This window comes from Dermochelys coriacea, chromosome 6, assembly GCF_009764565.3.
Source record: "Dermochelys coriacea isolate rDerCor1 chromosome 6, rDerCor1.pri.v4, whole genome shotgun sequence".
Lineage (NCBI taxonomy): Eukaryota > Metazoa > Chordata > Testudines > Dermochelyidae > Dermochelys > Dermochelys coriacea.
The window spans coordinates 11,416,938-11,561,116 of record NC_050073.1 but is presented as its reverse complement, the minus strand read 5'-3'; the positions used below and the strand labels follow the sequence as shown (position 1 = coordinate 11,561,116).

The 144,179-nt window shown below is 44.9% G+C and overlaps 1 protein-coding gene, 1 long non-coding RNA gene and 1 pseudogene across 2 annotated transcripts; 2 read left to right on the top strand and 1 right to left on the bottom strand.

Moving 5' to 3' along the window:
- The first annotated feature begins 60,240 nt into the window (after window positions 1-60,240).
- LOC119857443 (acyl-CoA (8-3)-desaturase-like) lies at window positions 60,241-91,130 on the top strand. The gene is made up of 12 exons (XM_038406389.1): window positions 60,241-60,681; window positions 70,446-70,556; window positions 71,096-71,293; window positions 72,763-72,864; window positions 73,094-73,222; window positions 78,101-78,161; window positions 79,338-79,411; window positions 79,976-80,073; window positions 80,851-80,947; window positions 81,600-81,679; window positions 81,915-82,040; window positions 85,433-91,130. Exons 1-12 carry the CDS (start codon window positions 60,442-60,444, stop codon window positions 85,482-85,484), a joined length of 1,368 nt encoding a protein of 455 aa, XP_038262317.1. The 5' UTR covers window positions 60,241-60,441; the 3' UTR covers window positions 85,485-91,130.
- On the bottom strand, window positions 78,856-81,592 carry LOC122460832. Its single transcript, XR_006282377.1, has 2 exons — window positions 80,447-81,592; window positions 78,856-80,222 (listed from the first exon to the last, which is right to left on the bottom strand). It is a non-coding gene; the product is annotated as an uncharacterized LOC122460832 (long non-coding RNA).
- A 3,229-nt stretch (window positions 91,131-94,359) lies between the features above and the next one.
- Window positions 94,360-123,981, top strand: LOC119856948 (annotated as a pseudogene).
- Window positions 123,982-144,179: the final 20,198 nt, after the last annotated feature.

Sequence of the window (144,179 nt, the reverse complement as noted above, 5' to 3'; positions counted from 1 at the left end):
AACAGATTGACAGAGCCAGAAGGGTACCCAGAAGTCACCTACTCCAGGACAGGCCCAACAAAGAAAATAACAGAACGCCACTAGCCATCACCTTCAGCCCCCAACTAAAACCTCTCCAATGCATCATCAAGGATCTACAACCTATCCTGAAGGATGACCCATCACTCTCACAGATCTTGGGAGACAGGCCAGTCCTTGCTTACAGACAGCCCCCCAATCTGAAGCAAATACTCACCAGCAATCACACACCACACAACAGAACCACTAACCCAGGAACCTATCCTTGCAACAAAGCCCGTTGCCAACTCTGTCCATATATCTATTCAGGGGACACCATCATAGGGCCTAATCACATCAGCCACACTATCAGAGGCTTGTTCACCTGCACATCTACCAATGTGATATATGCCATCATGTTCCAGCAATGCCCCTCTGCCATGTACATTGGTCAAACTGGACAGTCTCTACGTAAAAGAATAAATGGACACAAATCAGACGTCAAGAATTATAACATTCAAAAACCAGTTAGAGAACACTTCACTCTCTCTGGTCACTCGATTACAGACCTAAGAGTGGCTATCCTTCAACAAAAAAGCTTCAAAAACAAAAAGGAGAGAGTGCTGAATTGGAATTAATTTGCAAACTGGATACAATTAACTTAGGCTTGAATAGAGACTGGGAATGGATGAGTCATTACACAAAGTAAAACTATTTCCCCATGTTATTTCTCTCCCCCACCCCACCCCCCACTGTTCCTCAGATATTCTTGTTAACTGCTGGAAATAGCCTACATTGCTTGTCACCATGAAAGGTTTTCCCCCTTTCCCCTCCCCCCCGCTGCTGGTGATGGCTTATCTTAAGTGATCACTCTCCTTACAGTGTGTATGATAAAACCCATTGTTTCATGTTCTCTGTGTGTGTATATCAATCTCCCCTCTGTATTTTCCACCAAATGCATCCAATGAAGTGAGCTGTAGCTCATGAAAGCTTATGCTCTAATAAATTTGTTAGTCTCTAAGGTGCCACAAGTACTCCTTTTCTTTTTGCGAATACAGACTAACACAGCTGCTACTCTGAAACCAGTCAAAATTGGATAAGACTGTAGGGAATTACAGAAGGATCTAACCAAAGTTAGGTCTTCCTGCCAGCAAGTTAAAGAAGTATGGAATGGATGAATGGACTATAAGATGGATAGAAAGATGGCTAGATTGTCGGGCTCAACGGGTAGTGAACAACGGCTCGGTGTCTAGTTGGCAGCTGTTATCAAGCAGAGTGCCCCAGAAGTTGGTCCTGGGGCCAGTTTATTCAACATCTTCATTAATGATCTGGATGATCGGATGGATTGCACCCTCAGCAAGTTTTCGGATGACACTAAGCTGGGGGAGAGGTAGATATGCTGGAGGGTAGGGATAGGGTTCAGAGTGACCTAGACAAATTGGAGGATTGGGCCAAAAGAAATCTGATGAGGTTCAAAAAGGACAAGTGCAGAGTCCTGTACTTAGGATGGAAGAATCCCATTCCCTGCTACAGGCTGGGGACCGACTGGTTAAGCAGCAGTTCTGCAGAAAAGGACCTGGGGATTACAGTGGATGAGAAGCTGGATATGAGTCAGCAGTGTGCCCTTGTTGCCAAGAAGGCTAACAGCATATTGGGCTGCATTAGTAGGACCACTGCCAGCAGATCGAGGGAAGTGATTATTCCCCTGTATTTGGCATTGGTGAGGCCACATCTGGAGTATTGCATCCAGTTTTGGGCCCCCCACTACAGAAAGGATGAGGACAAATTAGAGTGAGTCCAACAGAGAGCAATGAAAATGATCAGGGGGCTGGGGCACATGACTTATTAGGAGAGGCTGAGGGAACTGGGCTTGTTTAATCTGCAGAAGAGAAGAGTGAGGGAGGATTTGATAGCAGCCTTTAATCAGTGGTGGCAGATGACAGAACAAAGAGCAATTGTCTCAAGTTGCAGTGGGGGAGGTTTAGGTTGGATATTAGGAAAAACTATTTCACTAGGAGGGTGGTGAAGCACTAGAGTGGGTTACCTAAGGAGGTGGTGGAATCTCCATCCATAGAGGTTTTTAAGTTCCAGCTTGACAAAGCCCTGCCTGGGATGATTTAGTTAGTGTTGGTCCTGCTTCAAGCAGGGGGTTGGACTAGATGACCTCCTGAGGTCTCTTCCAACCCTAATGTTCTATGATTCTATGAAAGCAAATGGGGATCTTTCCCATCCCCCAACCATCATAGGTTGACTTATGCTCTGATGCTTGAGGGTTCATGTTCCTAATGTATTTGGTTATTATACTGCCTAATGTAACTGTGACCTTTTAGTTAACCATATAAATGTCGACTCATCTTTTAAAGTCTACTAAGCTCTTAGCCTCAATGGTGTGTAGTGGCTATGAGTTCCACACATTTATTATGTTGGGTGTGGGGGCGGAAAGATTTCCTTTTATCAACTTTAAATTCCTCACCTTTCAATTTAATTAAATATTAGCTTGGTCTCTTCTCATAAGAGAAAAGATATACCCAAATTACTCTCTGCATACCATTGTGACACGCTGTACCTTAGGGGAACACCATACACCCCCATGTTCATCCTTATAATATGATCATGTGGTATCCAATGCAAAGTTTGTCATGTCGGGTGTCTTCGGAAGGTTCATGACGCACTGAACATTGTTGCTATAGTAATGTTATAGGTTGTAATTTCATGTATATAGTTATGAGGCTGAAAATGTGTCCTCATGGCTTAAAATATGCCCAGGCAAAACTCTCCAAGAGCAGAGGAGCAGTTCACACCTCATCAAGGCATGTATGGGAGAAACCCAGACCAACCTCACAGGAACAAAGGACACTGGCCTAGGCAACAACAAAGGATCTGTTGGACTCTCGAGTGAGTCACCCGCCTTCCCTTGGTCAGTTTGGGACTATGATGAGGTAATATTCACATGACTATGAAGTGGGAGCGGGGTGGGGGCAAAGCCAAGACGGAAGAAACAACATGATAAAAGGGAGAGACGTTTGCCATGGTCTCTCTCTTCCACCTCCATCTACAGACACCACCACCAAGCGACTGAAGCGCTGATCAAAGGGGAGAGCCTGGTTGAAGAGCAACCAGCCAGTCTGTGGTGAGAAACATCTAAGTTTGTAAGAGCACTGAAAGTGTAAAGAACAATTTAGAATGTGTTTTGCTTTTATTTCATTTGACCAAATCTGACTTGTGCTTTGATTTATAATCACTTAAAATCTATCTTTTGTAGTTAATAAATTTGTTTGTTCATTCTACCTGAAGCAGTGTGTTCAGTCTGAAGTGTGTCAGAGACTCCCCTTGGGATACCAAGCCAAGTACATACCAATTTCTTCGTTAAATTGATGAACTCATATAAGCTTGCAACGTCCAGTGGGCATAACTGGACATTGCAAGACGGAGGTTACTAGGGTTGTGCCTGGGACCAGAGATATTGGCTAGAGTCATTCGGTTTCACAATCCAAGGAGCAGCTTACATGCCAGAGGCTTTGCATGAACAGCCCAGGAGTGGAGGTTCTCACAGCAGAGCAGGGTAAAGCTGGCTCCCAAAGTCAAGAATTGGAGCAACCTAGCAGATCACTGGTCTGGATAATACCAGAGGGGGACATCACATTGGGTTCTTTTGGAAATTTCACAGGGTGCCTATCTCCATCTTTAGGCACCTAAATATCTTTCAAAATCTGGAATGCAGGCTCCTAAGTTACTTAAGGTGAATCTGCTATTGCTTCTTTCAGTGGCATGTATTGCACATACCCGTGTAACCCTCCTAGCACGGGTATAAATAGCAGTGTAGAATCATAGAATATTAGGGTTGGAAGAGACCTCAGGAGGTCATCTAGTCCAATCCTCTGCTCAAAGCAGGACCAACACACACTAAATCATCCCAGCCAAGGTTTTGTCAAGCCGAGCCTTAAAAATCTCTAAGGATGGAGATTCAACCATCTCCCTAGGTAACCCATTCCAGTGCTTCACCATCCTCCTAGTGAAATGTGTAGATGGCGAGGCTTGACTTAACAGAATAAAGACATGACTGAAGGGTGTGTGTATGTACTTACCATATGCAGCTCTCTGCTTGCCAGTTGCTGATACCTTGCCGGTGCCTGACCTCTGCCAGAGCCTTTCATTGACGTGTAGCTACACACCACAGTGTAGGCACGACGTGCTTTTTCACTGCAGCATGTAGGGACACTACACCTACACAACACACTGCCAAAACTGGTGTGTAGTAAAGATGTAGCCTCAGATGCTTTTGAAAATTTTACCCCTGGACTTCATGTTAAGTCATCGTTGTCATTTGTGTTCTCCATATTCTGTCATCACTGATCTTCATAACTCGTTGTCATCCGTCTTTTTTTGATAGGTCATCATCATGGCCCATGTAAACGAGATAGCCAAAGTGGACTGGGAGTAATGAATGCTCCAGGAGAATTGGCGTGATTGAGGAATGAAGGGCTGATAGTGGCCCAGGTTTTGCTTTTTTTTCTTAGTGTTCATTTGTCTTGTTTTGTTTTTTGCATTTTTGATTTAGATAGGTTAGTGAGATAGTGCCCTATTTTACAAAAGCAATTTTAAAAAAAACTCTCTATTTAAAAAATCATAACATTTCATTTTTGAAAGTTACCTATTTCTAAAATAAACAAATGTTTTGATAAAAATTCTGCAAAATATTTTTTAAAAATTGACCTGTTTCTAAAATGAATGGAATGAAAATGGTTTAAATTTTCACACACTTTTCTTTTTTATTTTTGACCAGCTGTAGCAATTATTTGACGGTAGAAAGTTTAATATGTTGATTATCCTAAAATCCATTAATTGCAGACAGGAAATATAGAATACGGTTTCCAGGAAACTGTATGTTCTCAGGCTGAGAAACCAGATAGATCTTGGCAACCTATGTCCAGTTCACAACAGTTTGCTCACAGATATCAACAACCTAACCACACAGGTGAGTTATTTTTCATTTAATTAAATTCAATTTTTAATCTACCTTTTATGCAGGAACAATAGTCTTTCCATAGTTAAGGCTGTAATGAACTGTCCATTATAATCCTGATTTAGATACCTCCTCTAAATTCCTCAAATCAAATCCAATCTGCATGACATTTTCTATTTTAATTTCTTGACATAGATTACTGTAACAACAATTACTATGACATCACTACAACAACAATGCTCAGTGCATCATGAGCCTTCCGAAGGTTTGCATTGGATACCACACCATCATTTTACAAGGATGAACATGAGGGTGCTGGGTGTTCCCCCAAGGTACAGAGCATCACACCTATGTGGCACCAAGACACTTCATACAAGAGGCCCAGCTGACCAATCAGAATATGGCTTTGCACAAAGCACCCACAGCCAGACTCCCAGGGTGGATTCAACTTGTTTTTTTTGCTATGTGATGGTACCATTACCAAGAAAGCCTGCAGTACCATGTATGACAATTCACACATCACCCTGGAAGGTTACATTCAACTGGTTATCTACTGTGACCCCCAAAGTCCTTTTCAGAGTCACAGCTTTCCATGATACAGTCCTCTGTCTTACAAGTGTGACCTATATCATGAATTTGCACCATGGCAAGCTGGCAGCCCAGCTGCAATGACATCATATCGTGTCAAGATGTGCTAATAACTTAAACATCATGATGGGATGCTGCAGTTTGCCCGAACAGAAACTCTTAAATGTGTCAGCCAAATATGAGGGCTGACCACAGGGGCTGATCAGCAAAGTGAGGAAGGGGAGTAAAGAAATAGTCACAAAATCCTGAAGTGTCAGTACTGGGACATGTACCAGGATTGGGAATTATTGCTTAACATGGTTTCCTCAATGCATGAGCTTATGCTGTAAACGGAGTTACTCAAATGGAACCGCAAGCAGTGTGGGGGTGTGAGAATGGAATAGAAATGTTCAGGAGATTCCCTAATCCACTCTGACAGATTAATAGGCTTCTTCTTTGGCCTGCTCACACAAGCTACAAAAGAAAAAAAAGTTCAGAGAAATACATTACAAGTAAGAAAGCAATGTATTGTGGATGACTATGGAAAGCAGCGGTTTTCAAAATGTGGGGTTCACCCCCTGGGAGGGGGGCACAACCAAGTTATCAGGGGGTCAGTGAGCAGCACAGAGCAGAAGTGCTTCCAAGTCAGCCACATCTTGCAAGCTGCTGCAGGCCCTACCTGATGGTGCCATTAGGAGACTGGTGCCATACCTAACTGGAAATTTGGCCTGAGCTCAGGGAGGGGGCTTCACTCCAGTCCAGGTCAGGTAGGCAGCCCTGAGGCGCCTGCACATGTGCACTGCCAAGGCGCTGGATTTGGCAGGACCTGGAGGGGTCACCATAGCCTCATGCTGTGGGAAAGAAGCAGCACAGAGCAGACGGAGCCTCCTAGGCAGCTGGAAAGGGGCTCACTGGGCTCGTCAGCAAATAACAAGCTGGGCTCCTGGTAACCTGCTCCTGACAGGGGTGTGTGGAGGGAAGGTGGTGAGAATGAATGGGAGGCACCCCTGCCTCCCCACCTGCCTCAGGCTCCAACCACCTCTTCACCCTTCCAGGCACTTGCCTCCTGCTCTCCTCAGCACTGCCAGTTTATCTGGCTGGCCTATCCCTCCCCTATCTCCCATGGTGGTGGGGGCACATGAATCTCCAAGGGGGGCACAGCAAATAAAGCATGGGAACCTCTGATGTAAAGGATATAATGTAGCTGTGTTCCTGCTTCTTTTCCTTCCCCTGTCTGTAAACAGAAGAATCTACTCCTGGCTTACAGGGCCCAGGTTCTTGTCTGAGACTCAGGGTCTATCACCTGTGGAGCAGTAATGTCAGTCCCATCTCCCACCACTGTGATGCAGTGAAATAGAAAAGCAAGAGAGAAAGATATTCTTCAAAAACAAACTACAGGTTTATTAGGGAACAAAGTATGGGATAACAGGGGAAAAACATAAACATGCAGATGTGATTGTTTCCCTGATTGAGCCTGAAGCTCAGGACCACAAACAACCCCTCCCTTGGTAACAGTCTAACGTAAAACATAAACTCCCCAAATACTGTACTGCAGTCTTATGACTTCTGGACAGGTTGATGATGGTGAGTGCCTTGCTTGAAGCTTGAGATCATTGGACCCAGGACATTCAATTGTCCCAGGCCCGGCTCAGTCCAAGGAAGGAGTTCCTGGATCTACGGTTCTGGAATCTGGACCCACAGATGGAGGGTGGATCAGGAACCAGGATACCACAGGTAAGGTGCAGGTAAGATGATGTTGTTGCCCTCTGGATCCGATGAATCTTGGTCCGTTGCCCACGCAAACAATATGGCACTTGACTGTCTCCTGAATGGACAGCAAGACAGTCCGTTTTGCGCAGTCTATTTATAACCTTGGTGGCATGACAATTCTGTGGTAGAGCCAGTTAGAAGTGGTCACCCCACAGTCAGTTACTTTTCATGCAAAACTGTCCATGAAGATGGGGTATCAATATGGAGTCACTGCTGTCCTTCAGGGCAAATGCCAATTTGAATATTCAGACTCCATCTTTGATTTGAATCCCCATAACCTTATATCAACTACAAATATAGAAAAACATTCAATAAATCATATGAAACCTTACAGAACCTTACAGTAAGCATAACCAAACATGAATTGAGGTAATATTCCCCAACATGTCCCTAGAGGGTAAGAATCTATGGGAACCAAGAATAAATGAGGCTGGAACCACAGAGAAATACTTGGTTTCTATGAAGGGTAGGTGTAGCTCAATATATATATGAAATAAATGCCAACGCCTTTCCATTAGTAGTACTTAAATTAACCTGAGATTTTTTTTTCTTAGGAAAATATATGGCAAAGGACTAACATTTACTCTCATGGGAAATTTCCTGAGACTTAAATTGGGTTGAGATTCAATTAACTTTGGATTATATAGGTGGATTTTAGTGGAAATCACACTTTTCCAGTTTTCCCAATTTTCATCAAAATCAATAATAAATTGGCTCAATGTCAATATAATGGCAGTTTGAGATCTTCTGGGCATGTGTGTAATGTTGAGATATTGACACATTTCAGGCGGTTTTCACATTCATCCTTTAGCGTCATTCCTAAATAACCTACCCAAAGCTCAGCAATATCCCAGCACAACACTCTGCCTGTTGCATGTTATTACTTAATGGGAAAACACTAGACACCTATACTTATGAACCCATATACAGTAGTTGTGTAATCAGAGGATAGGACAGCTGTATATAAAAGGTTTAGGGCTTTAAGACAGAGTGTGGCTTCTTATACCAGTTGTTTCAGTTACAGCAAAGTGTGGAGTAATGACACCCAGAGGGGAGCCTATGAATAAATGCACTTTGAACTTAATGATTCTGGGCTCTGATAGCTTCTTCCCTTCTGGATCCTGATCTCTTCCCTCCACCTGGACTATTGTGTGTTTGTCCTGTCTCCTAGCAAATTCTTGAGGCAGTTCTGACTTGTTCTGAGGCTCTAGGGCTTGGCCATATTCCTTCTGCCAACATGCCTGATTATCATTTTGCATGTGCAAACAAAGCAGCAGTTCTGTACTCTCATTTTATGTATTTCCATCCTTGCTTTCCAAGCTAATTTTAAGGTAGCAGTGAACAAAAATCATGTTTCCCTCTTTCATTGTACAAGTTTTAATGGGGCTGGTGCCCTAGAGATTTTTCTCTTTGTTTCCCTCTCCCCAGCATAGCAGACTATATAGAGTATACCAGTGGCCAGAAGATGCTCCAACTGTGAGGAGGCCATCTCAGAATCCACAGAAGGGAACCTTTGCTATTAGTTACTCCAAACCATGGCCCCTGATGCTATCAGGGTTCAGAGTCTGGATGACATATAGGGGATCTGCATCCCCCTACACCAGCCAAGACACCTCTGAAAACACCTCTGTAAATCCTCTCTAATACCAGGGCTCAACAAGCCAGAGTGTTATATTCATCCAGATATTCTCTGGATTAAGTCCAAAGTTTTCCTTTAACTCCGGGAGGGCCAATTCATTTCTCTGAGGAAAAGCTAGAGGTCCTGTCTCATGTGCTTAAATCACCTTCAGTCTGACTCCCCTTCTTCCCAAGAGAAGGAACTGAGCCTGTACAGGGATATACCTCTACCCCTTCAATTACATATGCAGATGAGGAACAAAGTCCCTGGGATTAAGAAATGGAACCAAACCCTTGACATGAAGGAGAGTCTCTCTCCTAAACAACCAAGGGAAATTAAGAAAGTCAGAAAGGCCTGGAACCACACAAGAACCTAAAAAAGTATCCTACCACCTCTTCTTTCTTCATCAGATCCAGCTCTTCCCCGAGGAAGAACACTCTTCTCAAACCACAAAGATTCCCACATCCACCCCACAGTAACTTGGGCAGTAGTCTTTTGCCTCAGTTTCCCCACCTGACAGTGGACAAATGTCCTTTTAGCACATTGTGGAAGGGGCCACTCGCTCCTGTCTCTACTCAAGTCCACAAACAGCTCAAAGACCTTTATACTGTGTGACGGGGCAAGGCCAGATGGCTATAGAAAAGTAGTCTTATTGGGATCCGGGAAGTGGGTGGGCGAAGCCCGTCCACCGCTAAAGGATCCCCCCCAGCCTAAAAGGGGGATCCACAGGACCTAGATACCCAAAAAAATTCCGGGGGACAACTAATAAAATAACAGGGACAGGAGTGTGGTCAAAGGGTCAAACGAAGGGAACCAGACGAGGACACCGAGCAGAGAACCCCGGACAGCGCCTACTGCTCCTCAAAGGCGTCAAGGGAGTCAGAGGACGCCGCCCAGAGGAATTCTGCCCGGATATGTGAACGGACCGAGGATCGGAAATAGGCCTCACAGTCACAGGAGACTCCATCGGCCAACCTCCTCACTCTGGTTTTGTAGATGGCCATTTTAGCTAGGGCCAGGAGGAGATTGACCAGGAGATCCCGTGACTTTGTGGGGCCATGGATAGGGAGTGCATAAATGAGAAGGTGAGGGGAGAAGTGCAATAGGGAATAGGGGCTGCAGCCTGGCACACTCCAGGTATACATGTGCCAGGGTATCCCTCACGCCGCAAAAGGGGCAGGTGTCTGGGATTGAAGTGAACCGTGCCAAGTACACGCCCGTGCTCATGGCTCCGTGAAGGAGCTGCCAACTGACATCCCCGGCAGGCCTTGGAACTAGGGTGGAATATAGGCTGGCCCACCGGGGCTCCTCACCCTCCAAAGGTGGCAGGAGGTCCCGCCATTTTGTATCGGGGCGGGACACGAGGGTGCGGGCGTGAACGGTGTGGAGCACGAGCGTGTAGAGATGTTTTCTTGGCGCGGTTTGAAAGCAGACCGGCTGCATCTCGTGCAGCTGGCTTCTAGTGAAGGGGTCGGTTGGGTCCACGGGGCAGGGGTCCAATTAAAAGGTCCGGCGGGCCTGGGGTAGTGGGTGGGCGGGGCGTGCCCTCGTGCAGGACCCGGTCGAGATGAACCCAAGCAGCAGGCGGCAAAGCGGCCTTCACCTCCTGAAGTATGCGCCGGGGAGTACAAAGTCTGGAAAGCCCCATGCGCTGAGCGAGCGTCAGGGGATCCAGCCAGTCTCCCCGGTCATAGTCCAGGAGGTCTCTGACTCTTGTGACCTCTGCCAGAATCAACCTCTGGCGCACCGAGCGGGACTCCGTCACCTGCACACGGAGCTGGGGGTTGTGTAGCAGGGGCTCCATGAGGAGATCTGCCCCCTCGGTGGCCACCACGGACCTGGTCGTTGTAAAGAGTTTCCAGGTCTGGAGGAGGTCTTGGTAGAAGACCGGCAGCCCGGAGAGGTCTCGCGGAAGACCTCTCGGATGGAGATAAAGGAGTTGCCGGTCATATCGGAGCCCTCGGAAGCGGTGCAGGAAGGCGTGCGCCAGCATGCTCCACGCCGGACTACCTGCACCATAAAGGAGCCTCTGCAGGGTCTGGAGACGGAAGACATGGACCTGAGTGAGCAGACATTTTAGGCCCTGCCCTCCCTCCTCCAGAGGTAGATGAAGAACCCCTGCAGGGACCAAGTGCAGTCCTGACCAAAAGAACTTCAGAATCGATGTCCGGAGGTTGGCCAGGAAAGCCGGGGCCGGGACCAGGGTGTTGAGCTGGTACCAGAGCATGGACAGGACTAGTTGATTAAACACCAGCGCTCTCCCTCGAAGGGAGAGGCACCGGAGTAGTCCTGTCCATTTCCGGAGCCGCTCTATCACCCCGCCCTCTAAATTCTGCCAGTTTTCTGGCGGAGAGGGATGCGTGGCAGAAAGGTAAATGCCCAGATAGAGCAGCGGACCCGTGCTCCACCGGATGGCCTGAAGCGCGGGTGGGAGGGAGCTCGCCTGCCGCCAGTCCCCTAACACCAAGCCAGAGCTCTTGACCCAGTTGACCCGCGCGGAGGAGACTGCCGAATAGATGGCCTGGCAAGCCTCCACCGGCGCCAAGTCGCCCGGGTCCTGGACCACGAGCAGCACGTCATCAGCGTACTCCGACACGACCAGCCGCAGCTCCGGCTCCCGCAGCACCAACCCTGTCAACCTCCTTCGGAGGAGACAGAGGAAGGGCTCGATCGCCAGAGCATACAGCTGGCCCGAGAAGGGGAACCCCTGCCGTACTCCTCGCCCGAAGCTGACCGGTTCGGTCAGGGTCCAGTTGAGCCTGACCAAACACTCTGCGGAGGCGTACAGCACCCAGAGAAAACTCACAAACCTGGGTCCGAAGCCAAACGCTTGCAGAGTGCTCAGGAGATACCCGTGATCCACCCTGTCGAACGCCTTCTCCTGATCTAAGGACAGGAGGGCGAATGACAGACCATCCCTACACCCAAGTTCCAATAGGTCCCGGACCAGATATAGGTTGTCGAAGATGCTGCGGCCCGGGACGGTGTAGGTCTGGTCTGGGTGGACCACGTCCGCCAGCACGAACCCTAGCCGCAGCGAGATGGCCTTTGCCACGACTTTGTAGTCTGTGCTGAGGAGCGAGACGGGACGTCAATTTTGTAAATCGCGGAGGTCCCCCTTCTTCGGCAATAAGGCCAGCACGGCTCACCTGCACGAAAGAGAGAGGATCCCGCTTTGCAAAGACTCGGCCCAGACGGTGACTAGGTCTGGGCCCAGAACGTCCCAGAACACGCGGTAGAACTCCACGGTCAGCCCGTCCATGCCCGGAGATTTATTGGTGGGCATGCGACGGAGGGCTTCCGAGAACTCAGACAGAGTGAGAGGGAGCTCTAGCTGATCTCGGTCGCCTGTGCTGACCGTCGGGATTTCCTCCCAAAGCACTCTGCAAGCGTTAGGATCGGTTGGATCCGGGAAGAAAAGGCTTGTGTAGAAGGCTCTCGCCCTCCCGCACATCTCCACCGGATCCGTGAGGGGGGTGCCATGTTTCTTAGCTCCCCTCTTTTTCTCCAGGGCGTAGAAGAAGTGGGAGCCATGATCCATCTCCCGAAGGAGACGGATGCGGGATCGAACAAAGGCACCCCGGGTCCGATGGTCCTCGAGGGTCCGGCTATAGAAAAGTAGTGGGAGATAGATATATTATCTCCAGGCTAAACAAATCCCTGGTACCAGGTTAAGTGAAATGGAAGCTGCTCCAGGTCAATTAAGACACCTGGGGCCAATTAAGAACTTTCCAGAAGGCAGGGAGAATGCTATGTTGATTGGCACACCTGAAGCCAATCAGGGGCTGGCTGAAACTAGTTAAAAGCCTCCCAGTCAGTCAGGTGTGTGTATGCATGTCAGGAGCTGTGGGAAGAAGTTGTGCTGTTGGAGAGGCTGTGTAGAACACACCATATCAGGCACAAGGAAGGAGGTCCTGAGGTTAGGGTGAAGTGGAGCTTGAGGAAGTGAGGGCTGCTGAGGGGGAAGTAGCCCAGGGAATTGTACATGTCATGTTTCTAAAAGGTCAGCTACCATAGCTGATACTATTAGGGTCCCAGGGCTGGAGCCCAGAGTAGAGGGTGGGCCCGGGCTCCCCCACACCTTTGCCCCCTGTTTAATCACTGACACTGGAAGACAACGGAGACTGTGCAAGGAAGGATAACTTCTCCTCACCTCCCTGGCTGGCTTATGATGAAAATGGCTCAGTAGACTGTGACCCTTGTCTCTAGAGAAAGAAGGGTTACGTGGATGGTCACAGTGAGCCCCTGAGGCTAGCGAAATCCGCCAGGAAATGCGGGACCCACGGAGGCAAGGACAGAGTTTTGTCACAACTGGTAAAACATCTGGTGCAGTTTATTTACAATGTAGGTTCCCACACCAACCTTGTACAGCATACAGCTTTAGGGAGCCCTCAGCACCTGAGGCAAGCAGGAAAATACAATCAATCAATCTCTCACTCACTCTTCCCCCCACTACTTCCTTCCTGTGCATTTTTGAATCCTCTCCCTGGTGGCTGAACTAGCCTTCTAGCTCTCCTGCACCCACCAATTAGGCACAAGTGTCAGAAGGGTAACTGTGTTGGTCTGGATCTGTAAAAGCGGCAAAGAGTCCTGGGGCACCTTATAGACTAACAGACGTATTGGAGCATAAGGTTTCGTGGGTAAATACCCACTTGGTCGGATGCATGTGACAAAGGCACAATTAGGCACAGTTCTTCTCAAAACAAGCTCTGTTCTGCAACGCTAGGATTGCTGGGCAAGGGGCACCTTGCTGCTGCAGCATCTCTCATCACCGGGCTGCCTTCAGCTCCGAGGTCAACGAGGTGTTTTGAAAAAAGAAAAGGAGTACTTGTGGCACCTTAGAGACTAACAAATTTATTTGAGTATAAGCTTTCATGAGCTACAGCTCACTTCATCGGATGCATTTGTTGGAAAATACAGTGGGGAGATTTATATACACACACAGAGAACATGAAACAATGGGTTTTATCATACACACTGTAAGGAGAGGAGTACTTGTGGCACCTTAGAGACTAACAAATTTATTTGTTAATGCTCAAATAAATTTGTTAGTCTCTAAGGTGCCACAAGTACTCCTTTTCTTTTTGAGAATACAGACTAACACGGCTGCTACTCTGAAAACTGTAAGGAGAGTGATCACTTAAGATGAGCCATCACCAGCAGCAGGGGGGTGGGAAAGGAGGAAAACCTTTCATGGTGACAAGCAAGGTAGGCCATTTCCAGCAGTTAACAAGAACATCTGAGGAACAGTGGGGAGAGAGGTGGGGGGGAGAAATAACATGGGGAAATAGCTTTACTTTGTGTAATGACTCATCCATTTCCAGTCTCTATTCAAGCCTAAGTTAATTGTACCCAGTTTGCAAATTAATTCCAATTCAGCACTCTCTCGTTGGAGTCTGCTTTTGAAGTTTTTTTGTTGAAGCATAGCGACCCTCAGGTCTGTAATCGAGTGACCGGAGAGATTGAAGTGTTCTCCGACTGGTTTTTGAATGTTATAATTCTTGATGTCTGATTTGTGTCCATTTATTCTTTTACGTAGAGACTGTCCAGTTTGACCAATGTACATGGCAGAGGGGCATTGCTGGCACATGATGGCATATATCACATTGGTAGATGCGCAGGTGAACGAGCCTCTGATAGTGTGGCTGATGTGATTAGGCCCCATGATGGTGTCCCCTGAATAAATATGTGGACAGAATTAGCAACGGGCTTTGTTGCAAGGATCAGGTTCCTGGGTTAGTGGTTCTGTTGTGTGGTGTGTGGTTGCTGGTGAGTATTTGCTTCAGGTTGGGGGGCTGTCTGTAAGCAAGGATTGGCCTGTCTCCCAAGATCTGTGAGAGTGATGGGTTGTCCTTCAGGATAGGTTGTAGATCCTTGATGATGCGTTGGAGAGGTTTTAGTTGGGGGCTGAAGGTGATGGCTAGTGGCGTTCTGTTATTTTCTTTGTTGGGCCTGTCCTGGAGTAGGTGACTTTTGGGTACTCTTCTGGCTCTGTCAATCTGTTTCTTCACTTCAGCAGGTGGGTATTGTAGTTGTAGGAATGCATGATAGAGATCTTGTAGGTGTTTGTCTCTGTCTGAGGGGTTGAAGCAAATGCGGTTATATCGTAGAGTTTGGCTGTAGACAATGGATCGTGTGGTATGATCTGGATGAAAGCTAGAGGCATGTAGGTAGGAATAGCGGTCAGTAGGTTTCTGATATAGGGTGGTGTTTATGTGACCATCGCGTATTAGCACCGTAGTGTCCAGGAAGTGGATCTCTTGTGTGGACTGGTCCAGACTGAGGTTGATGGTGGGATGGAAATTGTTGAAATCATGGTGGAATTCCTCAAGGGCTTCTTTTCCATGGGTCCAGATGATGAAGATGTCATCAAAGTAGCGCAAGTAGAGTAGGGGCATTAGGGGACAAGAGCTGAGGAAACGTTGTTCTAAGTCAGCCATAAAAATGTTGGCATACTGTGGGGCCATGCAGGTATCCATCGCAGTGCCGCTGATTTGAAGGTATACATTGTCCCCAAATGTGAAATAGTTATGGATGAGGACAAAGTCACAAAGTTCAGCCACCAGGTTAGCCGGCACATTATCGAGGATACTGTTCCTGACGGCTTGTAGTCCATCTTTGTGTGGAATGTTGGTGTAGAGGGCTTCCACATCCATAGTGGCTAGGATGGTGTTTTTAGGAAGATCACCGATGGATTGTAGTTTCCTCAGGAAGTCAGTGGTGTCTCGAAGATAGCTGGGAGTGCTGGTAATGTAGGGCCTGAGGAGGGAGTCTACATATCCAGACAATCCTGCTGTCAGGGTGCCAATGCCTGAGATGAGGTGTTTTGAGGCTCCACCACCGCACCCAGTTCTTAGTGATAATAGCTCTAGCGATTTCACTGGGCTGGGGAGGGGATCTAAGCAGCTCTTGCCTCCTGGTCAGTCTGCATGTGATGGTAATGCCCAGGGTGACACGTCCCCTCCCTTTGCCCATTCAAACAGGTGGGTGGAATGTTGGGTCCAGTAGGTTCCATGGCAGTTGGGATTGGCAGTTGGAGGGGTAAGTGCAGTGAGAGCAGCAGAAGCCAGGCAGGGGAGCAGTAAGGGGTGAGGGTCAGGGGGAGAGTGAGAGACTCACCCGCCCTCGGGGAAGGGAGAACGGGGAGAAAGAAACAGACTGAGGACCACCCCCCGGGGAAGAGGTGGCTCCTGGCTGTGCCTCAGGGGCGGAAAGGGACGGTGCACGAGCGGCTGCCTGGCCCAGCTCGTGTTCACTGAGCTTCCCCCCGCCGCGCGACCAGCTCGGCATTGACGAGGCGAGCAGCAGGGTGTGCTGAACCTTTGAGGACTGGCCTCAGGTCCAGCCCTGCCTGTTCTGGTGTCAGCCCGGAACCCAGGTGCATCCTGGGCGTTGTTGTTCCCACAGGGACCAGGGGGATCCTGGGAAAGAGGCAGGGATATAAATACCTTCCTTGGCCTCCTGCAGAGAGGGAGACTGACCAGCACTAATCCCCCAGCCAGCTCCCTGAAGAACCAACCTGTCACTGGGGGAAACTGAGGCAGTAACTGCATTAGCTCAGCTACAAAGTAAGAGCCCCTCACCAGAGCCCAGTCCCATGTATCTGGGTGGTCTCTGGGCCAGTGGGGTCCAGGCTGCTCTGGCTGAATTCCACGAGAGCCCTGTGTGACTTGTCTAGGAGCAACTGTTAGTGTCTCTGACCACTGGGTTTTGCTGACCCTGCTGAAAATCTGGCAGGGCTGTTGTTGGTCAGTACCTCAAATCCCTCTGTTCTGACATGTCTCAGAGGCAAGTGTGGAGCTGATCACAGTCTTTGTTCCAGAGTGGGTTGATTTAAATCAAACAATTTAAATCACCCTGTAGAAATCCTTGATTCAAATCACTGATTTTAATCAACTTTTTCACTTGTACTTTCATTATTTTCTAAAGAATGGTTCTCATTGGTTGGTATAACCATTAAAACATGTTGAATTACAACTAAGTAGAGCCTTTACATTAGATTTGGTACATCTTTTTGCTACCTAGGAGGGTATGCTATAACTATGTACATTTATTTAAGCAATTATATAATTTATATTTTCAGATTAACTGTATATTTTAGTATGTTAGACAATGGTGACTGATATATTGCTTATTTAAAGGATAATTAACTTTTTGCTCATGACTTGTTAAACTGCAGTAGATTGGTAACTGGACACAAAGCAGCATATAAGACTTAATTTTATTAAACAAAACAACCTTAAATGTTTTGGGTACATAAACTTCTCATAAAAAATGTTTACAACTAAGTGATTTATTAAACAGGGATTACATATTAGGTACAGAGAAGGGCAACAAAAATGTCTAGGGATATGGAACAGCTTCATTATGAAGAGAAAAGAGATGACTAAGGAGGGAAATGATAGAGGCCTATAAAAACATGAATGAAGTGAAGAAAGTGAATAAGGAAGCGTTATTTACCCCTTCACATAACCCAAAAACTAGGCGTCACCTGATGAAATTAATAGGCAGCAGGCTTAAAACAAACTTAAGGAAGTACTTCTTCACATAATGTACAGTCAACCTGTAGCACTTATTGCCAGGGGATGTTGTGAAGGCCAAAAGTATGAATGGGTGGGTTCAAAAAAGAACTGGATAACTCCGTCAGTGACTACTAGCCAAGATGGTCAGGGATGTAACTCCACGCACTGGGTGTCCCTAAACTTCTGACTGCCAGAAGCTGGGCTGGATGACAGGGGATGGATCACTTGATAATTGCATTGTTCTCTAAAGCATCTGGCACTGGCCACTGTTGGAAGACAGAAAGGATTCTAGGCTAGATGGACCATTGGTCTGACTGAGTATGGCCATTCTTATATGTAACCATAGTGAATGAATTAAACTGATTATTTCAGGCCAACTTGAGAAAATCTTCAAAAATGCCTAAGTGAAAGTGAGTGGAGCATAAGTTCCTACTCGCCTAAGTCTTTTGACAATGAGATAGTCTCCTAAATTACTTAGACTGTCCTTCAAACTTTTAAAACTTAGATCTCATCTCCTCCTTCCTTGTGTTTATTCATAGACTGTAAGAGAGACAAGTTTCACTGCTTTTAATGACTTTGACAGTCTCTTGCACCAAGTAGCACAGCCTCTGGTTCCCACACAGGATCAAGCCCTTAATACAGTACATGCTATTTTTATAAAGCTTGACCTCAAAAATTAATCCCCTCCCCCCATCTCTGATTCTTTCTTTATGTAGTAAAACAGGCTTTAACTCAAAGTTTTTGATAGAGGCTTATTGATTCAGCATATTTATTTTTTACTGAAGTGTTTTATGAGATTATAATTTAGGCATTAACATATTTTGTATTCAATTCAGATTTCATTTTAAACAGGTTTATTTTTAGAAAGAAAACCATAACTTAAATAACAAAATCAAAATTAAATACAAATTTTATTTTTCTCTTTTTAAATAAAATCCAACTTTATCCACCCTGCTTTGTTCCCTGCTTCTCTGACCATATTTCCAGGTCACAAAGGAAGCAGCCAGGAAACATAATTTTCACCTTCAGCTTTGATTTCTCTGAATGTCTCAGGTTTTTTCTGTTTCACAAGGCAGTCGCAGAGAGTGAGGTTGGACAATGAAAGTGCATTTTCCTCTCTAGAATTCCCTTGCCAGTTAACAGAACCTGAGTTATTTGTATTTATCTATATTGTGGCAGGAAGATTCTGCCATGGTTATACAGTAGCCCTATATTTTTGTCTGGACTTTTTCTGTACATATTTGTGTCTTAGTTACTTACCATTCCTCATTAGACTGCTATTGGATATCCTACTGTAATGGAACTGCAGCCTTTCTCCTGTGCAGAAGATTAGGAAAAAAGTTATCTTGCCCTCCAGAATGTCCTTTCTGCTTTTTGGGGAAAGTATACAAATCCAACCCTCCTCATGTAAAGAATGTACATTTGAGGGAGATGGCTATGCTGATCCTCCTCCATCATTCACTTCTGCTGGTGATTCAAAATGTTATGGTTTGTCACTAATTGAAGCAAAAGTTACAGTTGCTGTGCTGCAGTAGCGGGTGTTCATGTAGCTATTACCTCTGCTTAAATTTTAACCTATTAGTAGTTTTCCTGTTAGTAGAAATAGTTCTGTGAGGCCTCTTTGGAAATCTCAAACTGACAAGGTCTTGAAGTGTACGGCCCACTAGGTTTCAGAAATGTCTGTGTATGTCTAGGTCTTTTTTTTATTATTACTGCCAGTCATTTCTAGCTTTTTTTTTTTTTTTAATTCCAGCTCTATTTTTGACGTTTTCCAGTTTCTAGCTTGGTTTTTTCTCTACAGGTTTTTGCCTATGTATACAGACACTTGTAGATTTAATTTTCACCTTCAGCTTTGATTTCTCTGAATGTCTCAGGTTTTTCCTGTTTCACAAGGCAGTCGCAGAGAGTGAGGTTGGACAATGAAAGTGTACCGTTACACTAAGTAAAAATAATTTTGATGTAGCTGCATAATCTGAAACTAGGACCTTCATGAAATTAATGTGCCCTTCCTCCATTGCAGCTGTAATCTCTGCCCTAATTTGTACTACCAGATACAAGTTACTTTTCTCTTTGTGACATTCCTGACACATCTCTGTGACCTGCTTCTCAGAACCTGTCTGCTTTTCCCCAGCTCCTGCTTGAACTAGTCTCCTTTTCTCCACACTATGCCAACTGAATGGTTCTGGTTAAGGTGGAACCTCTACCTCTTCTGTTTTGGATCTCCCTTCCCAACAACGTTCCCTAGTCGCTAATAAATGTAAACCCATCTTTTCTGCTCCATCTTGTCATGCCTATAGCTCATGTTGTCTGACTAGCCCTGTATGTGAAAATGGAGAATGGAAGGTTTTAAAAATAAAGATATGCTAGAGAAATTTTAAACTTCCTTTTTTGTAATCTAAAACTAGCTTCTGAGACTCACACTTATCCATGTATTTGATACCAATACGTACCATGATGAATTTTCTCCATTTCAAAGGGATGCAGCAGAAATAGGAAAATCCAGAGAAGGGCAACAAAATCATAAGATAAGAAAAGAGGTATCAACCTTCATGCATCACAACAAAAGTCAACCATTCAGAGAATGGGCCAGGGAAGAAATTTATCCCATGGGGAGAAAAGTCATTGCATAAATGTTTATTTGTCATGACTTTACACCTCCCTTTGAAGCCCATGGTACTGGGCCTGTAAGAAGCAGGATACCAGAGTAGATGCATTGCTGTTCTGATGCAGCATGGCAATTCCTTTGGTCCTGTGGAATCATCTCTGAGTTTTCTGACTTTGGAGTTTTTATAGTCTCTGTTAGTGCAGTGTCTACAGAGTTGAGATCAAATGTGAGCAGTAGGGGAGTTTCCTCTGTTAAGTATGAGCAGGAAGTAGTAGAGATGTCCCTCTTCATAAGTGTTTATCATTTAAACTCCTAATCAAAGCTCCTCAAACTAAACATATTGTTCCCCTGTTGTTCACCTCTGAGTGTTACGGACAGGGACTAGCTGCACTTCTCTGTTCATCCTCCTCACCAAAAGAAGGAGAAATGGTTTCTCACAGACCATGCTGCTTCTGCAGTATTAGGCATTTACACATTCTGGACTATTGATGTAAAATATTACACTCAACTGCTTTCCTGCTTCTGATGTGAGGAAATGAGGGCCCTGTAAATTCAGGCAGCTTCCAAGTTTTAGTGCTTGAGCTTTGGTGCCATCATGTGGCCATGTGTCATTTTCATAAAACACTCACATTTGTTTCTGACCCAGTAGCCCACTAGGCACAGGGTCACTGCAGCCCAGCTCCAACACATCCCTTCTATTTGATACTTCAGATTTTATTGGCCTCACTCCAATAATATAATTTGCTGCTCACTGAATCTTGGATCTTTACCATTCCACTGCAGAGCAGCCTCACAGATAGTCCCAGATTAGGTTCTTTTCTCTGAGGCTGCAGGGCTCCTGGGGAAAACTAATCCTTGCTCTGAATTTAGTTGTTAATTTTTGCTTTTAAAATATATTGTGGGCCTGATTCAGTGTAATGCCAAAGGAGAGTGGGCTATGTTGAGTTTAAATGTAGAGGAGAGGTGATCTTGCTTGCATTGCCCAAGTAAGTCAGAGTTTCCTGATACTGTGGAGCCAACACACAGTTATTAGAAATATCAGTGAGTATATATCAGATGCAGATTCTATTGTAACTAAGCTGCCAACTTTAGATGAGTCAAAGTACAGCAATAGTGGAGTAGAAGCAACCACTCCATTTGTTGCTGCATTCTAAAGGCTATGTACACAGTGGAGCCCAGCATGGTGGGGAGAAAGCAGCAGATTGCTGGAGAGTCAGGGATGGAACTGGGATTCTGACTCTCCCTTCCCCAACTGACCCACTCCTGGGGCAATTAAGCTACATGCTGTGCATTACTACTAGGACAATCTGTGAACTCACAAGTTTTCTGCAATCTCAGTCTAGGTTGAATGACTGTTATTTAGGAAATTATATGTGATCTAGTAATTAAAGGCTTAAAATGATGCATATACACAAGGAGGCATGTAACCGTAAATTTTCTTTACTTTTGAGTGCCTAGTAGTTCAACTTTTAATATTCTCTTACTGTAGTCTTTTTAATGGAATATAATTTAGTTCATTACCATTATGGGAGTGATTATATCAAAAACTAGCACCAAAACACTTAATTTGAGGAATGGGAATTATTAAAATGAAGATGATATTTAAAATCTAAAGACAAAAGGTGAGAATTTATTCCTCAGAATCAGCACAGAGCTCATTTAAGCAAACTGTTACGATAATAAAAAAATCTGTATACTACTAAATGAAAGAAAGCAGAAAAGCAAATAAAAACAAACTATAGCTCAATGATGAGTATATTTAGGCCAAAATCATATAATTCAAAAAGTGTAAATCCAGCCCAAGTGATATCAACAGAAAGGAATATAAACTACAATGTGAGGTAAAAAGGGAAGTAGAAGGCTTAAAGGGAAATGTGAAGAGCAAGTAGCCAAGGCTAATAACAGGTAGAATGCAGGCATGGTGGATGGGTACATATTCCCCTGGGGTTCAGTGAGCTCGTTGAGAGGCATCAGAGGAACAGTCTGGTAAGCCCTGAAGAATGGTAGGCAAATGAGAACTAGCACAAAATGCTCCCTTTGTTCCTTGTAGGTGATGGATATATAGGACATGTGTTATGCTACCTGAAAGGGGCCCAGAGCGATTCCTATGAGTGCTGCAGTAATGGTTGCCCATCAGTTCCCACCCACTCCCTCAATGGAACAATTATCAGAAGCTTTCATGCTAAACACAAACAGGTGTGAATCTAGAGCCTTCCTAATGGTGCACTGAGGTATGGATTCAGATACAGTCCTTCTTTCCTACAGGATCCCCGGTCATGGCTCTGGATGCAGCCTCACTGCAAAACATCCAGCTGTGAGTCTGGATGCCACCTACTGCAACACCAAACCATGATTCATCTGATCCTGGAGTTTGGCTCCTGCCCATTCTGTCACTGGTAAATGATGCTACAGGTCTGGATCCTGCCTCCTTCTCCCACTCTGTTGGAGGCAGTTGTGGCTCCAGATCCTGCCACTGTGGCTTAATAATATCATGCTCCTGCTGGGGCCATATTCTCCCATTTTAGGATGTGAGTTTCTCCTAATCTGTATAGGGACATGGTGCTCCTACCTTGCATTTCAGATCCAAGATGTGGTCCTGCCTCCTCTCTCACACACACCTGCCCACTATCACATCGCTGTTTGCTATGGGATCTCCCTCCCTTCTGTGCTCCCTCCTATGATATTCTTTGCACACACTATGGGAACTCTCCTCTGCACCTTCTCTCACTGGGCAAAGTGCTACACTACAAAGTAGAACTAAGACGATTGACCTTTGAGACCCAGATTAAATTGCACACAGGGGAGGAGTGTGGAAAATTCTTGCACCTAATTGAGAAATCTTTAATTCTTGAGCCACAAGCAGATGAAAACTTGCCAGCTCCTTGTTTTGACTTCTAATGGAATCTGTTACACAAACTGAGGGTATGTCTACACTTGGAGCTAGGGGTGTATAAAGGTACTCATGCTAGCTCTCATCCAGCTAGCATGTTAAAAATAGTAATGTTTCTGCAGTGGCACAGGCTAGCCACCCTGAGTACAAATCTGCCTGTACTATGCTTCAAATGCAAATGACGCCTAAATCCTGGAAAAGTCTCTCTGTATCGTTCCCTCTCTCATATCTAGAATTGAATGATGAAACAATAAAATTTATTTTGCAGTAGTGACCCCTGCAGCATGTCCTCAGGCATTTCTGCCTGTGAAAACCTGCATGTTGGGGGTGGGATCCCTTGAAGGGTGCTTTATGGGATTATTTTTGGTAGTGGGAACATGCACAATCAGTGGTTAGTCATGTCTTTTTCCTAGTGTGGTCCTTCTTGTTATCCCTCTCTTCCAAGTCCTCTTAACTCTGTTTTTGTGATCCAGCAAAGAGTTACTGGATTCAAATAGCTGAGGTATGCTCAATGCTTCCAGGAGAGGAGGCAAAGAATACTGAAAGACTGGGAATGGAAGATAAAATTTTCAAAAACACAAATGCCATTGAAAGTCAATAGCACTTTTGAAAATCCCACCTGGACTCTGCTGTTATAGCCACTTCCTGGTCAATTGCTACCAAACATTTATTGTCCACAGGATATGAATTAAGGGACAAAAGACAAATTGAAGCCACCAGTAATGATTGTTTCGAACCCTTTCACAATGGTGATTGTTTGAGAGCTGGTTGCTAGGTTTAGGTGAGTCTGTATTGTCACAAATGGAGATCTCAGATCTAAAACATGAAATGCAGATGCTCAGCATCTGCTCTTATGCAAATACAGAAAGAAGCACACATGTAGATATTGTACCCATTGACATTCAAATCCTGCCCCCTTCCCCAGCGGCTTGGCCTCTCTGATCTTATGCTTATGGCTATTTTGGATTCTCTGACCAAATGCCTGTGCCAGCTAGTTGGTTGGATATTTAAGTTTCAGGCATGTAGTTGCTTGATGATCTAGCCTTTTAAAGTCCCTTCCCTTACACAGGACCTGTTTCTCCATATTTCCTTTTTCTCTTTCTTCTCTCCCTATTATAATTATGTATTCTGGTAGCACTCACAACATGCAAGGTCCTGCCCACAGACAAAGGAAGGTATAGTCCTTGCCCCAACTAGCTTAAATTGTAAGCTCTTTGGTGCTAAAACTGTCTTTTTTTCATTATGTTTCTTTGTTATGCCTAGGACAATGGGTTTGATCCAGGCTTTGATTCTTGACTTTACAAATATATTTTTAGATGCATCAGTTGACAGGGAATTGTTGTCAAGAGGGTGTGTTTGCAGTGGGATCCTGCAGGGATTGGTTCTTGGCCCTACACTATTTAACATTTTTAGCAATGACCTGGAAGAAAACATAAAATAATCTGAAAGTTTGCAGATAGGTAAATGAAGGGAACAGCTCACTTATTCAGAGTGCTCTGGATCACTAGGTAATTTGGGCGCAAGCAAACACTATGCATATTAATATGGCTGAATGAAAATATATACCTCTAGGAACAAAGAATGTAGGCCATACTTACACAATGGGGGATTCTGAAGATGTGACTCTGAAAAAGATTTGGGGGTCATGATGGATAATCTGCTGAACAGGAGCTCCCAGTATGATGCTGTAGCCAAGAGAGCTAATGCAATCTTGGGGTGCATAAACAGGGCGATCTTGAGTAGGAGCAGAGACGTTATTTTACCTATGTAATTTGGCACTGGTGCAACCGCTGCTGGAATGCTTTGTCCCGTTCTGATGTTCACAGTTCAAGAAGGATGTTGATAAATTAGAGAGGGTTCAGAGAAGAGCCACGAGAATGATTAAAGGATTAGAAAACATGCTTTAGCTGTAGACTCACAGCTCAATCTATTTAGTTTAATAAAGAGATGGTTGAATACTTCCTGCTGCCCTGGTCACAGCAGCTGCCAGCAGGGGAGAACAGACCTCTTCAGCTCTGCCACTGTTCCCTTGAACATTTCCCTGTCACTGTGCCAGGCTATGTGACTTCACCAGGCATCACACTATAGTCTCCTACTTGGTAGATCTAATACTCTGAAATTTGCTGGAAAGCATTTGTTACAGTGATTGCTCTGTGATTGCTGTGTTGAGACTTGCAATCACTTGGCGGGTGGGGGTGGGGGTGGGCTTCAGAGTCTAATTCCAATATCCCAGACAGCATAGGGATTGCTCTTACATTAGAGAGAGAGCTGAACTGGGCACTAGACAAAAGCAGTAGGTTGGACAGTGAGACAGGATGGGTGGCCAGATAGGGGAGGAGAAGGGCCATAGAGATAGAGCGGAGGGAAAAGCAGAGACAGACACAGTAGTAGATCACCGAACAAAACCTTTATTCTGCCCCAAGAAGGATACCAGCCTTCCACTAACCTCTTCATCAAACTTCTCTCTCCAAACACAGCACACTGCCCCTCAACCTTCCCTTCTGCATGACTCCCCTTTCAAAGCTTACTTGTGGATGTTTGGTATAATAGTCTGGAAGTTTGGACAGAGTAGTTTGGTGAAAGAGATGCTAGAAGATTGGTAGAGGGTCAGAATTAAGGTTATGGGTGCGTGGTCTGTGGTATATGGTAGTGGTAAGGTCTGTGGCCAAAGGATTCTTCACTATCAGCCAGTTTCTTACAGAAGACTGGCTTGGTGAGTGACCTCGCAAGAACTGAGGGAGAAGGTTCTGGAAGATTCTAGGACAGCTGGAAGCAGTTACTGTATCAGTGAGGTGGAAGATTATGCCTCTGACTGAAGTGAAGGTGGGGATCCCCATGCAAAGAGTTTGAGCACAATGACTGCTTCTTTATAACTCAGTAGTGCTGTTGCTGCCACCCACTGGAAAGCCCACCAAACACTTCCAACTGTTTCTGGAGCCACCATAAGGATGGACATGTAGAAATTACTGTTAATATTGTTTTTATTTTTATCTCAATTTAAATAATAACTAAAAAGATGCCTAACACCACTAACAATACAATTAAATCTCAGCAGCATTAATATCTCACCAGCAACAATACAACTAAATATCAACAGGGACTCACTCAGAATTTTACTGAAAATCAGAAAGACCAGGCTCAAATTATACTTATACCTCCAGTGTGGCCTTGACAGCACTGTTTTTATTTCACTCTGCTGTTCCTCTTGATCAAAGCACCACTCTCTCTACCTCAGGACCCATATCTAATATCTCAGGATCCTAGTCACTTTGTCCACCTCAACCTGCAGGTCTTCTACCTGACAGCCTGGATGCTCTGTGGTTAATCTCCCAGGAAGAGTTTGTTCAAAGGAAGTTCAAGATATTCTTTTCAATAGTAGAAAACCATCCACTAGGTACACTTAACTGGTTAAGTGGAAGGGATTCTCCATCTGGTCCCCGTAGAGAGGGGTTTCCCTGGTCCAGTCTCCAATGCATCATATTCTGAACTATCTGTTATTCTTAAAACCACAAGGACTGGCCATTAGTTCAATCAAAGTTCATCTAGCAGCTATTTTGGTTTTCCACCCTCCGAATGATAATTGTCCTGTCTTTTTACAACTCTCTCTACATAAGGTTTTTAAAGGGCCTGGAAAGGTTATAAACTCAGGTAGAAGAAACTGTTCCCCCTTGGGACTTGAACTTGTTGTCAAAATGAATAGGTCCTCCCTTTGAACCTTTAGCTACCTGTTCCTTGCTACATCTCTCAAGGAAGGTAGCCTTTTTGGTGGCAATCACCTCAGACAGGAGAAGAGGTGAATTATATGCTTTAATGTCTCATTCTCTGTACACAGCCTTCTATAAGGACAAGGTTTACCTATGTCCCTATCCAAAGTTTATGACAAAGGTGGTGTCTCACTTCCATGTCAATCAAGCAATATATCTACCTTCTTTCTTCCTGAAGCCTCCTGGTCATAATGATGAGGTGAAATTTCACACTTTGGATGTTAAAGCATTAGAATTCTACTTGGACAGGATCAAACAGCTTACATCATCCTTACAATTGTTTATGGCTGTGGCAGAGAGGATGAAGGGACTCCCAGTATCTTCTCAGAGGATCTTATTTTGGATATCTTCTTCTATATGCTTGTGTTATGACTTGGCCAATGTTGCTCCACCAAGCAGAGTAATAGCACATTCAACAAGATCTAAGGCGGCTTCTCTGGCCTTTCTAGCTCAAGTGCCTATCCTAGACATTTGTAAAGTGACAATGTGGGCTCCAGTGCATACCTTTGTCTCACATTATGCCAGATTTCAGCATTCTAGAGATGATGCCAGGTTTGGATGTGTGGTCCTCCAAGCATTATTCAGGTAGACTCTGAGCCCACCTCCAAATCAAACTGCTTATGAGTCCTCTGAAGTGGGAATGGACCTGTGCAATCACTCAAATAAATTGTAAACTTGTTCCTTAATTGTTGTTCTTCGAGATGTTTTGCATGTTGTCCATTCCATAGCCCACACTCATTCCTCTCTGTATTGGAGTCTGTCTGGTAAGAAGGAACTGAGGGAAGTTAGGGTTTATACCATTGTGCAGCAGCAGAGGACACATGTGCCACGCTGACAGGTACTGCTGAGGGAAAAATCTCCAACAACCATGTGCTTGATGCGCACACACCTAAAGTGGAATGGACATATGCAACACATCATGAAGAATAACAGTTATGGAACAGATTAGTAACCATTTATTTCATTTCTCACTAGTGCAAAAAGCCAGTAATTCTCAATTGTGACAAGACATCCAAATGTGTGAGTGTCACGCCAGGTGCCTGACATTGGCCAGCTGTGTCTGCGCACTTACCACATTGGTAAAGGAAAAAACAATAAACAAAACTCTCTCCCTCCTCTGCCTGAAGGAGAAGCTCGAAAGGTAACAGATTTTTTTCCCTTCCCCTTTCCTTCCCCCTATGTGGGAGTACTCTAACAACAGTGATTGTGGAAGAGCTAAGTCACAGAAATGGGTGTTTCAACATGCCCACATAGAAACAGATGCCAACACCAGACAGACCTGCCCAAGCAGTTATTTATTCTGTAGATTGGCTTTTTCCAGTCCGAGGAGCTGACAGTGCATATCTCCATATTTCAAACATTCTTTGCCTAGCTATTCTGCTTTCTTGAGTGAAGTGGATGCATGTGTAAGTTACGGACCTGCATACACAGATTCATGGCTACCTGGTATTCATCCTGTGTCTTCTGATTCCAAATCCATTCTCTAACCACAGGAGACCTGGGTTCTAGCCCTGACTCTGCCTGCCAGTCTTGTCCTGTCTGGGTCTATGATGGAAACATTGTGACATCTGTTCAAGATACTACCATAGATGTGTATGCTTTTGTGCACTGGAATGGGAGCAAATTATAGCTCCTAGAGGCAGCTCATGTTGTTGTCTGATCTTCTCAGCAGTCATAGGTAGAGGCTGGCACTTTAAAATGGGTCTGTTTCTTACTGGAGGAGAAATAAGCCATGCATCTGTTGAATCTCTGTCCATTGCTGCTCTGAAACAAAATGAAAGATACCCTGCTTTGCTCCTTGTGACAAAGGATGCAGAATAACATCACCTTCTAAACAGCAAACCCAGGACTGACTCCTTCAGAGATGACTTATGATGGTCTTGTGGTCTGCAATTTAACTTATCCATCAACAAATATTCCTGTTGGTCAAGTGGAGGGACATTGGAGAAATTTAGTCAGCCAGATGCCACACCTCTAAGCCATTGCTTCCTAACAAAATGGCTGGGAACAAACATTCCATGCTTGTTGATCTTGAACACTGCTAATATTTTACCTAGCAACGCTTGGAATAGAAAGCCCATGACTAAAAACAGAAAGAATTGTAGAGGCCATCTGAGGGTCTGCAGCCTGCTCTAAAATATTTATGGGGAGCTTTTATGTTTCATTGACCATAAACTTTCCATTGCCTATGAACTGTGGAAATGGGAAAGTAGATGCATCCTTATTGATTGCTACTGAGGTAGAGGGTGGGTTGAAGAAAATCCTCTTTCAATACACTGTCCTTTATTTCTCACTAATTTAGACACTTAAATTTTGGAGTAACATCCAGAGGTGCCTTTATGTCATAGAATCATAGAAAATTAGGGTTGGAAAAGACCTAAGGAGGTCATCTAGTCCAACCCCCTGCTCAAGGAAGGACCAACACCAACTAAATCATCCTAGCCAGGGCTTTGTCAAGCCGGGCCTTAAAAACTTCTAAGGATGGAGATTCCACCACCTCCCTAGGTAACCCATTCCAGTGCTTCACCACCCTCCTAGTGAAATAATGTTTCCTAATGTCCAATCTAAACCTCCCACACTGCAACTTGAGACCATTGCTTCTTGTTCTGTCATGTGTCACCACTGAAAACAGCTGAGCTCCATCCTTCAGGTAGTTGAAGGCTGCTATCAAATCCTCCCTCACTCTTCTCTTCTGCAGATTAAACAAGCCCAGTTCCCTCAGCCTCTCCTCATAAGTCATGTGCCCCAGCCCCCTGATCATTTTCGTTGCCCTCTGTTGGACTCGCTCTAATTTGTCCTCATTCTTTCTGTAGCGGGGGGCCCAAAACTGGACGCAATACTCCAGATGTGGCCTCACCAATGCCAAATACAGGGGAATAATCACTTCCCTTGATCTGCTGGCAGTGGTCCTACTAATGCAGCCCAATATGCCGTTAGCCTTCTTGGCAACAAGGGCACACTGCTGACTCATATCCAGCTTCTCATCCACTGTAATCCCCAGGTCCTTTTCTGCAGAACTGCTGCTTAACCAGTTGGTCCCCAGCCTGTAGCAGGGAATGGGATTCTTCCATCCTAAGTACAGGACTGTGCACTTGTCCTTTTTGAACCTCATCAGATTTCTTTTGGCCCAATCCTCCAATTTGTCTAGGTCACTCTGAACCCAATCCCTACCCTCCAGGATATCTACCTCTCCCCCCCCAGCTTAATGTCATCTGCAAACTTGCTGAGGGTGCAATCCATCCCATCATCCAGATCATTAATAAAGATGTTAATAAATAAATAAAGAATGAGGGGGGATTTGATAGCTGCTTTCAACTACCTGAAAGGGGGTTTCAAAGAGGATGGCTCTAGACTGTTCTCAATGGTAGCAGATGACAGAACGAGGAGTAATGGTCTCAAGTTGCAATGGGGGAGGTTTAGATTGGATATTAGGAAAAACTTTTTCACTAAGAGGGTGGTGAAACACTGGAATGCGTTACCTAGGGAGGTGGTAGAATCTCCTTCCTTAGAGGTTTTTAAGGTCAGGCTTGACAAAGCCCTGGCTAGGATGATTTAACTGGGACTTGGTCCTGCTTTGAGCAGGGGGTTTGGACTAGATGACCTTCTGGGGTCCCTTCCAACCCTGATATTCTATGATTCTATGATTCTATGATTCTATGTTGAAGAAAACGGGCCCCAGGTCCAACACTTGGGGCACTCCGCTTGATGCCAGCTGCCAACTAGACATTGAGCCGTTGATCACTACCTATTGAGCCCGATGATCTACCGAGCTTTCTATCCACCTTGTAGTCCATTCATCCAATTAATATTTCTTGAACTTGCTGGTAAGAATACTGTGGGAGATTGTATCAAAAGCTTTTCTAAAGTCAAGATATATCATGTTCACTGCTTTCCCCATCTATATTTGGAGCTTAAATCATTGGCAGCTAATACTGTAACGGTGTCACCTGGAGTCTAGCATAATTTATCACATACGTGGTGGTACTCATGAGACCCATTGGCCTCAAAGAACCTTCAAAGACCTATGAAGTTCTTTCTCAGGAGCAGTATGGTTTGGTAACTGTCCACAAAGCTTTCCTATGGAAGAAAAACTGTGGCTTAAACTTTATTTGATATTGCCTGCATTAACAATGTTCTCTGGGTGGGACTCCAGATCTAAGGGCTTGTCTGTGTGGGGAAATAGACTGGAATAGATATTGTGGAGTTAAGCTTTGGAAGTAGATTAAACTAAACCACAAAAAGGCACACTCATTGCAGAATAAGAGTGTCCAAATAAGGAATTACTGCAGAATAGCTACTGCATGTTACATTCACATCCTAGCTTTTCGGAATCACTTTCCTGTGTAGCCAAGACTTAGGTCTTGATCACAGAAGTACTGGTCCAACAAAAGAAAAATGTAACCGTATCCACTGATGTATAGTTGTTGTTGCAGCTTTGTGCTGTTTGGGTTCTGAACCCTGAGCTCTGTCCATAGAAGACCAACACAATTTTTTCAAAAAAACACTCAGAAATCCAGTTGCATTAGAATCCATGGAATCTTTTATTTCTAGTGCTATTCCCTCACCTCCACCACCTAATCTACCTTTCCTATATAGTGTTTAGTCTGGTGTTCTTGTGTCCCATTGACTGTCATCCCATCATGTTTTACACATTCCTATTCTGTCTTGGCTCTTTTTCATTGCCAGTCATTATAGTTAAAAATGCTCTAGAGGGGGTTATTCAGGGAATTACAGACCAGTAAGACTTACCTCTGAACAAAACAATAATAAAAATAGAAATGAAAAACACCTAGAAAATCAAACTATAAGAGGCTCTGACCAGCATGGTTTTTGCTAAGGAAACTTGTGTCTCTCTGATCTATTAGAATTTTTCAAATATGTAAACTACTGGATAAAGGATAACTAGATGACATAATTTAAAGTTCCAAAAGGTCACCATAATAGGCTACTAAAGACACTAGTCGTGGGATGAGAGGCAAAATACTGCCAAGGATCAAAAAGTGGCTAAGAGATAGAAACCAAAAAGGAGTAATAAATGGTAAAGTTTCATTGTGATAAAAGGTTACTACAAGGATCTGTACGAGAATTGGCATTGTTTAAAACATTATTGTTCCTGTTTCTGACACCAGTGTCCTGTTCTGACACTAGTGTTTCCCCACTGTCATGCAATGTTAGTGTCTCACTAAAGGAGAAATCAGTGCTGGGGAGGGTGGGTATAGTGTACGTGCCTATTGTCAGGACTGGTGTGTGTGTATATATGTAAATGAGGTAAGTTGCAACCTCTTCTGAATCTCAGTCCAACACTAATGCCTGGTTTCCAGAAGCAACTCTGCCTCAAGAATTGATTTTAATCAGAGCCCAAGTCAAATAGCAAACTCTTCTACATATTGCACAGTTCCCTCTCTCCTGAAGCTGCCTCTGCATGCAAATTTGCATAATCAAAAACTAACCAAGCATGTCTTCCCAAGAATCAAAACTTGCTTACAAGCTAAGAAAAAACACTTGGAAACTGTTTAAAGTGGCACCTGGTGATGCCTGCCATAACAATATTTAATAGTGATCTGGAAAAGCAGGAGAGCTGTGAGGTGGCATAATTTTCAGGTGACACAAAAAATGTATTAGTCAAGACTGGAGAAGAGTATGAGGAACCACAGAGCAATGTAACAAAGTTTGAATCGATAACACATTCACAGATAAAATTCAGTGTCAATGATAGTAGTAAAAAGAAAAGGAGTACTTGTGGCACCTTAGAGACTAACAAATTTATTAGAGCATAAGCTTTCATGAGCTACAGCTCACTTCATCAGATGCATTTGGTGGAAAAAACAGAGGAGAGATTTATATACACACACACAGAGAACATGAAACAATGGGTTTATCATACACACTGTAAGGAGAGTGATCACTTAAGATAAGCCATCACCAGCAGCGGGCGGGGGGGGGGAAGGAGGAAAACCTTTCATGGTGACAAGCAAGGTAGGCTAATTCCAGCAGTTAACAAGAATATCAGAGGAACAGTGGGGGGTGGGGTGGGAGGGAGAAATACCATGGGGAAATAGTTTTACTTTGTGTAATGACTCATCCATTCCCAGTCTCTATTCAAGCCTAAATTAATTGTATCCAGTTTGCAAATTAATTCCAATTCAGCAGTCTCTCGTTGGAGTCTGTTTTTGAAGCTTTTTTGTTGAAGTATAGCCACTCTTAGGTCTGTGATCGAGTGACCAGAGAGATTGAAGTGTTCTCCAACTGGTTTTTGAATGTTATAATTCTTGACGTCTGATTTGTGTCCATTCATTCTTTTACGTAGAGACTGTCCAGTTTGACCAATGTACATGGCAGAGGGGCATTGCTGGCACATGATGGCATATATCACATTGGTAGATGCGCAGGTGAACGAGCCTCTGATAGTGTGGCTGATATGATTAGGCCCTATGATGGTATCCCCTGAATAGATATGTGGACAGAGTTGGCAACAGGCTTTGTTGCAAGGATAGATTCCTGGGTTAGTGGTTCTGTTGTGTGGTGTGTGGTTGCTGGTGAGTAGTAGTAATGATAGTAGTAATGATAGTAGTGTAATGCACATTGGAAGGAACAATATGAGCTATTTACGCAAATTTCTGGGTAGCTCATGACCATGAGTGCCAACCTCAGGGCAGATTGTCAAGAAGCAGGGCAGAGACCCCAAATTGGTTGTCTTCTATAATTAGATATCACCAACCCAGTAACAAGTGTGAACTCCAAAAGCTGTAAAAATCTTACTATGGAGTCACAGCAAGACTGGAGTGCCATGGGGCCAATCTTGCCACCCAGGCAAGCTGGACTTAGTGATAGATGGTTTACTTTACACCAAAACTGCAATAGTATTCAGGTTTCTCCCAGTCCCAAAGGACTAGTCACTTCCCCCAGGTCAATTTGCACCTTAGATCTCACACCAAAGACAACGCTTGTAGCCAATTCTAAAGTAAACTATCTAAGGATTTATTAACTAAGAAAATAAATGAGTTTATTACAAGGTTAAAACAGGCAAACATATATAAACGAGTTACAGTCTATGGTTTTAAAAAGTGACAGAATTGTAGTAATCTATCAGCTCTGAATGTCTTTTATGGCTAACCTAGATCAACCCTTGAGATCTCTGCTTCAGTTTTGTAACTCCGGCCCCTTGAGAGTCCAAAGAGCAAAGGAGATTAATTTTTTTTGTCAGCTATTTTTCTTTCCTTCTTTATTTCCTGATGATAACAGAACACAGCTGCTGCTGGCATCCCAATGCCAGCCAGGCCTGTATGCTGCTAGCCTTTGTACTGCAATGATGCCTGCTGAAGTAATCTTTGAGCAGCGTGGGAAAGTGTCCTACTGTGGTGGAAGAAATAAGGCAGCCTTACCCAGAAACCTTTGGCAGAGGATTGCAGAGTACCTCCATGAAAATTTCATGGAGATCTCTACGGAAGATTCACAGGCAACCTGGTGCACATAAACAAACTACTGTGTGTGGCTGCCCCACCTAACTCTAGAAGGGAATGAAAAGCAGATAGCAACTCTACCTCTCTTGGTTGTTCCTCTACCTCTTCTAACATAAGTAAAAATGAGCAAATCAAAAGATGTGTCCTGCTACTTTGGGAGTGCCATCACTATACTTTCAAAGTAAACTGTATACTTACCAGCGGTTCCTGCCTCTGCATCAGCCCTGCCCATGCTTGACTGGTGGGACTATGGTGGAGTCAAAAACAGATCTTGGCTTGCTTTGGAGCTAGGTCCCTCAGTCGCTTGTCCCCCATACTCTTCCTCCTAGCTGTTCATGTCAGGGACCTGTCACTCGGGCCTCTCAGAAGTATCCATGGTGGTGTTGGAAGAGGTGGTGGTATCACTGCCAAGGATGGCGTGTAGCTCTATGTAAAAGTGGCAGGTCTGCACCTCAGTACTGGATCTATTGTTGGCCTCCCTGGCCTTCTGGTATGCCTGCTGCAACTCCTTGGCTTTCATGAGGCACTGCTGCTAGTCCCTGTTGTAGCCTTTCTTCTGCATCCCGCAAGCAGTTGCTCATAGATGTCTGTTTCTTCAGTTGCATCAGACTATGCCTGCACAGCCTCTTCTCCCCACAAGCACAGGAGATCCAATATCTATTGTCTACTCCAGGTAGGAGCCTGTAGCTGGCACAGTCAGCTAGGCATTACACTCAACAATGGAGAGCTGCCAGATGTGTTCATCAAGCGGGGCAACCAGGAAAAGGAATTTTAAAAATTCATGGGGCTCTAAATGGGAGTGGGGCTTCATGTCTACCTGAACCTTGGGCAATTGAGTTCACAATGGTGACCAGAGCGGTCAGTGGGGGACATTGTTGGACAGCTGCTGGAGCTAGGGTTGCCAATTTTGGTTGGACATATTCCTGGAGGTTTCATCACATGACATAATCCTTTATTAAAGATTAATCTTTAATTCCTGGAGAGTTCAGGACAAATCCTAGAGAGTTAGCAACCCAAGCTGTAGGTCATTAATGATCAAAGTAAGTAACATAGTGTCTACACTCTCACTGCGTCAACCTAACTACATCAATCGTGACTCTATAGTGCTTGGGAAGATAGTGTTATTAAGTCGGCATAGCGGGACACTTACAATGGCAGGAGCCAAATTTAAGTGAAGACATATCTACAGTTATGTCAGCATAAGTTGCCTTGTGTCAAGCTGACTGTGTAGCGTAGACCAGGATGAACTCCGCAGAATTCTCTGCCTCCAAGCAGGACTGGGCAGATTCCAGGTGTCCTTTTGTAGCAGAGCTTTCACAGGATTTAAAAAATATTTTTAATTACATTTCTCTGTTTCTTCGTTGGCTTGTAGGCTCTCCCTTCTCAAAACCACTAAACAAAAAATAAAAAAAACCTTTTTGTCTTTATGGGGAAGGTTTGAAGGACAGTCCTATCTTCCCCTCCCCGGTCCGCAATACAAGACAGACAGCAGGATGCAGGAACCCCGCTCCCAGCTGGCTTGTGAATGAAAGAGTCAACCAGCTTTCAGGGAAACCTGGCTGTTGCCAGCACATGGGTGAGGTCCATGCCAAGAAAGTTGCACAGCCTGCAGGGAAACATGGCTTTTGCCAGCATGAGGGCGAGGTACACACTGAGACAGCTCAGGAGGCCAAATGGAAACTTCCTTCACTGTGACCAGGCCAGACTCTGTTATTACTCCTGAGGGAATTCTGCGTCAAAAAAAGTAAACATTCTGTGCACAATATTTTAAAATTCTGCATATTTAATTTGTCAATAAATAAATATGGAGGCTCCAGCATAGTAGTGGGGAGCACAGGCCACTGGCTGCACAGAGGTCTGAAATCACCCTGCAGCCTCCCCCCCCACTCCCTGGGACACAGACTCGGCAGTGAGGCTGCACCCAACCCTGACACAGTGTAAGGGCTGGGTCTGCCCCAAAAAGAACCCTGGGGCCCTGCCCCTCCATTCCAGATGCACCAAGATAGCAAGCAAGAGGATCAGCATCTCACACACACACACACACACACACACACACACACAGCCTTGTCCCCTAATCCAGGTGTGGAGCAGGCAGGCTCAGCCCAGTAGGAGCCAAGTATAGAGGGGCTTATTGTGCATTGAGAGAATTCTGTGTGGGGCAATCTGGGTGTAGGTGGCTCGTGGGGGGATACAAGTGCAGGGGGGGATCTGGATGCACAGGAGCTTTTTGGGGGGATACAGGTTCAGGGGGAATGGGATTCTGCAGGGGAGTCCAGGTGAAGTTGTTTGGGGCTCAGCAGGGGTCTGGATGCTGGGAGAGTGGGACATGGTGGGGTGGAGGTCCAGGTTTGGGGTGGTCTTATCGGGGTTCTCCAGCTGTAGGGGGGTAGGGCTCAGTATGGGGATCTGGGTGCAGGGGGGCTCCAGATGCACAAGGTTGGGCAGATGTGGTAACAGCTCCCTGTACAGTGACTCCTCCCCCCATGGCTGAGGAGCAATGAGGGCAGGAAGCAGGGGGAAGGAGGGGAGAGCTTCTTGCAGCTGGGGGAGGTTTCTCAGGATGGGCTAGCCCCAGCCCAGGCTGCTCCTTGCAGGAGAAGAGGATGTCCCATCCTTCCCAGCTCAGCTCAGGGTAGGAGCCACCAGCCAGGGTATCCTCAGCCTCTCCCCCAAACCCTCCTGTGGTGACTTACCTCTCCACCTCCTGCTCCAGGCACCCGAAATGACATGCCTGTGCTGCTGTCATTTTTCTGTGGGGAAGCAAAAAATGCAGGGCACATGAATTCAGTGCACATTAACCAATGTGGACACAAGAACAAATGGGTATAAACTGGCCACCAGAAAGTTTAGACTTGAAATCAGACGAAGGTTTTTAACCATCAGAGGAGTGAAGTTTTGGAATAACCTTCCAAGGGAAGCAGTGGGGGCAAAAGATCTATCTGGTTTTAAGATTCTACTTGATAAGTTTATGGAGGAGATGGTATGATGGGATAATGGGATTTTGGTAAGTAATTGATCTTTAAATATTCAGGGTAAATAGGCCAAATCCCCTGAGATGGGATATTAGATGGATGGGATCTGAGTTACTATAGAAAATTCTTTCCTGGGTATCTGGCTGGTGAATCTTGCCCATATGCTCAGGGTTTAGCTGATTGCCATATTTGGGGTCGGGAAGGAATTTTCCTCCAGGGCAGATTGGAGAGGCCCTGGAGGTTTTTCGCCTTCCTCTGTAGCATGGGGCATGGTTGACTTGACGGAGGTTTCTCTGCTCCTTGAAGTCTTTGAACCATGATTTAAGGACTTCAATAGCTCAGACATGGATGAGGTTTTTCATAAGAGTGGGTGGGTGAGATTCTGTGGCCTGCGCTGTGCAGGAGGTCGGACTAGATGATCAGAATGGTCCCTTCTGACCGTAGTATCTATGAATCTATGGTGCGGAATTCTCCACGCTCCTACAATTTCTCTGATACACGAGTCATTTGTCTCCAGTGACTCTGTCTCACTGCTCATTCTGTGTGGTTGGTCCTTACTCAGCCTGGACACAACATCAGGGAGCATGGATCTACCTCCCCTTCCTTTTCAGGAGGTCATGGCATGTTTGCCGTTTTCCTCACTGAGACATATAGGATATGTATGTGTAGACTGTCCTATACATCTTCCTGGCAACATGTTTTTCCCTTTTACAGGGCCCCACCCCACCCTTCTCCAGGGTATGGCCCGGGATGGGTGAAGGAGCTTGTGCAGGCTCCTTTAAAAGCAGCATGTGAGCAAAGTCTTAATCTCTTGTGAGAGTGTCTCCCCTCTACATCTCCTAAAGAGCAGAAACCTCTAAAACTGGGCGTTTCAGTGATATTCCTCAGCTAAGCTTCCCAGAATTAAGTGAGTAAGCACGAATGCAGCTCTAACTTCATGGATTCTTATGCTTTTAGAAAATGAAACAACCACCTGCCTCAGCAAAACCCCAAATAAAACTAACTTTGCAAAGTTTAAAGAGCTCTGTAACTTTTCCTGACCTGGTTTATCAGGTTGTGATTATGGTGAAATAGGAATTTCCATTAAAACATATTTGTACCTAGGAACAAAAAGCTCTTCATTAATCTTCCTAAAATTAAGCCTGCTACTGCAGTCTCCTTAGTAAAGATATAATGAAATTAGCTGAAGGTGTATTCCTGGCAAACCCACAGCCAGGAGATCACCACTCAGACTAAACATAGATACAGCCGCTTCAGCCCTGAGAGTATCAGCTGCAATTGTTTATTGTGCACATCTGTGCCCAACTGGGAAGCTATTGTTAGCATGCACAAACACATACATTACAAAATCTACTTTAAATTAGATTTCCTTAGAAGGTTTTTCAGGACTGATGCATCACATGATTGATTTGTTGTACATTCAAAACTTCCAAACATGTGTCCCAAGGGCAGTTTTGATTCAACTTGAAGAAATTGGAATTGCATAGTAACCTGAATTCTGATGTTTTCTAACTTGACTTTAAGGAGTACTTGTGGCACCTTAGAGACTAACAAATTTGTTAATCTCTAATTAAAATTTGTTAGTCTCTAAGGTGCCACAAGTACTCCTTTTCTTTTTGCGAATACAGACTAACATGGCTGCTACTCTGAAACCTGTAACTTGACTTTGCAACCTTATCTTTCTTTTAATGGATTTTTTAATGAAACTGGAAAAAAAGAAAAGAAAAAATCCATTCTGTGACCCCCACTTGGGTCATTGTCTGGACTGAGACATGTAGATCCACAGCACAGTTCTCCACCAGAGCTAACAGAGGAACTGGTAGTACTAAACTGTTATCTTCCATGTGAATCATGTACTACAGGAAGGACGAGATGCACTTTGTCAGTGGGTTTCACAGCTATTTGCTGATAGCAGAAGAGCTCTTGAGTAGAGCTGGTTGGAAAAATTATGACAAAACATTTTTTTTAATCAGAATTTTACCGATTTGTCCAAATGTTTTGTGGAGACAGTTTGATTTTGACAGAGTTCTGAGGGAACCCCTGGAGGCTTCTGACAGAACGTAGCCTGTCAGGCAGGTTTCCAATGTCTGGCCCTTCCCTCCATTTGGGATTCACAGTGAGGAACCCACTCCTGGAGTTAGGCACTTAACTCCCACTCACAAAAAAATGAGAAGGTGTTACCCCTCTTTTCCTTGTAACATTTAGACCACTGGTTAGAGCACTCACCTGAGAGGTGGGAAACTCAGGTTCAAATCCCCCTCTGCCTGATGTAGAACAGGGATTTGAACTTAAACGTGACCCAAGGACCTCTTGATGCCAGCTGGCAGAGGGTACAGGAGTGTATAAGAGGGATCCCTTGAGTCTGGTGTTTACATTCTAGTTCACCAAAGAGTGTCATGTATGGTTTCTACTGAAAGCCTGTGTCACAGTGGTCTAGTGTTAAGCAGAGTTATTCTAAGGTGTAGCAAGTAAGCTGTGGTGTATTGTTCCTTTGTAAATAGAGGATTTGGTAATTCTGTGACTGGCCAGTGGATAAGGGGTTGGACACTTCAGGAGGACACTTGGAGGACTCTTGGGATTGGAGAGTATCTATTGCTAACCTGCATGAAGGATAGTCATGCCCACATGGACTGAGAGGAGAGTACTGTGGCAGGGACTTTTGGGACGCTGACCTCTGGCAGGCACAGACAAGGCTCCCTCACACTAAGGGCAGGTGGTAGTGAGGTGTCTCACAATATCCCCAGGAAGGGTCACAATGGCGTAGATGGCAGTAGCTACACCAGTTTGCTGTTCAGCTAAAGATCACATTTCGGACACTTATATACCAGATAATACAGTTACCGAGAGATTCACAAGTGAGAAGGTTGGAAACAAGTAAAGAAAAAGGTTATGGTCTGTTGTTTTCTGTTTTTTATTTTGGATAAAGGAAATAAAACAGAGCAGCATACAATGAGTAAGCAAGAATCTTACTCCAAACTAAATAGGCAGCAGCTAGAGCAGCAGCATGCAGCTTGGGAAATAGATACTGAAGCGAAAATCATTGACAAAGATGATGTTACTTTTTTTTTAGATCTGTTCTAAACTAGCCTTGGAGCTGCAGCTGCAGCATACCAACATGCAGTGTCTCATACCTGTTGAGAAATGGGTCGCCATTGGCATTGGGAAGCTGGCCACCCTCAAATGTTACTGATCGGTAGCCAATCAATTTAGAATGGGGAGATTGACTGTTGGGGTTGTCATAGAGGTATGTGCTACCATGCAGAAGATATTGTTCCGCTGGGCTGTAATGCTTGGGAGATTATTTATGGCTCTGCATGCCTGGGGTTCCTGAACTGTATTAGGCTTATGGGTCCCATCCCATCATTTGTCCCCCGCACCAGGGCTCAAAGTTTATAAACAGAGGGGTATTTCTCCATGGTGCTCAAAGGACTATCATGGCAGGTTCACAAACATAAATGCAGGGAGTTCTGGAAAGGTTCATGATGGTAGGATCTTTTGGAACTTGTGCATGCCTGTTTACTTTAATGAATCATGAAGACTCTGTCCTGTTTTATTAATTTGATGGAATAAATGGGCCCAGAGAGTCAAAAGTGTTAATATGACCCTGTCACTGTCCAACATGAAACTGTGTTAAACAATATTCGGGGTTTGGTATATAGCGACCTCACCCTGCTTACCACCATGGCAAACACATGATTAGAAATCTTTTAAACCTTCTATTAGAGATATAGAAGAGAAGGAAAAGCAGTTAAGGCATTTGAAATGTAAAAAATTAAATAAGGCTCCCAGGGATCTGTAGTGGACCCAGTCCTATTTAACATATTCATAAACGATCTGGAAAAAGGGGTAAACAGTGAAGTGGCAAAATTTGCAGATGATTTGCAAAACTACTCAAGATAGTTAAGTCCCAGGCAGATTGCAAAGAGCTATAAAAGGATCTCACAAAACTGGGTGACTGGGCAACAAAATGGCAGATGAAATTTAATGTTGATAAATGCAAATGCACACTGGAAAACATAATCCTAACTATACATATACAATGATGGGGTCTAAATTAGCTGTTACCACTCAAGAAAGAGATCTTGGAGTCATTGTGGATAGTTCTCTGAAATCATCCACTCAATGTGCAGCAGCAGTCAAAAAAGCAAACAGAATGTTGGGAATCATCAAGAAAGGGATAGATAATAAGACAGAAAATATCATGTTGCCTCTATATAAATCCATGGTACACTCACACCTTGAATACTGCATGCAGATGTGGTCGTCCCATCTCAAAAAAATATATTGGAATTGGAAAAGGTTCAGAAAAGGGCAACAGAAATTATTAGGGGTATAGAATGGCTTCCATATGAGGAGAGATTAATAAGACTGGGACTTTTCAGCTTGGAAAAGAGGCAACTAAGGGGGGGGATATGATAGAGGTCTATAAAATCATGAGTGGTATAGAGAAAGTAAATAAGGAAGTGTTATTTACTCCTTCTCCTAATACAAGAACAAGGGGCCACCAAATGAAATTAATAGGTAGCAGGTTTAAAACAAACAAAAGGAAGTATTTTTTCATGCAACGGACTCTCAACCTTTGGAACTCCTTGCCAGAGGGTGTTTTGAAGGCCAATACTATAACGGGGTTCAACAGGGAGCTAGATAGATTCATGGAAGATAAGTCCATCAATGGCTATTAGCCAGGATGGGCAGGAATGGTCTCCCTAGCCTCTGTTTGCCAGAAGCTGGGATTGGGTGACAGGGCATGGATCACTTGTTGATAACCTGTTTGTTCATTCCCTTTGGGGCACCTGCCATTGGCCACTGTCAGAGGACAGGATATTGGGCTTGATGGACCTTTGATCTGACCCAGTATAGCCATTCTTACGTTTTTATATGTTCTTATGTTCATTTTAACAGCCTCCCTTGTTCCCTTTCCCATTAGCTGGAGAGATCTTTAGCCCCTTTGTTTTACAGTCTCTAAGATGGTAATAATAACTGTACTTTTGGGGGAAAAGATAAAAAGTTTGTTGAGATGGGTTGAAGTTGTTGTTAATGGTCTTGTTGTTAAAGTCTGATCCTGTTTCCTAGAAGACAAAATAAGTCAACCCCATACAAGAAGGGAGGGAAAAGAGCAGCAAAGATAGAAAACACAGCTTCTATTTCTGGTGTTGCCTTTTAGTTGCAGCCTTGCTGCTGGAGAAACACAGGAAGAAATGCACATGGTCTTATCCAACATTTTGAGAGCTGGCAAACTTGTGCTAGCATTGGGGTAGTTAGGGCATTGACGTTAGCTGTCTCTTTCTGATCACAGGCTTACAGTGGTATAGCAAAATACAGTTTTTGGCTGGGTAAGCCAGACTCTGATTAGACAGAAGGAAATAGAGATATAGGAAAGAGATTGAATAAGTTGGGAAAAGAAAAGGACGCATGGAGGGGAAGACAAAGTCTCACTACCAGGTAGTGGTTGAGATTTAGCTGGAGTTGATGGGGGTAACAATTACAGCAGGGTCCCTCTCTGTGGCCCTATCTGGCCGGGATAGCTCTCAGGCACAGGATGACAAAGGCCCAATGGTTTTATGTTAGATCCTGAAGTTCCAGAAGATGGTGCGGGTGGCTGCCCTGATAGTAAATCTCACTAATGCAGACAGCAGCTTCTTCCACTGCTTTTCCCTCAAAAGACTTTTCTTTATGAGAACCCCAAAAGGTTGGTTGGAATAGCCTGTCCCCTTATTATTTTGTTCACCAATTAGGCCTAATTTCTGACAAATCAGTTTTGATCCATTGATTTTTCTCTCCCACTCTTTTCATGTTTACCAGGCATGATCTTAATACAGTATTATATTAGTAGGCCTTTTGACTGTACCAATACAGGCTGTTTCTCTTTTGCATCTTTTCCCATAAACATTTATTGTTATAGGTTATTGTGATATTTTATAAACGTTTACTTCTTCGAGTGCTTGTTCACATCGATTCCAATCAGGTATGCATGTGCTGCGTGCACGGTCATGAGAAAGATTTACCTTAGCAGTGCCCATCAGGTCGGCTGTAGAGCTCCCTGGAGTGGTGTCTTCATGGTGCTGCTCAATATATGTCCCTGCTGACCTGGCCCGCCTTCCGTTCCTTCCTACCATCCATGAGAGCTGTTGGAACAGTGCTCACTTGCTCAGCAAGTGCTCCCTTAGCATTCTGTTAGTCATTACAGATTATAGTTAGTGTTATAGTTAATTTAGTATAGATAGTTTAGATAGTAGGTTGGGAGCAGGGTGTCTTCCCAATCCCTAACCCTCCTCAGGCTCCGGGGCAAGCCGCGAGCCCAAGGTTTTAAGCCCTGCAGTGCTTCTAATAAATCTATGCCCATCAGTGACCCCCACGACCCTTGTCTAAAGTGTCTGGGGGAAGCACATCAAATGGAAAGGTGCAAAATCTGCAGGGCTTTTCAGCCAAGAACCAAAAAGGAGTGTGATTTCTGACTATAGCAACTGTTAATGGAATCTGCTTTCTGCCCACAGTCTGCTGCGGACTGCCAGGACCCAGCACCGAGTGCATCCGTATGGAGTGCTTTGGCATCCATACGTGACACGGAGCCGAGGAAGGACTCTACCACAAGAGACGCTTGGCACTGGCATTCCCCCGCACCGCACCCAGGGATAGCAACCCGTCACCACTTGACTTCCCCAGTGCCACACAAGAGACACAAGAAGGCCGAAAGAGGGCACTCACCAGCCCCAATATCTACAGGACTGTCAGGAGATGCATGGGTGCACAACAGAAAGGATCTAGTGCCAAGTCAGCATGAGTCAGTGCCATTGATTTCAGTGCCCCACAGGGGACCATTGAGTCCGTCACGTAGTGACTCTCCAACAGGGCAATACCAGGCGGAGGTGTTAGAGCCACCCTCCACCCTGGACACTTTTGAAACGGCCAGAGACCTCATCCAGATGATGGCTGCACAGCCCCCGGCTCTCAGGGGCAAACCTCTGGTGCCGATAAGACCGATACAGTCTAGAGCAGTAGTGGGCAACCTGTGGCCCGCAGGCCACACATGGCCTATCAGGGTAATCCACTGGCAGGCTGCGAGACAGTTTGTTTACACTGACTGTCTGCTGGCACAATCACCTGCAGCTCCCAGTGGCCACGGTTCACTGTTCCCAGCCAATGGGGAGCTCCGGGAAATGGCATGGGCCGCAGGTTGCCCACTACTGGTCTAGAGACAAGCCCGCTATGATGCGACGCTCGCAGTCCCTGGCTTGGCATCATACCCAGCACCGCTCTCTGTCACCTTTGCCATGGCACCACTCCCTGGCACCGAGCCCCAAGAGAGCACCTTCAGCTCTAGCGGTACAATGCTCCCCCTCCCCAACACTGAGGCTAGACTGACACCAATCCCCAGCACAAGCAGAGGATTGGCACTGACTCATGGAGACATCAGAGGACCAGCACCAACCAGTGGCACCGGGCCTTCATCCTCGATTGCTGGCAACGACTACCGGCTACTGGTCCCCATTGCCAGATTCCAGGCACCAGTCCCCAGCAACAACGTCCCGGGACTGGTCCCCCGCCTCATCACAGCACTGGTTGTCAGTGCTTGGGCCCTCAGCACCGCCATGGTCCTCATGATTGGGATCCGCTTCCTTGGAGTCTGCTGCTGACTCTTACTACTGGAGGTGCAGTCGACATAGGACTGAGTGGTGACAAAGGAGGGCACCGCCGGCCTGGCAGCCACAGTGGTGGCCCCCAGTGCAGTGGCCCTTTTGGACCCCCTGGACTTACCATCAGGTCCAGGGTACCTTTTCAAAGGGGTTGAGATCAGTAACATCAGAACACCGGCCACCCCACTCTCCTAGGGACAGTCCTACACCTCAGGGATCCGAGGTCACTCTGTCCGAACCACCTCCTTCAGGCTCCAGTCACGGCAGAGGTGACCCCAGCCACAGAGTCAAGCTACAGCATCCCAGGCTGTAACCCGCCACAGGGGCTTGCACTGACCAAGAGGAGGTCAGGTAGCCGGAGGGCCGGAGGACCCTGTACCCCCTCTGGCCACCTTGTCCTGTTCCCCTGATGAAGTTTTGGCAGGGGCATCAGCTTTGGGCCCTCCTCTGATTGATCATAGGGCACATCAGGACCTCCTTAGGGAGATTGCCCACAACATGGGGTTGCAAGCAGAGGAGATGGTTGAGGCCAAGGACCCCATGGTGGGGTCACTCCCGAAGGTCCATCATGGGTAGCTCTGCCTTTGATCAAAACTGCTCAAGACCCTATGGCAGACCCCAGCCTCAATTCTGCTGACCGCCAGGGGTGTGGAGCGCAAATACTTTGTCCCTTCCTAAGGCTATGAATACTTATTATCACACCCACAGCCATGCTCTCTGGCCGTGTTGGCGGTTAATGAGAAAGAGCATCAGGGAGAGCAAGAACCAGCCCCCATATCTAAGGAGGCAAAAAGGATGGACCTATTTGGTAGAAAGGTCTATGCCACTGGGGGCCTCCAGCTGAGTATAGCTAACCAGCAAGCTATCCTCACTAGGTATAACTTCAATTCATAGTCCTCCATGCTGAAGTTCAAAGAACTGATCCCTGCAGACTTTAGGGCTGAATTCTCCATCATCATAGAGGAAGGGAAGGTGGTAGCATGGACCTCTCTGCAGGTGTCCCTAGACTTGGTGGATTCGGCTGGCCGTACCCTCTCGTCAGGCATGACCATGAGGAGAACATCATGGCAACAAGCATCCGGGCTACCCCAGGAAGTGCAGAAAACCCTGCAGGACCTTCCCTTTGAGGGCATGGGTCTCTTCTCGGAGCAGACAGACTCCAAGCTGCACAGCTTGAAAGACTCCAGGGCAACCAAGAAGTCGTTAGGAATGCATACGCTGGCAACCCAATGCAAGACCCACCCACAACAACAACAACGCTCATATCCTTCTTGGTCAAGGCAGGATTTTTATAGACAACGGGGCAAGAACGGCAGGCAGAAACCTTCCAACCCCCCTTCAGGGCAAGGTCATGGCCAGACTTAGCCTTCATCAGGCTCAAAACAGGCCTTTTGAAGATGTGCCTGAGGACGGCGCACCCACCACACCACCGGCTCCTTACCCATGTTTTCTGAATTGTCTATCCCACTTCTACCATGCTTGGTCCCAAATAACATCGGACTGCTGGGTTCTTCTCACAGTAGAAGTGGGATATTCTCTACAATTCTGCTCCTCCCCTCCCTCCCAACTCCCTCGCCTGTCCCTCTTCAGGGACCCTTCTCAAACAACTCCTTATCCAGGAGGTGCAATCACTCCTCACCATAGGGGCAGTGGAGGAGGTTCCTCAAGAGCTAAGGGGTAAGGGGTTTTACTCCCATTATTTCCTAATCTCCAAAGCAAAGTGGGGGGGGGAGTCTTAGACCCATTTTAGACCTGCGAGGATTCCACAAGTTCATGATAAAGTTGAAGTTCTGCATGGTCTCCTTGAACATGATTATCCCTTCCCTGGATCTGGGAGACTGGTATGCCACCCTCGACATGAAAGACGAGTACTTTCAAATAGCCATTCAACCTGCGCACAGACATTTTCTCCAGTTTATGCTCAACCACAAACACTGTCAGTTCACGGTCCTCCCATTTGGTCTGTCGACAGCCCCCTGAGTATTCACCAAGTACATGTCAGTCATAGCAGCCTTCCTCCAGAGGAGGCAGGTGCAGGTATACCCACACCTAGATGACTGGCTGCTCGGGGCCATACCAGGGAGCAAGTAGAGTCTCATGTATGATTGGTCAGGTCCACTTTCCAGAAATTTGGGCTCCTCCTCAATGTGAACAAGTCAACCTTATCACTGACCCAAAGAACTGAATTCATCGGAGTGGTGCTGGACTCATCACAGGCAAGGTAGTTCCTGCCAGAGACCCATTTCCAGGCCATGGCAGACATTATTCAAAGCCTCAGGCGGTACCCAACCACTACCACCCCGGGGGAGCAGCTCACACCATTACTGCCATCTGGTGAATGGACATTTCTTTCAGCAAGGGACAAGCTTCAATTCCTGGTCTTCCCTTTCAGTTCTTTTACAGAGGTGAGAGTCTAACCCTTCTCCCAGTTTGTTTGTATAGCACTGCACAGAGAGTCCCTGCCCCCAAAAAGGTGACAGCCAAAGACATGCCTGAATCTCCTGGGACACATGGCAGCCTGCACATACATAGTCAGGCATGCCAGAATGAGGCTCACACCCCTTCAAGTGTGGCCCACCCAGACATACTGACCAGGGCACGACAGGCTGGACTCAGTAGTTATGGTGCGAGGACACATACTCAAGTCCCTACAGTGGTGGCTCAAGCCTCAGATGGTATGCGAAGGTGTCCCAATCAACAGCCCACCACCCTCCTTGTCCCTAGTAATGGATTCATCAGATCTGGGTTGGGGGGCACACCTGGGAGATCTCCGAACCCAGGGCCTGTGATTGCGGAACGAGCTCTCCCTTCATATCAATATCAGGGAGCTCAGAGCAGTGCGACTGGCATGCCAAACTTTCCAGTCCCGGCTAAAAGGCCAAAGCATGGCAGTGATGAAGGGCAACACCACTGCTATGTTCTACATCAACAAACAGGGTGGAGCCCGTTCCTCCCTCCTGTGTCGAGAAGCCCTCCAACTATGGGAGTTCTGCATAGCACACTCCATTCATCTGGAGGCGTCCTGTCTCCCAGGAGTGCAGAACGAGCTAGGAGATAACCTCAGTAAATCATTCTGCAACCACGAATGGTCCGTCCACCCAGATGTTCTTCATCCCATCTTCCAAAGGTGGGGATTTCGACCTATTTGCCACCCAGAGCAACAAGAAGTGCCCAATGTTTTGCTCCTTCCAGAAACACAGCCCGGGTTCAATGATGGATGCATTTCTGCTACCTTGGGGAGACTGCCTCATGTATGCCTTCCCACTGGGGTCCCATTCGTACACAAGGGTGCTGCTCAAGATCCTCAGGGACAAAGTGGAGGTGATTCTGCTGGCCCCAGTGTGGCCCCATCAACATTGGTACACCATGCTTCTGGAGCAGTCAGTGGATACCCCAACCGTGCTACCACTCTGCTCTGATCTGATCACTGAGGACCACAGTTGTCTCCACCACCCAGATCTTCAGTCCCTCCACCTCATGACCTGGAAACTTCGTGGTTAAACCCCATGGAGCAACTTGCTCATTGGTGCTTATGTTACATCTCACTATGCTATCACCCAACACGCCAAAGATGATGCAGCATTCAACAGGGCTGTACTCCAATCAGCAATTCATACCGCACCTTCTAGGAGTCACCTGATTGGAATCGACATGAACAATCACTCAAAGAGAAAAATCACTCGCCTTCTCATAACTGTTGTTCTTCAAGATGTGTTGTTCATGTCCATTCCAATACCCACCCTCCTTCCCCTCTGTTGGTATAGCCAGCAAGAAGGAACTGAAGGGTTGGCAGGGTCATATATTCAGCGTCATGAAGGTGCCACTCCGGGGGCTCCACAGCTGACCCAACAGGAACTTCTAAGGGAAAACTTTCTGGCCATCTTGCACGCAGCACACGCACATCTAATTGGAATGGACGTGAACAACACATCTCAAAGAACAACAGTTACAAGAAGGTGAGTAACCATTTTTTCTTACAGTTGAGTTTACAAGTAGGGTAAATTTGTAGGCCCAATTATTGCAACAGCCCCAAGGACCACTCATCAATAATGGTGTGGACATTGCTCCAGTTATCCTGGAGACCTGTCTTATCTTCTGTTCCCTGGCCAATGAAGCCATTTACAGGCCACTTGGACAAAAGATAGGAATTGTTTAACTATCACCTCAGTAGTCACAGAATGGCAGTGCAGTGTTCATTTGGCTGTCTGAAAGCAAGAGGGTGATGTTTTAGGGCTGGATTAAAAGATGCAGAACAAAACTTCCCTGGGATTATAGCTGCATGTTGTGCTTTGCACAATATTCATGAGTAAGGAAGAAAGCCTTAACAATGGGTGGGAGTCTGAGGTGCAGAGGGATAGCTTGTTGCTTTGAGCATTGGCCTGCTAAACTCAGGGTTGTGAGTTCAATCCTTGAGGGGGCCATTTAGGGATCTGGGACAAAAATTGTGGACTAGATGACCTCTTGAGGTCCCTTCCATCCCTGATATTCTATGACTCAAGGCTCATCCACTATAAACCCCCTGCCTGCACGGGCAATATTCTCAGGTATGTCTGTGATGGGTTACCTGCCACTCTTGGGGTCACCACTGAGCCCACCTATTCCACCAGTCTGTGCTCCCTTACACTCTCCTGCTGAGCCAGGCCATCAAGCCTCCTCCAGCACACACACAGGTAGGGACACACCCAGCTGCCGAAAGATACTGAAATCAGCTCTAGATGGGAAGACTAAGCTAGGGAATTGCCCAGGACTCAAGTGCACACCCCTTCTGGGGTGCAAACCCAAAATTGTATTGTCTTGCACTGAACAGAGAACTGTACAGCACAAGCTTATTAAAATTCGCCCCCTCCCTCTATGTGGAGGAAGATATGCACAGCTTTTTGCCTCCCAGTTATGAATTCCACAAACTGGTTTTAGAGAAAACAAGCTTATTAACTATACAAGATAGATTTTAAGGGATTATAAGGGATACCAAACAGATCAAAGCAGATTACTGAACAAATAAAACAAACATTCAAACTAAGCTTAATACACTAAAGAAACTAGTTACAAGTAGTAATTTCTCACCCTAAATGTTGTTTTAGGCTTTTCTTTCACAGGCCAGACACCTTTTCCAACCTGGGCTCAGCTCTTCTCCCTATGTTTGTCTTTGTTTCTTAGATGTTTCCAGCAGTCATCCTGGGTGGGGATGAAAAATTTCAGTGAAAAATGAACCCTGATTAAGTCACTCCCTGGCCTTAAATAGGTTTTACATATGGTGGGAACCCTTGTTTCCCAGCCCTCAGTGGAAAATACTGGTATCTATCATGGAATCCATTACTAGGCGACATGATCACATGACTCTGCAGTGTCAAAGAGTCATGAGTTGTTTGTAGCACCCCAGGAAACTTCTCAGGAAGGTGAGAGAGTAGCATCTTCAAAGACCTATTGTTCTCCCTAATGGCCCATCCAGACTGACTGCATTCTGTCTGGTAGGCATTCTCCAGGTGTAAACTCACTTATAATTGATACATAGTCAATATTCCTAACTTCAGAAACAGAAATGATTCCAATGATACCTCACAAAACCCATCTTGTGTATCAAAATACATCTTAGATATGCTATAATCATATTATAACAATATTTCTATGAAGGATATAGGGCGTAGTATTACAACGCCTTTTGTTCTTATTTTGAGTCTGAAGCCTGAAAATGTGCAACTGTATATCCATATATTGCGGGGGTGCAGTGGGATTGGATTATGAGCATTGCAGTATTTTTATGGGATGCAAATTGTGTCACTCCTTGTTTTATCTTGGCTATGCTTTTATACTTTAGTAAAAGCCTATGGAAATTATGGTTTTCTTGTGTACCTTGCATTTACATCTTATTTATTAATTTGTAATGGTTTATTGCCCAATTATTCCATTAAATAGCAATCAAAAATATAAAATGTTCTGAGACTCATGATAAAATATCTAGAGTTGACAACACTGCTAAAATACACTGAAAAAGAGAAACAACAACAGGTCATTACCTAGTGGCAGCAGGGGGAGAGAAAGAAGGTAGGTCTCAGGATTAGGTTATGTAACCCACACCCACTCAATGTGGCTCTCTCTCCCGCCATGGTGGTGGACCTGGCACGGGTGGAAGCTTGACAAGCCATCTATTCAGTGGCCTCCTTTGCCCAGGTCAGCTGGGTCAAGAACTCTAGTCTGATGGTCTGGGACGGGTGACAGGCAGACTTCCTCCCACCCATGCCTTGTACCATTCTGTAGGGTGTGGATCCATTGCTCTCTCTGGGTGTAAATCTTTCTGCCACCATTCCTCCCCACTGGAGAGATGGACCAATATAGAAGCCAGGTTTTCTGACCTATTGCAGAGGTGGATGGGGCTGCTCCTCTGCCTTCCTTTCAGGGGAGGGCACTGGTACTCAACTAGCTGGTCCAGTCCATGCTCTGGCAACAGTTCAACACCTTGAGCCCACCCCTAGGACTCCGATGAAAGTCCTGGAGTTTTTCTGGAAAGGGCTGCACTGGGTCTCTGCAGGTATTTTGAGCTTCCCTCTGACAGAGGGCAAACAAGACCTGGTCTTCAGCCACAGCCAAGTCCACTCATTCCACCTCCACTTCCTTCAGAGGTTCCTTTATAGTGCAGGTAGTCTGGCATGGAGCATGCTGGTGCACACCTTCCTCCACCATCTTTGAGGGCTCCAATATGACTGGCAGCTCTTTTATCTCCACTCAAGAGGTCTCCCAAGACTTCTTTGAGCTGATGGTCTTTTACCAGGACTGCCTCAAGACCTGGAACTAGTTTCAACAATCAGGTCCATGGCAGCCACTGAGAGGGAGAACTTCCTGGAAGAACCCCTGCTACATAACCCCATCTATGTGTGTAGGTGGAAGAATCCCGCTTGGTGTGCCGGAGGTTAGTCCTGGCTGATGGCACCAGAATCTGAGACCTCCTGGACTACAGTCAGAGGGACTGGGTGGATTCTGTGGTGCTCAGCCAATGCATGGATTTGTCCACACCGTGAGCTCCCTATCATGTGTTCCAGGAGATGAGGGCAGCCTTGCCTCCTGCTTCTCTTCCTTTCCTTGAACAGGTCCTGCAGGAAAGTGCTCTCCACCCACCCCTCACCCTAAGTCCTGAGAAACTTTGGGCCCCTGCAGTGTGATCTTGCCTGGCCATCCCTGATACACGACCTGTGTTGGCACCACAATATCCAGGCAGTCTGCCTCCAAACCACACTCAGAGAACATCTGTACATGCTTGTGCTTCATACCATTCACTTGCTTACCCTTGTGTCCCATCCCAACACCAACTGGCAGGACCTGTTGCTACCTGAGGAGGGTGAGAAGGTGCATTGGGCCACCCTGTACTCCACTCTGGTTCCATGGCTTGCCGGGGATATTAGCTGGTGGCTCCTCCATACTGCTATGAGCACAGGAGTGTTCCTGGTGTAGTTCACAAACTCTCCTGACACCTGCCCCTTTTTCAGAAGATGACCTTGGCACACATCTATATAGGGTGTGACAGGTTGCAGCCCCTATTCCAACTCCTCCAGAAATTTCTCATCAACCTCCTCCTGGTGCTGACCAAAATGGCCATCCATCACACCAGGAGGAGGAAGTTCTGTTTATTTCTTAGATAATCTGCTTTGATCTGTACACTCACTACTTATAATCACTTAAAATCTATCTTTCTGTAGTTAATAAATTTGTTTTATATTTTTTTACCTATCCAGTTGTCCAGTGAAAGCTTCATAAGCCAGGAGAGCAGAGGGTAAGCTGCACCTCCTAGAATGACTGAAAAAAATCCAGCCTGTCACCATGGACTTTTCCAGGCAGCCCCACATAAATATTGGTGAATCTTTCCTGATGATCAACAAGGCCTTGTAGTATCATGGAGAAATACCCATTTCTGTTGATGAACTCCAAGGCCTGGTGTTGAGGGTGGGGGGCAAAGAGTAGGCACATGAATCTCATCAATGAACCCTCTACAATAAGGGAACCCTAAGCATGCAGTCCTTAATAGCTGCCTGCACATTGCTTAGTCTTATGACATGGGGGGACAACATCCTCCTTATAGCAGCATACACCTTCATTACAACAGCCCTGACAGTTGATTCTACTGCCACCAAACTGGTTAGCAACTGACTGGTAGCAATCAGGAGTGGCAAGTTCTGCCTGCCCACATAGAGTGGGTACTTACCTTCTCCTGGTTCTAGCCCATTCTCTTCCTCTCTCTCTGCACTGAGCTGATCGTGGGGGTGAACTGAGCACAGGGCTGGGAATGAAGGAGCAGGCTGGGGGTTGGAGTATAGGGTCTGGCCAGGAGCTAGAATGAGGGAGAGGGCTCAGGGTTGGAGCAGGAGGTTTGGGTGTGGAGTGCTTACCTGGGCAGCTCTCATTTGGTGTGAGGGGTACAGGTGGGAATGTGTGGGGGGGTGCAGGAGCTCCCATTTGGTGCTCAGGGTGGGGGTGATAATGTGGGGAGTGCAAGAGTCAGGGCAGGGGGCTGGGTGTGTGTGAGGAGGGTGCAGGAGTCAGGGCATGGGGTGTGGAGGGGCTGGGTATGTGTGGGGGTTGCTGGAGTCATGGCTGGGGTGTGGGGGGTGCAGGGGTCAGGGCAGAGGGCTGGGTATGTGTGAGGGGGTGCAGGAGTCAGGACAGAGGGCTGGGGGAATGTGAGGGGGTGCAGGAGTCAGGGCATGGGGTGTGGAGGGTACTGGAGCCAAGGCTGGGGTTGTGGCGGGGTTCAGGGCAGAGGACTGGAGATGTGGGGGGGGTGTAGGGGTCAGGGCAGAGGGCTGGAGGTGTGGGTTAGGGTCATGGGGGTGCTCCCTGCTCAGAGCAGCTCACAGCAGGGGGCTGGAGGGGATATGCCCTGATTCCACCCCCCTTACCCAAGGCTCCACCTCCACCTCTTCTCCGCCTCCTCCCTGGAGCAGCGAGTGCACTGCGGCTAGCTTCTCCCCCTCCCTCGCAAGGGCCATCAGCTGATTGGCAACAGGGTGAGGAGGAGGGGCACGCGGGGTGGGGGGGAAGAGGCGGGGGAGGAGGGACCTTGCCTGCCCTGCAGCAGCAGCCGGCAGGATCAAGCTTCTTCACCCTGCCCCCGCGGGCTGGGGTGGGCAGGATTTTTAATGGTACGCTGTGGCCTGCCGGGCTCCCGGCCTGGGTTCGGCAGCAGGCTGAGTGGGGCCAGTGGCTGGGACCCAGCACGCAGCAGCGTGCCATTAAAAATTGGCTTGCGTGCCATCTTTAGCATGTGTGCCATAGGTTGCCGACCCCGCTTTAGATAGTCTACCAGTAGTCTGTTTATATTCATGAGTGTGTGAGGATTACAGCGATCATCAGTATTTCCTCCATGCTGCCTGACAGTGCTTTAAAAATGACATTGGATCATAGAAACAGGAAGGATGATTAGGTGAGGTAGGCTGGCTATCCCTCTCTAGTACTCCCTTTGGGAACACTGCTCCTGCCTCAGAATCCAGGGCACAGCCCTCTAACTGTGCTGTTCAGAGTGTTTGCCCCCTTGCAGTCAGAGTAAAACAAAGAAAAAAAGTCAATATGCTTCTGCAGCCTGCAAAAAAAAAAAAAAAAAAAAAAACAGTCCTACAGCTTCAGGAAGCCAAAGGGAAAAGTACCAGCTCTTCTTTCTGAGAAGGCCTGGACAGTCAAGGCTCTCCAGCCATTTTCCCAGTCAGCAATCCCTTTTTCCAGGAGCCAGGGAGCTCAGAGTTACAGTCCTGCTTCTTCAGAGTGCCCCCCTGCCCTGAGCAGGCTCCCTTTTAAGTATCCACCCATCTCCAGGCTTACAAGTGCATTGGGTTGAGACAGATTGTGCCCAGAGGTGCTCTAATGCCTTCCTGATTGGGGTGGTGTGGGGATCTGCCTTACCACATGGTGGAACAAGGAGTCACGGAAATTATTTTGTTTGACTATCATCCAGGGAGTCACGGAAATTATTTTGTTTGACTATCATCTCCATAATACCATTACTTTCCAGTAAAAATATCAGAACGCAGAGCTCAAAACATCTCAGAAGACATGCAGCAGAGCTGCGGAACAATGTACCATGGGAAACCTGACCAGAATGCGGAGCACTCATTGTGAAACACAGCTGTGCTGCATGGCCACATAGATATAATGCAATGTTAACTTGGTCACAAGATAACAATGTGGTGTGTATGAGCTGATTGTGCTATTGTTGTTGCAGATCACAACACAGAAAAACAAAATGTGTGCCAAGTTAAAAGTGTAGACACGCCCAGAGTCTGAATGCTCTGTTTGGCAACTCCATGGATTAAAATCATTTCTAGCTTGCAAAACAAGAATATCTTTAGAAAACTTACAGGCTGCTGATGCTAGTATTTTTTGTATTTGTATGTGGGCAAGTTTTCCATTGTAGACAGTTACTTATGCAGTCATTTTGTATAAACAAATGTGGATTGCCTCAGCTAGTGTTCTCTTCTGGTTCCCAATCAGGGTATTTGCCATCTATTTTATTTGCTTCTTGGGATGGATTGTGTTTATGGCTCTTAGACTGTATATCATAGTGACCTGTGTGCGTGAGAGTAACAGAAACGTTATTCTGATATTGTGGGTGATCATTGGCACACTAGACTCTGTCAGTTTCTTAACAACTGGTCTGTGGCCAGTCTGTGCAGCCTCCTTGTCAGTGCCTGAGATTTCCCTGACACAGAATATTAATACTTAAAATGTAAAGGTTTTTTGTACTGCTTTTTATATGACTGTATTCATTCAATTATTTCTGAACATTGAAAAATAAACTGACTGGGCTGACATCGGTTGCCATGATGCTGATATGCAAAGCACATTAGTTCACATTTGTTGAAAGGAAGTAGTTAACAGAAAGCAGCAAGCAAAATTTAAGTTCTAATAAAGCTTTTACTTAGCTAAATCAGTTAAGTCATTGTCAAAGCAGTTACCTCTGAATCTATTTTTCAGAACTAACAAAAGTTCAGAAAAACAGAATAGAGATGTGAGTGTCTCTGAACATGATAAGGAAGAAGGATTAGAAAAGAAAAGGAAACATTCGGCCTTCAATCAAAAATGCAATTAGTCATACATTAAGTATGGGTTTGTTGCAAATAGGGCTGTTGATTAATCGCAGTTAACTCACGCAATAAACTCAAAAATTAATTGTAATTAATCGCAGTTTTAATTGCACTGTTAAACAATAGAATACCAATTGAAATGTATTAAATATTTTGGATGTTTTTCTACATTTTCATATATATTGTATTCTGTGTTGTAATTGAAATCAAAGTGTATATTATTTTTGATTATAAATATTTGCACTGTAAAAATGATAAAAGAAATAGTATTTTCAATTCACCTCGTACATGTACTGTAGTGCAATCTCTTTGTCATGAAAGTGCAACTTACAAATGTAGAGTTTTTTTGGCTACATAACTGCACTCAAAAACAAAACAATGTAAAACTTCAGAGCCTAAAAGTCCACTCAGTCCTACTTCTTGTTCAGCCAGTCGTTAAGACAAACAAATTTGTTTACAATTACAGGAGATAATGCTGCCCTTTTCTTATTTACAATGTCATCACAGAGTGAAAACAGGCATTTGCATGGCACTTTTATAGCTGGCATTGGAACCCTAACCCTAACCCTTCCAGAGCACTGCAAATTTATAAGAATCTTCTCACTGTGCCTGTATCATCCTGAACTGCAGAATGCTTATTCTACAGCTTCAGAAGATTTAAAAATTATCTCCAGTTATCAATGGGACAGACGCAACTGAATAATATAGCTGTCCTTAATGTGCATCAAGACCATACCAGGGAACTAGTTGTAAATAAGATTGCTGACTATTTCATCCAGAAAGCTCTTGGCAGCCAAGAAATTGTCTCCAGAGCTTAATGATGTCCTCAGTATAGTTGTTAAAACTGTGAATTTTGTGAAAACAAATGGACTCAATTCTCACATATTTGCTACAATGTGTTAAGAAATGGGGTCAGAACTTATTCTTACATGCTGAAGTGCAGTGGTTATCCCATGGCAAAGTATTAAACTGAGTATATGAACTGGAACGTGAACTTGAAGCCTTTCTGTCTCAAAAGAAGTCTCCTCCGGCAGCATACTTTCAGGATTTACAATGGCTCGCCAAACTTGCATATTTGGCAGATATATTTGATCACTTCAATCAGCTCAATCGCTCTATGTTGAGTGTCTTTGTATTGGATGACAAGATCATGGCCTTTAAAAAAATGATCCAAGTCTGGAAAGAGAGAGTCGGGCATGATTGTTATGACATGTTCCCATATTTTGCATTTCCAGATATTGATGACAATAAAGATGTGGATCTGCCTCTCCTATGTGAAATAATTGCATCCCATCTAAATCAACTTCCCAAAAGTTCAAGGACTATTTCCCATCATACTCTGATCCACAAAAAGGAAAACAATGGGTTCATGATCCATTTTCCTCTCTAGAAACTGAGACCTCTTTGTCACTATCATTGGAGGACAAGTTGCTGGAACTGTCAAGTCATGAGGGTCTGAAGTTACACTTTCATTAAGTGACTCTATCTGTTTTCTGGATCAAAATCAGCAGTGAATACCCACAACTCAGTGAACTAGATGTCAAAACTTTGCTCATGTTCCATTTCACATATCTCTGCAAAATTGGATTTTCAGAGATGACTGCAATGAAAACAAAATACTGCAACTGGCTGAGCACTGGAAAGATGCTCCAAGTGTCCTTGTAAAACATTCATCCCCGGATTGAAAGATTTGTGTCTACAAGACAGGCACAAACATCTCATTAACAGTATGGTGAGTGAATCCATCTGATTATTTTTTATTATTTTTTTAAAACTAAATCAATTGAATTATCTCTAATGTACAAAATGAGGTATACAGTTGTAGACACAATTATTAGTTTCAGAGTAGCAGCCATGTTAGTCTGTATTCGCAAAAAGAAAAGGAGTACTTGTGGCACCTTAGAGACTAACAAATTTATTTGAGCATAAGTTTTCATGAGCTACAGCTCACTTCATCGGATGCATCCGATGAAGTGAGCTGTAGCTCACGAAAGCTTATGCTCAAATAAATTTGTTAGTCTCTAAGGTGTCACAAGAACTCCTTTTCTTTTTACAAAATTATTGGTAACCTGATTTTTAAACATTGTTTCAAATGAAGGATAAGATTTTTCATATCACATAACTAGTTGAACTGGACTTTATTTTAACAAATAAACGGAATTGGAGTAGTGGCCCTGTGTTGGTAAGCAGGTAAGAAATGTCTTACATGCAGATAGTACAAAAAGGAAACTCCTGGCAATACTGAAAAAAACAGCAAGAAATACCAGTGAAACACTTTTGGTTTTTGTTTTGGTTCCCACCCCCGCCTCTCTCTCTCTCTTCCCTCCCCCCTCGCCCCCTGCTCTCTAAAGCAGTCCATGACAGTTTAGGAAGGCAGCAAACCCTGGAATCAGAAAGGTTAAGAAACACTACTCTATGTGATGGATTATCCCACCACTCTGTGATTGTTCCTTTGTCTGACTGCTCACAACCACCAACACTATAGATGTCTGTCCTATAACAGTGGTTTTCAACCTTTTTTCATTTGCGGACCACTAAAAAATTTCAGAGGGAGGTGTGGCCACCTTTGGAAATTCTGCCTGTGATCCATGAACCCTAACCATAGAAGTCTTAGACTGAAAACTGACTGAACAGAATTAAACTATAAATATTGCATATGCTTGGCATGGTATTTGATGCAAAGTGAGAGAGTGCTAAACTGTGGGCTTCTATGGTAACAACATTTCTGGCTTTTGACCTATAGGTGGGAGTATTCACATACTTTTGATTAGTCAGAAAAATGGAATGCCTTTTCTAGGATCTGAAACTCTATTTTCATAAAAAGAAAAGGAGTACTTATGGCACCTTAGAGACTAACAAATTTATTAGAGCATAAGCTTTCGTGAGCTACAGCTCACTTTATCGGATGCATTTTCCACTGAATGCATCCGATGAAGTGAGCTGTAGCTCACAAAAGCTTATGCTCTAATAAATTTGTTAGTCTCTAAGGTGCCACAAGTACTCCTTTTCTTTTTGCGAATACAGACTAACACGGCTGCTACTCTGAAATCTATTTTCATAGTCACTTTTCGCTGACCCCTTCAACATAGTCTGTGAACCCCCAGGGGTCCAAGGACCACAGGTTGAAAGCCATTGTCCTATAACATAGCATTTGTCATACATTTTGTTTGATTACCTCCTTTCTCATTGCTGATATTCAATCAATACTAAATTTCTTAGTGTTCTCCTTGTTACATTCTCCACCTATTCTTGTATTTGCCCCTTCTTCCATGCTGCTCCTTAAGTTTAGAGCACCCTTCCTCTTCTTGTGTGCCAGCCAAGTGCCCTGTTCTCATTCAGATGCACCCTTAAAACATATACTTCTTGTGTGTGGCTTTTCAATATTAACTTGTCGATTGTCATTTAAAAATGTCTATTAAATATTTCAAAACACCCATCCCTGCCTGCATCTTGGGACTAGGACCTACATACTACATTACTGTATATTAGACTATATGTCTAAATGATGTACGCCGTGCTCCATGCACTCTACTGGTCATCGTTCACTTCAGGTACAATTCAAAGTGTTAAAGACAATCTTTAAAATTCGTCATGGTCTGGGTCAAAGTACTCTGAAAAGGGTCTGTAAAGATAGCATCATGGGGTTTCATGTTTATTGTCTTTCAAGGACCTTTGTATCAAATGTAAGGTAAGTTACAATACATTTTTAATTGCCAGCCCTGAAAACTTAGTCTAGGCTGTGACAGCCATGTCGGGGCTCTTTTCTGTTTTGTGCATCATCACTAGAAGTAAAAGTTCTGCAGGCTAGTCAAATCATTTGTTGCATCTCTGCAGCCTACTTGTCATTAGAGAATGCTCTCAGTGACAGATGTATAAAACCCATTGTCTTCAGTGGTTTACATTAACATATCTGAGTAGAAATACAGATAAGGCCAGCAAGATAATAATATCTTTTATTGGACCAACTGCTATGAAAGAGACAAGCTTTGGAGCTTACACAGACTTGAAGAAGACCTCTGTGTCACTGGAACGCTTGCCTCTTTCACCAACAGAAGTTGACCTAGTAAAGGATGACCTCCCCCATCTTGTCTCCTTCATTATGTATTGTCCTAGCTGTTGAAGGTCAGAGGGGAACCTACCAGGTGCCACAGCTGGTGGCAGCAGGATAGTCTCACTTGACAGCCTGAGCCTGTCCCTCCACAAGCAGCTTCAGGCTAGGGATTCCAGCTCTTCTCCCCTGCTCCCACAGACTCCGGAAAAAGGCGAATGGGAGTGATTTTAGCAACGTGGGCCCCCTTAAAAAATAAAGTAGTAAATTGCCCGGCTGAGATTTGTCCTGCTCGATTGATTGCCGGGATAGCCAGTGAGTTGGCTTAGGACTAAAGAGAGCGGGGCAGCCAATCGGCTCTTGAGGGATGGGATGGGATGTAGCTTTAGGGAAGTGAAGTTGTGGGTGGACCTTCGTGAGCCAATGGGTTCCCCAGGCCACGTCCAGGCGGATAGATTAGGGAAGGGCGCGGCAGAGGCGGGTCGGTTCGCTCACAGTGCGCAGTTTGGTTATGATAGCGGGGAGCAGCTGGCTTAGCGGGTCTCAGTGGTGAGACCGGCGGGAGGGAATGGCTCCGCTGAGGGGTCCTAAGGCGGGGATGGAGGAGCCGGAGCTGGAGCCGGAGCCTGTGGGCTCCTCCCCGCGGCGCTTCACCTGGGAGGAGATCGGACTCCGCACGGGCCGGGGGCACCCGCAGCAGGAGCGGTGGCTGGTGATCGATAGGAAGGTCTATGACATCAGCCAGTTCTACCGGCGGCACCCGGGGGGCGCCCGAGTCATCAGCAGCTACGCGGGGCAGGACGCCACGGTGAGGGGCAGCGGCGTCCGGCTCATTAGCGAGCGCAGGGCGGGGAACCGAACTGGGGCGCAGAGGGTGGGTTAGTTGGGTTATCAGTTATTGTGTGGGGCAGGATGCCATGCTGGTGGCAGCAGAGGGGAGGGCCCAAGTAATTGGCCTCTGTAGGGTTAAGACAGCTGCATTGGAGAGCTATAGACAATGATTGATTTATCAAGACAACAGAAGGGGCAAGGTCTCAGAACTGCAGGCTGAGGAGAAAGGTATTTGTCATATGAGAGAGATTTGTGCCTGTGATCACCCTAAACTGCACAGTGTTTATCTGATCCTTTATATCACTGATATCACTAGGCTGGTGACTTCAGGTGACTTCTAGCCAACAGAACTTCCCTATTCAATCTGTGTTGGAGTGTGGTTCCCATAGACAGATGTGTCACTTGAGGTGGTTTATGCTGGGAGTTGAGAGGCAGAGGAAACTGCCTCCCCTAATGCCCATAGATAGAAACAAATGTTCTTTTCGCTCGGATCCCTCCCTCCTCAGTGACAGAGGGATTCTTGTGGGAGAAATAATAACTGACTGGTAAAACACTCTGCCATTTTGGGGAACTAGGAGTCACAGGTTCCTAAGAGATGAGTTTCCTGTTTCTGTGGGTGGAAAAGAATCTGTTAACTCTTGGCGCATTATGTAGATATGAAAGGATATCACTGAGCAGACAAACAAAGCCAAAACCCATAGGCCGTGCTTCCTGCTCTCAGTCCCTAGCGCCCAGCTGTAGATGTCCCTTTATATGCCTCTTTAAATCAGTCTCAGACATTCAATTATCTGACATCCTATTATCGGTGTATGCTGGCAGACCATAAACATACCCTTGTAACCCCCTGTTTCAGGGGCCTCCAGTCTTATGCCACCCTCTGTGACTTGGGCAGCTGGCTAGCGCCCAACCTGAAACAATCAGAGAGACAGTTTTTACTAGCAAAAGGTATTTTCCTAAATTGTTTCTGATTCATCCACCTTCTTCACCTAGGAGTTTTTATGGGGTCTGTGACTGAAAATGCAGCTCCATCTTACAACCTACAGTCCCACTGAAATCATTGGGCTACATTATGGCTGTGTCACATTTAAATTCTTTGCTCAGTTTTCTTCATATAAAAGTTAATTTCTTGTTACCCTTTGGAGTGGCTATCATTTCTTTTATTCGCTTTCTCCTTTTGGCTTTTTAATAGCAAGACCTCCTCTCTCACCCTTTCCTTAAATGGTTAATAATTCATTTTTGTTGCTAAGTGATACAGTATCAGATGCTGGGGGACATGAGAAAGAAAAGGTGGTGTTTAGAAAGGGGCTAAAGATGTCTGCAATTTCATTGGTTCTCCTGCCTCTTAACTGTGTTTTGGGAAACAAAATCAACAGGTAAAAATGGTGTTCTTCCTGCTTCCCTTTCCAATCTTCCTAAAAAAATTAAAAAAAATCACTGCACTTGCACATTGAGCTCCTGCATATAAGTCGCATCTGGTGTTTGGGATATGTTAACCAATCCATAGGGCTGGGATATCATTTTTGGTAGATAAATTTCAAAATGTAAACCTCCAATTTTGAAACATTTTAGAACACCATTTGTACCTGCCTACCCTGAAAGCCGATCCATACACCTTGATCTTATCAGCTGTGCACTACTCCTAGCTGGTGTCACACCAAAAAGCTGACCGGTTCGGTGGGAATCGCACATAGGTGCTGGAACTGGGGTGTGGCAGCACCCCCTGGTTTGAAGTGGTTTCCATTATATACAGGGTTTACAGTTTGGTTAAATGGCTCCCAGCACCCCCACTATTAAAAATTGCTCCATCATCCCTGAAGTTGCATTGAGGGCAGCATGAGAAATATAAGAAGAAAGAGGGGCACTATTGATTTAAAGAAATTTTTCCTTAGAAAAGGTGATACTCGTAAATATCAGCCTTACTTCAGAACTGGATGTCACCTCCTCATCACCAACCTTGTGTGTGTTGGTTTGATTTTTGCCTGTGGGGAATAGAAGCAGGAAATAAAAGGGACTGGGGTTCACTGTAGAAGGATGTAGAAGAATGAGGGGATGGAAGGGATCATGTGTGCTTCCTTCCCTTGTCCTTCTCGAACAAGGTCTTGAAGCTCTCACCATGGAGAGAAGTGTGCAGGGAGTTCCCTGCCTACTTTCAGATAGGGGAAGTGGAATCAAGAGGAAAGAAGTAACCAGCAGTCAGCTAATCAGCTTGTGAGGAAGCTGGGTAGCTCTGATATGCTGACTACCTTATTCTCAGAGGGTGGGTTTTCTCCAAGGGATGTAGTGGAGCTAGGAATTCATGAGGAGGCTGTTTTTTTCTCCTCATGATCAGATTGTGTGCTCATGTTGTTTTGTATTACAAAAGGAGACTGATCTGAATGTACTTCCTTAATAGCACAATTACTTTCTCTACAGTAACCCCAGGATTGCTGGCCAGAGGTAATAGGGAAATCTAAAATAAAATTATTTCACAAAAAAAGTGCATGGTCCTTTTAAGAATGTGGCTCATGATTCTTCTTTGTTAGTACTATCCTTTCTAAAAGGTGCATTAGAGACTTTGCCTCCATTAGATGTTACTGCCACTCTACAGCCATCAGGTGAATGAAAAGAGATATCCCGGGGCTAGGACAGTAGACTGGACTTGGGAACACTAGTTCAAGTACCTGCTGTCTCAGGCTCCCTGTGAGACGTGGAGCAAGTTACTTAATCTCTCTGTGCTGAAGTTTCCGATCTGTTAAATGGGGATAATAGCACTTCCTTAACTTATTGGGGTGTTGTACAGATCCATATAATAAAAGACTGAGACTCTCTGATACTATGGTCATGGCTATAGAAGCACCTTGAAAGATACAATGACTAGTCTAAACGATAATGTTGTCATTCCTGCTTTGTCTATGTATCCAGGCCCCCCAGCAGGAACACACAAATGAAGAAACTAGTAGCCTTAGACTTATCCAACCTACTCAGTTACATAAGGTGTCTTGCTACATAATGCCAAACAGCTGTCAGCTCCAGTAACAGAACTGCTGATGTTCTGCATGTGCTTTCTGCTCTGTGGCCCCATCTTAGCTTCTCTCTTCCTTACCTGATCAGCCCATTACCAAAAGCTAGCCATCACCTGCTTTCACTTTCCATCCCTGCTTTATTATGTTCCTTGTAACCAGATGAGGTGTGGGTGGCATTAAAGTGTATCATACTATAGCTTTCAGAGTAGCAGCCGTGTTAGTCTGTATTCGCAAAAAGAAAAGGAGTACTTGTGGCACCTTAGAGACTAACAAATTTATTTGAGCATAAGCTCAAATTCATTTCCAATTCAAATTCATTCATACTATAGCTATTTGTAACATGTCTATCACCATAGTATTTATACACCAAAACAATTATTAAGAAATACACAGTTTGCCTATATATTGTTATTTATAAACATAGGGTTAGATTGTTACCTGCACTGCATACTTCTAAAAGGGAGTAAGAAATTCCCATACATCCATGAGTAAGCTACCTGGACATTTGGCTCATTTATAAAGGAGTAAGTGGGGTTACTCACCTGCTTACTACCACCCCAAGCAAGTGAATGGGCCAGAGTAGCTGAGCCAGCATGAGGAGGAAGTAGTTTACTGTTGGTATAGGTCTCTTGAGCATGGAGGAAAGAATTGTGGTTCAGAAGTGTGGCTCAGAGTCACAAGGGATCCCAACAGTACAGTTGGGGTGGTGTAGCTTGGTCAGGACTGTGCCTAAAGTAAAAATCTAGCCCTGAGATAAGTATACTCTAGGTTAACACATTATGTTTCATCTAAAGATCTCACAGCATTTTACAAGTGTGGGTAAGAATTATTATCCATATTTTTAGGCAAAGAAGCTGAGTACAGACAACTTAAGTGACATGTGCAAGAACACATAGCAAGTCTGTGACAAACACAGGTACTAGAGCCTGGGTTCTCCTAACTCCCAGTCCTGTATTGTGCTGACTAAATTAAAACAAGTTGCAGGCCTCCAATAGTGTTGCCAACTCTAGTGATTTTTATCATGAGTCTTGTGATATTTGGCACCAACAGCTCTGAGGGAAATAAGTAGAAATGGGATAAGAGGGAAGGTCCTCTCATGGATCAGTAACTCATTGAAAGATAGGAAACAAAGAATAGGAATAAATGGTCAGTTTTCACAATGGAGAGAGATGAACAGTACAGATCCTTGGGTTCTGAGACCTGTGCTGTTTAACATATTCATTAATGATCAGGAAAAGGGGGTGAACAGTGAAGTTGTATTATTTTCAAACTTTGCAAGATAGATAAATCCAAAGCTGATTGCAAGAGGGCTCTTACAAAAGAGTTGCTCTTACAAAACTGGCTGATTGGGCAATAACACGGTAGATGAAATTCAATGTTCAAAGTAATACATGTTGGAAAAAATAATCCCCAATATACATCAAGAGGATCGACCACCCTGTCCACACACCAGCATTAATGGTCACTTGCACATTCAACTCCTTGGCCCTGGGCTGGCGTTAACCCTGAGTAATGGCTTGGGCCGGGATGAGTTGGCCAAGTTGGCACTGTCATCTGCTATACAGGGGCTTGGAAGGAATGTGGTGGCAGGTCCAGGCTAGTGCAGACACCAGACCCCTTCTCCAGGTCTCTGTTACCTTCAGCTCTGCTGCTTGGTGCGTGCAGGCAACAGGGCTACGTGTGCTCAGGGATCTTTCTGTTGCTCTGTTCTGATCGCTATGGCTGGCTGGGTCTGGGGCCTGCACAGTTCCTTCTGCGGATAGACGTGAGGCACTGCAGAGCTGTCCAGTCTCCAGGCTGCTGTAGGTCACCCACAAAGTGCTGCCTCTGCTGTCAGCTCTGCAGTGCGATAGAGGCTTCAATCCTCTTGGGGGGAGGTATGGCCACCTGGCTGCCACCTGAAGTATGCATCAGCTCTGCTTCAAGGCCAGCACCCTACATGGGCCCAGTAGGAAAAAACTGGGCTGTTAACAGAACCGCTTTACAGCACAGAGGGACGTGGGGCAGTCCTTTGAACTTGGGCTCTGTCCCACAAACATCGGGACGGTTACCAACACTGGGCACTGGTCAGTCTGTGTTGTCTGGGGTGGGGGATGCCCCCTCCCTCCAGCTGCTCAAACAGGTACCAGAATCTTCTGGGTGATGCCCCATTAGCAGGGATGGGGCAGAATATTGGGGCCAGCAGGTTCTATGGCCATTGGGATGGGCAGTTGGAGGGGCTAGGAGCTACCTGGAGAGATGGGAACAAGCAGAGGGATGGGGGGTGAGCTGCTGGGGAGCAGGGTCGTGAACATGAAAGGGAGAGAATGACCCACCTGGTAAGGGGCAAGTAGGACAGTATGGGGTGCAGTCCAGACCAGTGGACTGTCCAGGAGAAGGCTGGACTGTGCAGAACACATTTTGTGGGGGCAAAAACTAGGACTGGAAGCCTGTTGGGATCACCCTGCAAGTAGTAACCAAAGCTGGTGGGAGCCAGAGTGTGGCTAGTATTTGCTAGCAGGCTGCTGGAGTCAGAGCTGGTGGACCAGGGCTGTGATTATACACAGACACTCCGGGTGGGACCTGCAGGCTGACTGTGAGGAGCTTAGGTTTGGAGGCACTCCAGGTTGCAGGGCAAGTGGTGACACAGCCCCTCACTGGCTAGCCCAGGCCACTGCCTATGCTGCCATGGCCACACTGCTATATTTAGTGCACTATCTTGAGCGGAGCTCGCGTGTGTCTGTCTGCCTGAGCTGAGAATTACACCACCCTGTTGCAGTGTAGATATAGTCTCAAAAGCCCTTTGATATCGGTTGTTTCCCTGCTGATTTCAGCTTTCAAGCGTGTGCCATTTTGGCTGTAAAGTGGTTCAAGAAAAGGTCACAAGGAGGGGAAGTACTTTTTCCCCAATCTTTCCTTTATTCAGAAATCTTAGTTTGTTGTACAGAAATAAGTGGCTGCATTTGCAGAATCTGTATATAAGGAAAGGCAAAAAGAAGAGTCAAAGATGATGCCCATGATATCAACTTGGAAGATAGGAAACTGGACCGTATTAGTCCTGGCGAAACCCCACCAAGGCACTGATCTTAGATCAGAAATGCATTTGGCCCATTGACTTTTCAGTAGCTATGAGATTTCCAAGGGGAGAATATAGGCAATAGGTGGAGAAGTGGAACTAGACTGATGGTAATAGTTTGGGGTTGAGAGGTAAATTTGGGAAACAACAGCGTGGAGGTGATACCTGAACCCGGGAGAGTCATTGAATATAGTTATCCAAAGGAGAGAGACCTGGAGGACTCTGATAGAGAAAGGAGTATGTGAAAGTCCTAGAATGATAAGTCAAAAATGTAAGAGGATACCAAGAAAGTGGAGAACAATGGAAGCCTTGGGCAGAGAAGTGTATGTTTCATAGATTTGTAATGTCTAAAGGCAGAAGGGACCACTGTGATCAACTAGTCCGATCTCCTGTACATCACAGGCAATAAGACTTCCTTGAATTAATTCCTGTTTGAACTAGACTATATCTTTTTGAAAAACATCCAATCTTGATTTAAACATTTCCATTGATGGAAAATCCACCAGAGCCCTTAGTAAGTTGTTCCAATGGTAAATTACCCTCACCATTAAAAACGTGTGGCTTACTTCTAGTCCAAATTTGCCGAGACTCATCTTCCACCATTGGAACTTTTTCTATCTTTGTTCTACTGTGTCTGAAATGGCAGGGGTCAAGGATAATGATGATGGAGAAGAGATCCATTAGAAATGGCTAAAGGAGAGAGTAATTACGGATATAGGTGACAGAGATTACTCTGAAGTGAGTGAAGCTCATACTGTAGAGGGTCAAAGAGGGAAATGGAGGGCACAGAAGTAAACTGCTCACATGAGGTTAGAGGTGAAGGAGAGGAGGGATATGGGTATTAAAGAGACAAGTGGTGTCAAAAGGATATTTTGGAATTGGAGATATAATTGCATGTTTGGAGGTAGAGGGAAGAAAACCAGAGGAGAGATTTAGGATAAGAGAATGACTGGGAGTGAACAAGGTTGAAGAAAAACGTTGTGGGATTGGAGGCTAGAGATGGACATAATAAAAGAAATTGGATTCCAAGACAGAAATTCAGGAGGGGAGGGAGAGGAGAATGAAGAAATGGAGAGCACCTCACAGATGGTATTGACTTTGGCTTGGATGATGTTGGCAAAGTGAGAGTACATATTTCTGGCTCTGAGCATACCCTCTCTCTCAAAGCACTCAGGTGGTTAATGTGCAACCACAATTCTGACTCCAGCATCACTAGCGTAGATTTATGGTTGATAAATGTGCCTATACGCTGTGATGCTAGTGGCATCTTTGATTCCAAACACCACCCGCAGTTTCCAATTATCACAGCATCTTCTGGAGGCTGTGCTACTTGGTGGCTTCCATTCAAGTGATGCTAGGAATTTGACTCCTCCTTGGGGTTTCTTGAGGGTCAGCGGGTGCCTCTTTGTCAGTGGCTACCTAAAGCCGGGCAGAATTTCAATGTCTGTGAGTATTGATTTGGAGATCAGGGCCAGAAGGGCACAGCCTAGCTAAATATTGTTCCTGAACTTTGGTTTGTTAGTTTGTTTCATTCATTCATTAATATCTATCTAATCTATCTATATTTGTGAGCTTCAGGACAGGAGAAAGAGAATTTGTTGCTCTTTGAAGAAGAAAATGTATCATGAAAATACAAAAAAAAAGGAGCAGGTTCATTTAAAAAATATTCTGCTATCCTACTTCTTTGTTCCTCTGTATTTTGTAATGGATCCCAAAGCAAAATGTCGTGAAGGTCAAAGAGCATAGGAGCTCACTACTGAGTTTGTTCAAATTATTTGTGGCTGGATCTGGAGGGCATGGGGAGCCTGTTGGCTCTAACAACATTTTGCCAACTGAAATATTGTAAAACTGGCAATTAACAAGTTGTTGTAATGGTGTTGGTCCCAAGATCTGAGAGAGACAAGGTGGGTGAGATAATGCCTTTTATTGGGCCAACTTCTGTTGGCAGAAGAGACAAGGATTTGAGCTACACAGAGATCTTCTAAGAAGTTGGTCTAATACCTCACCCATCTTCTCTCTGTGTCAGTTAATGAGTTGTCTAAAGCTTTATTATTAAGACAAAAAAGAAAAGGAGTACTTGTGGCACCTTAGAGACTAACAAATTTATTTGAGCATAAGCTTTTGTGAGCTACAGCTCACTTCATCGTATGAATTCGATGAAGTGAGCTGTAGCTCACGAAAGCTTATGCTCAAATAAATTTGTTAGTCTCTAAGGTGCCACAAGTACTCCTTTTCTTTTTTGTGAATACAGACTAACACGGCTGCTACTCTGAAACCTGTTGTTATTAAGACAGTTGATGCATACTAAGGGCGTAATCCTTCACCATTCAAAATGAATGGGAGTTTTTCCATTGACTTAAATGGGAGTAGGATCAAGTCCCATTAGAGTTTGTCAAATAGTGTTATTACTGATAACATTAACAATTAATTTATATTGCAGTAGTGCCTAAGAGTCCCAGTTATAGACCAGGACCTCATTGTGCTATGTACTGTACAAACAGACAGTTCCTACCTTAAGGTGCTTACAATGTCTGTTGAATAAATTAACGGAAACGTTTTACCAATATTTTCAAATAGATTATGCAATTTGCGCAGCTCTAGATACTAAAGCTCTAGATACTAAAGATGCTTTTAAAATGAGACAAAATGAACATTTCTTTCAAAATATTTTATTATATTATATTAGGGTTGAAAGAGACCTCAGGAGGTCTTTCAAATTTTCAAGAATTATTTTTTCTGTAATATGAGCATCTCTTTCAGATGACCCAGATATGAAGCAAGATGTTTTGAATCCATCTAACATGGTACAAACTACCAAGAATGACTCTTTCTTACCAATTTTTATACCCCTTTAATGCCACATCTCCAGTAATCTTAAGAATAAATCTATGATCGCAGATTTATCGTATGGATTTTTTCTTGATGCTATTTTTAAATGCAGCACATAGTCCTCACTGAAATTTCTTTTGAAAAAAAGACTTTCATGGAAAATATTACCTTGTTTTGAAAATGAAATTTGTCCCAAAAAACTTCACTTTTTGAAACTTTTCATTTTTTGCAGAATGTTTTGATTTTTTTTCAGCATTTTTTTTTATTAAAAGGGTTACCAAAACATGATGGAAATGGTTATCAAAACTTTTATTTCATACAAATCATTATTGTAAATCATTTAATTTTTTATTTACAAAATTTCTGAAACACTGATAACCATTTTAAAAATGTTTTGGATAAATGTTTTGATTTAAAAATTCGCAAATCATGGAAGGAAGGAAGGAAGGAAGGAAGGAAGGAAAAGGTCTGTTTTGAACCCAGTCAAAGGGTAACAATTTTGATATTTTTTGTGATTATTTTTTTTCATGTTTGAAACAGATCTAACATGACTTAATATGTTCAAATAAATTGAGTTTTATATGAAAGTATACATTTGTAATTAAATGTTTCAGGCATACTCAGTTTAGGGTATTATAAAAGTTAAACTTTTTTTAATGAGTATTTTAATGCATTGATTTCAGATGCAGAATAGAAGAGAAAACATACAATATTGTACTGAATTTTAATCCAAAGTTGCTTTCTGCTGAGATGGGACATAATTTTCTTCAGCTAGCTTAATATCTTCTTAATAAGATGTTAGCTTAATATCTTCTGGGATTTTTCTCATTCCATTCACTTGTATGTTTTTTTCAGGATCCCTTTGAGGCATTTCACATTGATAAGGGGCTGGTGAGAAAGTACATGAGCTCATTGCAGATCGGGGAGCTGGCCCTGGATCAACCAAGCTTTGAGCCCACCAAAAATGTGAGTTTGTACAAAAGGCCAGAAACACAACTGGATCTGGAATTGGGAGGATGCTCTGGAAAAATGCAAATCCACATTTCCATTCATGTACAGTCTGTCAGAACCCCCAATATACTTCACATTGCATATAGAAACCAGAGTGTCTGGTGGAGGAGGGCTGAAGAAACATTGGCTGAGAGCTTCCCCTGGTGTCATAGTGACCCACACTGGGAATGGCAGGTACAGTCTCTCTCAGACTTCTGCCCAATACACAATTCCCACAGTGAATCCCACATAGCAGCGACAGTAGGGAAGAATGTGTCAGCCACAGGATCTCCCCAGTGATACAAAGACTGGCAATGGGGTTGACAGAGCCTGTCAGCTGTTCCCTAGTGTTGCAATGTCTCCTTTCAGAGGGTATAGAACCGGTTGGTAAAATGTTTCCTTCACTGCCATGGTGGCTTCTCTGCAGAGCAGGAGTAGGGTAACCTGACAGCTCCTTACGCTGTTGTTTTGCCAACCAAGAGTGAAGAGTGCTGTAACTTTGGGTCTCCCCACAGAAATTGCTGGTAGAGGACTTCCAGGAGTTGCACACCACTGTTGAAAGGATGGGACTCCTTAACCCCAACCACCTCTTCTTCTTCCTGCTTCTCCTGCACATTCTGATGCTGGATGTTGCTGGATGGTTTGTTCTTTGGTATTTTGGGACATCTTTAGTGCCTTTCCTCATCTCTACAGTGCTGCTGACCATTTCTCAGGTAAAGTCCTCAACCCACAGAATGTAGTTTGGGACCAGCTTACCCTTCCTCACACTCAGGGCCAGTTACATATTCCTATTACATGGCCATCCCCCTTATCTTTGCTGTGACTAGTCACCTGACTAGCAGGATGCTCTTTCTTCACCTGAGGTTGTATCAATACCAAAGATAAAAGATTCAGGTAGAGGTACTCAGAGGACTGCAAATGCTGTTGGAATCCTGATTTGGGGGAGTTCACATTTACTGGAGTTCTTGTCTTGCCCAGCCAGAGGCACCTTAGAAAATGTCATAGGAGTGATGGATGTGGGGAGCTCACAATTTCTCAGGTCCTCATCCAGCTGGTGGAAGTACAGTAGGCAATGATGCAGAAACGCAGTTTCTAAGGGGCTCACAGCAGCTCTAGTCATAGCTTCTCCCAGGAGTCTGTGTAAAGAAGTTAGCCTATGGCAGAGATGCTGCATGTAGTGAACTCAACCCTGTGGAATATTTGTTTTGTTTTATTCTGACTGAGTGAATGAAGTCAGAACTATCAGTACATCTCCTTCCCATAGTCTGCTAGAAAACGTCACTCCATGCAATCTTCTTCTTATAACAAAAAGATTGCTTCTGATCTTAGATCTTTTGAGTCTGAACTTCGAGACACATTCTGTGTATGAACCAAGCTTTTTCTTGTGTCCCAAATGGGAGCATGAGGTGCCCTGGAGCTGAGGACACAGAAGCACTGAAAGACACAGTTGCCTGGTTGGTCCTTTGGCATTACTAATGTTCAGAGGAGATGGCAGCAGGCCAGAAGAGGGTTCTTCTCAAAGGAAGGGTACTCTTCTACAGAGTTCAAACTACTTCTATAGAGTTAGCTCCAGTCTTAGTTCACAACCCTCCCTTCACCCACTACTCTCGTCCCACCAAAGTAGCTGGTAGTGTGAAAAAATATGCTTTACTGGTACCAGGAACACATGTTTTTACCAATCTGGGGTTGAATGCTCTGATAGTGAAAATGGAGCGAGTGCCTTTGAGTTCACTGAATGGAGTCTCAACAGATTTCAGGCAAGGGACACTGCACACAGAGAGGTACCTTAGGACAGAGTAGATTGACAATACAAAAGGTTTCCTTCATACCAGCAGAGGGCATTCTCATCAGGTTGGCTTGCACTGACTGTACAGGGAGAGAACATCCCTCTAGAGAATGGTTTCAGAGTAGCAGCCGTGTTAGTCTGTATTCGCAAAAAGAAAAGGAGGACTTGTGGCACCTTAGAGACTAACAAATTTATTTGAGCATAAGCTTTTGTGAGCTACAGCTCACTTCATCAGATGCCCTGGTACTAGGAAGAGAAGGTCTGACTGAGTTGGGGAGCACTGATCTCCTAGTTTTCATGGAATCGGTAGGACTGACCATACCACCACCCTGGCTCTGATGCAGCCGTGTACTAAAACCTGGCCCTGTTTGTTGAATGAATCCTATTCTTTTTCAGTCTCAGGCTGGTTTTCTGCAGCACGATTTGGGGCACCTTTCAGTTTTCAGCAGTACCAAATGGAACCACTTGGTTCATGAGTTTGTGATGAGCCATCTGAAGGTAAGTGCCTGATACTGGGGGTGTTCACCCTGCTTTGGCAGAACTGATCAACCATGGGGGTGGTGGTCCCCTTTCAGTTTAGATAGCATTACACTGACATTCTGCACTGTACATGTAATTAGAAGAATGTGGTGCAACACTGGAAAGATGGTTAATATGTGACAGATGAGGTGATTTAATATTTGGTAGTGTTGTAGTCTGATTCCTGTGGTCTCCTTCTTTCCTGCAGGGGCTTTCAGCACAGTGGTGGTCTCTCCATCATTCCCAGCACCATGCCAAGCCCAACTGCTTCCATAAGGACCCTGATATTGCAATGCATCCCTCCTTGTTTGCTTTGGGAAAGATACTCTCTGTGGAGGTGAGTGTGGGGGTGGGTTAGGAATTATTTAGACCACTGAAAAGATATGATGCTAAAAGCATATGAAATCAGGAGACTGTATGTTTGGGAACAAGCTAATCCCTGGATCTTGCAAGGGGCAAGGATGGGATACAGATCTGCTGCCTGAAATCTCTTTGGGTTCTATCAGAAACAGAAAAAGGAAGAGAGAAACAGAGAATAGAAGATGAAAGGAAACAGAGCAAAAGGCAACAAGCAAATGAGGGAGAGCTTTTGTTGTGGCCTACATTTGCCTATATCAGATAGATGTACCATACACCAAGATGGGCTGATTCTCACCTCTGTCCCCTTAAGACGCCAGATTAATTTCCCTTTCCCACTTCCTCTCTGAGACGTGCCCAGGATACAATCTAGACTGATGAACGGCTGTGTCACACCTAGGGTGCCCTTCAGACTGTTTTGCTGCATTAGTTACCACTCCTGATCTGCTCTCACACAGCCTTCAGAATGGAAGTCACTTCCAGTGATAGAGTGTGAGTGCTGCAGCCAGCCACTCTTGAACCACACTGCAGGGTGACATTAGCACCCTCCCAATTCCAGGCTTTCCCCAGAAATGTATGTCTTGTACTGCCCAGCTTTCTCCTGGACAATACAGACTCATAGAAAGTCTGTCATTTTATTGATAGAAAATGATGTGCACAAATCCTGTTATCTCAAATGCAGTTTCCCAAACACTTCAGTCCAAATACACTGGTTTAGATAAAACAATAAAACAAGTTTATTAAGTACAAAGAGATTTTAAGTGAACACAAGTAACAAGGCATAAAAGTCAGAGTTTTGGTTACAAGTAAAATAAAGGTAAAATACAACTAATGCCTAATTTAACAAATGAGTAAATCCAAAGCAAAGTCTCTCTCCCCACGTGATTCAGCAGTTCTACTGGCTGAACTTCTTTCCGTTAGGATCGCTCCCATAGTCCAGTGCTGCTTCCTTTGTTCTTCAGATGTCGTGAATGCCATGGGCAGAGCAAAGGGAAAGATCATTTGGGGCATCCTGCTTTTCTTTTTATAGTCCTCTCCCTCCTTTGAGAAGCTTCTCCAGCTGGGAGCAGGGTATCAGGCACTCTCCCTGTACAGGAACTTTGTTGTTTTTTTGCTAAGATGTAGACCCTTGCCCATGTTCCCTTCCTGCCAATGAACAGCTACCTACCCAAGCAATGACCTACCCGCTACTTTGAGATACTCAAATAACTGACTGCTAAAAATGCCCTCGTCTATATATATGATTGGTCAGAATGTGTACCCAGTCCTGTCATACACTGATTTGTTCATAGTGATCCATACGTTTGTGAACTTCACACTTGATTATTGCAATTCATCACATCTATGAATGAACCAAAGACCCCACAAAAAACTCCAGTTGGTTCAGGATGCACAAGCTGCCTGCTCATCAGCCAGGGCCTCTGAGAGCACATTGCCACTGTGCTTCTCTCTCTGCGTTGGCTCTCCAAATAATACAGAATGATTTGCAGAGTTTTTCTCCCAATATTCAAAACTGTCCAGGGGTTAACCCAGTTACCTGAGAACCTTTTCTTTCTGTGAGACTGACTACTCACTGCTATGTTCCTGTGGTACCATGGAACCGTCAACTTCAAGGATGAGATTATTGACCATTGGAGACAGAACTCTCACCCCTGGAACATGTGAGAATGAGAAATCTCACTATCTTCAGGACAAAGAGCAACACTGTTATATGGCTTAGCCTTCCCTCAATAAAAAAGTCCATAAAAATATGGGCTTAGTATAAAAATCAAGACAGATAGAATTCAAGCAGTGATGACTCCTGGTGCTTCACCACTGTGACAAAAGCAGCTCTGTGGATCACCTGGTTGTGTTCCATGCACCACAATGTAACACCCACTGTATTAGAGCTTTGCACAATGCTACTTATTGGTTCCTCTCCTCCTTATAAACCAATCTAACAATTCCAACTGTGACAGGGTCAGGCCAGATGGCTACAGGAGAGTTATAGAAGGCAGATATATTAGCCCCAGGTTAAGCAGGTCCCTTTTCCCTGGGTAAGGTAACGGGCAGTTCCAGAACAATCAGGATCTTGCTGGAACCAATTAAGGCAGACAGGCTAATCAGGGCACCTGGTTTAAAAGGACCACACTTCAGTCAGTGGGGGGCACGCAAGGAACTGAGAGTGAGAGGGCATGCTTCTGCTGAAGGACTGAGGAGTATAAATGCTATCTGGCATCAGGAGGAAGGTCCTGTGGTGAGGATACAGAAGACGTTGGGAGGAGGCCATGGGGAAGTAGCCCAGGGAGTTGTAGCTATCACACGGGTATTACACAGCTGTGATCCACAGGGCCCTGGGCTGGAACCTGTAGTAGAGGGTGGGCCCGGGTTCCCCCCCCCCCCGACCCCCATCTTCCTATTGGATACAGGAGGAGTTGACCTGGACTGTGGGTCCCGCCAGAGGGGAAGGTCCTTGGCCTGTTCCCCAATCCACTAGGTGGACCAGCAGAGACTGCAGGGATTGTTCTCCTTCCTTTTCCCCATACTGGCCAATGATGAGGTTAACTGAGTGAACGGCAGGTTTGAGCCACTGGCAAAAGTGGCCAAACTGAGGGCTGCCATGATTCTCTGAGGTGAGCAAATCCGCCAATAAGCACAGGACCCACGAAGGTAGAGGAGGAACTTTGTCACACAACCTAACTTCATTAACTGCTGGAGTGACATCACTTAACTGTGACAGAACTAAGCTCTATATATTTCCTATAACAAATGTGTGTATATCTCTGACATTTTTAGAGACAAAGGGTACATCTACGTGCTTCCCAGCATGGGCTGACAGATGTGTCTTAACTCTGCTTGAACTAGTGCATGAAAAATAGCAGTGTAGTCAGGGTAGCATAGGCAGCAGGAATACAAACCCACCTGACCCCCCCCCCCCCCCGAGTACTCGGGCAGCTAGCCCAAGCCACTGCCCAAGCTGCACACAGCAACATTGCTATTTTTAGCTTGCTGCTTGAGCACAGCTAGTGCATGTCTGTCTTACTGCACTGAGAAGCTCGCTCCCAGCCACAGTGTAGAGGTATCCATATTAACCCAAATGAATATCAAGAGTCTGTTCTTAGCAGCAGGAGAAGAGATCTGCCAATACCCACTATTGCCATTAATCATGATGAGGCATCTGAGACCTGCACATGGAGGGTCCCCTTTACATTTGATTCTCACCCACTTCACATGGAAGAATGGGGAAATCAGCCACGTCTGCAGCTACATGTCCCTCCACATGGGTCCTGAGATCAGTAAGTGAGGTGAGGTATGGCATTGTGCTAGCAACTTTGCAGGGAAAGTGGTGGGCAGATACTGCATTAACCTATTCATAGAGCCCCGTCTGTGCAGAAATAGTGGCCATTCTTCTAGAAAACTTGGGTGGAGTTGGGGCCGCAGAGCTAGTGTGGAGACACAGGGCCTTAGCACAAATGGTGATGGTGTGACAGATTTTTGTTCCCAATCTGCCTGAGGCATCAGGTGATTAGGCTGAGGCCACAGGATTGTTAGGGGAGGAGATGATGGAGCACACCAAGTAACTGAGTTTTAAAGCTTTATTGATAAAATAACAGTGGAAAGTGCTGGTGGGGAGGGGGGTGTTCCCCATGTCACTCAGAGGAAGGAAGAAAGCATTAGTGCTCCAAGCTCTAACCCACTTTCATACTCTCACCCGCACTACCCAAGACTGGCCAAGCCTGGGTGTAACATAAGAAGAAGAGGGGGAAGGGTGGACAGGAGTTCTTGTTCCGTGCACGGGTCATTTAGGGTCCTCTGTTGATTTCCAATTTGCTTTAGCTCTCAGGAGGGTTTTAAGTTATGGGGTCTTTTGGGGGCATTCCGTTCAGGGACCTTTGTCTCCCATGCTCTCTGTATCAGTCCAAACTGGCCTTCCGAGGCTTTCTTGGTTTCCCCAAAACACATTGGCTTCAGGGTCGTGAGACAGTTATGTTCCCATTTGCTGAGCTTCACATTCTTATTAGTTTTGCACCCCCCTTTCAGGTCTGTTTGGTTCAGTTCTCCTTTCCCACAGGCTTTTGGTTGTTTAGCTGCAGGGAGCTTGTTTGTGTGTGCGTTGGCCTTGAGTGGCAGTTTCACCCCTTATCTTCGAGCCTAGCTGAATTGTCAAATTAACCCGTTCCTTTCTCCTTTCTTCTCTCTTCACTTTTGCAATCTGCAAAGGAACCTTTTATCCACACTCACACCTTTAAGCTTTCCCAGAATACTTTTCAATGCCTATAACAGTGTTAGCAACATACAATGCTGATTTATTTCCCTAGGGGACCCCCTGAGGAAAGGGGCTGTTGGGTTGTGACAATGGCTGCCAGCAGATCTCCAATATCCACAATTTCTGAACCTCCAGTTTCTTCTGGAGGGATGGTGAACCCTGCATCATAAAGGAAGAATTTGGAGAAAACTCCTCAACTGGAATCTTAGGAGTATTCCTCCCAATTGGCGCCCTCTTTCAGGTTTTTCCATAAGGCCATCTAGTTTTATATCTTCTACTAGAATATGCTCCTTAGACAGAAGACAATTTTGGGTGTAAAGTTTCTGGACCAGTATGTCACTGACATGAAGTATGCAAGAGTGAAAAAAAAATTACAAGATGCTTACATGTATGTATTTGAAATTGCAGGGAACATGTTTATTATATTGCATTGTTTGTGAAATAGTATATAATGATGTAATGAGGCCTCTTCTGATCTCCCTTATGCTGTTGTAATTGAATGGATTTAGATCTCTGAGCAGGTGTATCTCGAGGAGGAGGAGGCAATGAAACTTATTTGAGTGGGCGTTTCTCCTGCTCAGCTGACCTGCCTTGATCCCTTCTTTTTTACAGCTCGGCATGAAGAAGAAGAAGTTTCTGCCTTACAATCATCAACACAAGTATTTCGTCATCAGTGAGTACACCTGCTTTGCCCAATAGGTCCTTGTCTAACGATCACCACCGACTCCTATATTAAAATAATTCCAGGGGCTGAGAGGACTTCTCTCCTATGACAGCCTTATAGGAGATTACGGTGGTTGGGGTACACAATCTATGGCTGCAATTGTCACCTCATGTGCTAAAGCAATTGACACACAGCAATGGCAAAAAGTGAAAGGAAAGAGAGGAGAGATGAGGGTAATTGAGAAGAAGTAGATAAAATGAGAGGGGACAGATTAAAGGAAACTAAGGAGTAGACATGGAGGGGGGGGGGGGATGGAGGGAGAATCCATCTATACCCTACTGTCACTATGCTATCTGAGCACCTTATAGATGCAAATGTTATAAATCAGAAGAGTCTTTGTCTCTGTACAGAGGTGGAGAGGTGCTGCTGAGGTGATTGACAATTCCATTATTGCAGACAAATGTAGCTCTAATGCAAGGTGGAGATTATGGAGAGTGAGATGGGCTGTCAGGGAGATAGGAACAATACAATGGAGGGCTTTAAAGATCAGGATCAAAACCTTGAACTTCATTCAATATTTGACAGGGAGCTGGCATACAGTGTAGTGCCAGAGTCATGCACTGTCCATGGTCTATGTTGATATGTGTGGGGGTTGCTGCATTTTGAGCCAGCTGGAACACTTTACAGGATATTGCTCTCATTCTGATATATTGCATTACAGAAGTCAAGCCTGGAGGTCATGAAAATATGGATCATCATGATCAAGTCCAAATCTGACCAAAAGGAGTGCACTCTCCAGGCTACCAGTGGATAGAAGAGTGCAATTTCACTGCTATAGCTATTTGGGTATTCAGAAGCACTGATGAGTTCAGAAAGATGGTGTGTAGCATCAGGTTCACCTATTGACTCTCAGGTGTAGGGAGATGGTACAATTTGCATTCAGTTGGAAGCAGGCGCAGAGTTGAGAGTCATCTACAGATTGTTGGCCTCTGAATGTATAAAATGGAGGGAGAAAGGAAGTGGGGTGAGGAGGAGAGTAAGGAAAGAAGATGAGGAGCAAAATCTCTTGGAAGCATAGTTTGGTGATGAGCACTGCACAGAGCTCTCCTTTCATTCTGGTTTCCAAGGTGTTCATTAACTAGGTGAGGCTGTTAATGTCTCTGCTCTTCTTGTTTTCTTCTCCAGCTATGCCCCTGCTTGTGGTTCCAGTGTTCCAGTTGTACTCCTTGTACTTCATATTCCAGCGTAAACTATGGAGGGTAAGTACACTCAGCATTTCCCACAAACCTTTGCAAACAGGCAGCTGCTCTTCTAACTGAGGAGGTTTTAGGACCGGGCCTTTGTTTGTCTAGAATGGTGGAGGAGAATTACAGCATATGGATCCAAGGCATTTTCTGGGGCTGGATTCATGTTGCTGTGAGGTGGTGAAAGGGAACTAGAATGCAGGGGCAGCCAGTGATGCTTAGAGGATTGATTTCTTGAGCTGGATTCCTGCTACTCCACGGAAGTTGAGGGAAGCTACAGTGCAAGAACAGTGAGTGGGCCTTTCTGGGTGAGGTTTCTCAGGCTAGTTACTCTCTCTGGTGTGAGGTAATGGGGGAAATCCACAATACATAGACCATTAGTGCAGGTTACAAGGAAACTTCCCAAGCTGTGTCCTCACTGATATGAGAGAATTGAGGGGAGCTGCAAAGGATAGACACAGAGTGAGCCTTACGTGGGGGATTTGGGGCTTCTATTCTTCCCATTGCGGGATGGTGGTGGGGTACTGTTTTGCTGTAAACTGCTGTCCTGATGAAGGTTTCTCTCCTTCTCTCTCACAGGAACTAGCTTGGACTCTGACCTACTTCATCCGATTCTTTCTTTTCTTCGAGCCCTTACTGGGAGTGACGGGTGTCCTGGGTTTCCTTCTGCTGCTCAAGTAATCCTCATTCTAGTCATGACTCCCTCTACCTATTGGTACTCACACCTGACTGACTGACCCCTCTTCTCTGCCCTCATAGCGCATTCCTTCCCATCTGTGATTGCCTCTGGCCACTCTGCTTTTCTCCCTTTCCCTATCATTGCTTTCTCTCTTATAAGAAGAAAAGGAGTACTTGTGGCACCTTAGAGACTAACAAATTTATTTGAGCATAAGCTTTCGTGAGCTACAGCTCACTTCATCAAATGCATCCGATGAAGTGAGCTGTAGCTCACGAAAGCTTATGCTCAAATAAATTTGTTAGTCTCTAAGGTGCCACAAGTACTCCTTTTCTTTTTGCGAATACAGACTAACACGGCTGCTACTCTGAAACCTCTCTTATAAGAGTACAAATTGTTTTCCATACATTGCCCTCACTTTTGTGGGGGCCTTCTACTGATGACTCACTGGTTGGAACATAAGAGAGAAGTTATACTTGGTAGCCACTCATTCTGGTGGGTCTGAGAGGGCCTTTTACTAGCCAGAAAGCGCTTTACCAGGCAGATATTAGTTTGGGATTGCAGGCATGTTACTGGCCATTGCGAGTTTGCATGGGCATTTTACTGAGCAGTCAGTGCTTTGGGTGAAGTGGCCAGTTACTTATCTGTTGCCCTTGTGTATTGGGGTCTTATCTGGCAACATTTGGCTTGGGTGGCAGTTCTTGCGTTGGCTTGATGTGAGAGTCTCTATCTGCTGTGACTGTATGTGGCAATGACTGCTTTGTCTGTATCTGCACAGCGTCCTAGAGAGTATCTTGTTTACCTGGATATCACAATTGAACCATATCCCTATGCACATTGATTACGATAACAATATGGACTGGTTCTCTACACAGGTAAGAGACACTCTCTTTACCAGGGTCTGTGGGTGTGAATCCTAGGTCAGGGACATGGGAGCATACATGAAATTTTGCAGTAGGGATAAAGGTCAACAAGAAGCCCATGGATGATGAGATATTGGGAGAGACTTGTGATAATCTGTGTGGGAAGTTGGGGGAATGAAGCGTGGACTGATTGGGGGTTAGATGAAACTGCATTGATGTAAAAACTAGAATGAGAACTTATAGACATGGAAGCAAAGAGATTGGCAGGTAGAAGATGCCTGATCCAGAGCACTCTCATACAGTTCTCCCTGCATAAGAGGCTCTGATAGTCTTCTCCCTTCTGCTTCCTTGATCCTGTGGCCATTTTTCCCCAATAGAAGATATGAGATAAGGAGTGGGAGGACAGGTCTATGCCAGTCCAACTGTCAAGGTCGTGTCACTCCTACCGAGTGAGGACCTGATTAATGCAGTAATTATTCCATATCCTAGCATGCCATTCTCATCCAGGCCTGGTCTCCCTGTTCTAATGAACAAGGAACTGTAATCCTCACACCACCCCCAGGCAACCCTGCTCAAGTTAGAGGAAAGTGGCAGTCAGGGGTTGGTACTAATTAATCCACTTCCATAGAGCTACACTCATTTCTCTCTCTTTTTTCTCCCCTAGCTCCTGGCGACATGCAACGTGGATCAGTCCCTGTTCAACGACTGGTTAACTGGGCACCTGAACTTCCAAATCGAGCATCAGTGAGTATAGGCACCTCAGGAGGAGAGGAAATTCCCAGGGGGCACCAGTGGCAATGGGTCTCAGCAGGATGGGGAATTAACTCCCAGGGGCACCACTAGGTAATGCATCCAGCAAAAAGGGCAGGAATTCTCAATGGAGCACCAGTGAGTACTGGCCCCTGGGGGAGGGATGGGATTTCTACAGAGCACTGAAGAGTTTAGATCCTATTGAAACTGCCTCATTATCTCTCCACAGTCTTTTCCCTAGGATGCCACGACACAACTACTGGAAGGTGGCCCCCCTGGTGAAGTCACTATGTGCCAAACATGACATCGAGTACCAGAGCAAGCCTCTGCTCACTGGCTTTGCAGATATTTTGCGGTAAGTATGAACGAAAAGAGTTGGTGCAATAATTGCTGGCAAGATGGGGTCAGGTGTTGAGACAGAGAGATGCAGGATATAGGTGGGCTGGAACTGGATGACTCAAGATTGTGAATGACTCACAGTAAAGATGGTCCAGTGGTTAGGGCACTAACCTAAGACTTGGGAGATCCAGATTCAATTTTTATTTTGCCAGACTTCCTGAGTGACCTTGGGCAAGTCACTTTGCCTTTCTGTGCCTCAGTTCCCCATTTGTAAAATAGGCTAATGGGGCTCTCAGGGTTATATTGAGAACAAATACATTAAAGATTGTGAGTCAATCACACCATCAGCAGACAGGGTTGCAGCGATCCCAGTGTGTGGAGGACACCATTTTGGTCTGCACATTGTGACTGTCCATGCATCATACATACAGGGTCATGCAATGCAGAAAATGCAATTTGGTAGAGCAAAATGACATCCCCCATATGGCGTGACCTCATGTGTACCATTTATGCAAGGTCGTACAGTGAAGAGGACACCCATTTTGCTTTTCAAAATAGCATCCTCTATGTTGTCTGGGGTCCTGGAAGGAAATAAATAATTAAAATGGGGTCATGACGGCAAAAAGTTTGGGAACCACTGCCTTAGAATGGCAGGTTTCAGAGTAGCAGCCGTGTTAATCTGTATTTGCAAAAAGAAAAGGAGTACATGTGGCACCTTAGAGACTAACAAATTTATTTGAGCATAAGCTTTTGTGAGCTACAGCTCACTTCATCGGATGCATTCGGTGGAAAATACAGTGGGGAAAATACTGTATTTTCCACCGAATGCATCCGATGAAGTGAGCTGTAGCTCACGAAAGCTTATGCTCAAATAAATTTTAGTCTCTAAGGTGCCACAAGTACTCCTCTTCTTTTTGCCTTAGAATGGGATACTGAGTCTTTCACTTCTAGATCATAGCTTCCAGTCTAGGCCTAGGTCTGTATGATACAATTAGGTGGTTGTGCAAATAGCAGCAAATGATATTATGCAAGTCCCCTTATGTGTTCACATTGCATAAATCTACAGAATGTCCATTGTTTTACCCTCCTCCAGCTCTTTCCACCTGTCTTTGAATCTTTCTTCTCTATGTTTGTCTGTTTCTTCTGTGTTTTCTCCATACGGGATGTTCAGTGGATTTCCTGGTTCCATGCTGCTGCCCTTAAAAGAACATCAAGAGACAGTGAGGACAAACACCTCCTGTTACAAGCATTCTATCTAAAAGCTGTGTGTGTGTGTGTGTGTGTGTGTGTGTGTGTGTGTATTGCATGTGAATAATTATGCGGGGGAGCTGGTAGTGATCCCTCTTCTTACATTGCCCAGCGTGTTCCATTATAAAGCTGTGGTTCTCAAACTTATTTTATCGTGCCCTGCTTCTTTGTGTCTGTAGTCGTTTACGCTTTGCCTTCCCTCCCCCATGGCTCCTACCACACAAGTATATATACTGCTGACCAGCTCTGAAGCCAGAGCAGAGAGTGGCAGCTGCTGGCTGGGTGCCCAGCTCCAAAGGCAGCAGCACAGAAGTAAGGGTGGCATGGTATGGCCAGCCAGCAGCTGCCTCTCTCCTAAAGCTTCTCCCCCCCCTGCCCCCCAGAATACTTCTTTGCCCCCCAGGAGTGTGCACCCCCCCAGTTTGAGAACATCTGTTATAAAGGATTCTTTCAACTTTTTCATTGAGACATTTTCACACTCCTATTGTTTTGCATCAGACTTTTAATTTTCAGCGGGGGGAATCTTCTTGAGCCATTTCTTTGTCTCAAATTCCATTCAGATATAAAATTCCCCTTTCTCACTTGTCTGCCTCATGAAAATGTTGGCAGCCTGCCAAAATCACTGAACATTGTAAGATTGGGTTCTCACCTGCTGTGCATTGGGAACACCTGGAGCTTTTGAAGTGGTGGTAGTGGTGTGCAGGTGAAGATAACCTGGCTTCCCCTGTGTTGTCCCTTGGACCAGTGTAAGGCCCCAGTGGCCCATTTACACTTACTAAGGCCCCACATGGGCCAGAAGCTCCCCCAACTCCCCCCTACAGGAAGGAAGGCAGAGGCTGGGCTCTCGCCAAGCATTATCCTTCACCCAGCACAGGGTTACCAGTGGCCAGTCCCTCCTGTGTGGGAACACATGGGTCAGGAGCTACTCCCACTTTGCAGAAGAAGGGGAGAGAGACAGAGTTGTCCCCCTATTCCCTCTTCTGGGAAAACTACATTCTCCCACTGCCAGTTAATGTTGTTAGTTTGGTAACTTGAGTAATAATATCCTGTGCTGCCCTGTGAAGGTTTAGGGCTCAAACCCTCTTGATCATTCATGATGGGTTTTGGGGGAGGGATGTTATTAGAGTTGCACATAATGGAATTTGGTTTTTACCTTTCTTTTTAAGAAAAACCTAGGAAATTACACACACACACACACACACACACACACACACACACAACCTCATGAAAAGATTATTTAGTTTGCAAAGTCAAGAACTTGAAAGTTGGGAAATACCAAATTTGCAATTGAATGTACAACTATAGTTCTGTAATCTTTTCTATATGCATTATGATAATGTCTTTAATTGCATGATCACATACAGTCCCCCCTGCCCCAGACCCTTGCCTCATTCAATGCCTAAAATGGAATGGAACAAAGGGGCAAAATTAAGGAGTCCTGCCACATAATTGAACCATTTAGATGTACAATAATGTGCTACTATTGAGTAAGTTTGTACTCGATTTATCACTGGTCTTTTTAAATTTACTTTGGTTTGGTTTGCATATGGGCTATCTATTAGCATTCACCTAATCCCTCGGAGGAAGAGAGTGATTTCTCTGGATCTTGATATCAGCCCCTATCGCTGTTGGGCTGCACTTTGGTCTGTGTGGGTATTCAAAACAGCTCAGCAGAGTTCTGTCTCCCAGTGGAAAAAGCTGAGGTTCAGGCCTCTTTTGCCTGTTTTGATTTCAACTTTATTTTACATGTTTGGGTTTGTTTCTAAGCAGTAGTGAAAATTTATTTCTTCTTCCTGCCCCATCTCTCTCTCGCTGGAGAATGTCAGAGCTCTGATGCTTTGTTTCCTCCGCACACTTTGGTATATGTGCTTCCCTCATCAGTACCTCTCAGTCAGCACAGTGGCAAAATGGCCTAGAAAGCTCTGTAGAAACCTCAGAAGGAGCTTCATATTGTGAGGCAGCATTCTCAGGTAGTCCAGCGGCTGAATGCTTTCACGCATGCCCTGAGCCCATCACCTCTTGTCCTTCCAGAGTTGAACAGGGGAAATGGGGCTTCACACTAGATATTGCGTTCTGTCTCACCCCTGTATTTTTTTTCTTTCTTGATTTTATGTTCAGTCTCCTTTGACTAATTGGGCTCCAACTCTCTCCCCTCTGCAGCTCTCTGAAGGATTCGGGGGAACTCTGGCTTGATGCCTATCTGCATGGATAAGCAGCAGCATCTCCTATGGAGGAGTTACCTGGGACTGATTGCCATGAAGATGCAGTACACAGCAGAGGAGGGCAAGCAGATTCAGGGAGATGAGTGGGCCTAGTTGCTGCAGTGGGAGGGCTGGTGGGCTTAGTTCCAGTGTGAGTGTGGGGTTTTATACTACACTTTTTCTCCTTTTACCTGTATAGGGAGTACACCTTCTCTATAAGGTGTGGTATGGGTATATGGGGACCACTAGGGGTTAACCTTACTATGGGGAAGGAGGCTTTAGCAATGGGAACCGCAGCCCTTCTCTGCTGACATTTCCCTTGCTGTGTACGTGGCAGTGAATCCTATCCAGCTTCTTCCTAGTGTGACAGGGTCAAAGTGAAAATGGGGACAGTGTAAAACTTTCTGGGGAGAGGGAGAATGTGGAGAAATAAGGAGAAAAACCAGTGCTGAGGAAAAAAAAAGGAAGAGCCTTTAAAGACTACAGTATACATTTAAAATCTATAAATTAAGTATGTAACCACAAAGTGGATGCGAGACCAAATAGTGTGGACATGAGATTAGAGGGGCCAAAACTCAGGGTGGGGATGGATGCAAGACCACAGAGGTGAAAACACCAAGCAGGATTAGCCATGAAACCAGAGGCAATATACAAGAGCATAGACATGAGACTAGAGCTGATATGGCGTGTGTGTGTGTGTGTGTGTGTGTGTGTGTGTGTGTGTGTGTGTGTGTGTGTGTGTAAAAACAGGTAGAGAACCTCGATCTCAGGTTAGTTTTCCATTTGCAATTTCCAGTGAAAAGAGTATGAGCAGTTTCTCCCCTGCCTGAGGCAAATTCAGGTGAATAAAAGGGTTAATTGAGCAAATACTGATATTACATGTGTGATAAGGATATACATTCGTCCAGGGGAATCCCCAGTCCATTGGTTTAGCTGTTAAAATACCTCTAGAGGTTTAGCTTAGGAGAAAGAGTCTTGCAAGACTCAGAGGCAGATCTATGGTAGAGTGATTTCATTTTTGTTATATAATAAGGTGTAAAAGATGTCACAGACACGTCAATACTGTGGCTTTTAGTGCTTACCTATATGGTGCTTCCTGAAGCTTTAAGGGACTCCCAAAGTTGCAACTGAGTGGTGCTGTCTCCCTGGCTTCTCTTAGAAAGTAAAAAAGGGTTGCTAATTTGAACATGGGTGTTTGGCCAATTAATAGAGCTGAATCATTTCTGTCTAATGGACGGTATAACAGATCCAAGTTCCCCTAGACTTAACAGCTGTCAGTAGAGATGGAACTTGCATCATTCTACTCCACAATCACAAGCCCCTAGCATTTGGAGAATCTTTATTAGATATAGCAGTATTAAGGCTTATGATACATACCTGACTTTCCATCAAGTTGAGCCAATGATGCACATACACTGTAGGCAACATATTACACCTTGTTGTTTCTTGTGTTACGTGCTTCTGAAGGGGTCCTCATAAATACAGTTCTTCGAGTGCTGTCCCTGTTGGTGCTCCACTTCAGGTGTCGGTGTGCCCCAGCGCCACTGATTGGAGATTTTTAGTAGCAGTGCCTGGTCGGGGCGCATGTGCACAGTAGCCATTTTGTGTCCCGACCCACTCAGTTCCTTCTCTACTGTCCTCGGCTGCAGAGAGAGCTTCAACAGCAGTGTCAGAAATTTACCTAGAAAATATTTAGAAATAGTTATTGCGAAGTTTAGTTTCCAGCAGTTAGTTCATAGTTAATCTTAGGTTTCCAGTTAACCACTTAGACTTTCCTGTGTGTGTTTTTTGTTTGTTTGTTTTTTTACACTCTCTGAGAGCTCTCCTCTCAGTTTCTCTCTCCTTGTACCATGACAAAATTGGACAATGAAAATGCCAGGCTCCCCTGGTTTTAAACACTGCACTTCATGTAAGGATGCTATGCCTGTCTTCAAGGGATGCTTGTACCGCAGTCCTCGGATGTCATGGACGTGGCCGCTCGCACAATGGCTACAGCTATAGTCATGAGACTGGCATTCTGGTTACAATCCTCCGGAATTCCCATGTACCTCCAGATTAAAAACCTTCCCTTTGACAGAGAAAAATTATTTTCTGCGAAGACTGTCGAAGTCCTACACTCAGTGAAGGACTCTCGAACAACGCTCCAAACCCTGGGCATAGAAATGCCCCCAATAGACCTAGGAGATACCAACCTTATAACCGAAAGAGGGACACATTGGTTCACTGACAACAGAGACCATTCGAGAATTCACGCCAAAGACATCATCCCCAGAGATGCTGACCACCTCAGTCCCAGTCAACTGCGTCACACGCACCACCAGCCAAGATGCAATTTTGAAGATTTGGTCAAGGGTCTTATCGACCTCCCACGACAGTCAGCGCATATTACACATCCTATCCAGATGTTTGGCCTCTGACTACGGCCATTTTACCAAGCATGGGCATCCATCACTACAGATCACTGGGTACTAGAGATGGTACGATCTGATTACACCATCTCTTTCGTCTCCATCCCACCTACCCATCCCTCTTCAGGGACCCTTCTCACGAGCATCTTTTGCAGCAAGAGGTAATCCATCTTGTACAGCTAGGTGCCGTGAAACACATTCCAGGACACACAGGGGAAAGGGGTTCTACTCCCATTACTACTTGACCCAAAAGAAAAATGGAGGATGGAGACCCATTCTTGATCTCAGGAAACTCAACAAAGGTATCTGTACCCACAGATTCAAAATGGTCACCCTGTACACTATCATCCCTGCGCTAGACAAGGGGGACTGGTTCTCGGCTCTGGACCTACAAAAAAATAAGATGCGTATTTTCACATTACCATCCATCTACTCTAACTACAGTACAACAATTGACTTCATAGGAGCGCACCTGGACTCAGTGGAGGCCAAAGCATCATTGCCAATGCTTTGATTCACAGCAATGACCTCCCTCATAGCGGTGATCTGACAGCCCATGGGTCTACATGCACCTGCCTACAACTCTTGGGATGTATGGCGGCCACCACTTTCATTGTAACACACACCAGACTACACATGTGCTGCCTCCAAGGACAGCTGAGCTTGGTATACATCCCACGGAAGCACATTCTAAACAAAAGACTCACACTGACCCCAGAGGTCACTATGATGGTGGACAAACCCAATAAACCTTTGCTCAGGCATCCCGTTTCAATAAGATCCACCACCCATACAAATCATAACAGATCCTTCACTGATCTGATGAGGAGCTCACCTGAACCAACATACAATCCAAAGCAAATGGTCCCCAACAGAAACACACTTACACATCAATCTGCTCGAATCACACACGGTCCGCAACATGTGCCTACATTTTCTCCCTATTATACGTGGCAAAACGATAAGCGTCCTGATGGACAACATTGCATATATGTTCTATATAAACTGACAGGGTGGAGCACAATCCCACTCCTTATGCACCAAGGCCTTAAAACTATGGAACTGGTTCATAAAAAAAACCACCACTCTTACCGCAGCATACCTCCGAGGTTGACTGAACATAAGGGTGGATACATTAAACAGACTGTTTTCCCCAAGAACACACATGGGAAATGAACAACAAAATATTACAACACATATTTCATGTGTGGGATCCCCGCATATAGATCTGTTTCTGACATTAGTAAACACAAAGTGCCCAAAGTTTTGCTCACAAGCAGGACTGGGAGCATGAGCCCTAGGAGATGCCTTTCTCATCAAATAGAATGCTCCCCTCCTATATGCACACCCACTGATGCCTCTGATCTCCAGGGTAATACACAAAATATGAACCAACAGGGCTAAAATAATCCTCATAGTATCGACATGGCCCAGACAGACGTGGTTCCCTTACCTGTCACACATAGTGATCTGCACACCATTCACTCTCCCTTGTCTACAGAATCTTCTCTCTCAGAACGACACTCAAGTCCTCCATCCAGACCCAGAGAGACTTCACCTGAAGGCATGGCTCCAATGCGATGAACTAACCTGCTCAGAACAAGTAGAACAAGTGTTAATAAACAGCAGGAAACATAGCACACATACTACTTACCTCGAAAAATGGAAAAGATTCTTCTTATGGTGCCAGACCAAACAAATATCTGCAAGACAGGCACCGCTTCCACTACTCTTGGAATACTTATTATCCCTAAAGAACTCAGGACTTGCTGTGAGGTTGCTTAAAGTTCATCTTGCTGCAATCATGGCCTTCCATCAAGAGGTAGACGGGTAGAGGTAGACCTCAATATTTTCTCATTTCTAAACTATTTCTAACAGACATACAGAACATGTAGCCAGACATCCAAGAACCCACACTAGCATGGGACTTAAACCTTGTGCTCCAAAGGCTAACAAGAGCCTCATTCGAACCTTTAGCCACATACTCATTACTTCATTTATCTATGAAAGTGGCATTTCTGGTTGCTATTACATCAGCGCAGACAATCAGTGAGATAGGGGTTCTCATGTCTCACTCCCCATACACCATATTCTTCAAGTATAAAGTAATACTTAGAACAAACCCTAAATTTATGCCAAAATTTCCATATTCATTCCACCTCAACCAACCAATCCACGTACGTGCGTTTCATCCAAAACCACACACTAACACGTATGAGGCAACCCTGCACATATTGGATGCGCACTGTGCGTTAGCTTTTCACCAGGACAGAATAAAACCCTTCTAAAAATCACCCCGACCCTTTGTGTCAACAACAGAATGGTCTAAGGGCTCTATCATATCCACGCAAAGATTACCTAAATGGATATCCAGCTGTATCCACATATGCTATTCACTATACAACACTGAAGCCCTACTAGGCATCAGAACCCAGTCAACAAGAGCTTTATCTACCTCCATAGAATTCCTACACAACATTTCCATTCCATTCCATTCATATATGCAGGGCAGCCACCTGGGCCTCCAAACACACATTCACAAACCACTATGCATTAATCTCGGTTCAAGCTCAGACACAAGACAAGGCCTCATGGTACTAGCCTCAGCAATGAACCACAATCCAAAGTCCCTTCCATCCCTGTGAGGGCACTGCTGTACATTCACCTGAAGTGGAGCACCCATAGGGACAGCACTTGAAGAAGAAGAGAAGGTTACTCACCCTGTGCAGTAACTGAGGTTCTTTGAGATGTGTGTCCTTGTGAGTGCTCCATTACCCACCCTCCTCCCCTCTACTTTGGAGTTTGCTTTAAGGACTCTACGGTAGAGAAGGAACTGAGGGGGGTCAGGACGCGCGAGTGCTAGATGACCTGCCAGCAGCACCACGAGACGGCTGTTGTGCATTCACGCCCTGACCAGGCACTGCTACCAAAAATCTCCAATCTGGGTCCTGGGACACATCAACACCTGAAGAGGAGCACCCACAGGGACACAGATCTCAAAGAACTTCAGTTACTGCACAGAGTGAATAACCTTCTTTTCAGGCAGAAAATGAGAATTCTACCCCCCCACACATACACACTTTTAATATTTTATTGCAATATACAAAGAAATATACCACCACCACCAAAGACATAGGATGGATCTAAATTGATGTGTTTGTGGAGGACAAGCATACAATATATTGCATAAAATTGTAATTCTTCGTGTATATAACTTGTCGTAGCAATAAATAACCATTCTTTGCTGTGTGTAAGTTTGATCCTGTTTTGAATCTATAATGATTGCAGGGTAATTATATACTGAAAACAACTGAACTAATTAAGGATGCCATGAAGTGGGGAAAATGGGCTTGTAGCTTTTTATTTCAGAATTTATAATGGAAAAAAAATAGCAAAATATTATAAGACATCACCTACCTCTACTTTACTTTAAAGAGATACCCTAGTCTGTTAAGCTACAACATAAAACAAGCATTAATATTTCTGGCCTACTACACTCAGGCTTTTATATTGCACCCCTATTAACTCTAGCAGAAACTGAAACCTAGCAGAAGAGCAGATCTACTAAATTCCGTGCACCTCATCTGAACCTTGCATTGATACATGCAAGCCACCAGAGCCCGTGCTAGTCCATTGGGAACCCTAAGCAGGAATAAGCAGCTCAAAGCTACCAGAGGCCACTGGTGCCTGCAGTCCTGCAGCATATGTCTCACTGCTCCCTCTGCTGATTCTGTGCAGGGGTAGAGCAGTGGGGAGAACCAAGCAAGCAGCAGCAAGTGAAGGGAGGTCCAGGGGACCCAGCAACCCCAGACCCCCTCCAGCTTCCTCAAAATTCCCCCTCCAGTCACTCAATGTTCCCCTACACACCCACACATCTCCCTCAAATTCTCCCCCACCCAAATCTAAGTACACCTTCAGTTTTTCCAACCCTCCAACCTCACAAACCCAACTTCTCTTAGCTCACTCCCAGCTTCCCCCTGCCACTTCCACCTACCCAGCCTTCTAGTTTCTGTCCAGACAATCCCACAAAATTAGCTTTCCCAGACATTTTTGAGCACCCACACAGCTGCCAAGTTTTGTGCAGCCCTCTTTGGCCTGCATAATTGTACAATCAGCCTTTTAACAAACTTCCCTTTCCCAGAGACAGAAAATAATTACACTTAAAGCAACAGTGTCTTTAAAACATTCCTTTGCCCCATATACGCTGTGACGGTTTGGAACACAGAAACTCCCTTGGGGCTGCCAACTGATGTGCCAAGACTACTTCTGCCCCTGCTTTCCCTGCCAGCTTGGGACTCCAGAGCCCTGCTTTGTTGTGCCAGACACGCTTGCTGGCCACAAACACAGACCCAGGTCTGAACCCCGTCCTACAACCTGCAAGCTTAACTGAAAGCAGCAGCTTAAGAAGTGTGTTTAACACTCAGATGCCCAACTCCCAGTGGGGTCCAAATCCCAAATAAATCTGTTTTACCCTGTATAAAGCTTATACAGGGTAAACTCTCATAAATTGTTCACCCTCTGTAACACTGATAGAGAGATATGCACAGCTGTGTCCCCTCCTCCCCCAGGTATTACATACTGTGGGTTAAATAATAAGTAAGAAGTGATTTTATTAAATACAGAAAGTAGGATTTAAGTGGTTCCAAGTAATAGCAGACAGAACAAAGTAAATTACAAAACAAAATAAAATAAAACATGCAAGTCTCTGCCTAATACAGTAAGAAAACTGAAAACAGATACAACCTCACCCTCAGAGGTGTTCCAGTAAGCTTCCTTTTACAGACTAGTCTCCTTCTAGTCTGGGTCCAGCAAACACTCACACCCCCTGTGGTTACTGTCCTTTGTTCCAGTTTCTTTCAGATATCCTTTGGGGTGGAGAGGCTATCTCTTGAGCCAGCTGAAGACAAAATGGAGGGTCTCCCACAGGCTTAAATAGACTTTCTCTTGTGGGTGAAGACCCCCTCGTCTCTCCTATGCAAAGTCCAGCTCCAAGATGGAGTTTTGGAGTCACCTGGGCAAGTCACATGTCCATGCACGACTCAGTTTTTACAGGCAGCAGCCATTGACCACATGCTATCTTGAATGTCTGCAGGAAGACTTCTTATGTGGATTGAAGCCTTCCAAGATCCATTGTTCATTAAGTATTTCTTGACTGGGCACTTAATTTGCACATTCCTTTCTCAAGAAGCTGACCAAATGCTTTACTAAGGCTACTTAAAAATCAAGCAAGTACACAGCCAATATTCAATACTTTGGGTACAAAAATGATACATGCATACAAATAAGATGAATAGATTCAGTAGATCAAAACCTTTACAGAGATATGTTACATGGCATATGTAGCATAAAATATTCCAATTGTGTCATATATACATTCATAAGCATGTTTCCATAAAGCTTATGGGGTGCACCATCACATACTTGCCACAGAGCCAGGCTTGTCTGTTTCAGATTTTCTTCCATATACATGAAGTATTTGCTGGCCAACAATATAAAAAAACATTCTGGTTCATTCATTCAAATTCTCTCTCTCTCTCCCCCCCTCTCCCTCTCCCACCCCCTTCCAGGCAGTGACTTGCATTTCCTTTCATGGTATTACTAGTCCCAGCTGGGTGGTTCTTGGATCATACTAGTTGCAGACATTTAAACTCCAAATAAATAATACCAAACTAGCTAGCCATGCCTCCCACACTGAAATTTTAACAGCTTCCAGTGACTTTAAAATACATAACAAGGGTTGTTTTGCACAGTTCTGCATCAGTGATCCTTTATTAAAACACCCCTCCATCGTCAACTAGAAGCTTTTACTCTTGTTTTGAATTCAGACCAAGCCACCATTCAAGCCTTGACAGCTCACCTAAATGGCTAAATTGCAGATTAAGGTATGCATGGTACTTTAAAATTAATTCTTTCACTTCTAATATAACCTCAAACTTGAGGCAGTGAAATAAATGCCAGACAAAACAGAAACTGTTACCCAGCCACCAATAATGAAAACCTGCAGGGCTTGTGCAGTACAAGTGGGTGGAGTTGTTGGCAAAAGCTCAACTTCACTGGGCAGTGAGAGGTTACAGTGGTGTAACCAGCCTTATGGTGAATAAGTTTAGCAATGAAATAAATCTGTACTTTAGCCATAAAATCATTGTGCAACAAGAACTACAAAAAATAGCCTCCAAAGCCTCAGGGCTGAAAGCGCAATTAGGGTGAAACAGAGAATTTATATAGATGTGGCAGTGTAGTCTGAATTTGTCACTCAGTGAAATAAGGGCTGCACAATTGTGCCCCTTTCAGTGATCCCTAGAACTGAAATTGCTGATAACGAGGTCTAAATACTAAGCCTTGGATCTGCTTTGGGACAGCATTTTCAGTGAAAGTGCCGACTCAGCCTGCACGAGCAGTGAGATTCCCCAATAACTGCTGAAATCCCTGAGAGCTCTATTAAGTGGTGGGACCCCAAGGCATTGCAGAAGAGAGGCTGATGGCAGCAGCAAAAGTGTCGGCACAAGCAGCCAATGGCAGCGGAGTGAGCGACAGCACAGTGGCCAGCGGCAGAGTGAACGATTGCACGGCAACAGGCAGCGACACAGAGTAAATGGCGTGGCAGCAGCAACTGAGGCATTGCTTGATGCCTTGCTCCCCTTCCCCACTCCTTTGCCTCCTCAATGGGAGGTGAACACACATAAATGCACTTCTGAATTCTGGGTCTTGGCTGACCAAAGACAGCAAGTGTGAGTGGGTGCGGTGGAGGAGCCGGGACTGGCATGTTAAAGGAACATTTGTTTGTCAAACTTTCACACCACAAGGTGAGAAACTGAGGCAAAGGACACTGCCCAACGTACTCTGGGGTAGGTGTTTTACACATGATCATATGCTTTTGAATCATGGTTGTGGTGTTTTCCCAAATTAAAGTCAGGTTATTTTCCCGTTTTTATTAAAAGTTTTCTTTGCTATACAGGGACGCAGTGCTTGCGAGAGGGGAAGCATTGCTTCTTAGAGGTGCCCAGAGGTGGTGGTCAGTTTTCCCAGGTTACAGGGTGGTGGCTTGAGCCAGTTCTGTATTGTATTGCTAAGTAGATACTGAACCCAGCCCTGTTGCTGCCAACTCCATCTGGCAGAAGGGCTACATAGAGAAAGGATAGACAACTAGGGACAGGGATTAAATATGAGGGGGTTTTTTAACCTATTTGCTCCATTTTTAGTTTGAAACCTTTTCTATTTGATCCCTTCCCCTACTTATTTTGAGCCCACCCTTTTTATTTTCCATTTTGACCAAATGTAACTTCCTGCCATGTCCCCGGCTTTAATCTTCTCATCCCCTCTTTAATTTCTTCTCTTCCTGGCCAACAAGACATTGCATCACCAGCTGCATAATGCAAAGACAGAGATTAACTCGATAGTTTTCAGAGTAGTAGCCGTGTTAGTCTGTATTCGCAAAAAGAAAAGGAGTATTTGTTGCACCTTAGAGACTAACAAATTTATTTGAGCATAAGCTTTCGTGAGCTACAGCTCACTTCTTTAACTCAATAGCGAATCCCATGTAAATGTCAGTAATAAGGCAATTACTGCAGCAGCAAGTTTGAGAAAATGGCCTCTCCTCCTGCTGGTAAGTCATTGCTCCTACCTCCTGCAGCCACTCCCCTGGAGAAGGAAGGAAAGGTTGGGGTCCTAGGTTCAACTACCTAAGAATACTTAGGGAGACCAGTTTGAGAATTCTTGAGCTGTACAGCCATATAGACGGATTCAATCAACAGGAGAGTAAAAATTTAGGGGTGGCAGGCAACAAGTCTCCCTCAGCCCCCAGTGCTCATGCCTACACCTAACTTTCCCTTACTCCTAACTCTGTGCCTTCTTTAATTCTGCCCCTTATGATTAGAACAGCCTTCCAGTCAATCTCTATCCAGCCCCATCCCTCTGTGATTGTTTCTGAATAGTCCATGCTATTTCTTGCATTAGTACTAGATCAGAACCAGCCTGGATAAATCAGAAACAGCACAAAATAGAAAAGAAAATATTCACCAGTGCTTGTTCTCTGAGGTGATTACAGATATAGAAACCAGGGGTGGGAGGATGGATCTTCCCTCTACCACAACCCAAGAAATCAGGTCAAGTCAGGGGCTACTATTGACCACATTTTATGTTTTAGGTTATGCAGACCCCTTTTAGATTTATTTTGTGCAAGTTAGGCATCGGCTGGACTATTGAAAGCTAGGTGAGCTCACTTTGTAAGGCTCAGGCTCAGACTTCATAAGGCTCAGGCAAGCTGGGACAGTCCTATTGTTCTTGTATTATTGAAAAGGATAAACAGGAGCACCCTCTTTACTGTCCATATGCTATACATTATTTTAAATATCTCTATTATGTTTTCTCTTTCTAACTCCTCTCTCAGCTAAATGGATCCAATCTTTTCATGTCCCCTCATATGGCAATCTCTCCACTGTTCCAAATATTCTCATCCCCTGTTTCTGAACTCCTATTTTTGTTATATCATTTTAGAGATAGGGTGCCAGAATGGACCACAGTATTCCAAGAAGTGTGAACCATTGATTTATAGAACAACATTATATAAACAGCAAGATTAAAGCCAAATAAAAAGACTATTCATCTCAATGGAAATGTAATATTTGCAAGTGGCAGAGAGAGGCTTCCACACTAGATCTATAACAAAAACATTGGTTTATATAATTGCAAGTTTCCTAAGATATTTAAAGCATTTAATATCCGAAGTTCTGATCCGGGGCACCAGAATAGGGGGGCCAGAAGACCATGCCCCCCCTTTTTACTGGCCATAAGGGTGAGCGATGGGGAGGAGAGGGCAGAGAAGAGCGAATTGGAGGTGGGATCTTGAGGGGAATATGTGACACAGGAGTGGGGCTGCAGGGGAAGAAGTGGTGTGGGGGTGGAGACTCAGAGGGGGATGGGCAGCACAAGGGTGGGTGCTTGGGGAGAAGGGGCAGGGCAGGAGCAGGACCTTGGGAGGTAGGGTTGCCAGCCTCCAGGATTGCCTTGGAGTCTCCAGGAATTAAAGATTAATCCTTAATTAAAGATTATGTCATGTGATGAAACCTTCAGGAATACATCCAAGCAAAGTTGGGAACCCGTGGGGGGGGCAGCACAACGGGGGTAGGACCACAGTTTGGGCACCTGTGGCCCCTCTCCCCCACTTTCAGGGCACTTCTGCCACTCCTGGTTCTGATCAAGATAAGGAAAGGCAAGGCCAGGGCTATCCTAGTAGTCCCGATGTGGCCAAGACAGACATAGTTCCCTTACCTCATTTAGCTGGCTGTTTGCTCTCTGATCACTTTCCAGACCATCCCTCATCTTCTCTCTCAAGAAGCCAGGCAAACGCTTCCCCCGCAGTCTCTGTGTTCTGACTACGTGGCTGATCTCTTGAGATCAGAAGGACCATTTGATGAAATTGGTTTTCAGTAACCACTCATCATAGAGTCCATGTCTGGGCAGTGAAGGAAGGGCTGGAATGCCTAAGGAGAGTGCATTTTTGACTTCTTGTTAACCAACGGGGTGAGACAGAAGTTTACTTTTGTTACTGGCTTCATATAATCTAACTAGAGAATAACCACCAGTTTGGTATGTTTGCCCTATTTCTCAGCAGTTTATCCTGAATTTGGCATCCTCAGCTGTGACCCACTGAGGCATGGTGATAGGAGGGCTTTGGCCTTTTAACTTGAGAGGACTAAATCTTTTAGAAAGTCTTTCAAATTGTTTCTCTATTGCGGACAGATCTAAAGGGTCAGCCATCTCCAAGCAGAGACTCTAGGCAGATATAGGGCTGCATTAATTGTTGCTATCAATGTCAGAGTCTCCAACTTCCTTCAGGTGTACAAACGCACTCAATGAGATCTTTCTACTTGAATAGCCTTTCTGAAAAATGTTCCTGTTACTGAAATGTATAGGTCTGGGACTTGGACATCTATACGTACCTTTTTCTGAACATTATGCAGTAACCCAGATCTCAGCTTCCCATGCTGTGTTTGGCTCTGCTGTGTTATCTTCAGTTTTGGACTCGACTCCAAAGCTCACTCCTCCTCAGTGGGAACTGCTCGGTAGTCACCCAGAGTGGAGCATCCATAGTGGCACTACTCGAAGAAAAAGAGGTTACTTGTCTTGTGCAGTGTCTGCAGTTCTTCGAAAAGTGTGTCCTTATGGGTGGTCCACTACCCTCCTTCCTTCCCCCCCGCTCTGGAGTTCTCTGCTATAGAATTCACAGCAGAGAAGGAACTGAGGGTGGATTTACTACAGCGATGGAAGAACTCCTTCTGTTGCGGTGTAAGGCCATGTCTACACTACTACTTATGCCGGCAAAGCTTATGTGACTCAGGGGTGTGAAGAAAAACACCCCTCCTGAGCGATATAACTTTCACCGGCATAAGCACCAGTGTGCACAGCGCTATGTCAGCAGGCGAGCCTCTCCCGCCGACATAGGTTCTGCCCCTCCTTGAGGTAGTTTTATTATGTCAATGGGCAAACTCTCTCCCATTAGCATAGAGCGGCTACACAAGCAATCTTACAGCAGCACAGCTGCATTGGTACAGCGGTGCCATTGTAAGCTCACTAGTGTATACCTCGCCTAAATGTCTATGCTACATTGCTAGAGTAGATATACCCGCTGCCTACACTGCAAAGTTTCACTGGCATAGCTATGTCAGCTGGGAATGTGGGGGTATGGGGGGGAAATCATACTGTTTGCAAATGTAGCTATGCTGGTGATATCCCCAGTGCAGGTGCAACTTGGCAAAGCTAATGTCTTCCAGGGAGGTGGTTTGCTATGCCTGCAGAAACACTCCTTCTGGTTTATGCTGTGTCTCCACTAGGGGGCTCAGCCAGGATAACTAATCCAGCAATGCATGTGTAGTGTAGACAAGCCCTGATAATAGTATTTCACTGTGCTCTAATAATACTTTCCTTCTGTAACCCTTCCTTGCTTTAGGACCTGTGGTGTGATCTGAGATATTGATTTCTTCTCTTTGTTATGGAGAGCACAGTTTGCCATTCTAACAGTGAGTGAGACAATGGGTAGCTGTAGAGATTAGGGAAGGACCAATGGAGTTTAAAAACAAAGGGAGTATAAATAAATCATCTCCCCTGTGGCTAGAGGTGGGAGCCATTTAAAAATAATAATTAAAAAACCTCTTTCTGTTAAAGTGCCAAGTTTGAAAATGGACTGGGGACGTGGGACCTGCTCCCCCAAGCTAATCACTGATGGTGAGACTAGTGGTCTTGGGTAAGCAGAGCTTATGTAAGGGAAGAGGCATGTCATGGGCAGCACCTGGTATATTCAGCATCCAAAGGGCTCCCGAGAGGGTGCAAACCAATGACTGCCAGAAGTGTGTGTGGGAGAAGCAAAAGTGGATGGGAATCTGGGAGGCAGTGACCATGAGTTGGTTGAGTTCAGGATCCTGACGCAGGGAAGAAAGGTAAGCAGCAGGATACGGACCCTGGACTTCAGGAAAGCAGACTTTGACTCCCTCAGGGAACAGATGGCCAGGATCCCCTGGGGGACTAACATGAAAGGGAAGGGAGTCCAGGAGAGCTGGCTGTATTTCAAGGAATCCCTGTTGAGGTTACAGGGACAAACCATCCCGATGAGTCGAAAGAATAGTAAATATGGCAGGCGACCAGCTTGGCTTAATGGTGAAATCCTAGCGGATCTTAAACATAAAAAAGAAGCTTACAAGAAGTGGAAGGTTGGACATATGACCAGGGAAGAGTATAAAAATATTGCTCGGGCATGTAGGAAAGATATCAGGAGGGCCAAATCGCACCTGGAGCTGCAGCTAGCAAGAGATGTCAAGAGTAACAAGAAGGGTTTCTTCAGGTATGTTGGCAACAAGAAGAAAGCCAAGGAAAGTGTGGGCCCCTTACTGAATGAGGGAGGCAAGCTAGTGACAGAGGATGTGGAAAAAGCTAATGTACTCAATGCTTTTTTTGCCTCTGTTTTCACTAACAAGGTCAGCTCCCAGACTGCTGTGCTGGGCAACACAAAATGGGGAAGAGATGGCCAGCCCTCTGTAGAGATAGAGGTGGTTAGGGACTATTTAGAAAAGCTGGACGTGCACAAGTCCATGGGGCCGGACGAATTGCATCCGAGAGTGCTGAAGGAATTGGCGGCTGTGATTGCAGAGCCCTTGGCCATTATCTTTGAAAACTCGTGGCGAACGGGGGAAGTCCCGGATGACTGGAAAAAGGCTAATGTAGTGCCCATCTTTAAAAAAGGGAAGAAGGAGGATCCTGGGAACTACAGGCCAGTCAGCCTCACCTCAGTCCCTGGAAAAATCATGGAGCAGGTCCTCAAAGAATCAATCCTGAAGCACTTAGAGGAGAGGAAAGTGATCAGGAACAGTCAGCATGGATTCACCAAGGGAAGGTCATGCCTGACTAATCTAATCGCCTTTTATGATGAGATTACTGGTTCTGTGGATGAAGGGAAAGCAGTGGATGTATTGTTTCTTGACTTTAGCAAAGCTTTTGACACGGTCTCCCACAGCATTCTTGTCAGCAAGTTAAGGAAGTATGGGCTGGATGAATGCACTATAAGGTGGGTAGAAAGCTGGCTAGATTGTCGGGCTCAACGGGTAGTGATCAATGGCTCCATGTCTAGTTGGCAGCCGGTGTCAAGTGGAGTGCCCCAGGGGTCGGTCCTGGGGCCCGTTTTGTTCAATATCTTCATAAATGATCTGGAGGATGGTGTGGATTGCACTCTCAGCAAATTTGCGGATGATACTAAACTGGGAGGAGTGGTAGATACGCTGGAGGGGAGGGATAGGATACAGAAGGACCTAGACAAATTGGAGGATTGGGCCAAAAGAAATCTAATGAGGTTCAATAAGGATAAGTGCAGGGTCCTGCACTTAGGATGGAAGAATCCAATGCACCGCTACAGACTAGGGACCGAATGGCTCGGCAGCAGTTCTGCGGAAAAGGACCTAGGGGTGACAGTGGACGAGAAGCTGGATATGAGTCAGCAGTGTGCCCTTGTTGCCAAGAAGGCCAATGGCATTTTGGGATGTATAAGTAGGGGCATAGCGAGCAGATCGAGGGACGTGATCGTTCCCCTCTATTCGACACTGGTGAGGCCTCATCTGGAGTACTGTGTCCAGTTTTGGGCCCCACACTACAGGAAGGATGTGGATAAATTGGAAAGAGTACAACGAAGGGCAACGAAAATGATTAGGGGTCTAGAGCACATGACTTATGAGGAGAGGCTGAGGGAGCTGGGATTGTTTAGTCTGCAGAAGAGAAGAATGAGGGGGGATTTGATAGCTGCTTTCAACTACCTGAAAGGGGGTTTCAAAGAGGATGGCTCTAGACTGTTCTCAATGGTAGCAGATGACAGAACGAGGAGTAATGGTCTCAAGTTGCAATGGGGGAGGTTTAGATTGGATATTAGGAAAAACTTTTTCACTAAGAGGGTGGTGAAACACTGGAATGCGTTACCTAGGGAGGTGGTAGAATCTCCTTCCTTAGAGGTTTTTAAGGTCAGGCTTGACAAAGCCCTGGCTGGGATGATTTAACTGGGACTTGGTCCTGCTTTGAGCAGGGGGTTGGACTAGATGACCTTCTGGGGTCCCTTCCAACCCTGATATTCTATGATTCTATGATTCTATGAGGGGAATCGAAGAAGTCAGGTTGTTCTCTTGTGGGGAGGCTGGGCAAAGTCATTTTGAATTCTTATCCTATCCTCCACAGTGCTAGCAACCCCTCCCAGCTTGGTGTTCTCTGCACATTTTGTAAGCAGACTCTCCACGTCACCAAGCAAAATACTGAATCATACCCAGACCCAGGACAGACCCCTGGGGGACTTCACTACAGGTGTCACCCCACTTTGACAGCAAACCATTGTTAACTACTCTGGAATACAGTCTTTCAACCAGTAGGGCACCCATCTTTTGGTAACTCCCTCTAGGCCTCATTTCCCTAGTTTGCTTATGGGAATGTCATATGGGACTGTGTCAAAAACCTTACGAGAATCAAGCTACAACATATCTACACCTTCCCCCTATCCGCTAGGCCAGTAATCCTGTCAAAGAAAGGAAATTAGGCTGGTTTGGCATGATTTCTTTTGACAAATCCATGTTCGTTATTATTTATAGCCCTATTGTCCTCTAGGTGCTTACAGATTTATTGCTTAATAATTTGTTCATCTCTGTTTTTAAACATAGTATGGGACAGCCAAAACTAAAGGTTGTAGAATTTATTGCTGTTCTGTTTTTCATCCCAGTGGAAGGCTTTATTGACAAAGCAAGAGCAGTCAGGCTTTTTCTTAATCTAATTTGTTCTGGCATGGCACTTGACAGCTGGGATCATGCTGCCAAGAATGTTGTGGTCCTGGAACCTGAGCCAGAGCCATGTTTATCCAGTTGCATCATCCCTTTTGCAGTTAAGTGGTCTCAGTGGATCATGTAGGTCCCTGATGAAACTACCGGGGGAGAGAGGTAAATGGCAAAGGGAGTTCTAATAGGAGTGGAACAGGAAAAGTTTGGCAGGACCAGTGGGTTTGCAGGCCCCTGGGAGAGGTGGAACTGAGAGGAGTGCAGTAGCCAATTAGCTCTTGGGTGGGCAAGACTGGGTAGGGTCACTTTCAATATGGATAATGCAGTGAGGGCAGCTAGCTCAGTACCAGCTCAGGAGTGTGACGGCAGCAGGGAGAAGAGTGAAGTTGCTCAGTACCGAGGCAGATGGGGATAGCTTCAGAGTCAAGTCCTCCAAAAGTGCAAATGAGGGATATAGTGGAGGAGGCAGGCCCCTGCAGCTCTTCACCTGGGAGGAGATCAGGCTCCACTCGGGCTGGGGGCACCCACAGCAGGAGCAGTGGCTGGTGAGTGACAGGAAGGTCTATGACATGAGCCAGTTCTATTGGTGGCACCCAGAGGGCGCATGGCTTATCAGTCTCTAAGCAGGGCAGGATGCCCCGGTAAGAGCCAGGATGGGGGCAACGTATAGCAGAAGGTACCACTGTGCAGGGCAAGATGCCATGGTAAGAACTGAGAAGTAGAGAAGGGTCATGTTGCTTGTCAGCTACTATGTGGGACAAGATACCATGGTGAGGCCCAGGAGATTTGTCAAGGTGTGACCAACCAATCAAAGGGGCTGGAAAACTGGCTCAAAAAGCCAGCTGGGATTTATTGTGTCCAATGAATCCAAGGGAAATACTACAGAGATGTTATGGTCAACTGTATGCCTTCCCCACCCCTTCCCCAGACCTTAAAAAGCTATTTACAAGTGAATCAAGTGGAATAGGACAGGGGTGGACTGAATGGACTTCAATGACCACTAATGGTATGTCACATGCCAAGGTACAATCCAGACCAGTGTGGGGTTGTGTCATTGCCTTCCCTGCAATCTTGGGTGCCTCACAATGCTTTGCTGTTGTAGCTCCCAACCTGGGTGGCTCACAAATAGCCTGCCATTGTGCAGGTCACACTGAAGTGTCTGTGTATAGCAGCAGTCCTGGTCCAGCAGCTCTGACTCCAGCAGCCTGTCAGCAAACACCAACCACACTCTGGCTCCCACCAGCCTTGGTTACTACTTGCAGGGTGACAATAACACACTCCCAGTCCTGGATTTTCCCAAAACTGTGTTCTGCACTGTCCAGCCCTCTCCTGGGTAGTTTGGAGAATAGAGGTCCCTTGCCCATGTAAGTGGGTCAATATTCAAGAGTTTGCTACTTTAACCGGAGTTACCAAACAGTTTGGTTTAAAGACAATGCTGGATTGGTTTAGATTAAAAGATAAAACAAGTTTATTAACGATAGAAGATAGGATTTTAAGTGAGTACAACTAAAACGTATTAAAGTCAGCAATGGTTACAAGACAAATGAAAATAAAACACTTTCTAATAGCTAAAACTTTACTTTGAACCAAATCTAGCTTGTTAAGTCCTTACCACATGTTCCCAGCAACATGACTGACCAAATTCTCTGGTCGGGATTCTCCCCTCTCCCCCAAAGTCAAAAGGCTGGTTCTCTTGTTGTGAAAGAGAGAGAGATGGAAAGAAAGATGCCTTGGGGTATTTTTGCCCATCACTTTTATAGTCCAGTCACCCTTTGAAGTGGATTCTTCTGATGATTATCCCTCAAAGCAAAGTTTATTGAAACAGTGAAGAAGGAACTGATGGTGAAGGTGGTTCCGTGCTCTTTCTTCTCACCTCTTCTCTGTTTGCTGAAATGCAGATTTTCCTGGTCTCCTGCCTTTATGCCCCCACCCACCCACTTTGCTGTCATGAGGACTCTGTGTACTACATATATGTAAACTGAGGTATACACATATTCCTTTGTTTAGGACAGACTTGTTGAACAACTTTTTCCCAGGCAGGGCTGTGTGATTTTGAACATATGCTAATGACGTAATAAAGGGAGATTTCATAACTTTACATATTATATTGCTACATACATTTCACCGTGATATTATTGACCAGTACTTTTCAAATGATACCTCACAAAGCATATTTTGTGCAAAGATTATTACAAAGTGGGTAGTTTGTGAATATAGGGTTGCTTCTGAGCACACTGTGGAATGCCTCCTTGAGGCTATTGCAGCCAGCCATAATGTAGAGCAGCCTAAGGGAAGTCTAAATTATGTCTGGGACTGGCTTGGCCCTTTACAGTGCAGGTGTGCAGGGGAATACAGGGACTTACAGCTCCCTTGTCCTCCATCCCATCCCAGCCCAAGCTGCCCTGAGAAGACCTAAGAACACAAGAACAGCCACACTGGGTCAGACCAATGGTCCATATAGCCCAGTATCTTGTCTTTCAACAGTGGCCAATGCCAGGTGCTTCAAAGGGAATGAACAGAACAGGGCAATTATTGAGTAATCCATTCCCTGTCATCCACTCCCAGCTTCTGGCAATCAGAGGCTAGGGACACCCAGGGCATGGGATTGTGTCCCTGACCACCTTGACTAATAGCCATTGAGGAACCTTTCCTCCATTAATTTATCTAATTCTTTTTTTAACCCAGTTATACTTTTGGCCTTCACAACAACCACTGGCAACTAGCTGCACAGGTTGATTGTGTGATGTGTCACGAAGTACTTCCTTTTGTTTCTTTTAAACCTGCTGCCTATTAATTTCATTGGGTGACCCTGGTTCATGTGTTATGTGAAGGAATAAATAATACGTCCTTATTCACTTTCTCCACACCCGTCATGGTTTTATAGCCCTCTCTCATCTCCCCCCTTAGTCGTCTCTTTTCCAAGATGAACAGTCCCAGCCTTTTAATCTCTCCTCATGTGGAAGCTGTTCCAAACCCTTCATCATTTATGTTGCCCTTCTCTGTACTTTTTCCAACTCTAATATCTCTTTTTTGAGATGGGATGACCAGAACTGCGCCCAGTATTCCAGGTGTGGGTGCACCATAGATTTATATAGAGGCAATATTTTCTGTCTTATTATCTATCCCTTTCCTAATGGTTCCTAACATTCTGTTAGCCTTTTTGGCTGCCGCTGCATATAACATGAATGTCTTCAGCTGTGGCACAGCTTGAAGATGTGGGTCACGGTTTTTAGGGATTAAGAATAGAGGTGGGTGGGAAACTATTTTTCTGCCTTCTGAAATGCACCTGAGACCTTTCAAAAGTAAAAATATGTGTGTGTGTTTGTATGTGAGAGAGAACAGCCTGGTGGTTAAGGCCTGCACTTGGGCTGTAGGAAACCCTAGTTCAAGATCCTCTTCTGTACTTTGGTCTCACAAATCAGTGCCTTAACCACCTGGCTATTCTGGGGTGAGTCTCTCTCTCAGACATTCCATCCTGAACCCAAAAAACTTTTCCCATCAAAACTGGTACATTCCTGTGAAACATTTCAGCTTCAATTAATTGAAATTTTCCAAGAACAACAACAATCAGAAAATTCCCAACCAGCTGTAGTAAGAATCATATTTTCTGTCACGGCTAAGGTTACACAAATCCTAATTTTGGATGTTTATGAAGTAGCAGAAAGAAACAATTTAAAAAGGCTGGGCAACTTCCATTCCTTACCTTCCTAATCTGAATATTCAAATTCAGGTAATTTTTTTAACCCACAAAGAGACAAAGCTATTATTTGATGCATATTCGAATTAAAAGGTTTTTTATAGCCCAAGATGTACAGTAGGATGTTTTTGAACCTATCTAGTATTGTACAAACTACTGAGTAGAATGACTTTTCCTTCCCACTCTTTGTAGCTCTTATTGCTAGAATGCCAATAATTTCTGAACAACCTTATTAGACTCAGACATACCTTTTTGCTGATGCTATCATGTTTTGTTTATGTTATGTTTTGTAGATGCTGTTTCAATAGACTGAATCTCTACTTGTACTCATTTAAAAAATAAAAAGATCTCTTCTCCTATCCACTCTTACCATCTCTTTATAGTCTCTTCTAAAATGACCACTGAGAGATCATCGCTTTTATAAATTTCAGTCCCCTCTGCCAGATGAGTCATTCACCAGGGGGAACTGGTTCCTCTGGTCTGCAGCCAGATCTTTGTTCTGTGGTGCTTCCATTTGATTGGAAGAGCATCAGGTTAATGATTTTGGATTGCTATTTTTAGCCCTTTGCTAGGTGCAGAAATTTCTCCTAAAACTCCAGCGGGTTTTGGCTCAAAATAGAGGTTAAGGGACAAAAGCGAAGAGATATTCCAGTTTACAATCCAAATGACAATCACAAAACAAAACGCAGTTTGTAGTTTGATATAGACATGTGCAGACATATACCAATCAATCACAGTTTATTTTAATGTAATTAAGCTTAAAATAGAGTGCATGCAGTGTTGTATTAAACTTTATCCCAGCAATATCTTGAATAGATAGAGAAGGAGGAGGGGGCCTTCCCAAACAGTATTGCTTCTTACTGTTTCATGTTGTTTGTGTTTCCCCATGCTTGGTGTGTTGTTTTCTCCCCCTATTCCTTTGTGCATTTACAGGATGCCTTTGTAGCTTTCCATATTAATTAAACCCTGGTGAGAAAGTCCATGAACTTGCTGCTGATTGGGGAGCTGGCACCTGGTCAACCCAGCTTTGAGCCCTGCAAAAATGTGAGTATATTTAAGGGATGGATGTATGGTGGGATCTGGGAGTCAAGTTTGTTCCCAAAAAAATGCAAAACCAGATTTTTCATTCATTCAGTGGCAGCCAGAACTCCTAATACACATTATACATCACACCGCATCATAGAACCACAATGCCAATGGACGGGAATGCTGATCAGCCATGCTTTTACCTTGGTGCAATATTGACCCTCACTGAGCTCCCCTACTCCCCCCCCCCCCATCGCAGTGATTCCCCACATAGTGGTAGCAGGTAGGAAGAACCCATCAGCCATTGATATCCCCAGGATCACAGATTCCCTCTAGGTATGGCACAGCCTGGCAAGTGCAGACTGTCCCAGTGACTCTCTCTGCGGGAGCATAGATTTCCCCCACTTCCACAGTGATCTCTGTGCAGAAAGATAGTGAACTGGACTTTTCTTGTTGCCCGTCAAAAGCAAGAAGTCAAAAGGTAACTCATATTACAACACAATGCAATTCTGTAGTTTATGTACTACATTGCAAAATCAATCAATGCATGTTATGGAATATATCACATTCTCCTTCACATAGCAGCATTCACCGTCAGGTACAGAAATAACAGGCTTCACTAGGAAAGATTCTTATTGCCCAATTAATTTGTTAAAACATAAAAGTTACATTAGCAGTATTTAATTTCAGAAATTTTTCAGTGTAAGGGTTAAATTATGGCGTTTATCTGTTCTCTTGCAATTTGCATGCATTTCATGTAACAGCTCTCAAGTGTTTATTTATAAGTGTTTATTAAAGAATTCTTTTCTGGAATTTTAAAGTTAAGTTTGCTTCCAGAGAGGCTCTATTCTCAGAGGTGTGAGGGTAGATATTTAAAATACAAGTGTGTATGTGAGGGTAGATACTTAAAAGACACCACCTTGGCCAACACAACACAGACTGAACTGGCAACAGTCTGACATCCTCTGTGGATTTGGTGCAGAGGGGACCATATAATACATATTGGCCAGTGGGTTGCATATATAAGGTTGATATTCACAGCCAGAAAACTTAATTAATACAGATTTAAGGCAAACTTAAACTTCTGAAATCCAGGAAATACAGAATTAAGGTAACGTCTCTATACTACACCTCCACACAACCTTAACTCTGCTTCCCTGGAACTAGCAATAGGCACAGGGGCCAAAACAAATCTGACCTATCCCTAATACAGAAAATGGCCGATTTTCTTATGTTGTGTCCAACATAATTCTATACCATCGTTCCTCTTCAGATCCTCTCACTGACCCTCACTGTGTTAGGTGTAGCTGTATTGACCATGGGATTAGTTGCAGCTCCCCATTCCAATTTCAGCATTGTACGTCTGGGCTGTACATCAGTCATGCCTATTCTCTGTTCCCCAGATGTCTCCTGTGGCATACACTGAGCATGCTTGTTCCCAGCTCCCATTGTGGAGCTGGTCCGTTGTGCCTAGTGCCACTCGAGAAGTTCAGTGAGCCTCTCCGATAACAGAACCAACTTGTCCTGGCAAACTTGCCTCTCTGGTGTAATTTTCAATGTGGTAACTAGTATTCCCATGTCAGCCCACCCCCATACCACCATTCTGCGCTTTATATCCCAGACACAGTACAACTCACATGACTGTCTCAGAATAGGAGCCAGGCAGATGGGTAGATATCATGGGGGGTTCACTCTCACACTTCCAGAAGGGGCTCCACTGTGGCCAGATGTTGAGCAGCAGAACACACAAACATACACACCTTTTAGACTTCCTGAGGAAAGAATCTGAATGCACACTCTTGGGATGCAAGGGTCAGGACCCACTCCTTTAAGCCACCAGTGATCATGTTATTCAGAATGTGTCACTCAGTAGGCTGTTTCTGAGAAAACACTAATTTGCAGAGGTGTGAACTGTGGTAAACAGAAATGTTAAAACTTCTGTGCTTCAATTTATTTCAAAATCAAGACTTGAAGATATGCTTTAGTCAAACACAAGTGATTGAGCTAAAAGTATTGGTTGTTATATAGGTCAGACTAGATGATTTTATCATCCCTTCTGGCCTTAAACTTCTATGAATCTACTGAATATTGCTGATTCAGGCCATAGAGTTGTACCCAGTAATTCCTGCACTGATTTCTGGATGAACTCGAGTATATCTTTTAGAAAGGCATCCAATCTTGATTTAAAATAGCAGTTCCCAAACTATGGGAACCCACATGGAGTTGAGGCATCAGCAGATGGGGTCATGTTCCCGATTGAATATTCAAACCAATGACGAACATGTCCGGACCCACTCTGTTTATACATCCAAGGATGGTGATAGCCCTTTTAGCCACAGCATTCCTCTGGGACCTCAATTGGTCACATAAAATGGATAAAAAGGGCCTTTTTAATAAAGCAAAAGCTTCTATTAATTTTTTTTAAATGTCTGTTTTTTTTAATTGAAACTGAAATTGAAACTTTGAAATGTCAAACTCTTGAAATTTTGGGGGGTTGTTTTTTCCCCTTCCTTATCCCTTTCCCCACTGAATACAATCATATGTCAGTGTTTTTCTTCTTCTTCTTCTTCTTCTTCCTTTTGGTGCATTTCATTACTTTTCAAAACTTCCTCAACTTTTGGAAAAGTTACAGAATGAAAGTGAAAGTCTCTAACTCTGCCACTCCATTATACTCCCTTATGAAGTGTAGAGATGAACCAGTTCAGCTATAATAGCTGAAGACACACCTACCCTTATGTCACTAGTTTTAAGTATGTCTCTAAAGTGCTGTAATAATAAATCTCCCCCCACAAATTGCTGGTAGAAAATTTCCATGAGCTACGTGCCACTGTCAAGAGGATGGGACTCTTCAAACTAGTTATCTTTTTTTCTTCCTGAATTTCCTGCAAATTCTGATGATAGAGGCTGCTGGCTGTTCACTCTCTGGTACATTGGAACATCCTTCATGTCCTTTCTCACTGCAACATTGCTGCTGACAACAGCTCAGGTAAACTGCCCAAATCAGTGTTGTGAGGGACACATGTATTTACATGTTTCAGAGTAGCAGCCATATTAGTCTGTATTCGCAAAAAGAAAAGGAGTACTTGTGGCACCTTAGAGACTAACAAATTTATTTGAGCATAAGCTTTTGTGAGCTATAGCTCACTTCATCGGATGCATTCAGTGGAAAATACAGTGGGGAGATTTATATACATAGAGAACATGAAACAATGGGTGTTACCATACACAGTGTAATGAGAGTGATCACTTAAGATGAGCTATTACCAGCAGGAGAGCGGGGGGGGGGGGGAACCTTTTGTAGTGATAATCAAGGTGGGCCATTTCCAGCAGTTGACAAGAACGTCTGAGGAACAGTGGGGGGTGCGGACACCATCATAGGGCCTAATCACATCAGCCACACTATCAGAGGTTTGTTCACCTGCACATCTACCAATGTAATATATGCCATCATGTGCCAGCAATGCCCCTCTGCCATGTACATTGGTCAAACTGGACAGTCTCTACGTAAAAAAATAAATGGACACAAATCAGACGTCAAGAATTATAACATTCAAAAACCCCCAGTTGGAGAACACTTCAATCTGTCTGGTCACTCGATTACAGACCTAGAAGTTGCAATTCTTCAACAAAAAAACTTCAAAAACAGACTCCAAGGAGAGACTGCTGAATTGGAATTAATTTGCAAACTGGATACAATTAACTTAGGCTTGAATAGAGACTGGGAGTGGATGTGTCATTACACAAAGTAAAACTATTTCCCCATGTTTATTTCCCACCCCCCACACCCATTGTTCCTAAAAATACTGTAGTACTGCTGGGAACAGGGAGCTCACAGCTTTTTTAATCTGCAGGAGGAACTGTGTCTTGTAGAAGCTATGTATGTGGGAAACTCAGACCTCTTAAGTTGCCACCCTGACTCAGAAAAAAAGTTCTGAACAGAAATAGTGGAGGAGCACTGACTGTAGGGAGCTCAGACCAACTCCAATCCCTATCTGTCTCAGAAAGCACATACAAGAGAGGTATTGCATGATGTGAACTCAGCCCTCTGTAATGTGCTTTTTGTGTGAGTGTAGTTAGAACTAGCAGCCCACATTTCTCCTATTATAGTTTATTGGGTCCCCTCCTCTTCCCAGTCTTCTTCCCGCACTGGACATGGCATGGCCTGTGTATAATCTTTTGTATCTGAACTGATTAGGTTCGAGTATGTTACCTGAACTCCACCTAATCACAAGCTTTCCCCTTCTGTAGACAGAGAGAACATATTTTCCCTCAGTTGAGTTGAGCTGGTTGAGGTCATCCCTCAAATAACTCAATCAAGATTAAATGTGTTTCTCTGCATCTAAACTCAGAAAAAGGGTGCAATTAAACTGAGGTTATCTGACCAATGACAACCTCTTTTCACGTGTAGACAAGCTGTGTCTGTCAGCCAAGTCAGGTGGTGCTCTGTACCTTCACCAGGTTGAGGTTGGGATGCACTGAAAAGAGGAGTCCCTAGGAATTCATGTGTAGAGACGCATGTGTTTCTGGTTCCTTTCACTGTGCTCTCCCCAATATGGGCTTGGGATGCACTGATAATAAGGTGGGGGTGTTCTTTAGGACTGAGTGTATAGCGGATACAAAAGATGTCCCCCATAGTAGCAAAGGGTAGGTTCATCAAGTTAGGTTGTTTAAATGATAGTTCTAGGGACATCTTTTACCCTGCACTGTGAGTATGGAGGGTAGAAATTGATTCCTGGTGTCATCAGGAGGCACTGCCATCCAGTTGGAGCTGGGGTTCACTGACAGAGGCTGGTTTTATAGAGTTTAAAGCCAGAAGGGACCACCAGATCATCTAGAACTGCATGTGCAAGGGGACATAGCACTGCCCTGGCCCATTTTATCAGTGATGCATTTTCTCTTCCAGTTCCAGGGCTGGTGGTTCCAGCATGATTTGGGGCACCTTTCAGTCATCACCAAGTCCAAATGGAACCACTTGTGTCTTGAGTTGGTGATGTGCAAGCTAAAAGTAAGTGCCTGTTGGAACTTCAGCAAGGTAGGTTAAAAGAGTGAGCCGCTTCTGTTCAGAAAGTCTCTTATGGATAGCCTGCCCCATAAACGTAGCAGAGAGGAGAACATGATGGAGTTCTCAAGAAACGGGTGAACAAATAATGGATGAGGGCTCACGCAGGCTTCCCCATGCCCCAGCCATGTGAGCTCACGGAAGGAAAACTGCTAGAGGGCCATCCAAAAACTCATCCAACAGGAGGAGAGGCAAGGCACTGCAGCAGAGACCTTCGGATGCTCTTCCCTTATGTTTATTGGCTGTTCCCTCCTTCAGAATCTCTTCACTTCAGTCTCACTCAGCCTGCCCTCCCTGTTCCCCTTCTTCACTCCTTTTTTTCTTTTTTCTTTGTTCTTTTATCCCCTTCCTTTCTATGTCCCTTTTCTCTTCCTTCTCTTCCTCCCCAACAAAACCTCACTCAGAACTCATTTTTAATTATTTACTTTGTGGAATTAATATATTGCAACCATTATATTATTCGCTCTGCTTGTATATTAGATCTTTTACTCCCCCATCTAGATTCATAGATACTAAGGTCAGAAGGGATCATTCTGATCATCTAGTCTGACCTCCTGCACAGCACAGGCCACAAAATCTCACCCACCCACTCCTACAAAAAATCTCACCTCTGTCTGAGCTATTGAAGTCCTCAAATCATGGTTTAAAGACTTCAAGGAGCAGAGAAGCCTCCCTCAAGTCACCCATGCCCCATGCTACAGAGGAAGGCGAAAAACCTCCAGGGCCTCTCCAATCTGCCCTGGAGGAAAATTCCTTCCCGACCCCAAATATGGCAATCAGCTAAACCCTGAGCATATGGGCAAGATTCACCAGCCCCTTTGTCTTGTTGATTTAAAACGTAAGCCTTTCAGTGCAGGGACTGTTTGTCCAATGCTTAGCACAACAGGGCACTGATCTCAGTTGGGGTTTCTAGGCACTACCAGAGTTCAAATGATAAAATAATAAAAATGAGGCAATTTATATTTGGCAGCAGTGTGTTTTGATTCCTGCAGCGGTTGTCATCCATGTGGCAAAATCACCAACATAACCAGCATCACGCCAAAACCAACTGCTTCCCCAAGGACCCTGATATTCTACTACATCCCTCCCTTTTTGCCTTAGGAAAGACACTCTGTGTGGAGGTGAGTGTGAAGGAATGGTTTTGAACAAACTTGGTTTCTGAAAGGATACAGTGCTAAAAGACCAGACGTCAGAAAGTTGTGGTGTATTGGGAGTAAACTGTCCAGTGTGTGGGATTTTGGAGCCACTGCTGGATTGCAGCCATTCTGGAAAGGGGCTGGTGCTGAGACATACTTGCTTTTTGGAATGCTAGTGGTTCCCTGGAGAAATAGAGAGAGTTTCACCTTGTTTGTTCAGTGTGGGTGTATTAATCATTCAGCATGGGGACTGTAGTTTACAGGGGAAGGTGTCCAGGAGCTTAGTCAAGAGTATGATTATTTTATATAACTTGATGTGATTCAGAAATTCAAAACTGTCCCATAAGAAATCAGTGTTCCCAAGAGCCTGGCTTGGGACAGTAATAGAAATATACCTAATGTCCTAGAGATCCTTCTTCATCACTGGTGCATTAAAGGCCAGATTTTGGAAAGTGCTCAGTTCCTACTTGCGTACCAAAATAAGAGGCATCTCAATCAAACCAGTAGGAACCCAAGCCAACCTGATGAAACACACTCCGTCCTCATGGCAGCACTCTCAGGTGTCACTCTATACCACTAAGCTCCTGAACAACAAACCAAAAACCACATCCAAACCTGAATGATAGGTGACTGGGAGAAAAAAAATCAATAGGCAAACCATAAGGAAGAACAGATTTTAAAAGAAATTAAATAGCTAGGCTGGTACAGATCCCCAAACAGAAATTTCACAGAAGCAAACCATATTATTATTGTGAAATATGCAAAGGACAGGCAGACTCTCGCCAAATTCAGAATCAGGAATCACAAACTGAATAGTAAAAGTGGGAGGGGCAAAGTAAGGTGGAAACCCATGGAGACTGGACTGTCTATCTAAAGTGGCAGACTAAAACAAAAGTATTTTTACTCCAAAGAAAATAAGACAGTTGCTTCCTCAAACTATCAGAGATGCTAAAATATATTTAAAGAAAAAGATTGGTGAGGAAAAAACTGTTCCTCACCCTCGGAGAAAGGAAAGCAGGAGCAGAGACAGCATCACACCATGAAGCAAACTCCCAGCAAATCAAGAATGGGGAAACAACAAATGAGCACAGGGAATAAAACCCCAAACTTACTATCAAGCCTTAACCTGGTGAGAAGTTTTAGACCATATATTTTTGAGAGAGAAATCAGAGGCTTCTATCCCTCTTACACTTTGGTAGCATCAGTATCATTTGTCATGGCAATACAGTTTTTTATTTGATTGAGGAGTGGGAGAGTTAGGAGCTGTCTAAAAAGGTGCATCTCAAGGAGGAAACAGAAGTGGGGAAGTGCCTCTGTGGGTGTTTCTCAGGGAAGGATAGGAGATCTCTATAGCCCAGCTGACCTGTTGTGGTCTTCTCTCCTTCACAGCTTGGGATGATGAAGAAGAAATTGATACCATAAGCACAAATACTTCATCAGTGAGTATTTCCTCTTTCCTGTAGTACCATCAGGCCCTCACCCAGTGTGGTAGGGGCACCCTCATTTGTTGTGTAGGCCTCACATTCCAAGCCATGTGCCTGGGGCATGGGTAGAGAACTTCAATTGCCTCCCACTACCCCAAGTCTCTTGGTTCCCTTCCACAACCTTTGGTGAGGCAGCAATTAACCTCAGATAAATGCTGGTTTCTGATATAATTACCAGTGCATTTATCTGGGCAGGGACAAAACCTCAACTAATAAAAGGGACCATTCAAGGCCCTTATGAGTAATTACATGTACCACCTAGCATAGTACAATGTACCGGGTCTCTGACACTTAAAGATATGGAGCAATACTATCTAACCCAATTGAGTCCAAGCTGCGTGGGCATAGTGTAAGCTTGGAGTCATGAATCCTAGTTTCTGCTGCATCACCAGGCATCCACCCTTGTGATTGCTATGTTGGTCATGGTTCCTCTGCAGGGTCTGGGTCACTCTTCTAGCCCAGCTGCAGTTGGGGTGTGGCCTTCCCCTGAGCAAATTCCCTAGCACTGGGTTCAAGCTGCATTTGAGCCTGCTGCCTTCAGCAGCAATAAATGCTCCCTGCCCAAGTCTATGGCTCTCTCCCAGCTCTGTTTCCATGCCAGCCAATTAGCCCAGAGCCAACCAGGTGGTCGACAACCAATCCTTTGTCCCGCTTTGGGCAGGGCTGAGTTCCCTCTCTGGAACAGCATTCCCCTTCTCCAGTGAGAGGCAGGATGGGAGCAAGAAATCAGTGGTGAGGTTTCCTCCCAGCCTTTCAACCAACCAGGGCTCTGGGGCAGAGAAGCCTCTGCCCATCCTCTAATGAATGAAGGCTCAAGGAAAGGGTAAGACTGGCCCTTCAACACAGCTGGCATGTGCATGTGGAATGAGCGAGTTCACACCCAGTTTAATTCTTCAAGAAAGCAGACAGAAAGGACGTTTCCTCCCAGCCTGGTGGGAGATTTAAATACATTAGGAAGAAGCATGTACTGCTGCATAGGATGTACTGCATCTACAGGAGCTTCAGATGGGATGTGTGACATTGCACTCCATATGCTTTATGGAAATATGCTTATGAATGTGAAAACGATGTCACTGGAATATGCTTTATGCACAAGGTCTCTTGTAAGGTATCATTACAAAGCTACTGAGTGTGGTCATCCTATTTGTTTGCCTGGATTGTTTCTATGTCTGGAGTTAGGAGAATAAGATATAAACTTGTATCACTGATGTAAACAGATTAAGTGGAAGCCAATAAGGGTGCTTCAGAATCAATGACCTGTGAATGGCTCTGTTTACTTGCAAACCTTCCTGTGAGTCTGTGGGCCAGCCCAGGAAGAGTGGAGGCTGGGGTCTCCGAGGACATGTGATCATGTCACTGATACTGGAATCCATCTTAATCCCTGTACTTTTCCATTCAGAAGGAGGGGTGGGGGCCAAGCACAGACAAAGGACTCCTGCCTTGTGCAAAAGCTATGTAAAGGGGGTGAAGCAGAACAAAGGGGCTTCCAGTCATGTGAAAACCCCTACTTACCATCTTAGATGGCTGCTGGAATTAACAAGGACTGTACCGGGGAAAGGATTGGGCCCAGACTAGGAAGCCGTCTAGTCTGTGAAAGAAGCTTATTTGAACATCTCTGAGGGTGAGATATTACTGTAATCAGTTTCTTAATGTATTAGGCTTAGACTTGTGAGTTTTTTTGCTTTATTTTGCTTGGTAACTTATTTTGTTCTGTCTGTTATTACTTGAAATCACTTAAATCCTACCTTTTATACTTAATAAAATCACTTTTGTTTGTTAATGAACCCAAAGTGATTAATACTTGGGGGAGCAAACAGCTGGGCATATCTCTCTATCAGTGTTATAGAGGGCAGACGATTTGTGAATTTACCCTTTAAATAAGCTTTATACAGAGTAAAACAAATTTATTTGGGAATTGGATCCCATTGGGAGCTGGGTGTCTGGGTGCTGGAGTCAGGTAACCTGCAGAGCTGTTTTCACTTAAAGCCTGCAGCTTTGGGGGCGTGGCCCAGACCCTGAGTCTGTGTTGAAGCAGGTTAGCAAGTCTGGCTCAACAAGGCAGGGTTCTGGAAGTCCTAAGCTGGCAGGGAAAATGGACTCAGAGGTAATTTCAGTACATCAGGTGACAGTCACAAGGGGGTCTCTGTGACCAAACCCTTCACAGGATGTGTCTGGAGAAATATGAGCTCATGTGCTAAAAGGGAAGGGTCGATATGCAACAGGGGCACGAGAGGGTGGGGTGAAAGCAAACTGGGAAAAATGGTGATGGTCTGCCCATGAGATTTGCCAAAATGAGACACCTCTCACAGTAAATTATGCAGACGTTCAAAATATGATCATGTGTGCTGTTGGCTCAAATAGTCTCCCTGAGTTTGGCTCCCCCTCATTCGGGCTTCAGTATACCCACAGGCCCTGCGGGGCTCCTTGGTCTTGGATTCTTCTTGAATGAGAGGGAAAAAAGGTGAGATCTCCCAAATGCCACCCCACTTGTGGCACCAAAGTATAACATCACTCACAGTAAATTGTGTCATTCTGTGACCCTGCCTCTCTTTTCTGACATGAGGAATGTAATAGTTACATTTTGAGATTTAAATTGTCACTGGCCATCTGAGCTGACCCTCAATGAGATGAACGAGGCAGATTGTACATCTCAAAATTATTGCTCCAAGCTCTCTGCTGACTCCTCTCAATGCCAGTTAACCTCCAAAATGTGAACTGAGTGTTTCTTCACAGCCATAGCTGTTAGATACTTGATTGAGAAAGAAAGAAAGAAAGAAAGAAAGATAGCTAGCTAGCTCCAATTCTGGAGAACAAGCAATAGTTTCAGAGAAGTGCCAGTATAGGACATGGGTGCCTATCAGCTGTTTCCAACCTCAGCGTGAAAGGACAGCAACGGTGAGATGGTGATAAGAAAAAAGGGGAAGATGAAGTAGGGAGGAAGCTCCCCTATGAACATGGCTTGGTGTCAAGTAACAGAAAGCCTCCCCCATTCATTGCAGTATAGAATCATAGAAACGTAGGGCTGTAAGGGACCTCAGAAGTCATCAAGTCCAGCCCCCCTGCACTGAAGCAGGACCAAGTTAAACCTAGACCATCCCAGACATATATGAACACCTACTGAGTTTTTATTAATTGAGCATCACAAAACTCCTAAAAGATAGAGAAGTATTATTTATTTCCATTTTACAGATGGGTAATTGAACCACAGAGAAACTAAATGACTTGCCCAAGGTCACACAAGAAGTTTGTGGCAGAAACAAAAAGTAAACCCAGATCTCCTGGGTTCTAGTCTAGTACCTTAACCTCAAGACTATCCTTCCTACAGTCTCTCTGATTCATCCTTTGTTTTTGGTTTTGTGGGTGATCTTTGTGATTGGATAAGGCCATTAATGGCTTTTGTTCTCCTGGTTCATTCTTCAGCCATAATCATGCTTCTGCTTCCATTCTTCACATTGTACTCACCGTGCTTCGCAATTCAACACAAACTGTTGGTGGTAAGTATTCAACGCAAACTGTGGGTGAGCCAGCCCTACACAAAAGCCTTTGCTAACTGGCAGCTGCAGTGCCCTGTCCTTGCTCCTTCCCCTCCCTCCACCAGCGCCTCTTGCATGCAGCTGAACTGCTCATTGCAGCGGGTGGGAGATGTTGGAGGGGAGGGAGAGGAAGTGATCAGCAGGGCCCACCAGCAGGCGGGAGGCTCTGGGGGGGCAGAGGGAGGAACTGATCAGTGGGGCTGCCAGTGAGTGCTGAGCACCCGCTATTTTTTTTCTGTGGGTGCGCCAACCCTGGGGCACCCACAGAGTTGGTCCCTATGAGTAAGTCATTCAAGCTGAGTATAGGTTTGCCCTTTGGGTATAGGAAATGTAACAACTGCAGCATGGCATCTCAAGACAGCTGGATAGCACTTCTCCCACAATCCTTTGGGGTTCATGGAGGGGAGCTAGAATACATAGACAATAAGTGAGGGTTACCAAGTGAGGATCTGGTGACTGGGTTTTTGCTGGTGAATGGCAATGGACGGGGAGTAGGCCTTATAGAGGACGTTTCCCTCTGGAGCAGATGGTGAAGGGAAACTACAGGTTGAGAGAAAATAGGGTTACAGGTGAGGTGTCTCAGACTATATTCTCACTGCTGTGGGTGTTGCAGGGAAGCTTTAGGCCCTTACATGGGACGATTTGGGAACTCTGGTCCTGCTGGTGTGGAGTGGTGGAGGGTGCAGTGATGCTGCAAGCTGCCATCCAGCTGAAGGTGTGTCTCCTTCTTTCACGGGAATTGGCCTGGCTTCTGACTTAGATCACCGATTCTTTCTTGGCTACGAGCCCTGACTGGGAGTGAATGGAGTCCTAGGGCTCTTCCTACTGGTCAGGTATCACTTACCCCATGGATTCCCTCTGACTGCTGGAACTCCCCCCTCATCGCTCAATTCCTCTTCTGTGCTCTCCACTCTGCCAGTCCTTCATCTGCCTTCTCCCCGGTCTCCACCACTCTATCTTCTCTCTCTCTCTCTCTTTCTGGTCTCATCTTTGGCCATCCTACCTGGTCTCCCTTTTAGCCTGTGCACAGTTTATTGCTTTCTGTAATGTAAGATAGTGTTTTCCCTTTGTTGTCCTCCCGTGTGTTGTGTGGACCTTCTACTGACCATTCACTAACTGGACTATACAGGAGACATTTAACTATATGGCCACTCGGTTTGGCAGGCACAAGGGCCTTTTAGTGGGAGTTGCTGGTTTAAGTGGAAAGGTGTTTAACCAGGCAGTCATTAGTTTGGGCTTTTAGGTCAGTTACTGGCCTGTCTGTGTGGGTATTTTAATGAGCAGGCATTGATTTGAGGAGGCTGGCTTTTTGTTAGCAGTAGTTGCTTAGGTTATGCATTTTTATCCAGCAGCCTCCAGCTTGGATGGGTGGCATTTATCCTGGGCAGTGATTACCTTTTTCCCCTGTTTTTCTTCACAGGGTCCTGGACAGTATTGTAGTTCTCTGGGTATCGCACAGAAACCACATCCCAATGAGCATTGATTATGATAAGAACGCTCACTGGTTCTCTGCCCAGGTAAGATCCTTTCCTCTCCCAGATGTGCTGGAAGGCACTTATAGATGCTTAAAGAGTTAATAGTGTAAATATCATTACTCCTGGCAATAGCACTGAGGATCTGTGTCACTTTAAGGATATTGTTAATGAAGCCTAGATTAGCCTGGAAGGGTGGGAGTGGGGCACTTTTCATCCTGCTGTTCAAAGAGATATAAAATGTATAATTTATGGATCCACACTCTCTCCTTTCTTTCTTCCTCTCTCAGCTCCAGGCAACATACAATGTGAATCAGTCTTTATTCAGTGACTGGTTCACTGGGCACTTGAACTTCCAGATTGAGCACCAGTGAGTACAGGTCCTGGGAAGAAGGGCGGGAACTCTCATGGGGCACCAGTGAGTGCAAGCATTGCAGAGGGATAGGGGACCCGCCTAAGAGTGAGGGTAACATTGGAACCGCTTTCTCGGGGAGATGTTGAGCTCACCAGCACTTGGAAGTCTTTAAAACAAAATTAGATATCTTTCTAAAAGATACTTTAATCCAGTTTCTGGGGAAAATTCAACAGCTTGGAGGTCAGACTAGTTGATTGTAGTAATGTAGGGTTGGAAGGAGCCTCGAGAGGTCGTGAGATCCAGGCCCCTGCACTGAGGCAGGACCAAGTAAACCTAGCACATCCCTGATAGGTGTTTGTCCAACCTGTTCTTAAAAACCTCCAGTGATGGGAATTCCACAACTTCCCTTGGAAGCCTATTGCAGAACTTAACTATCCTGATAGTTAGAAAGTTTTCCCTAATATCTGACCTAAATCTCCCTTGCTGCAGATAAGAACATAAGAACGGCCATACTGGGTCAGACCAAAGGTCCATTTATTAGCCCAGTATCCTGTCTTCCAACAGTGGCCAATGCCAGGTGCCCCAGAGGGAATGAACAGAAGAGGTAATCATCAAGTGATCCACCCCCTGCTGCCCACTATCAGCCTCTGGCAAACGGAGGCTAGGGACACCATCCCTGCCCATCCTGGCTTATAGTCATTGATGGACCTGTCCTCCATGAACTTATCTAGTTCTTTTTTGAACCCTGTAATACTCTTGGCCTTTACAACATCCTCTGGCAAAGAGTTCCACAGGTTGACTGTGCATTGTGTGAAGAAATACTTCCTTTTATTTGTTTTAAACCCTCTGCCTATTCATTTCATTTTGTGACCCTAGTTCTTGTATTTGTGAGGAGTAAATAACACTTCCTTATTTACTTTCTCCACACCAGTCATGGTTTTATAGACCTCAATCATATCCCCTCTTAGTCATCTCTCTTCCAAGCTGAAAAGCCGCAATCTTATTAATCTCTCCTCATACGGAAGCTCTTCCATGCCCCTAATCATTTTTGTTGCCCATTTCTGAACCTTTTCCAATTCTAATATATCTTTTTTGAGATGGGGCGACTGGATCTGCACAGAGTATTCAAGATGTGAGCGTACCATGGATTTATATAGAGGCAACATGATATTTTCTGTTTTATTATCTACCCCTTTCTTAATGATTCCCAACATTGTTTGCTTTTTTGACTGCCGCTGCACATTGAGTTGATGTTTTCAGAGAACTACCCACAATGACTCCAAGATCTCTTTCTTGAGTGGTAACAGCCAATTTAGACCCCATTAAGCCCATTACTTCTTGCCCTACCTTCAGTGGACATGGAGAACAATTGATGACCTTCCTCTTTATAACGGCTCTTCCCACATTTGAAGGCTATTAAGTCCCCTCCTGTCATCTTTTCTCAAGACTAAACATGCCCAGTTTTTTTAAGCTTTCCTCATAGGTCACAGTGGTGCCTTCTGGCCTTAGAGTCTATGAATCTAGACGTGAGTAATAGGATCCACAAGAGAGAAGCCATCGGGATTGTTCCTGGTCAGTGCACCAGCTATACTGGTAAGAGGTTTTTAGGATTCAATTTTTAATTTTTTCTGTTACTTTTATTTACTGCTCCAACATTAAATGTAATTTGGATTCAAGGTCTGTACCAGGGACTTGCTTTTGCTTGATTTGCACCAAACAATTTGTTCTTCTTACCCCTGACTTAACAGACACAAAATTAAAAAGGGGGTGTAAAACTCAGAACAACAAAGTCATTTTTAATGTAATAAATTCCCTTACTTAATCACACTTTTTGTAGTCTTTTTAACATAAAGTTACATTTCTAAATGTCACTCAATGCCTTTGTTGGTGGAAAAGAATCAATTTTGGGCTGTAGCTCTCAGAGTGTAATGGTTAAAGTCTGATCCTACTTTTTCTTAGAACAAGACAATGGCACCGGGGCCAGGGGGGAGAAGAGAAAAGCAGAGCAAAAGATAGGAAAATGCCATTTCTCTTTGATGTTTGCAGTTTAGTTCTGTTAGACCAAACCATAGTACACACAATCTTAGATGCCACCCCAGGACCCAGAAAATATTAATCAACATAGGGCTCCTCAAGGCTTTGTATTCAACTTGCCACTAAGGTTACAGCCAATTAAGATAGCAAAGGAAGATTTGTTCCAGCTGGCTTAGCTGACTCTTACTGGAGAGAAGGCAAAGAGCAGTGGGAAAGAACTTACACAGTAGGGAGGCAACAGCAGGACCTTTAGGGTGTGTCTACACAGAGATAAATGCCCCGTGGCATGGCCACAGCTGGCCCAGGTCAGCTGACATCGGCTTGTGGGGCTCAGGCAGCTGTGCTAAAACTTGCTGTGTACACATTCAGGCTGGGGCTGGAGCCCAAGCTTTCGGGCCCTCCACCCTTGCAGGGTACAAAGCCCAGGCTCCAGCCTGAGTCTGAATGTCTACACTGCAATTTTATAGCACAGCAGCCAAAGCCCCACAAGCCCAAGTCTGACCCTAACCAACCACAGCAGGTTTTTTATTCCTGTGTAGACATACCCTTAGGACCTCCTCTAAGGACCTGCTCAAGACAGAGCCCTGGAGAGGATGATCACATTTGGATTCCTGTTTTGGTCAAAACATCATTTAGGAACAAGACAGAGGCCTGATAAAGTGATGGAAATCCCTGGTTCCCTATGTGTAATAGTGATGATCATGAACCTGGTTCTTATTCTGGTTGATGATCATGATGCTCTAATTGTCCTACTATACTCTAAGCTGGCTTCTGTGCTGAACAAGTTGTGTAATGAAATTGCCTCTTTTCTTCACAGTCTTTTCCCCACGATGCCTCGACACAACTACTGGAGTCCCTGGTAAAGTCCCTGTGTGCCAAGCAAGGTATCGAGTGCCAAAGCAAGCCCTTGCTCACTGCCTTAGCTGATGTTGTACAGTAAGTGTCATAGGAAGAATCGGTGCAGTAGCAAGTGGCAAAGTAAGGATGCATGGTGAGAGAGAGGGAAGCAGGCTGGAGAAACATAAATGGAGGACAGGGATGTAAGAGGGAAGGGAATGGATGACTCAACAAATAAGAAATGCCCTATTTCCTTTGGTTCATAGTCAAGGCTCCATGTATTCCCTGGCATGTTAGACCTAGGCCTTGTCTACGCTACAAGGTGTTTGTGGGAAAAGCTGCCTTTTGCCGACAAAACGGGAGGAGTACACACTGCAAAGCTACTTTTGGGGACAAAACTCTGCTCTTTTGCTGACAAAATAAAACCATCTCAACGAGAGGCATAAAGACTTCTGCACAAAGTTTAAGCGACAAAGCATCAGTGTAGACACTGCTTTTTGTTTCATTGACAGAACTGGCTTCCGCCAGCTTCCCACAATGCCTCCCGGAACCGCTCTGCTCACTGTTTGGATCTCTGCTGCCCTGCAGGCATTAGCCCCTCCCCTTTCCAAACTCCAGGAAGTATCTGACAGCTGAGCATGTTGCTCCATTTGGGGAACAAAGAGCAAAGCATTGGCATGGTCCTGTTCCGCCCTGCACTAGGCAAACAGCAGCAGGCAGACTTGCTGTTGCGGGGCGGGAGCGCTGCTGTGGTGCTTTGACATTCCTAAGCAGGGAGAGCTCCCAGAGCTGCTCAGAATGCTGCTCCCAGCAGCTGAGGAGGCTGTGGGAGAACTCAGAGGGAATCACAGACCCACAGGCAGGCAGAGCAGGCTGCTTCGGGAGCGACTGCTGTGCCAAACAGAGCCGGGGCTGACGTGAGGGGAGGTGTCCCCCCCCGCCTCAGGCTAGGTCAGTCAACCTGCTGTCTCCCCCCCCACCCACCCACCCACAAACCACCCCACTCTCCTCTACCTCCCCCCAGACGCTTCAGTAGAAAAAGCAGCTGACAATCTACTAGGATGCCCATGGAATGATGATATTGAGAAACCTGCATCATGTGACGCTGGGCCTGCCCCATAAGGCATTGCAAACCCTTCCCAAAGCATCCTGCAGCCAGTTGCATAGTGGGATAGCTACCCACAGTGCACTGCTCTCTGTATCAATGCAAGAGCTGCTAGTGTGGATGCACTTTGCCGACACAAGGAGCATAGGTGGACATGCAACAGCAATTTTAATTAAAGTGGCATAACTTTTGCCAACAAAGTTTTGTAGTGTAGACAAGGCCTTAAATTCAGTACCAAGGCCTCATGCTGAGACAGTGATGGGGTTAAGTATCACATTCTCACTTTGTCCTACAAGAAATCATAGAAGATTAGGATTGGAAGAGACTTCAGGAGGTCATTTAGTCCAACCCCCTGCTCAAAGCAGGACCAACACCAAGTAAATCATCCTAGCCATGGCTTTGTCAAGTAGGGCCTTAAAAACCTCTAAGGATGGAGATTCCACCACCTCCCTAGGTAACCCATTCCAGTGCTTCACCACCCTCCTAGTTGAAAACGTTTTTCCTAATATCCAACCTAGACCTCCCCCACTGCAACTTGAGACCATTGCTCCTTTTTCTGTCATCTGCCACCACTGAGAACAGCTGAGCTCCATTCTCTTTGGAAGCCCCCTTCAGGTAGTTGAAGGCTGCTATCAAATCCCCCCTCACTCTTCTCTTCTGCAAACTAAATAAGCCCAGTTTCCTCAGCCTCTCCTCGTAAGTCATGTGCCCCAGGACCCTTGATTATTTTTGTTGCCCTCTGCTGGACTCTCTCCAATATGTTCACATCCTTTCTGTAGTGGGGGGCCCAAAACCAGATGCAATACTCCAGATGTGGCCACACCAGTGCCAAATAGAGGAGAATAAGCACTTCCCTCGATCTGCTGGCAATGCTCCTACTAATGCAGCCCAATATGCCGTTAGCCTTCTTGGCAAAAAGGGCACACTGCTGACTCATATCCAGCTTCTCATTCATTGTAATCCCCAGGTCCTTTTCTGCAGAACTGCTGCTTAGCGAGTCGGTTCTGTGACAAAGTTCCTCCTCTACCTTGGTGGGTCTTGCGCTTATTGGCGGATTTGCTCGCCTCGGAGATTCACAGCAGCCCTCAGTTTGGCTGTTTTCATGAACCCACAGTGCAGGTCAACTTCTCCTGTGTCTGACCTGGAGTTGGGAGGTTTGGGGGGAACCCGGGCCTGCCCTCTACTCCGGGTTCCAGCTCAGGGCCCTGTGGAATGCAGCTGTCTAGAGTGCCTCCTGGAACAGCTGTGTGACAGCGAAAATTCCCTGGGCTACTTCCCCGTGGCCTCCTCTCAACACCTTCTTTATCCTCACCATAGGACCTTCCTCCTGGTGTCTGATAATGCTTGTACTCCTCAGTCCTCCAACAGTCCGCGTTCTCACTCTCAGCTCCTAGTGCCTCTTGCTCCCAGCTCCTCACACATGCACCACAAACTGAAGTGAGCTCCTTTTTAAACCCAGGTACCCTGATTAGCCTGCCTTAATTGATTCTAGCAGCTGCTTGATTGGCTGCAGGTGTTCTAATCAGCCTGTCTGTCTTAATTGTTTCCAGAAGGTTCCTGATTGTTCTGGAACCTTCCCTGTTACCTTACCCAGGGAAAAGGGACCTACTTAACCTGGGGCTAATATATCTGCCTTCTGTCACTTTTCTGTAGCCATCTGGTCCAACCCTGTCACAGTCCCCAGCCTATAGTGGTTCATGGGATTCTTCTGTCCTCAGTGCAGGACTCTGCACATGTCCTTGTTGAACCTCATCAGATTTCTTTTGGCCCAATCCTCCAATTTGTCTAGGTCACTCTGGACCCTATCCTTACCCTCCAGCATATCTACCTCTCCCCTCATCTTAGTGTCATCTGCAAACTTCCTGAGGGTGCAATCCATCCCATCATCCAGATCATTAATAAAGATATTGAAGAAAACCGGCCCCAGGACCGACCCCTGGGGCACTCCGCTTGATACCAGCTGCCAACTAGACATTGAGCCATTGATCACTACCCGTTGAGCTCGACAATCTAGCCAGCTTTCTATCCACCTTATAGTCCGTTCATCCAATCCATACTTTTTTAACTTGCTGGCAAGAATACTGTGAGAGACCATATCAAAAACTTTGCTAAAGTCAAGATATATCATGTCCACTGCTTTCCCCATATCCAAAGAGTCAGTTATCTCATCATGGAAGGCAATCAGGTTGGTCAGGTATGACGTGCCCTTGGTGAATCCATGTTGACTGTTCCTGAACACCTTCCTCTCCTCCAAGTGCTTCAAAATGGTTTCCTTGAGGACCCGTTCCATGATTTTTCCAGGGACTGAGGTGAGGCTGACCGGTCTATAGTTCCCCGGGTTCTCCTTCTTCCCTTTTTTAAAAGGTGGGCACTATATTTGCATTTTTCCAATTGTCTGGGACTTTCCCTGATCCCCATGAGTTTTCAAAGATAATGGCCAATGCCTCTGCAATCACATCAGTCAACTTCCTCACAACCCTCTGAAAGAGAGTCTCCTCTCTGAAAGAGAGCCTCTTCTGCTGCTTGTTTCAGGAAATGTCCAGGGGAAGGAACAGATCAGTTCTTAGAGAGACTCCCTTTGGTGCAGTTAGATTAGCTAGTAAATATAGACTTCTGCTCCACTGACTGCTTCTTTTCAAGACTCCCTGAAAACAACCCTTGATTCAAGAAAGCAAATAAGAATGTGCTAAAATCCCATTGACTTCCAAGGTGTGTAAGTGCCTTGCTGAATTAAGGTCAAAGTAGCTATGAGATGGTAGGTGGGAGTTTTTCTCTTTTCCAGGGTGGAAGATCCTAAGGCTACATCTACACTGCCAAGTTTTTTCGTCAAAAGTTGTACCACTTTAATTAAAACCACTGTTGCATGTCCACCAAAGCTCCTTATGTCGCTGTAGCGCTTCCACACTAGCAATGACACAGAGAGCAGTGCACTGTGGTAGCCATCCCACCATGCAACTGGCAGCAGGGTGCTTTGGGAAGGGTTTGCAATGCCTCGTGGGGCAGGGACAGCATCACATGATGCAGGTTCTCAATCCCATCATTCCATGGGCATCCTACTAGATTGTCAGCTGCTTTTCAACTGAAGTGTGGAGGTGGGGAGAGTGTGTGACAGGGAGTCTGTGTGTATAGGGGAGAGGGGGGAAGAGACAGACAGTGTGTGTTGGGGGAGAGCGAGTATATGGGTGGCATGCTGTCTCCTAAGTTCAGACAGCTGCTGAAAGTAACCTCTGCTGAGGCAGGGGAGGGGGAAACCCCGACATCAGCCCCTGATTTGCTCTTTGTTTCCCAGAGCACAGCAGCACAGCACCGCTGTCAGAACGGAGCTTTGAAAGGGGAGAGGCGCATGACTGCAGGGCTGCTGAGTTCAAACCAATGAGCAGAGTGGTCATTGTGGGACACCTCAGGAGGCCAATTACAAGGATAAAAGCTAGCAAGGTGTTTATACTGGTATTTTGGCGATAAAATCTTTGCACAAAAAGCCTTATCATTCTGCTCAAGGTGGCTTTATTACAGCGCTGCAGCTGAGGAGTTTCATGGCAAAACGTGACTTTGCAGTGTGTAGTCCTCTGCTGTTTCATTGCCAAAAGCTGCCTTTTGGCGCAAAAACTTGCAAGTATAAACCAGGTCTTAGGGTAGTCAGGTCCAGACTTATTTGCACTCTGTGAAGTCAAATAAAATATGATCTTTGCTTTACATTATGTAAACTCCAAATGAATTTGTGTGTGTTAATTTCACTTTTCAAATGACCTCCACTGCTACCCAGAATAAATAAGCAGAGGTCCGTAGTACACCAATGCCAGTTGCTGACAGCTGCCTCATTTACTTTGCCTATATTTCAGAGTGGTAGCCATGTTAGTCTGTATCAGAAAAAACAACGAGGAATACTTGCAGCACCTTAATTTATTTGGGCATAAGCTCTCGTGGGCTAAAAGCCATTTCATAAGATGCCTGGAGTGAAAAACACAGTAGGAAGATATCTATAATAGTACCTGAGGAGATGTGAGTTGCCTTACCCAGTGTGGGGTCAGCTCTAAGAAGACAATTCAATGAAAGTGGTCTATTATCAACAGGATGAAATATCACTTTTGTAGTGGTAATCAGGGTGGCTCATTTCAAACAGTTGCCAAGAAGGTGTGAGTAACAGTAGGGGGAAATTAGTTTTTAGTTTTTATAGTGACCCATCCACTCTCAGTCTTTATTCAGGCCTTATTTGATGGTGTCCAGTTTGCAAATTAATTCTAGTTCTCCAGTTTCTCATTGGAGTCTGTTTTTGAAGGGTTTTTTTGTGAAGAATTGCCACTTTTAAGTCTGTTATTGAGTGTCCAGGGAGGTTGAAGTGTTCTCCAACTGGTTTTTGAATGTTATAATTCTTGACGTCTGATTTGTGTCCATTTATTCTTTTGCATAGAGGCTGTCTGGTTTGGCCAATGTACATAGCAGAGGAGCATTGCTGTCACATGATGGCATATATCACATTAGTAGATGTGCAGGTGAACAAGCCCCTGATGGCGTGGCTGATGTAGTTAAGTGATGGTGTCCCTTGAATAGATATGTGGACAGAGTTGGCAACGGGGTTTGTTGCAGGGGTAGGTTCCTGGGTTAGTGTTTTTGTTGTGTGGTGTGTAGTTGCTGGTGAGTATTTGCTTCAGGTTGGGGGGCTGTCTGTAAGCAAGGACTGTACAACCTATCCTGAAGGACGATCCCTCGCTCTCACAGACCTTGGAAGACAGGCCAATCCTTGCTTACATACTGAGGGTGAAGCTGAAAACAGTTGGGGTCCAACAGAGCATGGGTTTATGTAATGGGAGCCAAAAATGGGTCAACAAGTAAATCTTTGGAGGCAGCTACGGTCATGGAGGGGGTGAATGTGGAGGCAGTGGGGTTATACAGTGTCATGGACAGCAAGACTGGATGTAGTCAGCATAGCCTTGGGGGTCATGGATAACAAGGCTGGAGGCAGTGGGATTTTCATAGAATCATAGTATATCAGGGTTGGAAGGAACCTCAGGAGGTCATCTAGTGCAATCCCCTGCTAAAAGCAGGACCAGTCCCCAACTAAATCATCCCAGCCAGGGCTTTGTCAAGCCTGACCTTAAAAACCTCTAAGGAAGGAGATTCCACCACCTCCCTAGTAACCCATTCTAGTGCTTCACCACCCTCCTAGTGAAATCGTTTTTCCTAATATCCAACCTAAACCTCCCCCACTGCAACTTGAGACCATTGCTTCTTGTTCTGTCATCTGGTACCACTGAGAACAGTCTAGATCCATCCTCTTTGAAAGCAGCTATCAAATACCCCCTCATTCTTCTCTTCTGCAGACTACATAATCCCAGTTCCCTAAGCCTCTCCTCATAAGTCATGTGCTCCAGCCCCCCAATCATTTTTGTTGCCCTCTGCTGGACTATTTCCAATTTTTCCACATCCTTCTTTTAGTGTGAGACCCAAAACTGGACACAGTACCCCAGATGAGGCCTCACCAATGCTGAATAGAGAGGAATGATCATGTCCCTCGATCTGCTGGCAATGCTCCTACTAATACAGCCCAAAATGCCATTAGCCTTCATGGCAACAAGGGCATGCTGTTGAGTCATATCCAGCTTCTCGTCCACTGTAACTCCTTGGTCCTTTTCTGCAGAACTGCTGCCTAGCTACTCGGTCCCTAGTCTGTAGCAGTGCATGGGATTCTTCTGTCCCAAGTGCAGGACTCTGCATTTGTCCTTGTTGAACCTCATCAGATTTCTTTTAGCCCAATCCTCTGATTTGTTTAGGTCCCTCTGTATTCTATCCCTACCCTCCAGCATATCTACCACTCCTCCCAGTTTAGTGTCATCTGCAAACTTGCTGAGGGTGCAATCCATGCCATCCTCCAGATCATTAATGAAGATATTGAACAAAGCCGGCCTCAGAACTGACCCTTGGGGCACTCCTCTTGATACCGGCTGCCAACTTACATGGAGCCATTGATCACTACCCATTGAGCCCGATGATATAGCTAGCTTTCTATCCACCTTGTAGTCTATTCATCCAGCCCATACTACTTTAACTTGCCAGCAAGTTTTTGAAGGGATCACTAGAACCACACTCTACTGAACTAGCTGGCCCACCAGAAGTACTGCTCCTTTGGTCATTTTGGAGAGGAGCAACAGGCAACCGAGGGGACTTATGGCCTCTGGAACAACATGGGCAGGTCAGGGCTCTCTAGGACCTAGGGCAACAGCTCTCACCTGCTCTCTGGGGAGCACTTGGGCCACCTCCTTCTCTTGTCTTTTGGCCCTTTGCCCATAGCAGTCATGGACAAGAGCAAGAACCAGAAGCCAAAGCCTGTCTATAGGTAGCTAGTAACCAGCATAGCTACACCATGCTACAATGGTGATGTAAGTAGCACCACAGCTGAATTAGCCAGCCCCGGAGACAGATAGCTCCTACAGCCATTTCAGGTACAAGCAACAGGTTGCAATGGGATGACATCAGATTAGTGCCTTTTTTTTGCCAGGTTGATTAGCTCAAATGGTAGAGCACTTGCTTTGTATAAGATCTGTGAGGGCATTGATGCCTGCATTTTCCAGCCTGCTCTGCTGTGGTAGGGGGAGCCACCCCTTTCTTATTGCTTTGCTCAAGACCCTGGAGCCATCTCTGTCTCACTGACACCAGACACGTCAGTTGAAGGTGAGAAATTAGCTCAAGCAGTAGAGTAAGGATGGTCTAATAGTGGAGGGATTCAACCAGGATTCAGGAGACCCCAGTTTCAATTTCTTGCTCCGTCAACAACTTCTTGTGTGATCATAGAAAAGGAACATAGGGTACATCTGAACTGCACTGTAAGCCCAGGCTCAGACTCAGGCTCAAGCCCAAAATTCCCCTTCCCTCTACACACAAGTTCTGCAACACGTCACTGAAGTAAACTGCGAGACACAACTAGCACAGCCTAACTCTAATTTATTCTGTATTTGACAAAAATACATGAATGTCCTATTGTTTTAAGAATCAGGAAAAAGTGTTAAATTGCAGAAATGAAGAAAAGTACAGGTGCATCTTTTCACTGAGGCATGTGCTGATCATTGTTATAGCTCCTTAACAAAGGCATCATGTCTTGGCTGCAGAGTTCAGGAATTTTCAGGGAGAAACGTACTAGAGCTTTCTTCATAAAATACTGTGGGCAAATGAGCTATAAGAGGCCACTCCCTTCCCACTGTAGTCACTGTACTACATTATTCATTACATTGTAACAATTTCCCATTGAATGATTTATTCGGCATGTTTTGTGCTACTGAACCGCTCCCTGGCCTGCTTAATAATAGGGAATAGTGTTTAAAAGAGGATGGAAATCCCCGAGCTTCAGCACATTAGCCAACCACTAACTGATAAGATTGGGATGAAACTTCCCTTACAAGCAAGTTTGAGTAATTGTCCTACTATGGGGTTTCTTCCACCTCCCTCTGAAGCACCTGGCTGGCCACTAAGAGGCAGGATGCTGGACTACCTGGACCACTGCTCTGATCAAGTATGGTAATTTCTATGTCAGTAAATTTATGACAATATTTGTTGGAGAAGCTTGATTAAAATTTTAATTATTTTGCCAGCTCTATTTCAAGTGATGCTCTGTCACTCAAGATTCTGGATAAGTAGATGTGGGCTCTCTGCTATTCTAAGCACAGCAGGGTCTAGGTATTTTCTCTCCCTTCCAGAACTCCTTGAAAAGTACTACATACCTTCTGTTTCTGTTCTACAAGCATTGCTCAGCGTGATTGTTATACTTGGGGTACTTTTTTCTCCTCATTAGAAATTAGTTATAAATTCACAGCTACTCTCTCCCACCTCATACTTTCATACTAAGGACCCTATCCTGCAAACACTTATGTTTAATTCTAAGTGTGTGGGTTGTCCCACAGATTCAAAAACCATCAAACATATCTGCAGTCAACTCTAAAATGCACGTAGGTCTCAGAATCTAGAGGATATGTCACCACAATGATAACAACTTAAAGATCCAATTTTTGCTATACATTGCATTTAAGTATACTTCACAGGCTCCGTACACTAAGGAGGAGTGTACCAATGGAGAAAAACAGCTGGATTGAATTGAAGTTCAGATTTTGAATTCAATTTGAGCCTTTGTTTGAAATTTGTAGTACAGCCCCACTTCTTTCTCCAACAAACACTTTACTTTAATACAAAACAAAAACAAACAAAAACACCTACCTTGGGATTTTTCAGACCAGCCAGTCTTGGCTGGTCTGGCAATCTGCAAATCTTGTGGTGAGCATGAGGGCTTCTCCTGGGTCAAAAATGGGAGTAATAGCTCTTGGGGCACATCTGGGCCTGGAAGCCAAAGTCTTGAATGGATCAGCTTGAAAAAGCTTGGAAGAAAGAAAACTAGAACTGAGAACTCTTCCATGTGAAAACACCACAGGGCGATTAGGCCTTGACAAAGTATTAGGAAAAGAGATCTGAGCATATTTTGGAGGTTACAGTGAAGAGCTTGGATTCATCTGTGTCAAAAGATGGATGAGGGAAGGGAGAATGATCCACTTTCACTTCTCTTTGAAAAGGGACAAAGGAAGAGGTGAGACAGATGGAGGTTTTCCAGGCTGGTGATAATCCAACGCTTTGGATGGATGTAACTATCAGTATCTGCAGGGCACGAGCTTCCCTCTGGCAAACTCCAGTTGTTAACTAGAGTTGCAAAATCTATATTAGTTTTATAGAAGAGAGTAGCCTGTGAGCAACACAGGGATCATTCTATCTTAAACCTCAAACTTTTGTGCATAAACATGCAGATTTTTAGCCTCCTAGTAACACTGAGGGTTTTTTCAATGTATGGTAAAGATGAGAGGAGGTAATTTCATCATATCTCAAAACTGGTCGCCAGTTTGTTACTATCCCAGGAACACGTTATTTCTTGTGTCTTTTTAAAAGTGATGGAAATATTGTACTGGCAGAGTATGGAAAGAGGCCACTTTCCTTATATTGATGTGTCACCACCAAGACTAAAATCAGCCTGTGTTCAAATCTGCCCTTGTGCAGTATTCTTGCCAGCAAGTTAAAGTATGGATTGGATGAATGACTATAAGGTGGATAGAAAGCTGGCTAGATTGTCGGGCTCAACGGGTAGTGATCAACGGCTCAATGTCTAGTTGGCAGCCGGTATTAAGCGGAGTGCCCCAGGGGTCGGTCCTGGGGCCGGTTTTCTTCAACATCTTTATCTGAATGATGGGATTAATTGCACCCTCAGCAAGTTCGCAGATGACACTAAAATGGGGGGAGAGGTAGATACGCTGGAGGGTAGGGATAGGATCCAGAGTGACCTAGACAAATTGGAGGATTGGGCCAAAAGAAATCTGATGAGGTTCAACAAGGACAAGTACAGAGACCTGCACTTAGGAAGGAAGAATCCCATGCACCGCTACAGGCTGGAGACCAACTGGCTAAGCAGCAGTTCTGCAGAAAAGGACCTGAGGATTACAGTGGATGAGAAGCTGGATATGAGTCAGCAGTGTGCCCTTGTTGCCAAGAAGGCCCAATGGCATATTGGGCTGTATTAGTGGGAGCATTGCCAGCAGATCGAGGGAAGTGATTATTCCCCTCTATTCAGCACTGGCGAGGCCACACCTGGAGTATTGAGTCCAGTTTTGGTCCCCCCACTACAGAAGGGATGTGGACAAATTGAAGAGAGTCCAGCGGAGGGAAATGAAAACGATTAGGAGACTGGGGCACATGACTTACGAGGAGAGGCTGAGGGAACTGAGTTTATTTAGTCTGCAGAAGAGAAGAGTGAGGGGGGATTTGATAGCAGCCTTCAACTACCTGAAGGAAGGTTCCAACGAGGAAGGAGTTAGGCTGTTCTCAGTGGTGGCAGATGACAGAACAAGGAGCAATGGTCTCAAGTTGCAGTGGGGGAAGTCTAGATTGGATATTAGGAAACACTATTTCACTAGGAGGGTGGTGAAATCTCCATCCTTAGAGGGTTTTAAGGCCTGGGTAGACCTTGGCTGGGATGATTTAGTTGGTGTTGGTCCTGCTTTGAGCAGGGGATTTGACTAGATGACCTCCTGAGGTCTCATCCAACCCTAATATTCTATGATTCTATGATAACGTCACAGGTCTCTCCTGGAAATAAGTCCTGCCAGCAATAAGAAACCTGGCTGCAATAAAAGGGAAAAAAGTATGTTCTTCCCTGATGGAAAGGTCTCGGATCTGCAGCAGAAAGGACCAGGAGCAGCCTAAGCAGCCTTGAGCTAGGAACCCTAAAATGAGCCAGTCCTGAGTAAGAGAACTAGTTTGGATTTAATCTCATTTCTTTGTTTGATAAAGTTCAATCCCAGGAAATGAGTGAGTTTTGCCCCAACAACGTAAGGCAAAGTATAGATTTTAGATCAATAGAAACAGAAAGTGTCAGTGACCTGTTACAAGTGTCTGCTTTTTATATTAGATATTGTAATGGAATTACTTCTTCTAGAATATTATGATCTACGCCTTGATTCCCCTCCCACTTACACTAGTCTTACCCAGTGTCATTCCACTTACTCATGATTCTCACAAGTGTGCAAATGGAATTGAGCTCCTAATGCACAAGAAATGGAAAATATAAATATAAGATGTTATAAACTCATTACCAGATGTCCATCATCCTGGTGTCTAGGCATGATAGTTGGGAGGTGAGAGGGATCTGAAACCCCAAGGTGAATCAACACTGAACAGAAGGTTCTTTACACTCCATTGAACAATTCATGAGGGTGTTTTTCGTCATAGCAACTGTAGGTGGCAAAGACAATACTTGATGGTTTCCATGGTGAACTTTCCCCCAGACTGTTGCTGTCAGTTCAAAAGGGAACATTCTGAATACATTTATTTCAGGTAGATGAAAGCAAACTGAGCACTGAACTGTCCACAGTCTTTGGGAATTAAACACCAGTGTGGTTCACTGACAACCTGTGTTACTTTTGGGTGACTGAAAATATCTCCACTAGAAAAAGCATTTGCAGAAAACAAACACAATAGGAAAATGCTAGTTACTGAATGTGAAGCATTATCAAGGCCTGAGGCCCCATGGGATTCATGCTGTTCTGGATATGATAGAAAAACACTCAAGGATGGCTCCAACACCAAACAACATGCAAGAGGTTTCTTTTCCTTTTACTACCCTCAGTTAGGAATCTACAGTGCTGAAACCTTGCATTTAGCAGTCCCTGGTTTCTCTGGGTCACTATTGCCCAAAGCTCAATTTTGAAATTTTGGCCTCTCTGCAGGCCCCAGACGCCATGGTCTAAATTTATATGCTAGCCTTTTGTGAGGTGAAAATGGGTATAGTTCAATGCTATGAAAGCAGAATTACTGTGGGGATATGTACTGACCCAACCAGGGAAAGCTCCCTGCACAGAGTGTTGTAGCCATGGACAGAAGTAATCTGTGCAAGGGATAGAATTCCCATACTGTAGATCATGTGAGTTTCAATGTGCTGACCATATCCTCCCAGATTGGAGTACGCTTTTCTCATCTCTTTCACAGAAGACCAGAGGAGTACATTTCGGAGGACTGTGTCACTCCACACTTCCTACATACTGAAACACAAGAGAGGTGACCTGGATTTGATTACTTGACATCTGAAAGGTTTAAAAAAGGGGTTGGGTTTGCACTGAGGTTTCAGCAAGTTCTTCCTCATAACTAGTTCCCCTCTGCTGATTCAGAGCTGAGTTTTATACTCTGGCTGTCAACTTGGCCAGCTGAAGTTCCCCTATGCTAGACATTTCCCATGTGCGGTAGAGTTGGTGCAGGCAGAAGGAGTACCCCACTGCAGGCAGTGCCTTGGCTGTATAACCTAGTAGAGTGTCCACAGCCAGAGAACCACTGTGCTTTTGATGCATCAAGATGCCACACTGGCTCTTAAAGCCGTGAGTACTCAAGTGCAAATTAGGATAGTCCTGAGGCTTCTCTAATTTGTGGTGGGGCTGAAGAGACCTTCCACTGGCATAAAACCACCTCCACTCCAGCTTCAATCCTGTCCAGACCAGATTATGACCTTCTGAGGCCCTAAACTGTCAAGTGTAAGAGGCCCCATACCATAAAAAAAATGAATTTATTATTTTCACAGAAAGGACATTGAATATATAAACATGAAAGCTTTATATTTGGATATATACAAAGGTGAAGTTGAAAACAGAATAATAATCTTCATTTTCAGCAGCCCTCTCTGTAACGATGACATCATGACAAAATAAATTGTAGACAAATTCTTTGAAGTAATTGCGTATGTAAGTAAAGTAGAAGTAAACAATACAATATAAAAAATACAAAAAAAATATAGTAAATTATATAATTTACTAGAAGAGTGCTCAAGAAATTTTTCTTCTCTGTTGGGGCATCTAAATTGTGAAATTCCTTTTCTGAATGCACTATGAGACTCTTAGAGGATATAAGATGACACTAGAAGATACAAGAGGCAATAGAGGATATAGGTTGCAGATAACCCACAAGCTTAAAGCTCAACTATTAGTTATATTGATATGAATTACACCTAGATAATAAGCAAACTATCAGAAAATTTTATGTGGAATGTATTTTTCCAATAAATTGATTTGTTTATTTTTAAAGACAGTTACGCTGAATTACCTAATATTGGAACTAAAATTTGAAACCAGTAAAAAAATTAATCTTATATTATGAATATTGAGATTTAAATATCTACACAACAACAATGTGTGTGTGTGTGTGTGTGTGTGTGTGCGCGCACGCGTGCCAAAAACCTTTGTTATTTCACAAGGAGATGTCTGTGAAAGTTACTGCTATTTGTCTATGGTCTCACAGGAAAACAAAAGAGGATATATAATTTTTTTTACTGTGAATAAGGAAAATTATCCTTTTCATATGAATAAATGAAAAAAATATTTGATTAATTTTATTAAGGAAATACAAAGTTTATCCACAGTATATATAAAAGATATTGACGAATGTTTATTCCATTTTAATTTTTGCCACAAAACAATAAATTGTTGGGATTTTTCTTTTGCCATACTATAAAAATGCAATATATTATGCATATGATATGTGATTTATAAGACTATATAAGAATTTTTACATCACATACTACCTATAATAAAATATTATCTTGCATGCTCCAAACCTGCAAAGCAGAAAATCCCAGTCTTTTTTCTAGGCAGACATCTCTTTTCATGTTTGCTTCTCTGTCCTCTGTCTCCCCAAAGACCACTAATTAATCTCATGTAAACACCTTGGACACACAGAGTGACAGCAAGCTATATGCACGAAAGAGAAGGAAAGAATTTACCAGAAAAAAACTGGTAATCTCTAGATAGGCATTGAGAAAGTGAGAAAAACTAGCCTATATTCAAGCAAATATAATGAATTTTATAGACTTTAATAGCTTATAAACCATATATGCACATAGTTTGAAATAACTTGCTCACTAAGTACTCAGAATATTTTGATATATATGTATATCTTCCTCCACTTCTCTCAAAACCCTCTATTTATCCTTTCATCAGCACTCTGACATTTACTGTGAAGGTTCCCAAAACTGATGGCGGGAAGCCAACACAAATTTATCCTCCTCAAGATCCCCACTCGACCCAAATCTATAAGACAATCACCTGCAAACTCAATCATGTGAAGCATGGGTAGCACATGAAGCAGAAAGCGGCGTGCACACTAAAATACACAATTGTCCGTATGTACAGACCCAAAGAAGAAAGAACCCACGAATATACCACTAGGAGCGTGGCAGGACGGCTTCACGACATTGCCCTCTCCAACCTCACATTTTCCCTGATTTTATCAGCAGTGAGAGTATTAATTTTTTTATTTATTTAAATAAGTTATAAGGCACGGTCAGAAATTTAGCAGGAGCAGCTGGCCACAAAATGCTGCCTTGGGAGACTGATAGCAGGCTTAGTTGTAGAAATAGTAATTTTACACGTGCAATTATTGTTTTTTTCTCAGCCCTGGCCTCCCGCCTGTCAATAATAAACAGTTAGTGAAGGGTATGGGTATTTGTGTAGCCAGATGTGTATATTTTTATAATATTTGATTGAAAATGTCTATATAGTGTGACAAAGCTCTGTCCTTGCCTCCGTGGGTCCTGCGTTTCCTGGCGGATTTCGCTAGCCTCAGAGGCTCACTGTGACCCTCCACGTAACCCTTCTTTCTCTAGAGACAAGGATCACAGTCTACTGAGCCATCTTCATCATAAGCCAGCGAGGGAGATGAGGAGAAGTTATCCTTCCTTGCACAGTCTCTGTTGTCTCCCAGTCTCAGTGAGTAAACAGGGGGCAAAGGTCGGGGGGGGGAGCCCAGGCCCACCCTCTACTCCAGCCCAGGGACCCTAATAGTATCAGCTATGGTAGCTGACCTTTTAGAAACATGACATGTACAATTCCCTGGGCTACTTCCCCCACAGCAGCCTTCACTTCCTCAAGCTCCACTTCACCCTTACCTCTGGGCCTCCTTCCTTGTGCCTGATATGGTGTGTACTACTCAGCCTCTCCAACTGCACAACTTCTTCCCACAGCTCCTGACATGCACACACCCACCTGATTGACTGACTGGGAGGCTTTTAACTAGTTTCAGCCAGCCCCTGATTGGCTTCAGGTGTCCCAATCAACCTAGCATTCTCCCTGCCTTCTGGAAAGTTCTTAATTGTCCCCAGGTGTCTTAATTGACCTGGAGCAGCTTCCATTTCACTTAACCTGGTACCAGGGATTTGTTTAGCCTGGAGCTAATATATCTATCTCCCACTACTTTCCTATAACCATCTGGCCTTGCCACGTCACAATAGAGAGAGAATTTTTTTTTTTCCAAATCTCCTTTATTTATCAACCGATTTTGATAAAATTTTAAATGGAGTCAGTTTTGGGTTTTTTTTAGAGGCCCCTCATATTGTGAACCCCTAAACTGTAGCTCAGTTATCTTATACCTTAATCCGGCACTGGTCCTACCCCAATCAACACTCAGCCCAACCCAACGATCATCCTTAATACTTGTATTCAAATAGGTCCAAATCCTAAGAGCTGCTGAACACTATATTTTGCTCTCAATAGGTCCTTCATCATTCTCTCACCATGCACACATCCTCCGTCATAATACAAGAACCAGGGGACATTCAATGACACTGAAAAACAACAAATTTAAACTGATCAAAGGGGAAGTATTTTTTTCAAACATAGAAATCACCTGTGGAATTCATTACTAGCAAATATTGAGGTCAAAAACATGTAAGGATTTAAAAAAAAAGAATGTTCTCCTTTGAGTGATTGAGCACATATACATTCTACTGTAGGTGTATATGGACCCAATGCAATCAAGTCAGAGTCTTTCAACCACATGTGCAGGCAGCACATGCGCCCCCACTGTCTTCATGCACCAAGCCTAGGACAAAAAGGGGCATGGTTGCTGCCTCTGTCTCAGTTCCTTCTAACCACCATGGGAAAGAGCTGAAGCTCACTGTCGCTTTTTGAGTTTTGGTTAATCAGCCTTCAGGAATTCTTGTATTGTCTGTAGTTGTTGCTTAATTTAGTGTAGTTAGTAATGTAGTGGTTTATCTGGTGTTTGTGACACACTATACCTCAGGGGAGCACCCTATAACCCCCATATTCATCATTTGTATATAATTATGACATTGCATTGTGATAGGGTGAACTCACTCCACACTGGACTGGGAAGGGTTAACTCCTCACTGTGGGTAGAGGAAGCCACGCCCCCACGTCCCTACCAGGCATGCTCCAAGTGTAGCAGCAGTATAAGAGGGAACCCAGAGACCCCGAAGATGCACAGATCATAGATGGGAGTGACAAGGTAGGAAGTAGCCCCAGGGGAGACAAGTCAGCGTGTTGCGGACGGATCCCCACTGACCCAGTGGTGGACTCACTCGCCACTGCAAGGGCCCTGGGTTGGGACGCGGTGGAGCAGGGAGGGCCTGGGTCACCCTACCTGGCTGCCACCCCCCCTCTTGGGTGGCAATCCACACACACACACACACACACACACACACACACATCCCCACTTGACCCTACAGCTCTGCTCGGAGGGCAACTTTATTAACTCTGGCCACTAGGCCCTACAGTCCCTCCCAGAGGGTCATCCTATTGACTATGGCCTCTAGGCCATACAGCTGTGCCCAGAATGTGACCCTGTTGGCTCTGGATGCAAGGCCATACAGCCGCGTCCGGAGGGCAAATATATTGACTCTGACTGATAGGCCATACAGCCATGCCTGGAGGGGTATCTCCATTGACTCGGGCTGCTAGACCTGGCTGCTGGTGAACCCAGTGGATCATTAATGATTCTGGCCACTAGAGCTTACTGCCCTGTAGACCCAGGGTATCTCTATTGACTTTGCCCATTGGGCCTTACTGCCTTGCAAACCCTGGGGTACCCCTATGGATTCTGGACACTAGTCCTTACTGCCTTCCAGAGAAGGGCTACCCTCCAGATGTGGGTCACATTATCCTATTGCCCTGTGGAACAAGGCGATTCCATAGACTCGGCCAGTGGGCCTTAAAGCCCTGCAGATCAGGGCAGCTCTACAGACTCCTGCCCTTAGGTCTCATGGCCTGGAGACGAAGGGTAGCTTGAAGGATGGTGTGAACTCACCATGCACTGGACGTGGTCTCTCTCACCCCATCATATGCATATAAAGCATGCCTTGTAAGGTATCATGGGAAAGGTTATGATCCTTTGAAACCCACTGTTCCAACTAAATATGTATATCTTTAATTAATATGAAGTTATGAGAATTGTGTTGTATGGTTGTCACCAAAATATGTTGTGGGTTTGGGAAGTGCCAGATATTAGCTCCTGCAAAGACAATAGCAAGGGAGGTAACCAATGCCAGGGCAGATGCCAAACAGCCATCACCAGCCATTGTCCAGCAGAGGCATTACAATTCAATGACTCACTCACAGGAGACACACCAGGGGTATTGCTTCACTCTGTGACTCAGCAATGCCCACCAGACATGCCTAGTGGACTTATGTTTTCCAAGCACAGGGAATAAGGGTATAAAACACAGCACAGTGGCCCCAGACTTTGCCTTTTCTCTTCCCCTACCTACACTGCAAGCAACGAGACTGCTCAGAAGACTGGAGACTCCAACAGAGAAGACTGACCCAGGTTTCAAGGGTGTAACCTGCGTACTATGAACTGCAATATCCAGTTGATGAGAAAACTGCTTGATCTAAATAATGCCTAGTGTCTTACAGGTTTAAGATTTAGATTGTGCACTTATTTTGTTTTCTTTGGTAACTATCTCTGACTTTTTGCCAATGACTTATAATAACTTAAAATCTATCTTTTGTAATCAGTAAACTTGTTTTACTGTTTATCTGTACCAGTGAGTTTGCCTGAACTGTTTTGTAAATCTGCTCAGGTCACAAAGGCTGGTGCAGGTCCACTTTCCATTGGTGAAGTGGTGAACCAGTTAATAAACATGCATTGCCCAAAAAGAAGGTCTTGAGCAGTGCAAGACGGTATATTCCTAGGGTACTAGGCTGGGAGCTGGGCAGATTTGGCTGGTGCCTTTCTCTGTGTGATTCATGAATGACTCTGGGAGCATTCGTGCAATCTAGCTGGGTGTGGGGTTCCACACGTGGTTGTACTGAGTGGTAACAGCACCTGGACGGGTTTGCTGCTTGCCACCAGTAAGGCATTGTGAGAGACAATCCAGAATAGTGAGTAAAAGAGGCACAGTGGTTCCACAGTCCCAGGCTGCACCCTGGGGAGATCCCATCACAGTGGTGCAATGAGCTGGGTAAATACACCGCTTGTTGTACTGAGTGAGATTTGCACTTCATACATTGGTGTAGGGATTTTAAGTGAGATTCAGGTGTGGTGGCTAAGGACAGTCAGGAGGAAGCTACCAGTTTGTAATTTTCTGTTTGCTTATTTCAGGAAAGGGAAGTAGGGACAGAGAAGCAGGAAAATGAGTGAAAGCAGTGAAGCCAGTGAGAAGCTGGAGCTGTTTAGACTGCAGGTTGCAGAATAAGAGAGGGAGCACCAGAGAATATTGGAGCTAAAGGATCTCAAGATAAAAGAGAAAGAGAGAACCTGAGAACCAGAAACAAGCACATCTAAGGGCCCCAGAACTAAGAGCTAGAGAATCTGAAGAGAAAGAAAGAGATAGAAAACACCAACTGGACCTGCTAGAGAAGCAGAACCAGAACCCATCGACCCCAACGATTCCCACCACTCCAAAAATCCACAATTGGGACCATTTATGTCCTGCATACAATGAAGTAGATGATATTTCTGAATATTTGACTAACTTTGAAAGGCTGCGTGCAGTGCATGAAATCCCTTACACCAAGAGAGTTCCTACCTTGATTGTGAAATTAACTGGTAAAGCTCTAAATGTATTCAATGAACTGCCCATTAAGGATGCTTTAGACTGTTATAAATTCAAAAACACTGTTTTGCAAAGGTTTCAGATTATCCCTGAAACATATAGAGTTAAATTTAGGAATCTTAAGAGGGATAGTGGCATGTGTAATGGGGAATATGTGGGGGGGGAGGAAGATTTGATGGGAGAATGGGCGAGGGGCAAAGGTGTTACAAGCTTTGAGGGAATTTTTGATCTTGTTGCTCAAGAGCATTTCCTAGGCATATGTAAAGTGTCTATGGGACAAAAATGTAAAGTCTGTGGATGAGATGGCATCTTTGAATAGACATAGGCATCTATTGAAAGCAAACCACCAAAAGAGGAGTTTAAACCTGATGGGAAAGGAGGGCCCCCGTTTTATCCCTAGCAAGAAGGAGAGGGGTTGGGAGTCCTGATGTGGTAGTAAGACTTTATGTTTGTATTTTGTACAATTTAGAATGAAGGATAACTAATAATGTGATAATGTAACATGTATTGATGTATGGTTTGACCATATCCTGCCAGCCACCCTTTTTGAATAGCAGAAAGGAATGGCCTAATGCACCATTGGTAGAGATGCATCAGCCAGAATTTCTTTGTGTCTGGACTGATTTCAAGGCAGTAAAAGACCTTTGAGGGTCACTACTTTGTTGTAGGTTTAGCATTTTAATATAAGTAAAAGAATACCATGATCGTTTTCTTTTGCATTGCAACTTGATGTTCCTGTTCAAAATGTTCTGTGTAAATTAATTCTGTTTTGTGTGTGAATGAGGAATGTGTGTTATAAGAGATAAGTGTAAAGGCCATTCTAGGGAGAAACCGGAGACGGACGCAAGGGCTCCAGGAGGCTGCAACACGCCCCTATTGAAATATCACAGGAGGGCAGATTGACGACTCTAAAGATGAGACAGGCACCTATCAGTTGGGACAAGATAGCTGTGATCAAAACCAGCATCGGATAACTCCCTGAGGAACTTGATGAAAGAACAAGATAAAGGGTGAGAAGGACAATTTAAGAAAACAAGCGTTCGTCAAACAACAATTGATTACAGCATGACAGTGCAAAACTCATTGGTCCCAATGAAGGAAAATCACTATAAGAACAGGGTGCCTTCCATGAAACTTTGGATTCGTCCTGCCAAGACTTCCCCGGAGCATCATGTTGTGACCGACAGAACCCAGCTCCTCCCTACCTGTGATCAACCTAGCTGGCCACTAGATTGATCCAGACTCTGGACTGGTAACTATATAACATTGACTGGCAGGACAGTGTGTATGTGTGTGTGTGTGTGTGTGTGTGTGTGTGTGTGTGAGTGTGATTGAATATATATGCTAATTGTTGTATCTTCAGTAAACGCAGCGTATTGCCTTTTACCCTGAAGAAGATCCCGTGTGCTTCTTATAAGCATAAAACAGACATTCCCCTCCCCAAAAATATCCCCTTACCGGTAATTCCTATCCCAAACCTCCTATCAAGACAGAGGAGCCGAGAAGGTGCTACCTCTGTAATTCCACTGAGTACCTGAAGAATAGATGCCCAAGCTGAGGGAAAGTAAACCCCCACTAGCCCATGTTAATGCAGCTTTCCTCAGCACAGAGGCCCCAGAGGGAAACCAGACAGGAACACCCATATCTTACCTAGCAAGTTCTGTGGGGATCCAATACAGTATTCCTTCTTGCTACTGATCACCAAACTAACAGTCCTAGCCTTGTGGAAGAAGTCATTCCCCACTAGCATGTCCATTACTCCCACAATCAGATCACTTTCCAGATCTTCCTATGCCACATGGATTTTAGCTAGTGGTACAGGGAATCTGGTTTCACCTACCCCCACAATCTCTACCATTTGGCCAGGCAGTATATTAGTACATATCATGCCAGTATATTGGGTTTCCGGAGAAAGGTGTT

What these genes read in the sequence shown, in the direction of transcription:
- LOC119857443 (XM_038406389.1), top strand. Translation starts at nt 60,442, where the DNA reads ATGGCTCCGCTGAGGGGTCCTAAGGCGGGGATGGAGGAGCCGGAGCTG. An exon ending in TTGTGATGAGCCATCTGAAG is followed by an intron (nt 72,865 to 73,093) that starts GTAAGTGCCTGA and finishes TCTTTCCTGCAG; the next exon opens with GGGCTTTCAGCACAGTGGTG. An exon ending in ACACAAGTATTTCGTCATCA is followed by an intron (nt 78,162 to 79,337) that starts GTGAGTACACCT and finishes TTTCTTCTCCAG; the next exon opens with CTATGCCCCTGCTTGTGGTT.